Here is a 144,179-nt window from a genome sequence, read left to right as displayed (position 1 = left end):
CTGGATATAAGGAAGAATTTTTTTACTATGAGGGTGGAACAGATTGCCTAGAGAAGTTGTGGATGCCCCGTGTTTGGTCAGGTTGGATTGCGTTTTGAGCAACCTGATCTAGTGGAATATGTCCCTGCCCATGGCACGGGATGTTGGAACTACATGATCTTTAAAGGTCCCTTCCAACCCGAACCATTCTGTGATTCTATGATTCTATGATCTTTCAGTACTGGCAATGCAGTAAACCTCATGCTTAGAGACAATCTGGAAATTCATTGCCACAGCTGTGGCTTTTCTTTAACTTGTTCAGTACTGGCCAAAATTGCAATTGTTTTTAGCCACAGAAAGCAAAATAATCATGTTGCTATATAATGGAATATATCCAGAGGGATTTACCAAGGAGTTTCACAGAAATAATCTAGCCACAGTTGTGGCTCTCCTGGTGTTACAGAGAAAATCCTAAAGTGGTCCTTGAAATATAGCAGCCTATTATTGTTCTCAGTGTATTATTACATTTTCTGTATATCTTTTAATAAACCAATCTTTGGCCCATGACTTGCTGATGCTTTAAAAGAACTCAGTGAAGTTTGCAATGTTTCTGTGAATACTGGTAATTGTAGAAACGCTAATGGAGTATCTAGAAGGGCAACCAGGTGTTCTCTAGTTATTCCCTGGAAATGATTACAATTAAAGTGTTGTTCTGTACATTATGTTGGGCCTTAGGTAAACAAGAGTTTTTTATTAAGTTCAGAGACCAATGATACTGGATTTATATTCTTAAGGTCTAAGACTAGAAATGAGCAAAGGAGTCAAAGAAATTCCTATTTGATAGGTATGCAGGAGTAGTATCTCTTATTAGACAGGAAAAACAGAAGCTTTTATTTCATCCATCATGCATTTTCAACCTTGCCCAGTTTTTTAGCTATATCATATGGGGTAATAAAACATGTTCCTTTTTTTACAAGTCTTGTGCAATGCGTTGCAGAAGAAGTTACTCTAATGCAATTTGCCCTAAAGGCAACCATCAACCACCATGTTAGACCAGTAAGACTGCCATTGACTGCTGCTGAGGTTACACCTACTGACATCAGAGGGAACATCACAAGTGCAGCTACTGAATTTGTGTGTCTTCTAGGGTTTGTCCTCATTTCTTTTTACCAATTTGACATTGGTTAGAGGATCCCAATTCTTAACTGTCTTAAAGTGAATTAGGTCAATTATTATCTGAAACATTAAATGACCCTTTGAAGAAAAAGGCAGTAAATGCAGACAGTGATGTCATGACAGATTTTTTCTTCTCTTTACCAAGACAGGGATCCAAAACCAGTTTTTCAGCTCATTTACCTAGTGGCTAAGTATTTTTGTGATCTAGTGCATTTTTCCACAGCTCTGTTCTGCAGTTGCTTTGTCACAATACACATTTTTATCTTAACAGGCACTAGAGCCTCCTAGAAGGATGAAGTAGGGTTTAAATGCGAGAATATTTAGCTACATGAGGTTATCCCTTTCCATTTCCATATTTAATAATTATTAATTAAATATTAATTAAAATACACCATAAAAGATAATTCTGTTAAAAATGGTGGGTTTTGGCTAAATATATAAAAAACTAAACAGTTTAGGATCACAGATGTCATCATTTCTTTCTTGAGGGGGGAGGGGTAATGTTAAACATAATTTAATATATTAGAATCCGAGTTGTTATTCTATTAGTTCTCTCAGCATTAATATGTGGTCTGATGTGAAAAACTTACACAGCAGCAGCCAAAATACACACATTTCTCCCTCTGTTCCAGTTAAAATATTGCTAAATACATTTAGGTTTTGGTACCTACTGGAGACATCAGGACTGCACTGTATGGGGGATTACTCAAGCCATGCAGCAGAACTGGGATTCACTTTACTTCGTTTCCACTGTCTAAAAGATGGACAAGTGGTCTACCCTAGTTATCCAGACTCCCGCTGCAGTGAAGAGAGAGAGAAAAAGAAAAATCAAGTTCAATTAATTCCACCTGTCTCATACGTATGTTATGAAGGGGTCGAGTCACTACTTGAAAGTGTCTATTTATCTCTCTCAGCTATAGGGAAAGCCCGAACAACTATGTAAGTCTAATTTTATACTTAACTTTAGATATCTAAATTATCAAAGATAAATCACTTGCTAAATTACAATATTTATTCTATTTTTTTATTAAAACAAATAGATGGTAAAAATAGATGGTGAGAAAAGTGGCAACCAACAGGATCATCAGTAAAGCAAAGTATTTACAGGCCTGAAGCTAAAGCATAAAGTATATTACTAATACACAAGCAGTATTGTCTACTGAAGGCTTCTTTTTCATCATTAAAATGCGTGAATTGATTTCCTGCATGTGATGGAAAGTACCCAACTGCTTTGGGTAGTCAAATATTTATTTTAACTTGTCTAACTTTTTTTTTAAATTTGCTTTCCTTATAAATTCTTTCCTTCACACAGGAGTTCCTGGTATGTGTGGATGTCCTCTCCTCCCCTATTTAGATTATTGGTGAAACTTACTCAGACATTTGGAGAACAGGTTTGGTGGGGCCCCGAGTCCCCACATGCAAGAGCTGTCCACATGCTCCTGAGCTGCCGGAATAGTCAGAAGAGTCCTGCTGATCCTCCCATAGGCCCAGGTTGCTTCTCAGCAACCCCTAGCATTGAGGGCTTCCTTGGTCTTGAATAAAGTAAAATCAGTTCTATAGCTTCAGTGGAAAACTTGAAAAATTAAATTCATTTGTTTCTCACTCCAGACATCTCACGTGCACTGTCTTGTTAACAGAAGAACTCTGAAGAGCTTTAAAATTTGGGGGTTGACTCTTCTAGGGATCCCATTAAAGGGTCAAACCTCACACTTAATTTCCAATCCAGATCCATATGTAGAGGAAAAAAAAGAACCCCACCCCCCACCCCCCCAAAACCAAAATGTGACCCTACAACATTTTATTTATGAAAACAGAAAGGAAAGCAAATAAATGTAAAAGAAAACAAGGAAGTTCAATATGAAATGCTTTGCTGGTGTGAAGCGCTGGCTATGACTCTATTTGTCTTTAAAGCTGCCAAGAATTTTAGTTACAGTTAATTCAGCTCAAAGCACATGGTTTACATTTTTTTTCTCAGTAAGAACAACACAAGTTAAGGAGAAGAAACAAGTTCATCCTTGGAATAACCCTAGATCTCAAAGTTCTGGATTTGATCATATTTGATCATAAATAGGAAGTTTAATGGATAGATCCTATGTCTCCAGGTCCTTCTTCCATTTGGCATGAAGTCTGCATAGTGGACTCTTTTCTAATGCTATTCACATAGAAAGGCTATTCACTGGCTGCTGCTAAGCCTCAGTAGCAGGACAGATAGAGCAGCGAAGGTAACAGAAGAAGGAAAAAAAGATAGGAGAAACAAAGCAAATAAAACAATGACTGCCTAAACAGAGAATGAGCTGTAGAGCTGAGAGGGTAATCTTCAAGTCCTGTTTTTATATCTAGTCACATTTTCTGTATATGTCTTCAGACATCTAAGAAATTAATGTAATTGGAATATCCATCTGTCAAGCTATCAATATACAAGTGCACATGATGTAAGAGAAGAACAGTATTTTAGAAGAGTTTTTTTACTGAACTCTTTTGGTCCTTTTTCAGCAGAAACCAGTGGCCAAGATAAAGATACTGTCCCAAAAGGGCTGTTTCAAAATTGGTATTTATAACATTATTCAGTGGTTTTGTGGTGGGATTAAATGTCCACTGAGTACAAGGTCAAGTCTACAAAATTAATTGACTTGTGACCTACTTTGGATTTCAGATTGCTCCACCAAGGACAGACAAAAGGTTAGGTAGCTCATTGCGTGTTGCCTTTTAACTTCATAATCATACCTCTGTCTGAAGTTTCTGGACTTTCCGTACCAATAACACTCAAAATACATTAGAAAGGAGGAAGGCAAACTGTAGCAGTCTGTTCCTTTCTACATTTCACGGTATCCTCCTCTGACCAACTGGTTTCCAGTGCTGTGGTGCTAACAAAGGAATGAAGTCCTGAGAGTTTGCAGAGCCAAGCTGATTTCACACATTTTATTTTAAATATCTTCTCTTAAAATGATCAGTTGTCATGTTGCCTCAGTCCTTTAATATCTTGCTGTAGAACCTAAATAAAACAACTTATGTATACCGTCTGTCTTGATCATCGCTTGGGAGAAACTGGCAACAGATATAAGCAGGGCTTTTGCAGGAACATACTGAACCAGATCTCCCAGATATTGTGAAACTAATGAGAGGCTTAAGTTTCAAGCTTTTTAGATGACTGCCCCTTAGCCAGAAACAATGTTGTATTTAAACCTTTTCCTCTAGGCAGTCAGGGAATACAGGAATTGTCGTTATGCTGACAAATGGCATGCTCTGGGTGTATTACCACATGCAAAGATGGATAAAGTATGAGTTATCTGCTGCCAAAACCTTTGTGCCATTGGAGTATTGAGTATAATAGTAGAATATGTCACTGTTTGGTCTACATTTAGGATAACTGACTCAGATACCCAAATAAAATCTGTTCAGAACATAAATCTATTTGAAAGTTACATTGGTTAACTGTATTCTTTGTTTTCATGGTTATTCTTTTTGTGGTATTGCACATCTTCCATCTCTCCGTAGAGATATGTAGTGACAATATACATTTCAAAACTGTTGGAAGGCTTTCTGCTAACAATTATGTTTCATTTAAGACAATAACTGTGCAAAGCAATGTTGCCCTTCCCTAGGTTTAGCGATGCCTTTCAGCACATCTACATGAAAGTCCATTATCAGATACATCCATTGAAAAGGAGGAACAGTGCATGCTACTGGCACTGTTGTACAAGATGAAACAGTGGGTTTGAGTAGACAAAATTGTGTTCTCTGCTTTGCGTGGCTGTTGGTGGAACAGTTTGATAACACTGATCATGTTCATGTGCCTAGAAATATTTTTGCCTTTGTCACTTTCTGAGGATAATGCCTTCCTGAGCTACTGTTCAGATATTATGTTCTCATTCACATCTATGATATGGACACCAGAAGTTATTATTTAAACCTGAAAAATATCTTTTCAGTTAGATAATGTATGATAGATTGCTGTACAGCAAAATGCAGAAGGATACATCCCTTCTGCAGGAACCAACCCTTTTTCCATCCCCATACCACCCTCAATGTCCTAGGGAAAAACTGGCCTCAGACGTTCCTTACATATTGAAACAGTTTCTTTGATTTTTGCATTTCCTTTTAATACCAGTCAATCTATGCAGCTGCAGAAATGCACTGAATTAAATCTACCAGAGACAGGGGTCTATGGGCTGAACAACAGGAAAAGCTGGATATCATTGCACAGTAAATGACTACTGTTGATAAGAAGTATTCCATTTTTAGAAAAATATTTTAACATACCGGTTTACATCAAGGGAGATAATAGGGAGAAAACACTAGACAAGGAAGAAGTAGGTGAAAGAAGGTGAAGCAGGAACTACTGACTGTATGGTTGTTAAACTTAACAGTGGTGAATGCTTGAAGAGTTTTGTTGGGCTATATGTATAAAATCTGAAGAAGCAAATCTAGGCATTTTATAATGGTGTGAAAATACAGATTAGCTTCCCAATCCTGCCACATCCACCTGTAATTTTACTTTGTCTTTTAATGAACATGAATTACAGTCTTACCACAAAAGGATCATTCATGCCATCGTAACTGTTGTGTTGTCACTCAGTGCATCTAAGACACACAATTCCCATTTTTATGGGCTGCCTTGCTGTCTGCAATCAGGTGCCTCACTTCAGTTGAGATTTAAAGCCAAGACTTTTTCAAATACAGGCAACACAAAAGATTCTTAGAAGAAAACAGTCCTTCGTTTAACTGGTGACAGCGTTTGGTTACTTTTTCCTCTAGTGGGAAAGTCTGTCTCAGATTAAAACAGCACAGCTGGGAGAGCCAACTTCTTAGCCTTAAGCCCAGGCTGCCTGCACACGGACACTGTATTTGTCAGCTAATATAATACATGCTAAAGAAGCCAGAGATTTCATTACTTTCTGCTTGAAAGAGCCTGGGGCAGCTTCACTTGAGACTGCATAGCATGTGCAGAAGAGATCAGACAGTTCAGCTAAAGGCAAGCATTAGTATACTACTTGTACAAGTGCACAGTATAGGCTTAGCGGCTTTGTCCTAGCTCCTCAGAGCAACACCATTTTATATTGGTGAATATTAGCTATATTAGCCATATTAGTTCAAAGTTGCTACACTAGGGCACCAAACTAGAGTATTCCGCTCACTAGTAGTAGCACCTTGCATCCAAATTGCTCTCACAGACAGGCAACTGAACATAGTGTAAAAGAAAGGAAACTGAGAACACGTAGTATCAATGCAGACTATCTGGGACTAATCTAACACACAGAGTATAAGGCTTTCTGTGCTCACATTTAAGCCGTGAGCATCTGGTCTTGGCCATATTTGGTCTACTACCGATGAATGGAGAAATCTGTCATCTGTGGATACCTTAACAGAACTAATATCTTCCAAATAAATGTCTGAGCAAAATAAATGACTAAGGCAAAGCTCTGTTCATTGCGCTGCTCCAAAAATAGGTGTACATTAAAATAGAGTCAAGTGTTATACAAAGTGCCCTGGCAACAAGAACTAATATTGCAGTGAGTTGTAAGTCCCAGGAATGCAAAGGGAGTTGGGCAAACAAACTAAACTGCTAAGTTATAAACATAGGCTGCTGCTGCAGAGGAAGGCAACAACCATAATGAAAGATGTGAAGGAAACCTCGGCATACTGCAAATCTAATGTGCTACCTTCAGGCAAAATATCACAGAGGAAATAAAAGCTTTGAAACTTTTAGAAAAAAGAAGAGGGGGAACTTCAGCTGCACCAAAGAGGCACAGCAAACAGGGTGGGAACGGTTTCCAGAATGTGACAGCAGGTAAAGATTTTTTGGTGACAGGGAGAAGGAAGAAGCTGTCAGCATTTTAGTCTCTACTTTTATTCTTGTCAGATTCTCCCCAGTCAGTGCAGTATAAAATTTCACCTCTGGAGATGTACCATGGTGACACATATAACCCCATGCCCATTTGTGCATCTTTTCAGTACATGTTCCAGTCATAGCAATACTTAAAACACTGATCTGATGGAAATGTTTAGATGACTAATAATTCTGTCCAACAAATATTTTAGGCATTTTTTAAGAAGAGTATTATTATTACACGGAAAACAATTTCAAAGCGATTTAGCCACAGTGTGCTTTCTGTATGGATGCTGATACTGGATACAGCAAAGCTAGTTATAGATTTTGCTTTAGAGAGAAGCACAGCTACAGTAGTTTATTTCATGAGACCTAGTTTGTGGTGATGGCATGGCCTTCTTTCATGGCTTGGGTATACTGAGTCCAGGAACACCTATTTACACCAACACATTTTAAACCTGTGCAGAACTATCAGCTTTTTGTGGCTGCTAGTTCTGCATACCTGAACTTCTGGGAACCATGTAGTTATAGTTGTCCCTGATAAACTTGGGTTAATTGAGCTATTAGTTAGGAAAGGCCAAACTAAGACTCAGCTTTCAGATGTAACCATCCTTATTAAGATCCCTGTGAACTGTGTTGCCATTGACCTAGCTACAGGTTTAAATACAGATTTACCTTTACAAAAGTGTCAGTCTTTTCACTTCTCTGATTTTCTGCAGTTTGACTATTCACAGTTAGCGATAAAGAAAATAAATGGAAATTCAGCACCACAGGTGAAAGATAAAAGCAGTCAGTCAGTTTGTGTCTTGATTCAAAAAAATTAGTAAGAGACAATAACTGCCAAGGATAAGAATTTCCAGATAGCTACATAGCCTTCATTTTTGTAAAAATACACAGGTCAAATGGATTTTCATAAGTGAGAGAGGAATTTGGGAGGAGGTTACCTACTTTCCCACTAACTACATAAAATTCATTAGTGGAAGTATGCAGCAATCCAAATATTAGGTTACATACATATATTTGTGTTCCTATAAAGCACAAAAAAAATAGTTTAGTCAACCATCAAATTTAAATGATAGTTCCACTAGTTTCTGGAAATTACATACTTGCTCTGCATGAGAATTATGACTGTAAACAAGTAGTCTGGATACTACTGTGATTACACTAGGTAGAACTTTCCCTCAGAAATTATTTATCCCTTTCAGCTTCATTTCAATGGTTTTTTTCTCATTATAAATATCCAAGACCTACCCATCATTCTTTGGCATTTAAAGTGCATCAGATTTATTTTCAAGCAAAGTATAATCTTTTTCTTCTCAATTTTCAAATAAGCTTCTCTTCATAACATAACCAATATGAGTGCAAAAAATGAAGCTTATCTCAATTATCTCTATTACCTATTCATACAGAAGACCAGCTTACCTGCTTCTGAACAGAAATGTTTTGAGTTCCTTTGCAATAAAGCCATATAGTCATACTGTTGCCTCTACAAAGATAAATCCAGGAAACAGATAACAATTTACACTTTTATTGTGATACAGTGCTGAATACATTATCTCCATGCCTCAGAAGACCTTAATATTTACCACCTTTTTCTTACGTATAAAAACTGCAGGATTCCCAGGAATAGCAGGGTAGGATTTTTATCACTATTGCAAATAAAAGCTCGTTAGCTTTTAATAACACAAATGTTTCATTGTCTATTTTCGAACTTCTAATGATTTCTGCCTCGTATTAAAACTACTGCGTATTTCTCTGAAGAAATCTGAGTCTCCATTATTTTCAGTGCCCCTTACTTAGAAGAAGGCAGTTATCTATAAATATTGAACTAGTTGCAAGATCCTTGTGGTATTCAGTTTGTCTATATAGAACAGTATCAACTGATTTTATGAAGAATCTTGTTCGAAATTACATAGATTTCAAAGGTGAACTCTATAGAACTATTTATTGACTGTAAAACCAGAAAAAGGGCTTCATCATCTAACTTGCATGGCATGGCCATATGACATTTCAGAGTAGTTTAGTACTGAACTAGATCACATGAATTTAGAAAAAAAATCTAAAATTTTTTACATTAATTAAAAAATATTTAGTGATGAAGAAGCTGTATCACTTGAACGTTTCTTCAAATGACCACAGTGGTGGTGAAAGGTACATATGTTATTTCTAGAAACTCTCTGCCTAGTGTTAACCTATAGTCACTCTTGTAACTTCGCTTAATAAATTGAAAAGCCCTGCTACCGAATTCATGATCAAACCTTAACATTCTTTGTAATAAACCAACTAAATTGAGCTTGGATTTCCACATCTCATCCTTTGTTTGTTTTCTCATCCTTTCAATATTTTGTGTGGACCTTCTTGGAAACTTCTAATTTATTTACATCCTCTAGCATTGAAAGTGCAAGACCTGGTGCATTTTTCTATTCAAAGTCTCCCTAGAATGAAATGTCAGCATCAAATCCTTTGGCTCCTTTATTCTTTGGAACATCATTCAGGGACCCCTCTTATATATGTGTCTAAACTATATTTTGGATATGATAATATGTGCTTTCTCCTCAGAAATTTTGGAATATTTGCACTCATATATGCAAACTGAAAGCAATTCTAATTTCAGGGAAGTCCTTCCAATTTCTGTTGAGAAGTCATACAGCTGTTGCAGTGAAATTTTATACTTTTTATTTATCACTGTCTGAGTCAATGAAATAGTTAATATGGCTGTACAGCAGAAACTGCCACTTCTGAGTTTCTTCAGGTAACAAAGGAAAAAGGAGGCAATATATACTTTGGTCCTCTAATAGACGCTTCAGGACATTGAGAAGACCATGCTCAAAAGCTAACTACTAAAAAAAGAGAGAAAAAAGATATTTAAAACATTTAATGAATAAATAAACCAATAATTGTTCTGCAAAGTATTTCCAATAAGAAAAACAAATACAGAGATTTCTTTTATAATGCATTGTATATTTATAAGCATAGCCGGGGCAGCTACTTTTGTTTCCAGAAACCAATCCTAATAATACTACAAGAAAAGCAGCTCCTGTGAACTACATATTTCACTTAAAGGTGATGAAGACAAATCATACTTTTTCATGCATCCATTATTCTGATCAGATAGAGAAAGAATAATTTAAATGAGACGTACATACAAACAAGAATGGAAAGGTTGACTCTGGATATGAATGCATAAATTATTTGTAAGGCAAAATGGTTAAGACTTTTTTCCCATTCTGTCCTCCATTTCATTTTCTTAAAAGGGAAAAATAGAACTCTTCTTACTGAGATCATGGTGTCTAGGAGGATTAACAGAAATTTCCTAAGGTCATTTCTGTAACTCAAAAAAGTATTATTAACATTTAATTAATAATAATCTCAGTGAAAACAGATTAAGCCAACCACATCGAGTTCTAGCCATCGCTTCTTCCATTGCTTCTGGCTCCTTTGGGATGCTGTGTAATGTTATCACAGACACATTTAACAGAGGCAATTTAATATTTCCCATAGAGAACACAAATTCATTTGCATTATTATCACCAAATGAAATCTTATTTCAATAACATTTAACATAATTAAAATATATGAAAATAGAGTGCAGATTGTATTCTGAAAGTAGCAAAGGATTAAATATTAGAGTGGCATTTCTTCTGATTGAACATATAAATATTTCTTGCAAGTTGCTAAGTGACCCTATTCATAATTTGCGCTGGTTGAATATTTTTAATATACTGTTTGCATTGGGTGTAGATGTGAAGGTGTTGGCAGCAAGGAAGCTGCACCAGGTGGCCTCTGTGTGAAGAGCCAGGGGCTGCCCCATGCCAGACACAGCTGGGTCCAGCCAGGTCCAAAATGGACCCTCCACAGGACACAGCTGAGCCCATCATCCAAGCTGGTGACACCTCTGAGAAAACATACTTAAGAAAGAACAAAATAGCACATAGGCAGTGAGAATTGAGGAAAAAACGTGTGAGAAGCAATTCTGCAAACACCAAGGTCTGAGAAGAAGGAGGGGGAGGAGGTGCCCCAGGTGCTGGAGCAGGGATTTGCCTGCCACCCATGGAGAGGACCATGGCAGAGCAGGTATTTCTCTGCAGCCTGTGGAGGACCCCACATCAGAGCAGGTGAACATGCCCTGTGGCCTGTGGAGAGGAGCCCACGCTGGAGAAGGTTTATTCTGAAGGACTGCAGCCTGAGGAGGACCCATGCTGCAGCAGGGAAAAAGTCTGAGGAGGAAGGAGCTGCAGAGAGGAACTGTTATGGACTGACTGCAAGCCCCCATTCCCCACCCCTCTGCACTGCTCAGGGGAGTGGGCTGGGTAGGAGTCAAAAATGAAGCCAAAAAAAGGGGTGGGGGAAGGTGCTTTAGTTTTTGTCTTTGTTTCTCACCTTCCTACTCTATTTTTAGTTGGCAATAAATTAATTTTCCCCAAGTAGAGTCTGTTATACCCATGATAATAATTGGTAAGTGATCTCCCTGTCTTTATCTTCACACACAAGTTTTCCATCTTATTTTCTTCCCCTGTCCTGTTGAATATGGTGAGTGGCAGAGTGGCTGGGTGGGTGTCTGGCAGCCAGCCAAGGTGAACCCACCACACTGTTCTATGTCATTTTCCAGGTACAATGGTTTTGATTTTTAGGGCTCAAGCTACAGTGAAAACCCCATTGAAGTAAATACTCATGGCATGTGCTGAAATCAGAAAGCAGAAAGAAAGTGGGGAAGAAGGCACATTAATCCATTTTAGGGTCTGGGTTTCAGATGATGAAATGAAGAAGTTCTGTGTTTTTACTTTTTCCCATGTCTTTTGGAAGGTACTTAAGATTGCTTTTTCAGAACTTAACTAGTGAAACCAAAGTCTCACAGAAGCTCTCCATTTATTGCAATTGAATAGGTATAGTAGTAGTATGTACAAATAGGCAGTTTCTAGTCGTTACTACATATGCATTGCAGTAGTTCACATACATATCAATACAAAATTGAATTTAAAAATTCATGAAAATGCATGCCTATAAGAGGGTGCATGCTTACATTCCTATTTTGTATGCAAACGCATAGATGAGTAGCTTATTACTGCTTAATGAATTTTCAGAATTTATATGATGTAACAAAATTTCGGTGCATGCAACCATAGTACAAATTGACAGCTTGTAAAAGATCACAACTGGTAAGTTATAAACAATAGAGTGAGAATAATAATTTAGACAAATTAAGTTTGTTGAGTTAAAAATATATTACATAGTACCTTAACTAATTTGCTTATCTTTTCAGATGCTGTTTATAGTCATTTCAGCAACTGTAACAAATTACCTAAGTTGGAGGAAAAAAGTATGGTCTAACAAGAATATATATCAGAAGCATCCATGATGCTCTCCTAAAAAGAACAGCATCTTTTCAACACACTTTATTAAGCTGAATTACTGGTAAGGTTCTTAGTTTTGGTTATAACGGTCTGGAAGACTTGCAAGTGTTTTGATTACTATTGTTCAAGTGCATAGGAATTTAGAAACAAAATCATGAAAAGCTAATCTAAACAGACATCTAAAGGATGCTTCTGGGAAACTATGTTGTGAATTTGCTGAATGGGATTGCATAAATCAGAGGTCTCCTGAATTGTGAATATCTAAGAACTGAAAAATGGAGGGAGTGCTTTGATAACAGAATGCCAGTTCTTTTCTTCACGCAGATTTTTGGTAAAGAATAAGTAAAATCCTTGGCAAAAATCAATATGTCTGGTACATCCTCTGATACACTGAGTGCTGTTCTGATAAGAGCATTTATAAAGAAAATGTCTATTGTCAAGTGATATACAATGTAGGTTGCAGCTCACAGGATAATAATCTTTAACTGGACATGGGCACTTTCAGCCACGCAGCTTAGGTAAGTTATACTGGCTTAAAAGAAAAATCTTATATTTGATAGTAATTTTGTTTCAGAGCTTGTTGGGTAGGGAGGAAGTTATGCTATAAAAGTAAATATGCTATAAAAGTAAATATTTATAATCTCTGAGAAACTTTTATCTTCAAGAGGAATGTTTGTACAGCTAAAAGAGGACTATAGCTACAAAAGAGCCACTGACATTTTAGAAAGTAAACACTCATGGCCCAACTCCAATGTGCAAAGGATATGACACATAGAAGGAATAACTGGAGTGGGGTTAAACACAACATCTGCTTGAAGTGCATTGATTGGTTGGTGTTGAAATGCGGTAGTTTTAGACCCTTTCAAAATCATCATATGAAGATGCATAATCATCCATACATTTTAGACCAACACTGAATGTGTTTCAGGCAACGAGGTTAAGAATAGTTTTAAAAATACTCTTCTAGTAAAGCACGTCCCTGGGAATGGAAGACTTGCCTGTTCAGAAGTCCCAGAAAAGGGCAGGCAGTTTTTATTTATATACAGCAGGTGTACTTTGTAGACTGACCAGTCTGGGCGCTCAAGGAGCTCCACTGTCCTTTAGGCATTGCGAAGTAAAGTTAGTAATTTACCGCCAACGAGTCTGCTTCTAATTGTGCTTCAGTGGCTCATTCTTGCTAAGGCTTGCCTAGCCACAAGACTTGATCATACTGAGCTTCTTAACCAGTGTATGAGAGGTAGCAAGCATAACACTGGTATTGGTTATCAAACAGTAAAACATGGTGTCTGACTCATGCAGCAACTGGAGTACAAAGATTAAAACATCCTGCTTCCCCATACAAGTACTTTGTTATTCCCATTATACTGTGCCACACATTCTTCCGGTGGTTACTGCCTTCTTTCACATTTTTATCATGCCCTTCTTAACTGGCTATTATACTTATATTAAGCATACAGTCAAATGCCAGAAATTCTTATCATCATACATTCAGTTCATGTACTAACCACAAAGCAGCAAATAACAAATTATTAAATTTCCTTGTATACATATATCCATTGTGCAACATCCTTGTGAAGGGTGATATAAGTCAGGTCACAAATATTGCATGTCATTCCCTGAACTACCTGGACACTCACCTGGGAGCACTTAATCACATACACAAATCAAATAATTTTCCAGATAATACATATTTCACTAAACTGTCTTTCATTTAATGATACTATTCGTGTAATCCAAATCCTTATGCCCTTTATTGCTTTCTGCTTTTAACATACCAGTTCTCTTGATGTCCTGAATTTTATTTCACTTTCCTATAATCAAATTCTGTCATTCTTCAGATCATTGGCAATAGTTCAAAAGCATACATAATTCCTTAGCAGAAGCTTAATTTTTACAAAGTAGGGTAACACAGACACAAAGAGACTCTAGAAAAAAGCGAAATTGTTCGGGGCTATGAAGTACATTTGTTATCTGTTGCCTAGCATGCTTGATACATCATACTTAATGAAATACCAGTCTGCATTAGAAAAGATAAGCCCAACTCTGACCTGATTCAATAGGAAGCAAAAATGTTTGTAGCACAGCAAGGTATTATTTGGTTATAACCAAAGATTAATATTTCAGTCATCTTAAGCAAATTCGTATCAAACAAGCATATTCCTTACAGAAAAATCATTCAGTTTATTTTAAAGATTCCACATTGTAACAGGCATTTTAATCTATGGAGTGCACTGGTGACTGTACCTGGTCTTAAGCAGTGTTCCCTTTCACCTTTTTAACTTATTTAAGTTTTGCTGGAAAAAGTAACTAGTATAATTCTTCTTTACCACTGTGGAAAGTGTTTTCTGCTCTTTCACCCTTATCTCCTGTTAGTGTCTTTCATATGCTATTTTGCATCACCATTCACATATCTTTTTACATTCGCTTAAACTAAACACACAAAGGACTACTTTTATGCTCTTAGACTCACCATCTTACTTGAAGAGAAGCTTAACCTCATTCCAAAACAATGGGAGGCAGCAGCCACCTTTAAAGCAAATACGTTAAGGAACTTACTGTACAAAATATAATTAATTAGCCCTTGGTGAATAAGAAATTTCAGTTACAAAGAATAATTACAAGAAAGGGTGATGGAATCTTTCCAAATCAAACAAGACAGAAAACACAAACATCTTAATTTTAAAAAATTCTTATTTTATAGAACATTTCAAAATCTCTATTATTTGTTCTTCTAATCATTCACAGCAAAATTATGGTGCTTAACTTGTCCACAGACTATATTTTGTGTAATCAAATCAGTATGTGCCAAATCTAACCTCCAAAAAACCTCAGTCAGTTATTCATATATCAGCCTGCTTGATACAGCAAGTAGGTATCAGTAACAGAGAAGGCACACCCTGAGTTTAGTGATAGGCAATATAGGCACAGCATTCACAGCTTTGCTATTTGCTAAGTTTATTCTAGCACTTAGCAACCAATATCAAATCTTATGCTAGAAAGCTACTTTAATTGCCAATGGAACAGTAAAGAGAGCTCCTTCCACAAGCAACACTGATAGACATCTTCATCTTGATAAATTGACCATATGGAACTGTCACCTCGCATTACCATACTTAATTGATTTTAAGGCTATGAAAGACTCTTACGTTCATCTTTAACCTGTCCCACATGACAAGTTGTGAGACTTACCTGAGTCAGTTACTGCATCCAGTCCAAAAGCTATGGATGAGCCAGAGAATCTCTCTTTCAATCACATGCTACCTCAATTTGAAAGTTTCCAGTGAAGAAAAATTCCATTAAATATCTTTGTAAATTTCTCCATGCACAAATTACCTTCACTACTGACATTTGTCTATTATTTTTATTCCATTCTTGCTTTTAGATATTGTTTTGTCTGTTGGAATGAAGAGCATGAGCAGATTTATTATTTATCATGAAGATATTATCTTCAGGAAAGACTATACTATCACATCATCTTTCTGTCTTCTCTAATAGGAGATAAAACCCCTATTAGTTTAGACTTGTCATGGCTTTTTTCTCAATTGCTGAGTTTTCAACTTCCTTTTTGAACTATTAATCCCCTAACTGGCTGCAGTATTCCAGTAAAGCAATGCCAAAAGGAGTGATATAAAATGGTGTTGCTTCTCTTTCCAACATGTTCCACTATTTTTATATCCAGAGGCTGCCTGAGCTCTTTTTAGTACTCTGAGCATGTGCTTTCACTGTGACCCTGAGTCAGTTTAAGCATCTCTGCTCTGTATTGGGTGAATATACTATCATCTTGTACCTCTAGCACATGGTCTTTTTTATCCAGAAGTGCAACCTTACGCTTGGTTGTATTTCACACATATGTTTTGACAGCATCCAGCTTGTTAAGTGATCTAAACCTGTTATATATCATTGATTTGTCTTCCTAAGCATTTAACTATTGTCACAGTTGCAACTTTGTCAGTGGTTATTTCATACCATAATATTGATAAAATATGTTGAAAGTGTTGAACTAAAAATAAACTCATGTAAGACCTCATTACAAATGCCTGCAATTGCAGATCTGTAATTTGTAAGCTACTGAACTCTTGGTATTGCTCTAACGTTAATCCACCTAATGAAAATGTAGTGCAGTACCACAGCTCTTCATAAATCTCTACAAAAACATGCATCAACACATTTACAGCTCTCGTAAGGAAAAGATATCAAGGCAGATATATGTCTGTCAATCTTTATAAACCAATTCTGACTGGTATTAATTAGGTTACCCTCTTTCAATGTTTTATTAATAATGTCCAGTATTAGGCACTTTCTACATTGCCTTTAATCAAAGTTGGATGGCCAGGCCTGTAAATACCCAGAACATTTGGTTTAGCTATTCAACAGTTATTGAACAAACCAATCTCTTGCATGTTCTACTGACAATTTTTTCCAGTATCTATTTACTAAGAAAACAAATGATAACTTATTATGAATCCTTTCTTTCCTATTATGCATTAGAAACTTATTTTCCTTTATACTTTCTGCCATAACTTTCTCTTTGTAACTTTTATCTTTATCAGTTTCCCATACTTCCTAGTTTCTGGTTGGTGTTCAGTAGCATTAGCTTCTCCCATTTTCTACTTCTTATGAGTATTTTTGTTCATTTCTTCATTTCCTCTCTAAATGCTGAGAGCTTTTGTTTAGTTTCATTTCTTTGTTTGTTTTTGATAAGAATAGTCTTCTTAATGGTGTGACAGCAAGCTTGACAGCACCTAGTAAAATGCTTTTAAGTAGTACCCAAATGTCATTCATATATTGCTAAATTCTTCCTACTATCTGATTTAGCTATAAGTGGGTTTTGGCTTTATGATAGGATCTCTTTAAATCATTACATGTATATTTTACTTTTATGTATTCTATTCCATATGCACATTGTAAATATGATTCACTGGAACATAATGACAGATGAGGGTAGAGGCTGAGGGAAAAGTTTTCTTGGCATGAAGACAAGAAGGCTTTGTGGGGACTGAATAGCAGCTTTCCAACACCTAAGGGGAGGTTATCAACAAGATGAAGCCAGACTCTCTACTGAGGTGCGTGACAAGAGAACAAGGGAAAATGGGATGCCAACGTTACATAAGGAAAAAAAAAATCACTATGACACTCACCAAGGATTGGAACAGGGTGCCCAGAGAGGTTGGGTAATCTCCGTCCTTGAAGGTTTGTCTGGCTGGATGAAGACCTGAGCAGCCTGGTCTGATCACAGAGTTGATCCTGCTTTAAGCGGGAGGTTGGACTAAAGACCCCCTCAGGTCCCATCTGGACGGAATTATTCCAATTCTGTGATAAGATGACTCATAACTCTACCAGTATTTCTTTTTAATTTTGTTTGCAATTCCCTCTGTCTGTCAGAATGAGGCTTATGTTAGCATTCCACTGGGTTGGTTATGATCATGCTTTAGGTTTAGCTTTTTAGAAAACAAAGATATTTAGAAATTTTGAGGATGTTTTAGAATTAACCATGTGAGACCTCCAGTTCTTGTCATTATGAGTAGATTACCTACGATAACACAAGTTCATTAAACATGTGAACATCTTTTCCAGCCTTCCTCTTTGTTGTTTGTTTTGTATAGCAGGTAGGCTAGTCTCTGTATTATAAAATCACCACTGCATGTGCAGTAGGCCTTTGTCAAACAATCATTTAAAAACTTAAAAGCTGTGTAAATTGCCAATAGCAAGCTGTGGTAGAGTCACAAAGTAACATTTATCAGTTGTGATAATACCTTGTCAGAGGAGCTAGGGTAACATAGGATGAGGAATACTCTGTTGACACAAACTGCTTGGTTTCCCAGTCCTAGGACAGTTCTTTAATACTTTTGTCACTTGGCTGAAGTCTGCTTTCTGCATCCTGTAAGCCCCAGGCTGGCCGATACTGAGCATAGCACATACAATATTCTCTTGCACTGAATGTTACACATACGAATCTTTTCTGCTGACATGATGAGGGCCCAGATGGTTCAGATTCACTTCTCTGAGCTACTAAAGAATTTTGTTTTCAGGATTTAGAGAGTAAATAATTATTTAAAAAGACAAAGCAACTGCCTCTTCTCCAAACAGTCGCTTTTGCTTGGCTACAGGCTTTCTAATGAGTCTTTTTTTTATTGATCTGAAAGATGTCTGAGCATGCCCACACATCCAAAGCTAACACCTTAAAGATGATTATTCCCATAATACTGACCTTTTCAATGTGGTGTTAGTGTTGACATATTGAAGTCACTTTAAATATTCATGCCAATGAGGATTCCTTCGCTTTCATTCCTTGCAATAAAAACCTCCATAACATGCCTGTAGGTCTGTGACTCTTCCCATAAAACCAATCACACTAGCAATCTCATTTTGAAGTTGGTATTAAAAGTGGGATAGGCTAATGTTCCCCTATTACCATAATCCAGACAGAACTTTCGGCATGCAATTGAAACATAAAACTTTTCCTGTTATGTGGTCTGCCAGCTGAAGTGGAGACATTTGGCAGGACTTGGCCTGTGATTTTGCGGGATTTTGTCCACAATACATTACTATAGCAGTCATTAATTCCCCAGGCTTTGGCTTTGCTATTCAAAGTCTACACTCAGTATATATTTTCTGTATGTACTCTGGGAGTAAACTGAACGGGATGTTGGTGTAAAGTATAGCTGAAATCTTACGTTGTAATGTAAGAAAGACGCAAGAAACTATGTCTTTGCCACAGTATGCACAAAAGCACACCCTCAGCACTTTCTGAATGCACATGAATATAGTGGTTAATGTTATCTCCCTCTGTTTCATGACATGGATCTTCTTTTCAGCCACCCTTTTACATCTTTGCCTCTACTTCATGGAAAACCATATAAACCACTGCTCTCACTTGTGGGAAATAAGGAGTACATTGTCTTTAGTATAGAGTAGATACAGATCTACATATCTGCATTGTTCTCAAAGCATTTAAAACCAAGGTATTGGTTTCATCCTGAATCTCATCAAACAGTACTAAGTAACATGATTTGTTATGCAAAGCAAAGTAATTTTACACCATCAGAACCCTCTGATTCAGCTAAATGTAAATCCCTAACCTACTTACTGGTAGATGCCTTGGAAGGGGAGGAGGGGAGGGAGAGAAGGAGGAAGAATTTGCATCTAACTACTCCATATATAGTTTTTCTCTGAATATCTTCTGGACATTGTCAGAGGTAGAAAATTATGAAAGTCTTACATTCTTATGGTGTCTTGGGGACTTAATAAGGGAATAATATCTGTGTTTTAAAGACTGGAAAATCAATAAAGTCATTTGGGAAAATTACTTCATGTATCGAGTGCAACCTCAGCAACTTCACCGACAACACCAAGCTGTGTGGTGTGGTCAACACGCTGGAGGGAAGAGATGCCATCCAGAGGGATCTTGACAGGCTTGAGAGGTGGGCCTGTGTGAACCTCATGAAGTTCAACAAGACCAAGTGCAAGGTCCTGCATGTGGGTTGGGGCAATCCCAAGCACAAATACAGCCTGGACAGAGAATGGATTGAAGCAGCCCTGAGAAGGACTTGGGGGTGTTGGTTGAGCTTCTCGCTCAACATGAGCCGGCAGTGTGCGCTTCCAGCCCAGAAAGTCAACTGCATCAAAAGAAGTGTGACCAGCAGGTCGAGGGAGGTGATTCTGCCCCTCTATTCCACTCTTGTGAGACCACATCTGGAGTATTGTGTTCAGCTCTGGGGCCCCCAATGTAAGAAGGACATGGACCTGTTGGAGTGAGTCCAGAGGAGGGCCACGAAGATGATTAGAGGGCTGGAGCACCTCTCCTATGAGGACAGGCTGAGAGAGTTGGGGTTGTTCATCGTGGAGAAGAGAAAACTACGGGGAGACCTTATAGCAGCCCTGCAGTACCTGAAGGAGGCCTACAAGAAAGCTGGAGAGGGACTTTTTACAAGGGCATGTAGTGATAGGACAAGGGGTAATGGCTTTAAGCGGAAAGAGGGTAGATTCAAATTAGATATTAGGAAGAAATTCTTCACCATGAGGGTGGTGAGGCACTGGAACAGGTTGCCCCAAACGTGGAAGTGTTCAAGGCCAGGTTGGACAGGGCTTTGAGCAACCTGGTCTAGCAGAAGGTGTCCCTGCCCATGGTAGGGGGGTTGGCACTAGATGATCTTCAAGGTCCCTTCCAACCCAACCCATTCTATGATTCTATGATCAGATGAAATTTTATTACTTCTCCAATGAAGATATCATGCTAATACAGAAAAAGAAGGGTCTCTGTTAACCTGTGGCAGTGGCTAGCTGATCAGGTAATTGTTGTAGACAAGATGTACATTTTCCAAACACATTAAAACAATGCCAGTCTTACGTAACTTCAGCCACCTAAGAGCTAGGCATATAAAAAATTTGTCTTACACATAGTCCTTCTCTATAAACAATTGGGAGTGGTAAGGAGAAGTTGATCCATCTCACATCCGTGCTAGGTACCCACAGAGTGGATCTGAGTGCCATGAGGGTACATTTAGAGACAAACTAGAAATTAAAAGACATGTGGAACATGGTTTTTAGAGGATCAAATAAATTAAAGACAGAAAATAGACCTACTATTAGTTGAGGAATCAAAATTTCAGGCCCCAAAATTTTAGGCAAACAAATTATGGCTCCTAATATTCTTCTCTACTTAAATTCTATACTGAGGATTCTTGTCTAGCAGGCTTTTGTAGTGGTTAGCCATATGACGTTCTCTTCTGTATTTTTATTTGTGTTTTCAATTACAGTACACTACTTAGTAGACAGGCAACACCTTTTATACTAGAAAGCTTCTCAAAGTAGCAAGCCCACACTTAGAGATAAATTGTTAATTATTTTCATTTTTTCTGATGTGGAATAAATGTACATGCTATTTTCACCACATATTTTAATTAATCCAAATCAAATTTCATATATGAGCTGTCAGAGGAAATGCCCAACCCAGTTGTGAGAATATAGTTACCCAATGTAATGTGAAGAAGCCTCTACTTGCTATTATTTTGTTTACCCATCATAGGTGTTTAATTACATTCTTTTGATGTCAGTAAAATCATGCAACTTCCCCTGAAGACATTGAAAGGCATCTGCTATATTGAAAAAAGTATTTTCCCATGCCACAATTTGTTTTAAGCATAACTACTTACCCAACACATCATAGCTGTATCTTCTTTTAAAAGTTCAAAATAAGTCTTATGCTCAAATAAGAATTCAGCCATTACATTTTGCTTTTAAAGTATAGTCAGCAATACACATAAAAAAATGTATGTTTCCATAAAAAAGAACCCCATAACTGGAGAAATATTTGGAAGCTGTTCTAATGGTGCAAATTCAAATAATTTTATTTGTTTCTGTAAGAATTTTGTTATATAGCTGAACAGTAGAAACCAGAGCATAGCTGCATAATTTATAACCATATTTGAAATTTAGCAGCTGGAGCATCATATTTGGTGGTGTGTAAAACTAAGAATTTAGTCTGGGTCCATGATGTTTCTAATGTCCAATTTGGAATTAAATTCTTTCTATGCCATAATTTTTTAAACAAGTCTACAAAAGAGAATGTTAAGTAGTAGATTCAGGAGCAGAACACACTGTCCTGCAGTTAATTACCAGTAACCATTATTTAGACATTTCCTGTGCTCTGTCTACTAGCATTTCATATTTATATGTTTTGTATGATAGCAAAGCATGTTATAGAAAGGTGCATTACTAACTGAAGGTAAGTATTCCATTTCTTATGATTATTTTCTTCAGAACTCTGATATAATGTAAAATGGTTTTGGATCATTATACCATGTTTCCATCACTGTTACAACAGTATGTGCACACACCATCCTTTGGAGAGCAGCTGTCAGCTGTAAAAAATTAGTATAATATGATCCCTCCAATATTTTGCTACCTTTTTATCTATTCAAACTACATGAGACACAGAAAACAACACATGCTTATTGCTCACTATCATAATTATAACTTCAATCTTCTATTTTTAAAATAGCTAAGCCTTGGAAAGTTTAATAACTCCAATGCGTTTGCAATATTTTCTTATGATCACCCATCTGTAACTCCTAAGAAAATACTTGTGCCTTACCATTAAAATGCATTTTTTGTTACACCTGGGCTACAGCACTGAGATTGGTAATATTAAAGCATATCTAAATAAGAACTGGAAGAAAATAATTTCAACATACGAAAGGCAAACCATCATACCCAATGTTCCCTTGTGCTGTATCCAATTGCAGTTGAAACTGTTATGATATTCCTTTCCACTGTGATACTTCTTAAAAACATGTTACAGGCAAGTAGAAATTATAGACTTGTTCATTTTTGTAATCTTTCCTATAAATTATGTAAACAAAAATAGTATCTACCACTGGTCAATATTTGTCAAAAAAAGAAAAAAGCAAATAATAAATATGGGCTTTCAAATCCGGCTTTTAATCCTTACTCTTCAAATCACATTGGGAACACTACTGGAAATCTTATGAGGACATTGAAATAAACAAAATATAAAAGCAAGACCTCTCTGAAGGAATTAGTAGGTTTTTGAAGATTTTAATCCAATCCAAATGCAACTTAAGCCAAAATTATTTCCTCAGTTAGGTAGCTGTATAGTCATAAAACTGCTGCTGTGCTGCAACAGCAACATATATTAACACGTGTAAAGTTTTTTATACCCATAAATTTCAATACATAAATATGAATTCATTCCACTTAATTTCAGGTATTAAAAGATGTCTCAAGTGAGTGTGCTGAAATTCCTCATCCATTTCCATTAACTTTAGAGGAAGACTAGACGTCTTACTTAGAGTAGGTAACTAATTTTTAAGTGCTAATATTAGGCGAGATGTATTCTACTGTAAAAATTGCCATCTCTATTCTACAAAAACCTTGACATAGGAAATAAGTTAACCTGTAAGAAGCAGCATTAACTTTTTGTATTTGTAATTTCCATAGCTCATTTAATGTAATATTGTTATAAAATATAAAATGATAATATATACCAGCAAACAAGAGTAAAGGAGTGTTAACTTGTGGAAGGAAGGAGAACAAAAATTCTGTCTAGTGCCATGGTCCTCCTCTTATGTTGCAATTATCATAATAGCTTTCTGTTTTTTAAAGATAATGTATTCTACTATTGTATATTTCCATGGTCTGTAAAAATATTTTCTATTAAAGAAAAACAGTGAATGATTCTCACTGCATATGCCATTTGTTTCATACGCAATGATATCCACGTAGTTCTTGTGCCTAATAAATTTAGGTAGGGAAATTCAAATACAAAATACTCTGTACTTTTTTCCCAGAAGTTGTACATGACTGGCAATTATAATTTAGTACAAGCTATGAAACTTACATTTAACATTATTTATTCTTCAACTATTAGAATTCATTCCACTGGGTCTAAAGCTCAAGGTAAATACTTAAGGATGAATGGCATTACTCATTGCCATTATAACTCGAATTTAAGATATGTTTAATTAATATAAATAATAATATGCACTTATCCAAAGCTCTAAGTAGCCTAACTATTAATAACACAATGCATAAAAGAACATCAATATTAACTTAATTGTAAAGTCAGCAAACAGGAAATATACAGACACTCCTTTCCAATGCCTCATCTTTGTGGGATGTAAAGTTTCCAACACCTTTTTTCTGCCCTCTCACAATGATGTCTTTTGCAACCTGAAATGAAGATTATTGTACTCAGGCAGTTTCATACTCAGGTGGTGCTAGAGGTAATGTTTACAATCCTAGAGCATTTACAGAGGACACATCAAATTGCATGTATGTGTACAGGAAGAAGGGAGAACAGAAGGAGAAAGGGAGGGGAGAGTGCAAAGAAATAAGTATTGAGTTCTCTGCTAGCAGCAGCTGTGGTAGTATGACATTGGATAATAGAATATTTTGTAGGCTTACATGATTTATAACATCCTAAACAGCTTCTGGAAGCAATTAAGCAACCAGTGCAGACCTTAGAAGATGGGATGCTGCCTGCTTCCCACAGTTTGATAGCTCACTAAATTGACTGCTGCATTTATTATCAGTTGCAGTCCCTGACTGCCTGTATCAGCCTGGTGCAACAGTCTAATTTCAAAGTAGCAAAAGAATAGAAAACAGTAGTGAAAAGAGCTGCTTTCAAAAGATGGCAGCTTGCTAACCAAACACAGATCATAATAAGCTTACTGGCTAACTCATGTAATAAGATCACCAAACAGAAGTTAGGAAGCCTAAAATTGTCTTAAATTCCCATTTTTCATGAATTTTAGCAAGCAATGGCAGACTTCTATTGTCAGTCACCTTCTGTTTCCTTTTTCTGCATCTGTTTCCATAACTCATTATCACAGTCTCCGTCTTGGTCTAAGTTTCAGACAAGTCACTCCTTTACATGCCTCTAGCTCACATAGATAATGACTGCAGTCCTTTGTTGCAATGTCCAAGCCCCAGGCACAGGACTACATACAGGCACCTTACTGGTAATACAATTTCCTCTGCCTCCTAACAACTCCCCTAACTGAAGAGGAAAACTGGAATCTATGCTTGAGACCTCTCTTGGGGTTAACTGAGATTTCATCAGAGGACAAGAATGAAGAATTATTCTGTTTGCTTTTTTCAAGGTCTTCAGGTGCATCATAAAGTTCATGAACAGATCAGCAGATTTCATAAAACATCAGTGTGGACAGCTGATCGTTATCTGTTTCCCAGAGGAAAACCTCCATTGTCCTTATATGTCTACCTGACATAAATGTTTTATATGGAAACCAATTTTATAATTTCTGACCGAGCAAAAAACTCTTCTAAATACAAACCAAACCATAGGTGTGTCTGGCTGATGTTGAGTCAATGCTAGCTCGAGACTACACTGAGCATCCACAGTTTCTGCTTACAACTGGCAAGCTAATAATGGGGGCTAACACAGTCTTAATAAAGATCAAGGCTCTTCTTAAAATAATTTGTTATTTATAATAATAAATTGTAAAATAATAAATTGTTCATGAGTGAAGCTCTGAAGAATGATTGCTCAGCAGTCTGGCTGGATAATAACATGGATTTTTTATGGAGTATGATTATCTGAATAAAAGGTAAAGTGCCAACACATTCAATTTCTAAAGTATCACGAAATAAATGTAAGACTATTAATACAACACGGCATCACTGGAGTGGTTACTATTCTTGCCATACTCCTTGAGGACATGTAATAATTGCCTTTAGAGTTTTAATATTCATTTGCTCATTCATTTTCACAAGTGTATAACTGTGCTTTTCTTGCCGGGTGCTGATGGTGGTAACAAAGGCTGGGTTTAAATATCTAGGGTTGGACTAAAATTAACAGAACCAGTGGCTAAAGCCCTAGCCAGAAATCTAGGAAAAGGCACACCTCTTTTTTGAACCACTAAGAAAGCCATGAATCCTCTCTTAAGAGCATTGCATCTGGGGATAAATAAAACCAGCTTTAGTGAAAAGGAGAATACAAGAGTATTAATGTTGGAAGACACAAGAACAGATCCACTATGTGTCTACCTTACAAGCAAAATAATTACTCTGGTGATGTCTTAGGCTAAAATCCACTGTATCTGGTATCCTACCTTCCAGACTGCATGTCCAGTAGAGAGTTGTTTCCTTGAACATTCCTCATTTTTCTAATGTATCACATTCAGACCATATTAATCGTGCTTATTAATGTCCCAGAGATGCAGTGTGTGACTGGCTGTGTTCATTCCCTTGGGAAAATGCTGACTACCAGACACACCATCCTAGCAGCATTGCCTCACGCACCTGCTGCATTTAGTCATGATGACAACTCTGTTCAATGACACCAGCACCAGAGTTTTGCACTAAATTGTTGTCTCCGTCTGAGCAACCCAGAGGTATCCCACACAACTGAACCATTGGTGTTGTGAAAAACAGCCTGGTTCAGAAGCCATTCTGATTTAACATCATGCGATGCAGCCTCACTTTCTTTTAAATAAAATACGAGGTTCAGGATTTTAACCGTACTGCCATATTCTGGGCAGGGCTTATACCCACATAAGGTTCATATGCTTGCACAGAATGCATACTAGCAGGGACTTCACTCCCTCATACAAGATAAAAGTCATGTAGTATTAACCTCCACTGCTCTAGATTGTATATCTGAGTTTAAGGTTACAATGAGATCAGTTCTGTTGCTCACTAATTGCACAAAGTTTTCTTACTCCTATTTCCAAAGTATTAATGAATTAAACTACCCAAAAATAACCAAAATATTTGAACTAGCATAGCAAGTATCACTCATGCAGATTAGGTTTTTTTCACTGTGTAATTCATTAAAAAGTAGATTAATAGGCAGGAGAAGCTCCATTAAATGTAATCTTGATATCATAATGATATGTTAACCTATTCTGAAATATGCTAGATTTGCTGAACTAAAATTAATAACAATGATTTTCTTGGAACATATGGCTCATCGAAGTCAAAATGAGACACCTATTAACACTAAGATTCATCTCTGATTCATTTTCTGAACTCATTCTACTAGACTAATGCTTAGTATCTAAAAAATACTAAGAGCCTATAAAAAATATTAAGATATGAAATACTAAAGTGAATGGATTGAAATTAACTAATTTCAAACAAATTAACATGGTTACTTACTTAGGTTACCTTCTTTTTTTCACTAAGGAGTTTTCATATCCTTTTCTATTTACTTCCTCATTTACACTTAGAATATCACATTTAAAATTACACCATTAAATCATATATTGCATGATAGGGAATCACCTTTTGGGGACTCAGTAATGGGAGTATCCACTGTCTTGACAGCCTTCTCCCATAGCTTGCCAGTCACTACTGTTGAAGTTTGATGCCTTTCAGCACTTTGTCCTCAGTTTCTTACATGTGTTGGCAGGGATTTGCCTAGTTTATGTACCACCAAGTTACTTTTTTCAGGCAGGTCAAACAATCTACTTTCCTAAATTTGAGATGGGAAAATCCAGTTTTCCCAATTCTGTTCTTAACAAAACCACTGTGAGTCAATGAATATTAAAGATAGTTGAACTCCGTTGCGCTTCTCCACTAATAGCTATACCCACTAATGGAAAAACGGCGTGGTTTTGGGAGGAACAAGCATGGGAGAAGAAAGGGATAAAGTGGTAATTGGGCTGGTAGAGCATACATGGTGGGTGGTCAGCGGGCTTGCCTGGCCATACTCTGCACAAAGGTTTCATGTGCCTGGGTGACAGCATCTGGGGAGACCTGAGTGAAAGCAAGCACCAGACTCTGGAGTGGGACCAGGGGTCAGAGGCCCATGTGCCTGTGGTACAGCACCTGGAGTAAGTGTGGGTGTGCAAGTGGGTGTGTGGGCACTAGCAGAATCCAGCTGGACTTGTCAGCAAGTAGGTGAAGTGGCCTGGGAGCGAGGTGGGTGTGTGTGCTGCCAAGGGTGAGACCACAGGAGGACCTGGCTACAGAAGAGGCCAGAAGAGTGCCTGCTGTCAGAGGGACCATAGGGTCTGGGGGGCTCTGAGGCCAAGATCAGCTGGAGGGTGTGTGTGCTCTGTGTGTGTATCTGTAGCAGCGACCGGAGTGGGGCTGCAGACTTGGGGGTTCCTATGTCCAGGTGCCAGCAGCCGGAGGGATTGGGACTCAGCGGCCACTACTGGGCCAATTGAATGTCTGAATCCAGCTGCTAGGTGGATCCACCTTGTACATGTGTTCCCACTAGCAGACCCCCATCCTGCTCAGCCAGAGAGGGGAGCTGGACGAGGGAGACCATTGGTCCCATTTGTGTGAGTGCTCAGTGTGTCTGTCTCTGTGACGTGTGTGGCTGGCTCTGTGTACCTGTGTGTTTGTGGTGTTGTACATGTGTGTTTATGTGTGTGCCTACTGGGAATACATGCTCAGCCTTGCTAACGGGTGGGATCTGGGGGCATGGAGCTGTGGCAGCCTTACCTCTGTTGGGCTACTGGGTTTGGCACCTCCCTAGCAGAAACTACAAATTTTGCAGTAACACCTGCTTAGTAATATTGCATCATAAGCCAAATTTATGGATTAATTTAAGTTATATGTGTAACACTCCCCAAATAATTACAATGGCTATTACGTAATAAATAAACAACAACACCAGGTACAAGCTTTAAACTGACGTTTTGCTAAGTATTTAATTATTTCGGTTTTTTCAACATTTCTGCCTTTCTAGCAATAAAAAAAGGATAATTTCAGCTTCTAAAAAGTCTTACTGTTACTTAGCCAACACCAGAAGGACTCTGCCCACACTGCCTTGGTGAGGTGTGCCATCAGTTAAATGAAACTGAGCTGTACTAAAGTGAATTTTATTTTTTTTATTTCTCAAAATGGACCAGGGAGCCAGTGGAGGCTGGTGAAATGTAGATATTGTCTAAGCTCTTAGTTGTCAGTGGTGATGGAAACAGAATAGCTAACTAGCTAATATAAGCGCATCAGTATTGTCCAAACCTGTGTTCAGAATCGACATGCAACAGATAAAGAACAAACTATAAACAGTAGAAAAATCTATTAGAATTATCTCTTTGACAGTTTTATAAAAACATAAAACCCCTAAAAATATCACAATAGCAGTGCTGACACTGTCATTTACCCTTCATTAAGAAAGTGGTGATAGGAATCCTGTAATTGTAAAAGCTTTCTAGATCAAACAAAAATCATTAACATACTCTCATTATTTATTTTCTTCTCCCACAGTCTCAGTGCCAGCTTATTGTGGTTTAATACGGATCACAGAAAGTGTTGTATGAACGTGATACAAATAGAAGTGTGATAAATTTCTTCTTTTTGATTTAAAAAAAAAAAAAAATTTATCTCCATGTTGCCTTTTCACAAGAAAAATGATGGTACTATGGATTCGGGAACATTCAGAAGATGAGCAAAAGGCTATGTTTAAAAAATTAAAACATCTTCTCACTGAAATTTGGTTAGCAAAAAGCAGAAGAGATTTTTATTCAGTTCAGTGAAATGGTTTGATTCAGAAAATCACCTACACCAAGTTTGCCCTCACTTTAGCTAAGAAAATACAGAGAAAGGTTTGTTATCAAGACACATTGCCGTTCCACTGAATCACTGCTTCCCAAAGGTACAACAGGTCAGTGCCTACAGTAAAGCAGCCTAGGAATTACATTTAATTGCATTGACTAATTCCATCCGCATTGCTTTGACTATTGCAGACAGCCAATGTAGCCAAAGTTTCAAGAATTTAATGTTAGTTCTTACACTGATCTTCACAAATGGAAGTGGTTTCTTCATCTTCTGGCATGACTCTCATCAAACTAAAATCATCCTTTCAGGCATTTTTCTATCTGTTCCGTGAAGCTTCAGATGTTCAAAGCAAAAAGAGATGAGTCTATAAACCCAAGCCTTTCATTTTTGTTTTGCTTACAGCCTATTTAGACAAAAGTCTCAGAAACAAAGGGATCTATGTGAAAGTTTTCTGTGCTTTTGCTTCTTTAGCTAATGCTTGTAAAACCCCCAGTTACCTCCTGTGAGACTGACAAATATATAATAGAAAACAGGGGATTTGACTTGAAAATAGATCGACGTAGACAAAGAAAAAGAAGGACATTGTTCAAACAGACTCTTTCAGACCTGTTATATGACTAAACATAAAAATAATGTTAAAAATAACAACACACATTAATTAAAACATAATAAAGACCACAACAATATTATTCATCAAATTACTAATCATTTACATAACATATTGACTCTGAAGTTGGCTCATTATTTCACTTCTTAAATACCCCTTTTTTCAAAAATCATGGGGTTTTTCCTGCTGTTTTGAAATCTGGAACCACGTCACACTAACAATATCATATATGTACCTACCTGTGAAATTTACAGTAAGAATAGGACGAGCTCCTGAGAGGCCAAAGCCTATTTTCTGTCACCTCTATCTGATCTTTGTCTAACCTCTCCTTACATAGTTGTGAGAATGCAGATTTTATACTCCTCCAACATTTCATTCTCCTTAGTGATAAAAATTTTTCCCTAAACTCAAACCAAACCTTTCTTGCTGCTTACGCCCATCATTTCTTCTTCCATCCACTGTGGATACAGAGAATGGATTGTGCTCTTTTTCTGCAGACACTTTGTATTTAAGTGATAATCTGCAACTTGTGAAAGCCCTGCTCTTGGCAAAACTGTACATTGCATGTAAGTCACCACACATTTTCTTGAGCACAAAGGTTCAAGTTACTATTGCTATACTACTACCATAATATGGTAACTTCTAGGACCTATGGTGATGTAGGAATACATTTCAGTTCACCTAGGGGCTTCACAAAAGTACAGTGGTCACTGTCTCAAGGGAGTTTGTGATATAAATGTAAGATACAACAAACGGATACAAGTGTAGCAGTATAAGGTCATACAATATAGTACAACAAAGGTCATACAATAGTAAGTATAACAATGTCTCCACTGCTGCCAAGTTTTGAAGCCATCATGGCAAATGAGAGTTTGAAGGAAAAACATTACAGAGAACAATTAGATGATTTGGGGGATTTTTTTGAGAACTACACATGGGAGAAACCACAAGCATTCCTGTTTAAAACCTAGTAAAAAAGCCATGCTCTTTAATGTTTTTATGAATTATCTGGATGCAGGATTTGAACGTACATTAAGTAAGTTTGCCAATGATGATAAACTAGGAGGAGCTGTGGACTCCCTCAAGGGCAGAGAGGCCTTACAGAGAAATCTGGATAGACTTGAGAGCTGGGCAATCACCAACCGTATGAAATGTAACAAGAGCGAGTGCTGGATTCTGCACCTAGGACAGGGTAATCCTGGTTATACGTACAAATTAGGGGATAAGAGGCTGAAGAGCAGCCCCGCAGAAAGAGATCTGTGGGTTTGGGTTGATGGCAACTTGAATATGAGTCAAGAGTGTGTCCTGGCAGCAAAAAGGGCCAACCATGTCCTAGGGTGCATCAAGCACAGCATTAGTTAGCCGGTCAAGGGAGGTGATTGTCCCACCCTACACTGCACTGGTGTGGCCCCATCTCGAGCACTGTGTGCAGTTTTGGGCTCCTCAATATAAGAAGGACACCAAGCTATTAGAGTGTGTCCAGAGGAGGGCAACCAAGATGGTGAAAGGCCTCGAGGGCAAGATTTATGAGGAGTGGCTGTGGTCACTTGGTTTGTTCAGCTTGGAGAAGAGAAGGCTGAGGGGTGATCTCATGCAGTCTACAGCTTCCTCAAGCAGGGCAGCAGAGGGGGAAGTGCTGATCTCCTCTCTCTGGCGACCAGCACAGGACACGAGGAAATGGAATGAAGCTGCATCAGGGGAAGTTCAAATTAGACATTAGGAAAAGTTTCTTCATTGAGAGGGTGCTCGGTCACTGGAACAGGGTCCCCAGGGAAGTGGTCATGGCACCAAGCCTGTCAGAGTTCAAGGAGCATCTGGATGACAGTCTTAGTCAAATGATTTAATTTTAGGTAGACCTGCGAGGAGCAGGGAGTTGGAATCTATCCTTATGGGTTCCTCCAAACTTGAGATATTCTATGATTCTGTGATTAGAAATGGGAGAAAAAGCTTCAGTATTGGCTGACTGGAAGTGGCAAAAGATGTTTTCTATTAATGAAAGCTGAAGCATGGGATAAAATCAAAGGCAGTTTTGAAAGTAAAACCAAATATCTTGTTTTGGTGAAGGAGGGTACAGTGGATTTCAGACTACAAAGCAATGCATGACATGGGCAGGGGCGTAATCTTTACAGCAGCACCCAATAGATGCAAGCAATATTTATACACACACACAGATTCATATTAGTCAATGTCAGAAAAAAAGATGTAATAAGACTGATATGAAATTATACAGTTTTTGACTGTATGGTTAGGTAGGAAAGGTCTTATAGGAAAAACTTCAACCATATGATAGTATCGGAAAATGAAATGTTCCTTTGTTCATTTGAAGACTTATCAACAAAAAATAAAAACAACCTGAGAGTAATATAGGACTCATCCTTCAGCCTCTCATAATGACTAGCAGCAAGATACTGACCACATTTTTTTGATTTGGCAGAGTAACTCAATGTCATTCAAATCACCAGCAAACGTACGTAACAAAAGCAATTTTTTTTCCTTTTTTTCTTCCTATGCTACAGCATCCAGCACCAGAAAATTTTTGTGACAAATATGTGAAAAACGAAGATGAAGAGTTAAAAGGTCATTCTGCCTCGTCCATTTATTCTCCATTTAGTTGTGACTCACGCGTGAGTAATAGCTTTTGCTAAACAGAAGAATGAGTGGTAATATTTTCCCATGTAGCAGTTCCCTGAGCATTAGCAGAATCCCTTCTTAACCCCAGCAGATGCATATCTTCCAAACTGGAAGGATATACTTGTCCGTCTCTTTGATTCAAAGTAATTAGCACCAGACTTCCTGAATGAGAACATGTCCTGTGGAAACAGAGGGTGGGTCCCACAACATCACTTAAGATGTTCGACCTTTTTGCATTCTGAAAGTTCATCTTGCAGAAACTTTCTGAGAGGATTTCTATGCTTTTTCTTCTAAAATTCTTTAAAAGACACCTTTAGAGTGCCTCCTGAAATAACAATCCCATGTTCTCCAGCAAAAGCTGAGCATAGCAAGTTCCAGTAAAACAACAGCATCTTACTCTCCATATTTTCCCTCAATCAATAAAAAGATTTTTTTTCTCTAGATACCATTTTAGAATTTGGATTTCATAATGCATCTGATCAGTGTTTTTCACAAACACAATATGAAGGCATGATAGACTAAAATATTTGCATTAATTAAATGTGCAAAACATGTTAGACCTATTTTCATTGAAAATTGCGGGTTTCTTCTGCTGGGTCATGAATTATTATTGTATTTCTTTTACAGTACATGGATCCATCTCAGAAAGTTACTGCATAGAAATATCAGAAAAATATGTATGCATTAAGAAATCGCTGGACAGACCAAACAACATAGTTTATTTGTGTATTGTTAGAAGGGAGTTTTAGAAGGATACATGTTTCTCTGCAGATTTCTCCTTACTGTGTGTGATGCTTTACTTGCAGCTTCTGTGGTGCAAGTCAATTTGTGTTTAGTATTCCCAAACAATGCACAGGGAAAATTAGGTGTTCTAGACTGGTGTCTATAAAAACAGTACACTCAGCAAGGAGAAGCCTTCAGAAAACCTGAAGCTAAAGAGTGTACTCCAAACCTTTCCCCTTCACCAGAATTAGTACTAATAGAAGACAAAGGATCATAGGATAATTCATGATGGAAGGGATCACATCTGCCTCTCCAATCAGGAGGGAGAAAAAGAGTTACATTTTCACGTCAGAAGGAACTGAGCACTTGGACACCAAACCAGGCTAATGCGAATTGCCAGAGCCCCACAGTAGAGTCAGCTCTCAAAGTTTATACTTGCACAATATAGTGCTGGCATTCAAAAGCTATCTTGTTACTCAGCAAATGCAAACACAATGTGAACTGCCTTGAGCTATCCAAGAGCCATGTGACCTTGTGAAAAAGGCAGAGGGCTTGGGTAACAAACTCCACCTTGCAGCAGGGCTGACTGGGTTTGGTGGTACAGTTAGTTACACAGTCTCCTGGCTTTGCTTCCTTTGGAACAGGAGCAGGGTGAGCTTGTGTCTCTTGAAGTGGCTGTAGTAAATAAGCCCTACAGAATAAAAGGAAAAGATTAGTTACTTCAGGAGCCCTGAAAACCACCATGCTCTGTAGAGAGTTCCCTGAGGTAGGTTTTTGGTGCTCCAGGAGTTTTTTAGCACCTGAGGGAGATTTCTAGGATGTCAGGCTTAGGCACGTTCATAAATCAAGTTTTAGAACCTTGAGGTTTTTTCTAGAAGTGAGCCTAGAAGTAGTCCCGTTTACTGTAATGAAGTATATATCGAATAAAATACTGGGTGGCCACTTTTAGAGACATCAGCCATCCTACACACTGAAGGAAGATGGAAAATATGGAAAAAAGCTATTTAAACAGCTAATTAAAGACTATATCATCTAATATATATTCATAGAGGAGGAAGGGAGGATAAACTAAATTTGGACTAGCTATCTTGATCTGATGTTTCCTGATTTCCCAGTATAATAAAGAACAACTGGGATTTTAGAAGACATTGTAGAAATAGGAGAACTTGCAGCTGAGAAGCTGCACTGTGCAAGGGAAGACACTTGAATAAAATACAAGAAAAGTACAACACAGAAGGAATAAGCAACAGACAAGTTTAAAGCAGAAAATATTAAAAGAGAGGAAAGTGCCCACAGTTGATTAAAGAAAGGTATATATTCTTACTGCTCTCCATTTCACTTGATAGCTAATTAAAGAAACCACATGTTACATATGTAAACTTAAACTATATTTTGGACTTACATGTTTTATTATTTCAATAGGTATCTGAAGAAAATAATAATGGTGACAGCACTCTACAAAAAATCTTTTCATAGCAAGAGAATCATTACGATATCAAAGGGTAAGTCTATAGTTTTAAACACATGTATATAATACAAACCTAACATTGTCATTTGAAAATAATAATAAAAATTAACATTAAAAAGATTTGTAATGATCAACTCTACATGTAATTTCTCAGCAATTTTTTTCTGACTCAGATTTAGATGTCCAAGCAATTATGCAGGTTGCCTCTACTAACACATGACGCACTTCTACAGACATCAATCTGAAAACTCAGTAATTAGCAGTGTTCCTCAGTATATTTCATGCTATCTATAAAAGTAAGAGTTACAGATTAGCACACTAATGATCTCTGTTTTGTAAAACATTAATGGCATCTCATTCTGAACAGCCACCCATTCACACATAACAAAGATTTTGCAAGAACAGTCTGTCAAATCAGACAAAGGATTTGATCATTAAAGAGTTGATTTGTACTGCTTACTCTTTTTGTAGAATGGTGTAAAGGTATTTGAGGAAGACCCAAATCTGCAGGGTGCTTCTGCACTAATACATTCTCCTGAATAAGGAGTGGTAATCATGGATAAACTTTTGGGTAACTTAGACAATCAATAATTCAGATATCGTCCTGTTCAACAACCATTTGCCTTTCCTGAAATAAATCAAGACTGTCAAATTCATGTATAAGTACATCCAGTAATACTTCAAATATGAGAATGATATACTTGTAGAGAACTTTTTACAGAATGCCATGAGAGATCTGAATCTATTGCTAGAAGATAAATATCTTAACAGAATTAAACTATGGAAACCTCTGATCTTCTTTATTTCACTCTGTTCTTAGTCCAGAAGCTTGCTATAAATGTGTGAAGCAGTTAATTTCTCCTGGAATATTTTTCAAACATCATGCCATCGTCTATTCAATATAATTTTGAAAATTGATTTACTCAAAGCACTTAATACATTTAATGATGATAATTTAATATTTGATAATCATAACAAACTCTTTCATATACACTTCCAGAGGTTTTTGCATTCTTTCAGATATGTAGCTGTAATTTTTGGATACCGGATATATTTCTGGCTGTAGTTAAAGAACTGTTTTGGAAACAGTTCCAGTAGTGGGGTTTTTTTAGTGTTGATATAATAAACTCCAATATTAAGGATATACATTTATGTTGGTTTGGAATTCCTAATAAACATCCTTGCTCCACACAGTTGCAGTGTAACATGGGATATATAAAAAGAGAAAGAAGTAGTAACAGAAAGGAGTTACAATTCCTATTATAAATTTTCATATTATTACAAGCTCATAAATGAAACAAAAATGAAGAGAAAACTTTTATAAAAATGTGCAAGTTTATCTGCATCGTGACAAACTTAGCAGTTAACAAAATATTTTCAAAGCATAATGATGTGGCCTTCTTAAATATTTGCAGATTTTCCAACCTATTCTAGGACCTTGCTGAAAGAGTTCCCTTTTTAAGTGCAACGGTGTTACGTCACACCAAAATGAAATGCTGCAGTGTTAGTGGTTGCATATAAAATAATAAACTGTGACATGCAAGTTCTTTAATGTAATTGGACTGATATAAGTGGATTATTAGATGTATGATTTTTTCCTATTCAAATAAATACTTCTCAATGAAATAATTTACAAAAGGCTATCTGAATTACCAGTAGACAGAATACAGCATAATGCTGTTGGTTTTAGATAGTTTTTTCAAAGCAGAAATGTCTTGTCAATTAGATCAATAGTGAAGAACATTAATCTTTTTCCCAGAAAGTCATGCTGCTATTTCAGTGAAAAAAGGGCCTTTTATTTTTTCCTAGTTACATGTTCCAAAATTTACAAAATATTTGTGAAACATTTTTTTAAGATGGTCCTGCTAGCTGACATGTACTGTAAAGCACAGAGATTATATACATATCCCTCTGCAGTTTCAGGATAGTTCGCAAACACACATTATCTGTAATATCTTGTAATATTCCAGTAATATAGGACTTGATATCTGGAAACATACATAGAAATAGGACTTAACAGCAAGTCAGTTTTACAGCCTGGGTAGAACTCAGGAGATTGTAGCTGCTGGATAGGGGCTCAAATAAAGTATAACCTCTCTCTAAATCACAGAGAGATTGCTATCAAGCAAAAGGTGATTCCACAGGTTAAAACAGATTTAGGGAATTTCATCCTTCTGTCACCTGTTCTGACAAGTTTCTTACTCTTTCATATCTATGAGCTGCTAAAATAAGTGTTGAAATTCCTGGGGGCTAGTAAATCTCTCCTGCAAATGGAAAGAATGTTTACAAACTATATCTGATGATTATTTTATTTTAAATATGAGTTTTCAAATATAAGATGGAGGACATGCTGAATGAACAATCTCATTCAATTCTATTTGAAAAGAGGAAATTAAAGCATTGCATCCTCCCTGGAGATTTCCGGGATATTGCTTCAGTAATGTGTCAGAGAAATTAAAGCTGTCCAGCTAAATGTCCAGGTTTAGTGTTTTGGGATTTTTTCTTTTTCCTCCCCTGAAAAAGTACAGCAATAACACTCAGGGTAGCAGCCACCTAGATTGCAACATGTGTGTAAAGTACTACCACAAACATACAGAGACAAATGAGCTTTGATGCTGCTTTCTCAAAAGGATATTCATCAGACAGCTCTGTTTAGGTCCTGCCACACTGAAGTTTAAAGTCCTTTCCACAGTGCTAGATCTGATGACTCTTGTTTCCATCCACCACCATGGGATATTGTGAAACACAGTCTTCATCGTTACTCTTCACAGAGCAAAGACCACACAATCTCACAGCACTGCAATCGTTAGACTACGACTGACTACCCATCGAAAAAAAGAAGAAGAAAGAAAAGAAAACCCAAGAGGGATAGTTCACTTCTTCAGGGCAAATGATAGCTACAGCAAACAGCCTTACAGGCTCTATAAGGATACCAAATCTCTACACCTTCTACATTAGGGTAAGTATACAAATCTAGATAAAACACCTACATGCTTTCCCTTGTCTCAGTTTCCTCAGCAGTTTGAAATACTTCTTTGATCTCAGATTAGAGTCCCCTAGGGTGTTTTTGATCTCTGCTCCCGTAGCTCATGATTCCTGATCTGATCCCGTCTCACTTGTGTATCCAGTTTTCTGCTTTTGGTTCTTTCCCCTTCTTTCTTTTAAGCATACCTTGGTCAGTGAAAGACTGCTTCACACTCTCTTAATCAAATTCCAAAACTGATATAGCTGTTTCTTAGTTTTCTTCCTCTGTAGCTTGATCTTAAAAACTGGCAACCATCTCCAAAGTCAAGAGTATTATGCAAGCAGGGGCCACCTTCTGAAGACAGTGGCCCACTGTCCAACAGTGAAGAGGAAAAGACAAATAGACCCCAGACAAAACAACTTCGTTTTGTGTCCAACTTGGGAACCTTCTGTATCTTATTCAACATACAGAGTGATTACTTAGAAAATCATGGGCAGATGTTCGAATTCTGAAATACTCAAATTTGTGTGATTTGGAAGAGTTCAGTTTCTCAATGAAAAGCTGCAAATTTCTAGGAAAAGCAAAATACGTTTTATGGTGGTTTTTTTAGAAAAAAGTAGATTTCTACCAAAACCTGCTTTCAATAAAATGCCCTAATAATGGAAGGATTAGTTACATACATTTTGTTTGACAGAGTTGTAAACATATTTTTAAGATATAGACAAGCATATAATATTAAGGAACTGGATAATCTTTGGTGTGAAGCAAGGCAACATAACTTTTTGAGAAAGCTTGTGGAGTAATTATAAGGAAACTGGGGAAAACTAAGTAACAAAGAGTCAAAGTAATACAACTTGCAGAGTAATGGGGCTAGGAAACCTGATAAGATGTAAGGTTTATTATTTAATAACTAGGATCAAAATTTTGAAGAGCATTCACGGTGAGAATGGTAAGCATTTTCCTGATGCTGTAAAATATGGTGAGTTGATAATGCCACTCATGGAAGAAATTAAAAGTTGAAAACAGTAAGTTTTGAAAATAACATTAATAGTATTTTGAACAGATTTATATAAGGCCAAAAGGCAACTGCAGTGATAGTTCAAAAGGATCACAATAAGAGTCAGGCAGTTAGACAGGTAAGTTTAGATACTGAAAATAAATTATTGAAAAAGTCTCTAAGCTTTCTATAAAGTTTGTATACCTACTTCTATAGTAAAGAAAAAATACCTTAACTAAAGATATGTGTGAATCCAAGAATGGTAGTATGGCCAACAACTACAGAGAAAAATAGGTGGAAAAGGGCTTAGAAAGGAAGAAAAACATCTAGCTTTGGCTATATTGCTTTAAAATTGAGCGTGCAGACATTAAACAAGAGAAGAAATCAGCTTTATCACTGATAGAACAGAGATCAGAGAACAATAAAGTGGAATTCAAGGGTGTGTTCATATTGAACTAGGAAGGAAAAATGAGGAGAGGAAATCTGGCAAATTAAAAATACTGAAAAGTTTCATTTCTGGTTGATCTGGGGTTTTTTTAATCCAAGATAAACTGCTTTGTTTTTAAACTCCCCCAATCCTTAAAACACTTTAGTGATGCTTTTAGTGATTCTTCCTTAGATGAGGTCAGTTTTGAAATGAACAACACTATTTAGAACAGATATATAAGATTTCCTATCACATTTCTGTTTTCTCTTGTTATGCATTAGACTTAGGTGCCACCCAATTTTCCTTATCAGGTCAAAATGGGTACAATACACCCTTTCTTTTTAGTTAACATGTAAACTGGTATAATTGCCACAATAATGAAGAAAATGTTTGATGAAGTTCTTGATACTAAAGTAGAAAGTATTTCCTTCCAAGTTACCTTTGGCATTATACTTATAAAAGTCTTTTTTTTAAAGTTATGCAAGAATTTTATCTTTTCTATTTGTCTACATAAATACATTTCAAAAAGCCAATTAAAGATATTGCCTAGATAGGTGCAACACCTTCTTTATTAAATTTTCAAAAGGTATTCACTACCTCTTAAGGTTTTTGTTTGTATTCACTTAACAGATGTGTAAACTCACTTTTGTACCAGGTGATGGCTGCAGTTGTTAGCAGCAGGCACTCCCATTCTATGGCTGAGGATGGGATACCTATTGGAGTAGATGGGATAAGAATTATTACTGGCACAGCAGAAAATAATTTAAAGGCAGAAGTTTGAAAAATGCTTTCCAAAGCATTGAAAAGCATGAAAAACACATTGGCAGACATGGATCTAATGGTATCTAAGGTAAAAAAGAACACAGAAGAGGCATTGCTGGATGGGAATTTAATGATGGTGCTTCTAGTACGCGTGGGAATGCAGACAGAGGACTATTGGCTAAGAGAAATATTTTAATGTCCTTTGATCAAAATGAAAAACAGTTAAATAACCTTTGAATTTAAAATACTAATAAAGCTAAAGTATAATGAAGATGTGGGGTGAGAATTCCCTGTGCTACAAAATGGATTACCTTGTTATCCATAATCATAGGCAACTGTTCATTACTTTGGCAGTCTGCACTCTTAATTGGGATGAAACATTCTCAGATTTTGCATTTACATCCTAGAGAGCTAGTTTTCTCTCCAGGATGCCCCAAAAGTTTTAGCAATTGCTAGTGCTTTTCCTGCTCCTCCTTGAGATAAATGAGTTGATGAGGACTGAGAAGAGGAACTATTTGCTCTTCTCTTGAAGACTGACTGGGCTGAAAGCTAGTTGTTTTCCTGAATGGTACTGGGACACGAATCATCCTATGGTATCAGTGCCTTTCCCACAGTTATCTCATTAGACTGCAGCAGTTCAATCTTTTTGGAAAAGCTTTCAACTCCCTTTCTGACTTCACATCCAGGCCAGAACTAGGACGCTTCCTTTAAAGTGACAAAATGTCCCCAAATGCAACAGTCATTTCTCTTCAAGTCTTTCCTCAAGTCTCTCCAATCCAGTCATTTCTTCTCTACTGTCAAGAAAACAAAATTGTATGGAAGTTGCTTTAGTGACTCATCTTAATCATGGGAGACAGATTTGGCAGTTGAGATTCACAAGTGGGGCTCTTAAACAGGAAACCTTATCTGTTCAGCCATTATAATGCTTCGTACAGTTATCTAAAGGTCAGTTGATTTCCCATTGCTATATTAGAAAAAATACTGCTTACACAGCAGTGTAAGTATTAAACTATTTGCATATGAACCACTTGAAAACTGACATCATAAAAGAAGCTTATATCCTTTTAGACATTTAAACAATTAACACTAAAAGGCTCACATTTGAAAACAGAATTGTTAACTAAATGCAAAAAAGTAAAATAAAAGTAAAGAAAAAATAGACAATATGCATTTTGGCAAGTGAAGTTTTAGACTACATTACTAGAAATAGTTTTTCAACAATAGTACTTCTAAAATAGTCCATAAGAGATTAACAAAGACTATTTTTCTTCTCAATGAGAGAAGCTAGGTTTGGATGGCCTTGACTAACTGGGTGTTCCCTTTCAGAACACAGAAAAATATTCTCAGTGGCTTTTAACAAGCCCTACTGCTGATTTAAAACAATTGCTAAATCACAATTTACTTTCATTCCTCACCTATAAATAGCAATTCAAAAGCCAACAAAACACTTTATCAAACACCAAATTGTCGAAAAGGTAACAATTAGATAGATTATTTCTCACACCATATACAGTTACACAGATTATTAAAGCAAAACATCATTATAAAATGCATTTCCAAATCTGTTCAGTGGACAAAACCTGTGGCCCATGAGAGATATTCCATATATTACTGCCTCCTTCGAACCATCAAACTAGCAAAATTTTTCCCCTACCTCTTTACAAACTCGGTCCATTAAACCAAAGAAACTCATGAACTCTCAACTCTTGCAACATTTGTAGAATTTTCCCAGGAACTTTTTTACATTTGAAAGACCATTATTACACCAAAAAATAATCTGAAGCAAGGTCACAGAAATATGCTCTTCCAGCTTAGACCTTTGCTGTACTCCTTCTTAACACTATTGATGTTTCATTGGTATTAGGATAACAACAGTATTATTGTATTATGCTGAAAACTGTGCTATCAGTGTGGTGTTTTAAAATCAGTTTTAGAAAATAATGTTTTCTAAATTATGTTATCTAATTAAATGCCTAAAAACCCTAAGCTATAAGTCTTCTGTGCAAGTGAATCTACATTAGAGGTCATAATTTTAGAGATAAAAATTCTACAGCAGACAAGACTGGAAAAAATATCTCCTGGACACCAATTAATGAAAATATTGAAATGAATGATATAATCAACTCTAGTGGAGATCTTAATGCTACCTAAAAGCACAATCATGAGCAAATGCCAACCACCCTTTTAAAATAAAGATTCACTTAACATCCTGAATCTGTAGTACCTAAGTCTGTTAAAAGGGAAAAAAGCCTGAAGGAAATTGCTTAGCAATAACAGAAGGATGTAAGATACTCTAGCTCAAAAAATCACAAATCAAAAGGAGTTAATTAGGCAGACAGATGAAGTATGAATTGAGTACTCCAGGTGTCCAAACAGGACATATTTTTCAAAAACAAAAAAATCAAGGAAATTTACACAACTCCGATTTCAAGGTGAATAGCTGATTATTAGTTCCAGCACAATGAAACCCTGCAACATAGCAGCACAAATTTTAAATTCATAAATGGAAATTAAGATCCTTCTGTTTACCAGAAGCACCATAGGAGCAACAGGAGGTTGAAGAGCAAATCTTGCTCTCACTCCTAGTTTTGCATTGATTTTATGAGGTTTACAAGGGAATAAGTAGAAAGTTTCTTTCTTTTTCTTTTCTATTTTACCAAAAAGTTGAGGTCTTAAGTTAGGTTAGTTGATACGAACTCATGAAAACATACTAATTGTTCTCTTGTTTCATCAAAAATATTTTTCTTACTATATATCCTCTTCCAATTCAAGTAAGTGTAGTAGCCATCATATTGCTTGTGAACAAATGCGTTTGAAAACATTCCTGAAATTAGAAAATTAAAGACATGAGCAGACAAACAAGTTATTCCAAGGTACAACAATGTTTGAATCTTTGCCACATCAGTTTCTCTTCACAAACTACCCATATGCAATGTTCTTACCCTAAGGCACATGCTGGTAAATGCTAGGGAGGTTATTCCTCTCTCTCCGAAGGATATGCTCTCTCATGTTTCCACAGAGTGAGAATATGCAGACTGTTTCTGTGGAAAGGCCCTGTTGTAAATTAGTACATAGCTTCACTTGGGGAAAAAAAAAAGCCCACCCATATTCTTAGAATTGAAGTATCAAATACACTTTTCACAGCAGAGAAGAAAGCTAATGTAGAAAAACACAATTGCAGATGAATTAATGTCTGTCTTCTGAAAGAATGATACCTTGACCATTGTGTCATTCGGAAATGATTGTGACACAAAAAAACCTGCAGTGATCAGCAATAAATACTTGAGATCATTATACATTTCCTACAGAAATGTACTTTAGTTACAAAAATTAACTAAATGATACAATCTTATTAGATCAATGACTCCTACAGATTGCAGAACTAGTCACTCTATTACAGGTATCATAACTGGCATTTATGCAGAGTATAATTGATAAAGGCATTCAGTTTTGGAAATAAAAACTCTAAGAGCTGAAAGGATTTTAAGTAGTTCATTACACTATCTTTTAAAAACATGAGCCTTATTCTTAGAAAATATATCACTTCAAGTTTCAGTCATAGGCATAGCATGAACCAGTCTCTTCCACGTGAGAGAAGTCTTGTCAAGTCATTGCTTGATCTCATTTTTAATAATGTGAACAGACTGAGCTTCTCAGTATAAGGTGGGTTAATGATATTAGAATATTTTTTGTGTTTTGTTTCTATACGTTTCTCTAATTTTTACAGTATTCTCAAATGGTTTGTTAAAATGTATAACAAGACCAAATATGGTACTCCATTATGGGGCACATCTATGCTGTAAATGTAATTTCTTCTTCAACTCATTACTGCTTTAGTTATATAGTTTCTATGTGTAGATACAGATTTTTTTCCCCTAATATTCATGCTGGCAACTCATTCCAGAGTGTCTGTCTAGCTTTTTTTGCATACAGCAAAAGAGAATTTGGAGGAGAATTGAGAACAGGGAGGATTAGTTGGATATTCAGAAATTTTGGAGAAGCAATCCATGTGTGTGACTGGCTAAGAAAAATGAAAATACTTCTTAAAAAATTGAGCAACTGTGCAATGGAGGCTGGCAGCATAAACTGATCGGAGTGAAGAACTAGCTTTTCAGGACTAAATGAGACATGACTGATAAAGTGAAGGTAACCCATGCAGAGCTTTGGCTAGCATTTGGGCCTTCTACATCATATTGATAACCATCTATCAATATGATCTAGGAGAAGAAAGCTATAAAATGTACAGAGAGGATATATAAATATGATCAAAGTGGCTAGGAAAATATTCTTTACATATGTTTAGAGCAAAAAAAGTGTTCCACAAAGACTAAGCTGGGAGAAGATGGGAGGATAGAAAGATACTTGGGGGGGGGAATACACAAGTAGCATCAATGGGTTGTACGAAAGTGAGTTGTTGGCCTTTGTCCAGTTTCCCATTCCACAGCTGAAAAATGTTGGAACCTCAACCTTCTTTAAGCAACACTTTCATGGTTTCACAGGAAAAGGTCAGCTGGGTAGATGTGGAGCAGACACTATGACTCTTTGATAAGGATGAAGGATTAAACAAAGTTGTGGAACATTAATAACAAGTTCAAGCTACTTGTATCATCATACATGCTATCTTCTCTCCAAAGTTACTAAGCCTTTAATCTACAAGGTTATTAAGCTTTCCAACACACTTAATATCCAGTCAAAGGTGAAAAAGAAGTTTTATACTGAATAATAAAAATAAAACTAAACACCCTTCAAAGTAATTAATAGCTTCCCCTTTGGCGTCCCATCTTACAGAGAGCATGTTATTGCCCAGAAGTTGGATTTGTGTGTTTAACTTATTATTTTTACGAGGAAGACTGATGGCAGACACTTTATTGCTTAGACTGTTATGTACTCAAAGACTTACACTTTTGATTAAGTTAAAATAGGTAAGACAGCTATGCAAATTATACTCTTCAAATACCAAAGATATTTTCACTTTATTTTTCTGTAAAAATACTTTTGATCTGCGGCATTAAAATCACAGTAAGCACAGCAAGTTGAGACATAATGTAGACTTTACGTAGTTAAATCTACAGTGAAGTCTCTAGGTTTAATTTAACATATTTCCACCATAGTAGAATTTTGAGTATTATACTTACTTGCTATAAAACAAATTAATTACTTTTTTATAATGCGTTAGTTATTAGCATAGGTAAACTTTTTTAAAACATCACATTGACAATTTTCTAAAAGTCATTGCTTAACACTGTTCTACATTTACTTGTGTAGTGATTTCTGTAACTGTCGTGGTTTAAGGCCAGCTGGCAACTAAGCACCACACAGCCGCTCGCTCACTCCCCCCTGCCCCAGTGGGATGGGGGAGAGAATCGTAAAAGTAAAAGTGAGAAAGCTTGTGGGTTGAGATAAGAACAGTTTAATAGGTGAAAGGAAATAAAATAAAATAATAATAATAATGAAAATTGTAATGAAAAGGAAAATAACAACAACAACAAACAAGAAAGCCAAGTGATGCAAATGAAAACAATTGCTCACCACCCTCCAACCGATGCCCAGCCCAAGCAGCGGTCCCCCGGCCAGCTTTCCCCCTAGTTTATATACTGAGCATGACATCATATGGTCTGGAATATCCCTTTGGTCAGATGGGGTCAGCTGTCCTGACTGTGTCCCCTCCCAACTTCTTGTGCACCCCCAGCCTACTCGCTGGTGGGGCGGTGTGAGAAGCAGAAAAGGCCTTGACTCTGTGTAAGCACTGCTCAGCAGTAACTAAAACATCCCTGTGTATCAACACTGTTTCCAGCACAAATCCAAAACAGCCCCATACTAGCTGCTATGAAGAAAATTAACTCTATCCCAGCCAAAAACAGCACAGTAACCTATTTACTTTTAAAGCCTACATTTACTTATGCTCCCTTCATGAATTCAGGCCAGTCTAGAGCCTCTGTAGGTATGAGATGATCTCAGATATAAACTCGACAATGTACTTAGATGTCCATTATAACTATATAGAAATATCATTTTCTACAGGGATGAGAGTCTGGCAGTCACTAGTGTATTGACTAGGTAATTTGTTCTCTCCATCTAAAAGCACTGGAATACAGGGCTAAGCATTTAGTGAGAGGAAACCATTAAAATGAATAGGAAATCTTATTTTACAAAAACAATAAGGAGATGCTTTCCAGATTCCTACTGCAATTCCTTTCATTAATTCTAAGAAAAAACCTTTAATAAATTATTTAACTTTTAATCTTAGCATTTTCTTTTCTGGGCTTTTTTTTTTTTAGGTCTTTAAATACATGCATGCAACTGTCCTAGTATAAAAGGAGAGACAAAAAAAAAATCAATGAAAACAGGCATCAGATATTTTTCAATTTTTTTCGGGGGGGGGGGAAGAGTTCTAATCTGTGGCATTTAAATAAAAAGATGGGGAGGGGGGCCTGAACCAGTGTTTTTCATTTGAACAATAGAATAGATTTCCTGTTTCCTTTTTAAAAATCAAATTATCAATAGACAGAAAATGTAATTCACTGAACATCTGCTGTTCTTCTCTTAGATCAAATTGTTTAAACAGACAAAATGATTCTGTATGAGGCAAAGCAGGGGGAGCTGGTGCTGAACAGCAGGACTGGCTTTTCAAGAAAAATATATTTCAAGATGGGTAACACTTCTTGCCTCATTCTCCTCTGTTTGTCACCTTCGATAGGAGACCAGATTATTTGCTGGATTCAACCTTGTACCAAATTTGGGTTGGATTTAGCTTTAAAGCATAGGCCAGGACTTTGCACTTCAGAAATTCCTTGCTTAAGGTCAATGCCGGTGCTCTGTACTCAGCAGTTATTGTAACTAGAAACTCATTCAACACATTTTAAACCAAATATATGGGAATTATACTTTATGTATACTCATTCACAAGTATGAAAAAACCTAACATTATAGGCCTGATTGTGCTTTCTTTTTACAGCATCTTATAATGGAGATATTTACACTGTTGACCTTTAAACACCTAACCCTGATACCTAATTTCAGAGGCTAATTTCCCTGGGCTATCTGTCCAGCAAACCAAAAGAATTTCTGTGGAAGCCTTAGCTTAAAGATCCCTAACTTAATCCAGTCGCAAAAGGGTCAGGTATTGCAGTCCCCACTTTGGGGAGATTACTGTAGTCCAGGCATACTGTGGAAGATTAAGAGAATGGCACCCCAGGCCAACATCATTGCCCAGTGTGACATGAGAAATTATTGGAGTTTCAAGGTCATTCCGCCTCCATGTCTCTCTTAGTGTTCATATTTGGAGTGTTCTGATTTAGTCTGTTCCTAGCAGAAGGAGAACCATCTACTTTCCATCATGGTAATATTCCTTGGCAGAGTAGTAAACAACACATTAGTTTAGTGCATTAATATTTATATTTGAGGGTCTTATTTAAATTAGATCATTGTGAACGCTGTTCAGACTTGCATCCAGAAAATACTTTTAATTTAAATCCAGTTCTTTCTTAGAATATAAACACTTCTCTTTCTACAACGTTCATAAGCTACATAAATACAAGACATTTTTCACCTCTGACATTTCTTGTTTTAATACATTTCTCATTGTTATGAAGAAAATTAAATATGGCTTACCATATGCTAGCTGCTAGGTATAGACTGAGAAATGCCCTCATGTCCCACACAGACATATTTTTAAAAAACGGTGTAAGGGAGAACCTTGCAGGCTGTAGACCTGAGGCTCACAGTGTTCATGACAACTTTCCAGCTGAAAGCTAGCTCTGTCTTTACTCAATACCGCTAACGAGGCCCTGATCTTGCTTTACATCATCTTTGTCCAATTTGCAAAACTATATTCCTGATTTTAATGATGGGTTTTTTCTCCTCAAATAAGCAAGAATTAATTAAAAATAAGAGTAGGGTTGCTGCAGGTCAGGATAGAGACTGTGTTGTGTTAAACAAGGGAGATGAAGCTTTAGCTGTGCCTATTCATGTCATACTTCCATGAAATTTATGTTACAAGTCTTCTACTTCTTCAGTTATTAAAGCCAAAGAAGTTGAAAAAATGTTTTTTCAAATAAAAACTACTTTTTGTTTATTTGGTCCTTACTCCAGATACTACATACAGAGGCTAATAAATGCTGTTGTATTTTAATATTTTCTTCCTGTGTGTTAGATATATGATAACAGTAATAGTCTAGCATCAAAAGTATATGCTAAATAAACATGGAGTTAATTTTCAAACACATAAAAATATTTGCAATGTTTTGTCCCTCATTAGTTATTTCATCTTCTTCAGTTTAGCTAGCTGTAGATGTCCAGAGGCTTATACAGGCTCATTGACTTCTTTATCAAAGGTTCTGCAAGAACTTGTTTAAAAAGGGTGTTGGTATTATATACCTTAAAGCTTTTTCTCATTTAATAAACCTGCACATGACAGCCAGCTTTGATTATGCAAACAAAACTCAGAGCTTTGTTTCATAATATTTTCCTCTGGTTATTGTTGATAGCAAATAGTAATTGCATCTCAAATAATTTTTCTACCCTTTATTTTGCTATGTGTTTTGATACTAAATGATTCTATTACCTTTTGCCTCTTTTCATGTGGCTGCCACACAAGGACTTGGTCTTTCTGGAAGGAACCAGTGCTCTTAGCTGCTCCCTGCTAGTACTTTCTGGTGCTGTGTAAATAAAATAATGCTAAAATAAACACCAAAACTGTGTGGTTTTTTGCATATATTGTATTTAGACTAGGACAACAGATATCAAAGAAACAAGAGAAAGGAACCCTGAAGTATCATCTCATTCAGTCCACTGTCCCAAGGCTGAACCAACCATCCTTAAAAACGTTCTTGCTGTATATTCTTCTAACCTGTTTTGGGGAATTGTCAATGACGTAAATTTTACCTTTACTAGTAAACAGTCCTATTCCTCAGGTACTTCTAACAATTAGCAAATCTTCCTGCTTCCTGACTTTCTGCTCTTTAACTCTTGTGCACTATCAGCTGGTCTCTGGCATCAAGTAAGGACTGTGATCTCTTTGTAGTGGAAGTGCAGATTAAGTAGGGAACATCACTGCTCTTTTAGAAAACCAAAGACATAAACCCCAAACAGCTGCATGTGCAACACCACTTGCACTGGGGCAGCCCACAACAACACACCTGCCGCTTTTACTGGCAACTTTCTAAAAACCTGATTTGTCCTCTCCCCATCCACTCCACACTAAGACCAGTGGACGTGACATGAGAAAGGACTGAGGACACCAGGGATGGGCCTTCCTCACCACCTGCAGGATGCGATGACTGGAGGCCCAGATGGGGCCCTTCCCTTACTCCGTTCTCTTCAAGAATGGGTTCAAGTTAAGTAGAACAGTGCAATTACATGGGACTCTTGCAAAATGAGTTGTGGTGAGTGCACTGCAGTAAATACTCCTGTAGTGGGGCAAAAAGATATTAGAAGCTGAAAAAGTTGTTGGCATCTAAGCTTTGCTTCAGGGATACCCACTAAGTCATTGAACAGGTCTGGCAGCCAGGATGAGAAGCAGGAACATCCTAGCAGAGGGAGAAAGCTTCAAGTACACCTCACTCCCTCCTGCCTCTTCCCGCCACTCCCTTCTCGCCGCCAGCTCAAAATGGGAAATCCAGGCCAGGCCTGGTGCACAGGGACTGCCTGGCTCTTCCTCCTGGTAACTAAACATGCCACATCCCCAGCCACTGCTGGTCAATCGCAGGCCACACCATCCACACACACGAGGGATGCCGTCAAAGTGTGCTGGGGCAGCTATCGACGATTCGTCCTGACAATGGCCACCCACATCCAGTGGCAGTTTCCGATGGCACTGGATGTAACTACACTGTGTGTTCTCCAAAACAGCAGTCTTGACAGAATTGCTATTTAGTATGATGATGCTACAACCCGGTGATTGTAACCCCAGTCCTTCCCCAGCATGGTCTTCATGCGTGTCTGTCTCTCCCTCTTCTCAAAAGCAAGTGGCTGACTGAAGCATGCGACCTCCTCCTTTACCTCCCTTCCCTCCCCTCCTCTTCATGGCATGACCTCTGTCTCTGTTCCATTTCTTAGAATTTCACTCTTGATTGTGTAAATCAAAACCTTTCCCAGTACAATAATCTAAGAAGTCATACATTCATGTGCTAGGTTGTGCTTGTCTGCTCCTGGGCCTTTTTCATCTGTCACCAGGGGCAGCAACTAGAAAATGGTGACTAGTAGCCAGTCCCTCCCTGTCAATAAGCTGGTTCACCTTCTGAGGTTGTGCAGCAATGGTCCTTCTAGCCATTTATCCTTGTTACTGCTTTGCCATCATTTACACTTTGTTGGTTATGTCACATACTCTTGAATGCTTTCCAATCTAACTTATGCTATTGGTATTTTTACCCCGGCTTCCTGAGAGATTTGAGTAGGAGGCATGCTAGACAGTTTTCTATCCCCAGCTTTCATTGATAGAAACCTTTGGTTGTAGTGTCCAAAAGAAGACAGAAGACCAGGACTGGGAATGGGTGGGGAGAAAGGGGGAGGAAGCCCTCAGGATCTTTGTGTGGATGCAGTATTCGTGCTAAGAAAATCTTTGTCATCATTGGCTGTGATGCTAAACATGTGGTTTGGCTTTTTTTCACCTCTGCAGACTTTTGTTTACACTCTTCCCCAAAGCTTCCTTGTTGCTCATAGTTCATCTCCCACTATCCACTAACCTGTTAATTTTAAGCTCTTTTTTGCTTACATCAAGCCCAGTCCTTTTGTTAGGTATCAGCTGTAACTAAAACCAGTGATGACAGGACAGCCAGTTTACACCTTTTTGTTCTGTCTCCCTGTGACACCCACTCAAACAGCAGGCCTGACACTGGCAATCACCCACACTCTTCATATCTTTTTGTCCTCAACTACTTTTACAGCACAAATTACAATTTCTTACACTATTCCAGGAAATTTTAGGAATGCTAATACTACTTTAGTTTTTCATTCCCTCAGTAAAGGATTGTTTTCTGCCTCACCAACATTCCAGAAATCCTTACCTCTAGCCGACAAGCAGCAGATGAAAAAAAAGGCATGCTGTTCTACAAATGAATATTATGTCACAATGTGCAGTCATAAGGGGAGAGAAGGGTGAATTAAATTTCACAGGAACACTTGCATCTATAATTTCATAACTTTTGAGCACTGACTTTGTCTTCTTAAAACAAAATTTTTGGCAAAATTTATTAGTCCAACTGAAGCCACTGCTCTCTATTAAAAAAATCTTGTTCTTTTACTTCACAGTGGCTTCAATTACCTTAGAGAAGACAGTTTTTATTTCTTCTTGAACGCACAGATTTGTTCAAATCTTCGTCTCTGAACTTGTTTACTCAAGCAAGCATCCTTTCCTTTTGAATTTTCCGACACCTACCTTGCTCAGTCTACTCTAAACACAGGCACATTTTTTCCTATCATTCTGACCTTGCTATGCCTACTCTGAATTCTCCATTAAATAAAATTCAAGCTGCTGCTTCTCAGCTTCAAATGTTTTACTCTTCTCTACTAATCTAGCATCCTGAAATTTACTCAGCCATACCTTAAGATACCTCCTGCTCTTCCAGAAATGCAACATTTGATTATAGATGTCTTTCTGTTTTCTACAGTTCCACTTAAAAAATTGAATTATTTTAAATTCATTTAACTCATTACAACACCCAAATATTCTTTAAAGAATCCATCAACGATTTCCTTAAGAAAGTAGATAACTCAGAAGTGGTTAAAGGGCAGTCATATCATTATTTTGTCATGTACATTTAAAGACAACATATAAAAATACATAATCATACATCTATTAATTTATCTGTATTCTCTAGCTTTTGTGTATTACATCCTTCTCAGTCTTTTGAGCTCTATGCAAACACCATTTACTGGAATAGCAACAATATATAAAAGCTAAAATGCAAAAGTCACAGGTTATACTCACTTCGGAATTCCAACACATTTGAAAATAATAGATTATTATAAAGACCTGAGTAAGGATAGAAACATGGATAGAGTATATCAAGAAACAGACTGTTAGACTTGCTGACATTGAATATCATCTTATATTACTATCAAACTTGCTGAAATAAAATGCCAATTGTTCCAGCTTTATTAGAACTATCAGAATCTGATCCAAATGCAAATAACTACAATAAATTTTGGAGAATACTTTGTCGAGATGTGCTGTATGTCTCAAAGACCATGTTCAGCAAATTAAATGTGAGACATTTGGCAGCAAAAACACTAGCGCAATTTAGGTTTCACACAGAGAAGAATCAAGTCACACTACAGGGAAGTGAAAGTTACTTTATCCATTACTGTGGTGACACTACATGTGGAATAAAATGTATGTCAGAAAAATAAAAACACGGACAAACTGGAAAGCATTCAGAGAACCACAAATTTTTAAAGTACTTCAAGGAGGAAGACTTACAAGAAGAAATTAATGGAGCTTTTTTTTTCTTTATTAAGATATGGTTAGAGAAAAAGACTATTATTCACAGTTGTTATTTATGTCCAAATGCTTGGAAACAAAACCTCAGCTAGTATAAATCTGTGCAGTTTATTTGAGAACAGAGTAGCTATGCTGATTTATATTAGTGAAGGATAAGACACTAAGAACAGAAGCAAAATTTAAGTTGATATGAGGATGTAGTAAGAGAATTTTAGTAGAGTATAATGAAAAAAACCTGTAAAGAACCATTACATTTTAGAGCAGACTCCCAACAGAACTGGAATAATGGAGACAACCATGACTAAGAAAGTGAAAAGTGTTATAAATTGTAATTCTTAATGGCATAGATGAAGACCATCATCAATGTGATTGCGGCTTTTTCTTTTCTTATTTCAAACTTGTGAAATCAAATGAAAAGAGTGAATTGGAAGATTTTAAGGCTGTGATGTGTTCTTACTTCTATACACATTTTTAGATGGCAATAAACACCACGGATTTGTGGTCTCTGGAATTATTATTCTGACATTTATACAAACAAAAGTAGATGATCATGCTTTAGAAAACCACAATGAAATATTTTAAAACCTCACTAGACAGCATTGTCTGATACCTGTAAGAAGTGCTCTGCAGCAGCACTGTCATTTGGAACAATCTGTATTCTGACATGTACTAAAAGGAGGGCACTCTCCCCTCATGACAGTCATGTCATTTAGTCACTTATATTGTGCGCATATGTGTTATGTTCTTTTACATATGCTGCTATTCCAGCTGGCAGACTCACAAGTTTGGAAGACATTCTCTCTTTCACTCACTCACTTTCTTCCCTCTCTGCCCTTGTAAAATATAAGTGTTCCCTATAAAATGGAACAGACGCAACAGGAGAGACCGAGAGTTGCCGTGTTAGCACAGACTTCCAGCTCACATTTGAGTTCAAATTCTCCCATCGTGCACACTGTTTATGCATTGAATTAAACCGTGGGCTCAAGCCTAGCGTTAGCCAACTGGCTCAGCAGTAAGGAGAGCCTTACTCCAAAGTGCTCGACAGAGACTGGGCCATAGGAAGAGACAGGAATCGAATCTGGGTGTCCCACATCCTGGAAGAGAATTTGGAGTACTCTGCCCTTGAGCAAGAAGATGGGGGAGGTGCCATTGCTTGCAGGGCTAAATTCAAGAGGTGCAGTCTGGAAACTACAATGAGCTGGACTCTGCACAGGGAAGAAGTGCACAGGGACACTCTGACAGATGATCGCAGGTGAGCACAGAAACCAGCTACTCAGTCCTGTCAAGACTGGCAGTTCTAAAGGACTGGTACCCAGGAACCTCATTCAGGAGACAAGGGGAAATGTAAGCACACACTGTTTATAAATATTCACATTTTTAACCAGCAGGTGATGCTGGTTATGTGCCTACTGGGAGAGTACTTGGGCAAGTAATCACATTTTTGTGAACCTCTAGGTGAGTAAAAAAGGGAAAACTGGAAGCAGGACTTACGGACTGTTGGAAGTCTGGTGCTGGGACAGGTTGAGATATACAGCTGCAACTGGGGGAGTGTGGCACAGAGAGATGGGAAGGTTTGAGAGCCTGGAAATAAGAGAGAGACAACCCTCTCAAAGCAGTGGGGACAAGGCAAGATGTGGTACTGACTAGGAAGGTCATCTGAGGAGTTGAAGAAAGGTTGATGAGGAGGAATGTGAAGTCCAAAGAGAAAGACTGTAAGTGGAAGACAATTGTAAGGAAGAGATATGTAGATGAGAAGAAAGCCAGAAAGAAGGAAATAGAGTTGTTTGTGCCAGAAAATGGGACTGGGAAGAGAAATCAAAGGTGGGCAAAAGATAGGAATGGTTCTGGCTTCAAGTTAGAGAACATACAAAAAAAAAAGAGACCATGCTTTGAACAAATGGGCAGAAACATATGTATTCACAAGAGACATTTTCTCTGAAAGCCTGCAGTGGAGATGGCACGGCCTGAGTCTCACTCAACTTAATCCTGGTAATGTTTAGAATTAGAATGTTTAGGTTTTATCTTGCAAGTTTCCCATAATCAGAATTTCTAAAAGTCACTAACAAAACATGTATAAATTCTCTGTTTGTTATTAATAAATGACTGTATTGTGAAGTTCTTATTAAAAGTCTATTTAGTAAGTTTATGCAGAAACCATAAAAACAGAATGTTGCACAATCTGCTTTGCTATACTCTTGGCCAGAGTTAAATAAAATCCCATAATAAGTGGTGCAGTTCTAGCAACACAGCTCTGATGGCTATACAATAAATGCTAGTATGCATCTTAAAGGTTTCCTTTAGTTTTGCTACAAAATGCATGGCTCTCTGTGAGCAGCATGGTAACAAAGGTAGAACTAAACATTGTTTTAATCTCTCCAATGGCCAAAGGAGAGATCCACTGAGTCGTAAGTACTTTTACAGTTTTCTGTCCCTGAAGTCATTTCCAGGGAGGAAAAGCCAAGAATGATTATATTATTCTTCACACTACTAATAGGTGTAACTTCCTCCTCCTCTGTTATCTGGAAGTTATATATAATGTTTTTGTCATTCCTGTCTTAGGAGGAAGGAAATGAAGTAATTCCCTACACTGACAACATCAGGAATCTTAGTCTACCTTCCCCAAAACAAAGTTAAGGACAAAAGCTGTTAAAATTCACCTCAGACATCTGCACATATCTGAAAGGAAAGACCTACTTTATTCCTATCTAAGTCTATTTATAACAGTGGATCTTTGGTCTTAAAAGCATGGTTCTGTTCTTAAAAAATAAATTGTGGAACTGGCATTATGCTTCTAATTTTTTGTGTTGTATTTGTTCAGTTTACAAATAATAAATGTTCTTGTAATGGTGCCAGCCTTGCATACGCATTCTGAAATGTCACACTGTGGGCTTTCTCATGGGTATGTCAAAGAACTGGCACAAGCACAATTTGAAGTTAGTAGAAATATATCCACTGAAATATATTCAACAGGCTTAAGCATAGTCCTAGAGAGTCCAATGACAAAATTTACATCTAAATCCCAGTATTTTCAGTTGAGTATATAGGTTTAAATAATTCCAGAATGCCACGGTGGAGCATGAATTAATTTTTTTTGTCTTGATGCACGAGGTAAATATTAAATATGTATTTGTGTGTGTATCCCCTTAGGACCCAATTAGATCTCAATGAGCTGTCCAAGCGTCCAGAATAAACACAGAAAAATAGCCTGACATACAACACAGATGGCAGTGTATTGATGTGCTACATGAGCTAGCTGTAATCAGAACATACCTAGCCACAGTCACAAGGTCCAGCGCAAACCACTGTACTTTGTGCGTCAGAAATTTAACCACCCTGAGTGCTGTGCCAGATTGCTGCCGGTATTCTTTAGAGCTGTCTTGGTTGTCCTCACACAGCACTGCAGCCTGGGGTGCAATCCAATCCATAGTCCCCGTGTAGAAGGGCTTACAATCATAGGAAAACAACATGTGAAGGGCAGAGGAAATGACAAAATGTTAATATATCATATGATTTTATCTTCAAATTTCCATCACTGAATTTACAAACCAGACATGTAATTTGCACAGCAACAGTTATAAAAACATGTAAAAAATTGGCTTTGACATTAAAATAAACATTAGGTCCTAATATGCAGAGGTGAGATTGCATAAAGTGTGCTGTTTATACAGCCTAATTTTAATTACAAATCTCCCCAACACCAGTCTCCAGGTGTATCTCTCTGTATTTCTGTGAGTTAACAAAATAATAAAATATGTGATTACAAATATCTTAAACATGATTATGTAAAACAACATAACTAATATCAGTGTAATTCTACAGTAACGTTAGGAAATCTAGAACTGAAATCTAAGAACAAGCTTTTAAGCTTAATCAGCTTGTAATGCCACATCTCACAAGTTATGTTCACAGCACCATTCATTGTTAATTAAATTTTCAGTGCTATCTATCCCTCTCTGTCTGTGATGATAGACCTCACAGACCGAGATGGATCTCTAGCTAAGACATCATCAAACTAAAATCCAAGCCTAGCTCACTAACAAGATTGGTCATACAATTAGCTGGCTGTAAAAATGCTTCTCACAAGAACCAAGCTCTCCTCTTTCACCCCTTTTTCACTCCCCACAATGTCAGGAGTCACACTTCTAACCTACCAGGCTCCTACCTCTCAGGTCTGCCCTGAGCTCTATGCATTAGCACTGCAGCCCCCTTCCTCTCAAGCTATTTCCTCAAAATCACCATGCCACTTCCCAAATTCCTCCTGCCTGCCACATAAATCCCAATCACCATGCCCTTGCCTGGGAAGCTCTCCACTCGTCCACCCCTCCAGCAGAGATCTGTCCAATGAAACCTCTGAAACCAAGCGTGCAGCTCCCAGCGGCAGAAGATAAGGGCTTCTTAGGAGACCACTGAGGACAACAGCCACCTCCACCACCTGCTGACAGGTGGGGTTGCTGTGGGACATCCTGCTCCCTCCTGCAGGGTGCTTGGCCAGGCCAGGGAATTGCAGGATGCCAAAACAATTCTTTCTTCTCAGAGGAATTAGACAAAGAAATTCCTTGTGAGGTTACCAGCATTAACGCAACAAAATGAGAGAAATGTGATCACTATCTAGTACCTCATCTAAAAAAAAAAAAATTAAAAAAAATTACTCCTTTTTTTAACTGATTGAAATTTAAGAAAACAATGTTTGTTAGAATTTAGAATTCCTTTGTGTCTTTTGTAAAATATTGTTCCTCTGTCAGCTTTGCCCCGCTTCCAAAATGAAACTAAATCTAACCAAGTTAAGAGATTTGAAGCTTTTTAATGCATCTCCCCATTAAGTTCCTTCATTTAACACCTGCAGAAGTACCAGGAAGGTAGCTTAGCTGAAAACTAAAAAGCTTTCATTTCTGGCACCCCACCACAAACTGAAGTTGTAGAACATTACAATATATTTGGGGTAAGCGATCATGCTAATCACACTAAAATGTTTCATATGTTTCTCATAGACCTTTTGACAGCAAACTGGTCTCTTACGTGAATTTCAAATCCTAAAAACAAGAGGCTAAAGCAAGCTGGTTTATTATATAGAAAAAGAGAAGGAAGGAAGATACCAGTGGAGCCAAAGATCTATCTCACCACACACGTTTTCACTGTACACGAGGATCCAATCCAAAACCTTCGGGAGTGGGAGCAGCCAAAATCAAAGAGCAGTCATGCAGATACACACGCTACAAACCAGCAGTTAATGAGCTTGTACATAGGCTAATTATTTAATGGCTCCATACTTCAATCAAGGACACTGTACAGCAACAGTGCTTTGAATGCAACCAGCTTATGTCCTTTTCTTCAGTCACTAGAGGGTTCTTCAGCTGAAGCCCCATTCATCAAGAAAGACAAAGGAATCATCCACTAAGAGCAAGGGCAACATGCACTATTACTCCTTAAGTGTTGACTCTCGTGAGGGAATAGTGGGAAGAAGGAAGTTTTGGTAAACTCTTCTCTCACACACTGCTCTGTTGTTGGTAAGTAGCTGCAGCTGCAGTAGGCTCTGATCCAACATGGTCCAGCTACTGAAACTGGGAACATAAAAAATTTAACCATTTTTTTTTTTTTTCTAAAAAGAGAAGGGACAGATTCAATAGGCAATAAGTTGAAGTAAAACTCAGAGAATTGTCATACGCAATTATGAAGATGACAGGAAATAAGAGAGACTTGATATTTACTTGCTGAGGTTCTCATCTTAGTTAACAGCATTTGTAGACCATACAATCCTGCTTTGGCTCCATTTTCTGAAGTAAGTTGTGGGATAGTCTCTGCGGTAAATGGGGACTCAGCCTACTGTGACACAAAAAGACATGAGTTCCAGACTTGGCAGCTAGATCCATCACATCCTGGGCAAAAATGTGAAGATTTCATAATCATCTGAATTGCACAACTTCTGGTGGTTTTCTCATAGCTTGCCTTTTCATTGAAAGAAAATGGTTTTATTTTTTCTTTCCGAAAAATATAATATGCAGTGTAAACCACTGTAGTGGTTCACCCAGATTTATTTACAAATGTCTTCTGCCAACTGCAGATACAGGGAAAATAACTGTGTTGTCTCAGAATATATCAGTTCTAGCAAGGTTGTGAGAGAATGTGAAGATTGCGGAAAATTCCAGTTTTATTAAGCAGGTAGGAAAAACCATAACTGAAGGCAAGGTACTTTTGAAAACTCTTCCTTACTCCTCTCCTCTTGCAAAAAAAGGTCTTTCTCCACCCTTCAAAATAAAATCTTCTACCGCAGTCATTACAGCAAATATTTTTCCTGTTCATCCCAACTATTTTTTGTTGTTTCAAGTTCTCTTCCTTTGAGGCGACTGCCATTAAGGATGGATAGATGGTGCCTTGGAAGATGGCAGTAAGCCATCTCAAAGGTTTTACTAATGCCCATTGTCACAAAGATCTAGCTAACAGTAAAGTCAAAGTCTACATAGGTAGGATATAGCTTCAGAAACTTCTGCTTTTGCTGTTTCCTCCTCCACCCTTACCACTAGTTCCCATTCTTTTCTAACTCCATGGTGAGCTGAGAGCCAGCCCAGCAGAAAATTAACTCCTTTTTCAAAAAAAATAAAAAAAATTGAAATGTTCTTTTGTCAATGTAACTTTTTTGAACTGACTCTTTTTTTTGCAGAGTCAGATGACTGCAAGTGCTGACATGAGGGGTGTGGAGTATGGAGCTGGAGAGGACGAATAGTAGGATCCTGGCAATGCCAGTATAGATTAGCTTAAAAGTTATGTTGCAGCCTTATGCTCCTGCTTGAAGTCCTCTCAATGAAATGTCTAAAACAATTTAACTTAGACTAAACACTCTATATTTTGTCCCTTTCTGGGGCTATACACTGTTATCTAAGCAAGGGCTCCAGCTGGGCTGAAGAAGACTTGTTAAAAATGCACAGTCATATCTTGATTAGCTGAAGAAGAAATTTTTTAGAGCAATAGGACTAGGAGAGTATTAACATATTTACGTGGATTTATTTTACTGTGTTATGCACTTGGAACATATTTGGGAAAAAGATGAAGCTGTGCAGTTTACCTTTTAAAGAAAAATAGCAGAGGTTATTAATTCTGTAAGAAACATCAAGCAAAACAAACTGATGTACTCTGTACCATATGTTCAGTCACCAGTGAATCACATCCCATATTCATAAAAATAGTCAGAGGTGGCCAGCACTACTAACACCAACTGTTCTCTGGTTCATTAGAGACAACGGTGAAAATTGGTGTTTTGGTGGATATCACAGTGCTTCCTAGAGTAAATTCAGCAGGTTATTTCAGCAAGTCAGTTATGGGAGATTAGAGAAGATTTATAAAGAGAGGGTAAAGGTAGATATAATCAATCCATTTGAAAAACGTACACTCTATTTTATGTATTTTGTACGTATGTTACAAATTATACTAAAAGAAAATTAGTCAGATTGAATGCAGTGAGACAAAAGAAGATTCTCATGAAGATTCCTCCAGGTTAGGTGAATCCCTAAGGTCCAAGCAGCCCATTTTATTCTGCTCTTCTGACATTTATTAGCATATGACTGTGCCAAGACATAGGCAGGATGCTTCTGCAACAGTGTCTAACCGGATATACTAAAGCATTTTTAAAATAATTGCCTGTATGTTTCACTCACAGATAGATACTGATGCAGTAGATTGCACCACGCAGAATCATTTATCCTGTCTCCAGCCTGGAGCTTAGAGGGAAGCTCAATTCCAAAAAAAGAATTCTAGGAAAGCTTTTAGAGGAAATAATGGTACTTAAGAAACTGGACAAAAATTTTGTTTTTACTCTGTGGAGATATGTTCTATTTCAATTCAACTCAGCTGTCTTCATCATGATTTACTGACAAAGAACAACTCTGTGAAAGTGACCACAATATGCTTTAAAACATTTGCAGCAGAACAAAAAAAAAAAAAAAAAAAAAAAAGTTATTATGATTGTGGTCAACTCTGAAAAGAAGAATTACCTAAGAATAATGAAGCCTGTTAAAAATATGCTAAAAAGTGTAGCTGAAAGATGATAAAAAGCTGACTAAAAGAGTTAAGTCTCGGCCAGCAGCATGAGCACATTTTAGAGACTACACTGAAGTTAAAAAGGATATGCATACTTCCTGTCATGAAAGATTTGAGAAAAGCAAAAGGAAGCCAGCGTGGCTAAACAACAGTGCAAGAAAGATTAGTAAATGCAAGAAGGCAAGTTTGAAAACGTTGAAGTGGTGTCCAAATATGGAAACTAGAGAGGATGAAACTTTGGCAGGTTAAATATAAAAACACAGTAAGGCAAACCAGAAGACCACTTGAAGAAGGTTTGCAAAAAACAATAAATATTTTTTCAAAGATATCAGGCACAGGAAGTCTGTCAGGGAGTCCAAAGAGCCAGCAGATATTCAGAGGATAAAAAGAGCACTCAGGGAAGACAGGGCCATAAAAAAGAAACAAAATTAATCCTCTATTTTTGTGTTCACTGTGGATGCACATGAAAAGGCTCTCAGGCCAGAAACCTTCTTTACCAGGAACTCATTACAGGAGCTGACTCAAATGTAAGTATCGGTAGAAAAGGTTATAGAAGAAATAGGTAAAATTAATGATAACAAACAGGACCAGATGTCATTCACCAAGAAACTCAAGGATAAAATAGCTCAGCTAGTAAGTGTGATGTGCAACCTTTGAATTAGAAGTGCCTGAGTGCCTGTGGACTGGAATGGGGCAGATGGGATGCCAGTTTTTAAAACGGGTTCCAGGACGGACCCAATGAGCTGGGGACTAGTAAGCTTATCATCTGCACTGGACAAATTGGTGGTAATTACAGCAAGAACAGAATCAGCAGACACACAGACAAATACAATATACTGCAGAAGAGCTCAAGGCATTATTGGGAAGGAAGGCTTTACCTTACAAGCCTCCTGGAATTCTTTGAAGGATGCAAAAAGCTTGTTCATAGGGCACATAGAGCTTGTGCTGGTTTTGGCTGGGGTAGAGTTAATCTTCTTCATAGTAGCTAGTATGGGGCTATGTTTTGGATTTGTGCTGGAAACAGTGTTGATAATACAGGGATGTTTTAGTTATTGCCGAGCAGTGCTCATGCAGCATCAAGGTCTTTTCTGTTCCTCACACCACCCCACCAGCGAGTATGCTGGGGGTGCCCAAGAAGCTGGGAGGAGACACAACCGGGACAGCTGACCCCAACTGACCAAAGGGATATTCCATACCATAAGACGTCATGCTCAGCAATAAAACTAGAGAGGCCACTGCTCGGGGACAGGCTGGGCATCTGTTGGTGGTGAGCAATTGTTTTCATTTGCATCACTTGTCTTCCTTGGGTTTTATTTCTCTCTCTTTGTTATTTTCCTTTTCATTACATCATCATCATCATCATCATCATCATTATTGTTTTATTTCAATTATTAAACTGTTCTTATCTCAACCCACGAGTTTTCTCACTTTTACCCTTCCAATTCTCTTCTCCACCATCCTGCTGGGGGAGGGGGTGAGCAAGTGGCTGTGTAGTGCTTAGTTGCCAGCTGGGGTTAAACCACAACACAGCTGCTGCAGTCTACCTGAATTTCCAAAAAGCATCCACCGAGGTGCTTCATCAAAAGCTCTTATGGGGACTTAGAATAAGAGAGAACATCTACTCATGAATTAAAGACCGGATAAAGATAGGAAGCAGCAGGCAGGACTAATCTGATCCATGGAAGAAGGTCTACATGTATGCATGTTGGGACTGCGCTGCTCAAAATTTTAGAAAACAGCAAGCTGACAGTGTTTCCTGCGACTATTACATTTTTCAAGGATAGTAAAGATAAGTATCAGCTATGAAGTTTAGAAAGAAAGCATGAGACATAGTGACTGGATGTTAAAATGGTAGGTAAGATTCAGTGAAGATAAATGTAAACTGTTGCACAAGAGAAAACAAAAATGCTAGTGGACCACTATCCCACAGGAATGAGTTCAAGGATTATAGTAGATGTTTCTATGCTCAGTATTCAGTAACTATCAGAGAAACAATGTTTAAAAGTATTAAGAAAAAAACAGAGAGCATCATTATGCCATAGACTGTACCCTCTTTCTTCCAATAGAAGAAGTAGGAGTCATCAAATAAAACTAATGATTGGCTGGCTCAAAACAAACAAGGTAATGTAGCTGAGCTATGAAGCTTTTTGCCACAAAATTTTCAAAGAGTTAATGAAAGACAAAATGATCAAGGGCTATTAAAAATATTATCATCCCTGACACAGAGATTTAGGCACTGAGCCACGAATTCTTGGAAGTCAGGAGAGTATTCTGGGGAAGTAATACTGTAGGCTCTCCGTACATCTGTATTTGTTGTCCTGGAGAAGAGAAGGCTTAGGATGGATCTAACAGCAGTCTTCCAATACCTACGAAGAGGCTACAGAGAAAATGCTAGAGATCTTCTGATGTCCCCTCCAGTCTGAAAGATTTTGTAATTCTATGATTCATTAAGTTTCAGCACTGCTGAAGACAGGCTACTAGGCTAGCTGGGCTTTGGTCCAATCCAGCGTATCAATTCTCGAGGAAGCGGTCGAGAATATGAAAATGGACAATCATTTGTATGCAATGGATCAGAAAATACTGCAGTACCACTCTAAGAAGTGCAAGGAAGGGAAGGAGTGAAAGCAACAAAATAATGACAATAAAACTGATGTTATAAAACCTAAGTCAGGAATGTGTGGTTTTGATCTCCTGGGAAGGTACAGGAAGGTGAAAGTAAAGTAGGAAAGCAAGTACTTACTGAAAGAAACCTTATCAGACACACAATTAGTCTGAGACACAAAGAAAAGAGGAGAAATGGCTTTTGCTTCATTAGGCGCAACTGAAGCAGAAACGAATCATGACAAAAGGCATATCAGAAAGAATAGGTAGAGAGAACAGCAGAAGTGCATGGGGTAAATCAAGTGCTATTGTTAAGACATTGAGAAGTAGCAGGTGAAGAGAGCTGGATGAAAGGAGTCAGCAGGAGTGCTAAAAGACAAAGCAGTGTGGTGCTAAAGGAAGGCCAACAGAGGACTGCCCAAGTTTGAATCCCATAACTCCCAATCCGACAGAAAATTGGCTGTGCAGAGTAAGAGTTGGGATGGGCAAATGCTCAGGAGCTGTGTAGAAACTGCAGGCCAGGGCCATATTAAGGATATGCCATTTTTCTGCCATTTCAGAATTTCTGCCATTTTGTGCAGAAAGAGAATCCAGTCAGACTTGATGCCTGTAAGGCACAGTAAATTAAATAATCTGGCTCGGATTCTCTTGAATAGTTAGCTGCTCAAAGTAGTCTTGGCTGGTGAGTGCCTAGAAGGATATGTTTGTCACAGAAATTATTGTACTGACTAATGAGCCTTTTGGGCCTTTCCTGGCTGAAGGCTGGAGCCCCCAGGAATGACAACAGCATAGCTTTGGTACTCTGTGGTAGGGGCAATGATGTGATTTGCACTCACATCTTGAAGAGCATAGGTACTGTCACATCACAGCAGAAAGCAGACATTTCTGTACACATATATGGCTTCTAGGGGAAGGCCACACAACAGAGTTATGCAGCAGTACTGCATCCAGAGTTATTCCAGTCCAATACAGGAATGACTGAATCAAAATCCAACGGTCTTTATTTTGTTTGTATCTGCAGTACTATTAATTATGGGACTTTTTTTGCAGACTGATAGTCATATCCATCAATATGATTCAGTGATATGTGGCTTTCTTCATGGGCACATGCAAGTCTTTTGTTCACATTTCTTTTACGGAAGTCGAGTATTTTCTGAAATCTTGAATACCTCCTTGATAGGCATGAAACTAGCTATTAAAATGTTTCAAAGTGCAAAATCTTAACATATTCTGTAAAGTCATTACTCTGCCTTACAGGTGTCACTTAAATATAAAATATGCAGTACTGTAAAGAGCAGTACTGTATACACTTGTTTAGGAAAAGAAAGGCTTCTGGTCTTGTCAGCATCAGGCAAACACAGCACTCTTACTCCTTGCCATTTCTAAGATCTTTAATGACATTTAAAAATGCAGGAATCAGTGCCTTGTCAAAAACTTAGGTCAACATTTATGTCCCACATTTGTAGCTATTTCTCCTTTTTCTCTATGCTAAATATGAGTAATTATCCTGCTTAAATGCTTTTTTAAAAACACGAAGCCTTTACAAAATCTATCAAATCTGAGTTCATGTAAAAAACAATTCTATATAAAAGAACGTTAAAGTATTAAGCTGTTCTACTTAGAATTTAGAAGTAAAGCTATATAGTTCTTTTTCTATAATGTAATTTCTCTGTAGTTTTACTATCAGCCTAGTGATAATTTAAAAATGTAAAGAGTTGTCTTAGTTCTCAGCTAGAACTCTATTGAGAATGAAAATGTGCAACAAGTAGGACTCCAGCAGTTTCACTCGCCTTCTTAACGTGGCACTCATGACTGCACATCTAGTTCTGGGAGATACTGGTTCCACTCTTAATAATGTATGCATGTCACCAACATCAAACAGTGATTCCCTTCAAAAGGAAGGGAAAGTATTCATCATGACTGAAAAACGAAGCCTTATCCATAAGGAGTTTATATTGACGTTCACATTTGCACTGAGTGGTCAAGTAATGGAGAATGTTACCAGTAAATTCATCAGCTTCTTCATAAACTCAAAGATTACATTACTTTGGAGGAATCTGCACAGTTAAGGTTCAAATAGAGAAAGCAATAATGCATTGGAATACATCTTCCAGTGAGTTAGGTGTTCATAGATAGCATTCATGTTCTCTTGTTCATTTTACAAAAAATGCAGGATGCTAAGTCAAATACTATGAAGAACATGCAAGAGTAATATCTCTTTTCGCGAAATGATTGACTGTTCTAGGGACACTGTGTGATTTTTCCATTGAAATAGATTACAAAAGGCTTGTGATTCTCTGATTTTCAAATCACTATGAAGTTGTTATCAAAAAGATTCATTTAGAGGAAACACAATTTTCTGGGCTATAGTCATGTCACCAGTTGAAATTTTATGCCATATGTGATACATGACATTACAGTATGTGACTGTCTTCTCATCTGTATGTAGACTGTAATGATGAAAATGATATAAAATGTTATATAGATGAAACACATATAAAATGTATAATGTATAATGTATAAGATCTACAACCTATATATGTGTGTATAGACCACATAATATGTAATATTTAATATGTATTATGATATGTATTTATATAATCATATGAGTTATATAAAACAGACTGAAAAGGAGAAAAACACTCAAACACAGCAAAAATTGCCTAATTAAATACATAGCATAGTACGAGAAATAAGTGGGAAAATTGTCCAAACATCTGGAATTCATTCACTGGATACAACAGAAAATCAAAGCAAACAAGAAAAAAAAAAGTTAAAAAGTTAAGAGTAAGTTTATTCTTTCCCCATCTGGGTTTATTTTTTCTTTTTTTTTTCTTTTTTTTTTTATCTTATATGGGATATGCAATCAGAATTTTATAAAGTAATTACATTGTAACAAATAATGTAAGCAAAAAATTCTATTTGCTTGTTCTGCATATGTTTAATACATTTATATAACATTAAATATAATTACTTTTTAGATAAGGATAGAAAAATAGCATTATTCATATAACTATTCAGGAGGGAAGCACCAGAGCTATTCAGGAACTGAGCAGCAGAGCTTAATTATCCAGTCAATAAAAATATTGTCTTAGAACTTATTGTCTTTTATATTCTGTGACATGGATTTCTTCACTTTTATCAGTTTGAGTTCAACCAATAAACAAGATTCAAAAGGTACATAAAGTCTATGCCTCTGAGCTTTTTATGCCCACTGGCAAGTTCAAGAACTGATAAAAGTTAGAGCTCCAATTGTGCAATGAAGGAAGAGTGTCTAAAAATGCATCTGTTTTGTGGAGTGCTTTTTGCTTCCCAGGAAATGATGGCATGAAGCATGCATTCCCACCAAAAAACTCTGTAAAATATAAGCCTCTAGGTGTTCCCATAGACATCATCTACCACAGACTATTTAGCCTTTCCTCCTTCTAGCTCTGGACTAGTTCCATGGAAAGTCTTAAGAGCCCATAAATCTCTCTTCTGGCAGCTAAGGCTGTATTTACATTAACATGTAATTCAGCAAACAAAAGCAGATTGGCAGACTGAAGCTGCTGATACCTCTACACCTACATTATGTATGTTTCAGGGCTTGTCCTTCAGACTAGATCTGGTCTGATGCCTTGAACTGAACATCTCCATCATGCATGTAATTCATAGCTGCTCCAAGGACTGGTCGGTGATTTAGACCCCCACTAGGGGTTAGACGACATCTGTAAGTTCCTGGAGAAAAGCTTCTGGTTTAATTTCACACAGATGGAAACTAGTGCACATGCACAAATGCTGCTGTAGAAACCAAGTCAAGTGGGGATGACTGAGAGTTTCAAACTACACTACTGCACTGAATCAACACATTCAGGCACAGGAAGCCTACATCTGATACTGGAGCGTCAATGGTCTTTTCATCTGGCTGTAAATACAGTAAAATTTCTGTTGGTAAAAAAATGAGCTCAAAACTTTAGCTGCGCAAGTGAAACCAAATTCTACCTTCATCTTCAGAGCAGCAAAATTTACCTTCGTATGAGAAATGGACATAGTCTATTGACACCGCCCTTCTGGAGGGTGGAGGCAAAACCCTGCTGAAAGGGCTGGTGTGGCTGCAAAGCAGTCATTTGCAGGGACGAGAAGGGGACAGGGCTTATGGCCAGGAATCACTTGGCCTTCCACGCCTCATGTTCCTCCTCCCACTGCTGGAGCTCCCCACTATTTGCATGGCCTCCCCTACAGCACAGATGGGACAGGGTAGAAGTGAGTGATCAGACAAGTCCAGGATCATCCCTGCAAGCAGCAGGGCTATGGCTGCCTGCTACTGGAACAAGAAAAGTCACTTGGTCCTGTCTAAGGAGGACAATGTCTGGAGAATCACTCCACTGTAGCAAGCCATGATACTTTTGCTCCTGTTAGCTCCAGGCACCTAGCCCTAAAACAACTGGAAGGGTGTTGCCTGTTCTCCTTAACTTACTGTGTGATACAATTTTGTGCTTCTTGGACTGCAAAAGTCACCCTGCAGAGAGCTGCCTGTGCTGTGGAAACAAGGCACAGGCAGAATTAATCTGGTGTACAACTGATCCTGGCCAGGCAGGGTTGACTTGGAAACTAGGAGGTCATTTTAAATGCTGTACAAGGTAATGAAGTGAAAGCCCCAAATCTCCACGTCAGGCAACTCAATTTGTGTTAATGGGCAATAAAATTGTCGGACCCGTATCACTGCCACTGTCAGTGATGACAGGCAGGTGCGAAAGGCCAGCTGTGGGATAAAGTGATTGTAACGGGAAGACTTGATGGAATGAGAGCTAGGGGAGGGAAAGACAGCATGGTTGTAGAGCAGTTTTGTTTCTCAGGTTGAGTACAATGATTAGATAAACTTATAATTTATCTGTGAATCTTTTTCCAGCTCAACTGCCCTAATGCTTTTTTCACTCACAGCCTTATTTAGACAGTAATAAGACAAACACCAAAATGTCTTTCTCAGTATATGACTTCCTCTATTCCCCAGTGCAACGTTAGCTTATCACTTACAAGTCTAACCTTGGCTAAAATGAAATTGGAGAAGGTCTCAGAAAAAAAGAAAAAAAGTGAGAATGTTGTTAGTCCCATCAAAGTGCTTAACATCGGCCTAAACTATTTTTAAAGCACTTGTTTAAATTTTAAAGCAGTAAGGGATTAAGAACAAACACAGGCATTTCTCGTCTCCCTTCTGTATAAGTAATTTTAAAGGTCGAGCACACTTTTGTTGGTCCCTGAAAAAGCTCTCTGCATTTCTGAAAGTTAAAAAAACATAGTCCAGATAATCAGCAAATGTAAATTAGCAGAGCTCTATCATAGTCAATACAGGAGGCCAGTTTACACTGGCTGAGGTTCTGGCTGCTGTTTTGTAAAATTCCAGGAGAAAAAGATTACAGTGTTTTTAAAGAAATATATCCTGAAAGAGGAGATGCAGATTTCCCTGTCTGAGTCTCTGCCAGAGGGAATGAACTCATAAGTACCATAAATCAAGACAATGAAAACAGACAGTTAAAGTCCAGTCCTTGTGACAACAGGTATAGAAAGCCAGGCTGTGCATGCAGGAGCTCTCTACTGAGGCACAAAGAACACCATAGCTTGAGGATGCCATTCCATTAATTCCAGTAAGTGCCCTAACTTAGCAGTCATTAGAAGAGAATCACACATGCCTCTGACACAATAGTTCTCTCAAAAGATTTTAGAAGCCCTGTTGGTGTCCCTTGGACACAAGTCAGCAGCACGGAGTTCCCAAGAACTAAATCAGGAGTTTCCTAAAGCTGACTTTAGAATATGACACTAATTCATCATAACATGTACAAAGTGTTTCTTCTGCAATATCAGAGTGGAGGTTTGTCAGTTTTTTAAAAAGTTATAATTTACCTCTGAAGTGTCTTTTTGCTGATTCTTGCCATGATGATGAAAAAACAGCAGAGCGGTATTAAGCAGTGCTTAAGGCCTGATCCAAAGGCCAATCAAATCAATGATATACCTGATCACTAGAGCAACCAAAACCAATATTGTCAACCTAATCCTACTTCCATGGAAGTCAAGGAAGTAAACTTTCAATGAGAGCAGCATCAAATAATTAGGCTTCTTTTTAGTCCTTAACTGAGTATCTTTTTAAGTAATTTCAGTAGGTACTTTTTAATTTAAAATTCCTCATAAATAAAACATCTTGAAAGACAGTATGAACAAAATGAGTAGCTCCTTATTATAAAACTTTACTATTAAAATCAGGCCTTTAATAATTTTCCCAGTGCTTCAGAAGAAGACATTTGCAGATCCAGGAGAAGGATTTCTGAATCTGCCTTTTCGTCTCCATTCCCGTTCCGTAATCACTGCAGAGTTTAAAGAGCATATTCATGTGAGAACACTTTATTTTCTAAATTCGGACAACTGGTATGTTCAGATGATTATTTTTCTGAGTGAATTTCTGAAAAGACATGATCCTTCTGAGAAGATCTGCTATTATATAGGCTGAAGTCAAAAGAAACATGTCTTCTTTCACCTTTTCTTTCCCATTTCAGTGCATGTAAAAAATAGCTAGGCTGTAGTAAGTTGCTGGCTTAGTTCTATACCAGACCTGACTTGTAATCACAATGCAAGGATCTAACACAATAAACACTTATGTGATTACTCTTAACAGAAGCTGAATAGTAAAGAATAGTTACATAAGGATTGTTCCCAATGAATAAAAGTTGAAAAGTATATGGACAAATACCCATACTCCACTCCTGGCTATCTGAGATGTTTCTCATTCCAAATTTAACAGCAAACAGGGCCAAAAATTAAGCTGATCTATACCCCACATATTACGAGTCTTTCCTAGTAGATAAGCACTCTGAGATAAGCATGAGGCTGGGTACTGGAATTTAGGCCACCTGAATATAAGCCCTCCATAGAATTCTTTAAAATGGTAGGTTTTATTATTTTGCATTTTAAAAATTCAAATAATTTCTACACCAGGATCAAAGTATAGGATTCAAAAACAAAGATACAAATATCAACACACAAGCAAGACTTAAAATGTGTCAGTTTAACAATCTTTAGCAAAAGAGCACTCTTTCCATTCTCAGGAGGCATTTCAAACTGCATTTGACACACAAGGCAATTAATTCCTTTTGGTGCGTTTATAGCATGATATTCTGCTCTTTAGCACCCAATGTGGTAAAAATGCTGCTTGTTTCAACATTTGTAAAATGATGGGGTTTAGCTTTGCTTCCTGGGGATTCCTATTCTAAGATGGCTATTTTCCTCTTCTCCTCTGTTTTTACTCTGTTCAAAAACACTAATAAATCTGCGTGATAATTAACATACTTTAACTTTTTTGTTTGTAGTGAGTGATACATACTTAGAGACTGGATTAAATATTATAAATACACACACAGGGTGGGAAACTATGTTCTGGGCGAAGCATCTTTATTATCTCTGCTCCCTCAAGAAACACTGGTATAAAGTGTCACTATATAAGGAAGCTCTAGAATTATAAAGCTTGAGCTATCTTTTTAAACCATATGCAGAGATTACAGCTGTTCTGGCATGTACTTTCCAGCCTATGAAATACTAAAACCAATGCTATCCTGCTTTTATTAAAATGTTTTTAGGATGCAAAAGCAAGGACTAAGAATCCGAGGAAACGCCAAATTAATGTTTAGTTGTGCGTTGGTTAGTCAGGACATTTTATCTCTTTATGCATCTGTCCCACACATTAAATGAAAGGAGAAACAGTAGGTGGACATATAATTAAATATTCAGTACAATTAATCATCAGCATAAGTGTGGTTTCAACAAATACAGCATATGTACCATTTATTAAATTCTGGAACATTCATACAATGTAGTCTAATGGTCACACTTTCTGTAGAGAATTTCCTACCTTTTTTTAAAAAGGGGGAGGGGGTGGCAATTTTCCAATTTGTAAATTAAGTTACATGTCCAGGGAAAACCCCTAGACTCAATTCTTCAGCATACAAGCAGACCTGAGCTTGAGCTGCCAGTCTCACTTGAACAGCTAGTGACTATAGCCAGCTCCTATTCCACAGCAGAAAATGACCCGCCACTGCCACCACCATTCCAGAACGCCAAGTCCATCCCATTTCCTTTTCTTTGCCATCATTAGAAGCTTGTGCTTTGCTGAGTCTGGAAAACAGAGACAACATACCCATCCTTCTCCTTCACCTTCCACTTCCACTATCATGGCTCCGAAAGCTTTAGGGCATTTGCAGTTCTGCATGTACCTCTACAGAGCAGAACAGATTCACTCTCAGGTTGTTCATGTTCAGCTAGCATTTTAGCAGATTGCTAACATTTTCCTGGGGAATAGAAGTCCCAGAAAAGGAACTGCATTTTCTGCAGTTTCTAATTTAGACAAACTCAAAGAGAGTTTCATGAGACAAAGGAAAACACATTCTTCAAGGCTAAACTGTTGATTCGTAGCAGCCTTAGAGGAGGTATTAGAACATTTAAAACAGATACAAGAAAAATGTAAAATGAAAATGGAACATATTAGGCAACCAAGCTGCTTCCAGCTCCCTGTATAATTATTATAAACGTGTTTCCATTCATCCTGTAGATGTTCTGTATGTCTGGAGACAGAGCGGAGCCTCCTTCCAGTACGCAAGTTCCCCTTGTATATAATTCCTTTTCTGCCAAGTTAAGAAACCTAAAGACCTAAAGTGGTTACTGAACACTTTTGTGGGCCCAGAATTCCAGAAGAGAATACTGCCATTTGTCTCTTCCTAATTACCATTAATTATTCCTTTGTGCATTCAATGGAGATTGGATTAACGCAGCTATTCTGTTTAAAAATCAAACCTCAGCATCGTCACTTGCAGTGCTCTAGTAGCTAAGTTTATAGTATCTCATCTTGCTGAGGAATCTTTGCTGTGTTCCAGGACCATTTGTTAATGTCAGCGCAGCCATTGAAATGGCACAAGTTCATTATATTGTTATTGTACATACAGCATGACAAAAAACTAAACAGAAGGTCAAATTCTGATCATGTGACTATGTATATAAATCAAGCATATTTCCACTGAGTAAAATGAAATCATTGGAATAGCTGGCCAAAGACCTAATTTGTTATTGTGGCACCCACAGAAATAGCAATCAGAAATAAATACACAGACACATATGCAGTGAATAGAATGTATAATATTATAACTCTGTACATTTAGATTTCTCTTAAAAAGCAAATGGGAAAAGATCAAGAATACGAAGGGATTTTCCATTAGTTTACCACATAAGAAAATCCAATATGGAGCCTAAACTTGAAATAAGAACTTCAGTTGGCTAAAGGACTTTTTTGATAGGATAAATATATTTTGCTTTAACTTGTTTAGTTTTGCAGCTTTTTTTCATTACTTCATTTACCCCAGGAAAACTGGCAATTGTGAAAACAGATTTCTTAAAACTGAGTGCAGTCTTTTTTAATCCCACGCTTTGGCCAACAGTTAGTGCAGGTTTTGCAAAATGCACAGAGATGAGACCCATTACTAAATCTGTTCCATAACATTTCCCCCCTGGGTCAGAGATAGGATCGGTTTCCAAGACCATTCATTCTTAGTTCTTCTGTTTCTAGTATCCTTCCACCCTTTCAGGGCATTGAAATAGGCAGACCTGCTTGAGGATGTCTGAACATGTCTGAAACATCCAAAGCCTCACACATGTCATATCTCCCCTAGACAAAAGGAGAGTACAGAGAGAATGGTTTTAGACTGCTGAGGATCTGGCTCATGTCACAGCATCAGCAAAAGATCAGCGTCTCTTATTATAAAAGTATGGACACATTCATACACGTTTTGAAAGATCACTTCTTGTTGGCATTATTGTCTTGTAAAAAGACAAGTTTAAGATATTCCCAACTCCTTCCAACGTAATATATTCCATTCATAGCTTACCTTTACTATGTAATGAGGTCTTTTTCCTGATTCACAGCACGCTAATGTATGACTTATGAAGAACTTACAACACCTACTGATCGTTGCAGTAATGAAGAGATGTGCCACTACCTTGTGCAGGCTAGGGAAAACTCTTCGTCCTTATCTCCTTTGTATCACCCACTATATCCCACATAAAAATCTCATCAGGTGGTTCTATTGCTGAAAGAACAAACAGGACATTATAAAGGACATCGGTAACAATACTTGAGAGGGAAATGTTTCACATTGTTGTAGAGAGGCATCACATACCTGTCTATAGGGGCATACTTGGATATTCATTTGTTGGGAAAACCAAAGATTAAAGAATTTCTTACACTAAGATTCACTAGACAGTTAGGATTACTATCCCCCTTCTGACAGGACAGCAAGAGACAGCCTTGGTCTCCAGCTCTTGTCACCTATTATTCTCTCCTACAAGCACAATACATCATCCTCTTCATACACTGACTAAACGTCATGTAGGTGTGATTCTTCCCCCTGCTTCTTTCGAAAGGCCGATCCAGAATATCAGTCCTGTGTGGTTTGCTTTTTCCCAGGTTAAGCTGGCTATTGGCCAGTTTATATCTACACATCCTTGTGTGAACATTACTACTTTATTGCTCCTGCTTTACCTCATTATTTCTTTGACCTCCACAGAAAAGTATGTCTTAGCCTTTGGCTTACCCGACCAAGCAAACCAAGATCTTTTTATCCTTTTCCACAAAACAGACTCTCCATTCTCCAAAATAAGCTTTCTTTACTGGTGTTCAAAATGAATAACCTTTTCTTAAGCCAGGGTTGACAGAACTCTTCGTCCATTATTAAAGGTGAGAACTTAGGAGGGCCTCATGCCTCGACACCTCTCTATTGCTGTAGGGTGTATGGGGGACCAACTACCAACTACCTTTTCCACAGATACAAGTGACCCTGAAATATTAAAAAGTACAGCTGATCTAGCTTTATTTCATTTACAAAGCTTTTCACTGAAAAAGTGTTATTTCAAACACTAAAAAAACCACTGTTTTCCACATTTGTGATTTCTGGATTTCTGGAGAACTGCATTTAATATTTCATTTTACAAAGAAAATGAATGGTTGAGAAAGTAAATGTGTTAGAGAAGATGAAGCAGGCAGCTCGAAGCTGTCTATTTGTCACTAGCTGCAGCATACAGCTGTAGAGCTCAAGGATCACGCGCTGCCAAGGGAACAGCAACCAATTTCAGGGCCAAGGCCAGGAGGCAAGAAGTCGGCAAGGATACACTCCTGCTTCTCCTATACAGACAAACAGACGTACAGGGAAGTGGGGACAGCTAGGGCTCCATCTAAGAGAGGAGGAGGAAGGGCCATTCGAGCACCGAAAGCCAAAGCTCCTGGGGAAAAGTTGCCATTAGGGGCAGCAGAATTCGTTGATGGCAATTTTTAGCAGCTGGCTCCTGTCAGATTTAACCACATCATTTCCAGTACTGGCCTGAAGTGTGCTGTCGCCATCACTACATAAGCTTAGCTCCTGCCCATCAGAACAAACACGCCTTCTTTCAGTCTCTTTTTAACAGGGTAAGCTATGATAAAAGATAGAGAATGGGATTTATCTAAGTCATGGTAAGATTTTCCTATAAAGAGGCACTGAAAAGGTTCAATTATTAGTCTAGAGAAAAGATAAGCAGATATGTGTTAGATATGTAACAAATAATGAAGCACTAAAAATACACTCTTTTGTAAATTCTACAATAATTAAAGAAAACAAGGTAACTAAATGATATTGAAAGGCTGTTTGTTTAAAATAGAAAAGTACTTATATTTTACAAGATGCATAGTTAGCTTGTGAAATTGATAGCAACACAATGATTGAGGAATAACTTCAGAAAATTTAAATAAGGCTAAAATTAAATGGATAACAAAAATATCTGCATTACATTTTCTCTCTCTTTCTCTCTCTCACTTGCTTTTCTAATGCTTTCTGAAATAACCATTCACTAAATCTAGGACTATGGGAGAAAATACCGCAAATCATCCTTCTGAAACAGCTGAGAATGATGACTGTTAGTATTGCATGATGCAGAGAAAAAGAAAATGAAAGTCATTAAGCACAGTCCTCCAGAGCTGGAAACTGTGGGGAAAGGGTTGTCACATGAATCTGTCCTTCTAAAAACAATATGTTGAATACATATTACTTCATAAATGAAAGCAGACTGAACTACATTTCCTTTGTATAACTACTCTTTAAAATTAGTGAATGACTTGATAGATTGAATATATTACATGAAAATTGCCACTGCTAACAAAATCCTAAGAAAAAAGAACAGGAAAATACATCATCCTTTCACCATACAGGTGGCACTTTTTTCACATCCAGTAGAAGAGCAATGTAGTGGTTAACCCCACATGAAACCGGCCTGAGGAATGACTCAGGCTTATGTCTGTGTCACATCTCTCCATTTTGGATTATTTCCAGAACTGGGAGGCAGGGGAAAATCTCATCTTCACATTCCTTGATTATCTATCCTGTCAGAGGTCAGGGCTTGTGCATGGATTAGTACTGCCATCTTAATGAAACTGAAAATCGAAGCAAAATAGTTTAAATCTGTATTTTCTTACACAAGTAAACACATAAGTAAACTGAACAGTCAGTTTGGGGGATTTAAACTATCACACAAAACCAATTTCAAATATTTCTCAGCATTCTAACTGGGATTCCAGTTCTGAACAGGGCCTCTCTCTACAACTGCACCAAAAACACCCTAGTCACATTGAGTCCTTTTAAATGGGGAAAAATCTTCAACTTTCTACTTTTCCTCTCTCTTTATCTTTAAAGGGATATCTAAAGCACATCCATGGTCTCTTGGAAAAGGTCTGGACTCACTGCCTGGTCTCCCCATCCCCCCTTCTTCAGCAGTTTAAAAGCTTTAGCTGAGTGTTTCCCTGCGGTAATACATAGGGATAACAGAAGCAGACAGTTTCTCAGTGCACCATAACCTCTTGTTGGCACCATGAGATCTCACTCCCTTGGTGAGCTCCAACAGCAGAGGACCTTCTAGTCAAGGAGAGAATACTTTAGCATGAGGTCATTTCTGCATTCGCACTTTTTTTTCATGTGAATAGAATGCTTTGATTGCATTTCCAAACCTCAAAAGGGAGGAAATTCCAGAATTAAGGTTGACTTTTACTGCACAGGTGCTGCGGTTGGGCATTTCCTGAACACCTGTTTTGCCAAACTTCTTTTTTTCCCCCAATGTAATTTGCAAATACTATTTTTAGTGCATGCATTAAAAGAGGCAATCCAAACCATGGCTTAGGCCTGGACCCATTCTCTGCCCCCAGGGTAAGTGGCAGAGGATGGTTTGCATCCACACAGCAAAACTCTCTTCCTTCCCCAGAACAGGGTGGGGGGCACTGCCTGCTGGAAACGCGTCCTGGCTTGTACGCTTCCTCTGGCTGAGCTCAGAGCTGGAGAACACCAGTTGGCTGGACCACAACCATGCCAAACCAAATGCTAAAAATTAAACTCCAGAGACCATTGCATGCCAGTACTTGAGCCCATGCTTCACTTCTGTTTTGTTTATTACTGTACATATTGCCAGTAGGCTGGGCAGGAGGATCAAAAAGCTTCAAATTAGAAGAAGGTTTCCAACCGTGAGGTGAGTCAAATTCTAAACCAACATTCCCATAGAAGAGCAGGGGCAAAAAACTTAATTTATTTTATGCTGAAAATGGATAAACTTTCAAAAGAACTGAATGATACAGTTTCTCTTGATGGCAGGGGGCTCAGCCTAGGAAGCCCTTTTATTCCTACCTACGTTTTAGTCCTTTGTCACTCCTAACGCAACCAGACTTCATCAAATAAAGAGACAAGTGATGACATAATATGGCTCTGAAGTCACTGTACCTGATACTGTACCTCTCCCTTTCTTCAGACTAAACACACTGTACAAAAAAAGAAAATCACAATTTTTCATTGAACATGAATAGTCTCAGTTTTCCCTGTAAACACTGAATATTTACATCCAATCCCACTTACACAATATTTTGTTTTCAAATGAACCCATTTTGTCATGAAACTTCCTCGGGTTGTAATTACTGTGAATAGGATGACATAACTAATGCAAATGGAGAGATGTAGGCAACAAATCTGGGAACAGAGATATTTACTTTTCATACGCTTATCACTTCTAAATTACTGGAATCAAAATATGAATATAACAAGGTGCTACTTATGTATGGTAAAAATTATAAACTATGTTATTTTCTTTGGAAATAGAATTGTACAAACAAAATAACATGGGTTTTTTTGAGCTTGTATAACTATAATCAATGCATTAGGCTACACCAGCTAATCTCATGACAGGCAAACAACTGAATTTTAGACATAATAAGCAGTTGTCTTGTCCTGTAATAAACATCTAATTGCACTGTAGATGTCCAAGATGATGTATCAGCTTGAGTCTGCCTACCTCCAACACTGCCTGGCTTGGTGACTGTAGTGTATAACTGTCTTCTTTTTCTCCCAAAGTGGAAAACAGGGCAAAATGTGAGGAAAGTTTAAAATCATATGAATGTTGGGGAAATAATGGTTATTTAATACAGTAACTATAATTCCTTGTAATGCTGTAGGCAGTGTGCTTTACACTGCCTGTGAATATGGTCCTTGGAAGCATGAGCTCCAGTACTTTAAGCAGTCATGCCAATGCCTCCTGTTTAAGAATTAATGACAAATCTCCCTGTTCCTTTGTGACTGGAAGCCTGTGGATACTGAAACATCCTCTAGTATACATGTGGGGATAGAATTTCATCCCTAGAAGTCAAATCAACTACAGCATCTTGAAGAAATCGGTGTCTGTAGGATAAATGACTGCTCTTTTTTCATCCAACATGTCAGGGGGCACTCCACAGTAGCTGGCTGGTGGACTTCAGGAAAAGAGTACTTTTCAGAGTTAGGACTACCAACTGCATCTGCTGAACAGAGAGTTGAACACTGCTCTCCAATCCTCCAACCGAACCCAGCACAGAAACCTCTTCAAATAAAGGTAAATCATCCTCATGGGCTGGGTATTATCATTTCAGAAACAGGGCAAAGGTGTTGTCTGGACTCTGGTAAATTGAGCCATGCTGAACACTGTTGAACTTAACCACTAGCAACCTCTGCAGCATGGTGTACTATGGTTACATGCAAACTTGAGGCTTGGAAAACAGATGATTTGTCCATCCAAATATATACTCTGGTCTCTTTTTGGCCAAATGGCAAGACCAGAGTTGGATGGGCACTATTCATCCCTGCAACCTCCCTCACTATAGAGGGAAACACAGGCATGCCATCAGAGTAATCACTGTGCACTCCAGCAGGTCTCCCTGATCTGGACAACTGAATAACTTTAAAGATCACACATGTAAGTAATTCCTCCAAAGCAGACGTAGCGGTTTTGACTGCAATTCCAGATGAATCAGACCCCTCTTAGAACACATGTGAAAAAAAATCATGAGTTAAGACCAAAAAAAGTCTTTGAATTGCTGCTGTCCTCTGATCTTCTTGGAACCTTAATGGCTACAAAACTTTACAAGAGTTTCAAGGAGCCTCACATTTCTAGTAACATCTATTAACATCCAGAGGGTCATCAGAAGCCAAAGGGGGATTGCCAAGGACCACAGAACTCCAGCAGCATTAGTTTTTCCCAAGTCATGTTCTCCACGTACCATTTTTTTCTAGCTGAGAATTCCCTCATGCCAGTGAGATCTTCAGATGCTCATTTTAGACCGCTTTAAAACTGTAGTACATTGAAAGAATAGTAGAAAGAAGTTTTCATGTAAGTCAAGAAATGGACATTTACTTTCTAGCAGCTACAACTATATTTTTAAAGGCTCTGATCGAGTTTTAACAGCATCAATGCAACTTCCTATTTTGGGCTTGTCTTCCTTGCCAAAAATTTTTCTTAGTAAAACAGAGTATCTTTTGCATGCTAATTATCCTGCTGTAAAATCCTAATGGAAATAAAAGTGTCATTTTACTGCAAAGTAAACCAGCAAAGACACTAATAGACAGAAGCAGTTTTAGGCTTTCAGTAAAAATCTGTCATTCCTTTTCTCCACCACTATTTCAGACCAAGATGGTAGTCAGATGAACAAAGCCCACTTTCCTTCCAGTGAAAACAAAGACTACACTCTAGCTTTGTCTACCTGCTTGTCTCCATAGCTCCTTCTGGGCAAATGAATCTCACACACAACCATATAACTCTAGCCTCCTTCACTGGCACATCTTGAACAGTTTTCCAATAGTCTGAAGCCACCTGGCTCCACTCCTATTCTGCACTGCTTGCTGCTTCTTTTTCCTGTATCTAGATGACTTTCGGCATGCACAGGTTTTTTAAAGATGCATCATAATGAGGTACTGAGCTACTCATGCTGTCATTTCAATAAATAATGGAATTTCAATTCAATATTTTTTTTTTTAATTTGGAGATACCTCTATTCATCCAGAATATTGCAAAAATGAACTGGCCAGTTAGTACAATAACATCATTATCCCTAAACCCCAGTCTGTACTAATATATTATGGAGAATCAAACAGTTACACGGAAACTGCTTTTCGCAAATTTATCTTTAGAGCCAGATAATGTAAATGAAAAAAATGCAGCTGAATCCTGTGCTCTCATGGCACTCAATGAACTAAAAGCAGGTCCATAGTGCTGTAGGTGTCCCTGTGGATCTAAGTCTTGATTGAGTCATTCACTTACTTGCTGATTTGTAATATTGAATAACCACAAAAGTTCTGTCATTTGTATAAAGCACAAAGGATGTATGGTACTTAAAAAAAAACAACAGTCACTTTGGTAACTGTTAAGCATAAGAAAGCTCAATAAGAAATTCAAAATATGTACTTTGATCCAATATTAAAGTATTAATACTCAGTTGTGGGTGTGCTCTGAGATTAGAATATATGAGTTCTCAATCACAGAATAACACCTAGTACATTTTGTGGTATCGAAGATAGGGAAGGTCTCTTAAAGGAGATAGTTATCTCGATGTACTTCCTCAGTATCAAAGTAATTAATATAATTTTCTCTAGATCTTGCAAGTTTGCAAGGTTTTTATTTTCTGTAGAGAAGTGATTCCTCTACGATCAAGTACTTCTGTAAACAAGACCTAAAGAAGCTTGAGGGCACCTTTTGAGTTTCTTGGCTCTATATACCTCAATTTTAACTCTTATTTTTTATTTCTATGTGTCTGAAGTAGGTTAAGAAAGCTTGTACCTGTTACTGTATGTCCTTAAATAAGACCAGAGGGAGAGGAGTTAACTGAGCTAATGCTAGACTTGGCCTTTGGGCCAGCAAAGGCCTCCACATGCTCAGAGTCTGTAACAGATTAGCTGGGATTAGTGTGTTATCTTTCTAATATGTATACACTCGTGTTTGCCTTCACAATTTAGATGGTTTCATAGGAGAAATTTTTCAATTTTCCAAGCTGGTGCAGAGCACTTTTTAACCTGGCAGCCTCAGTGGCTGAGGCTGGATCTGATTCTGAATATTCCCGAATTCTGGCTGTTCCAGCCAGCAGCCAAGCTATCAACACGCTGAGTGGGGTCATTCTTCTCACAGCTGGAGCTATAGAAAGCACAGCAGATATTCTGTAAAATTCCAGAATAAACAGCACTTAACAGCCATTTCTTACCTGCAGAAGATAGTGAGACTCTTCCATTCACACTAGACTGGAACGGTGTCATTTATGCTGCAATCTTTGCTATTTCCATGTACACAAAACAGTACTCCTGGTGAAGGACAATCCTGCTGAGTGGGTGGAACCAAATCCTGTGAAGAGCTGGGATGACCAACACTATTTTCCATAGCTTCCCTGCTATGAAAGAGGTTTCACAGGACTATGATAGGAGCTTGTGTTCACCCTCAAGCATTTAGAAACGCAAATGAGGTAGGCCATAAAAGACTGAATGCGGTTTGCAGTTGTGCTTTGGAAACCTGCCAATGTGCTAATGGCCCATGGCTAACCAGTTCTCAACTGGTAAATCGAAAGTTGGTACTATGTTGGAAATGGGCAAGACTAATAAAAACATACTTTCTTATGGGTTATGGACATGAGTTATTAATGAGTTTAAACTATTAAACTCTGAATTTCATAGAAAAGACTTCCCAAAGCCTACTAAGGTCATTGTCAGCAGCAATACACTTGCATATTGCCAGTGTAAAGGAAGAGATGCAAAAGGCATTATTCCACTATAGCTGGGCTTGGTTAAACACAAGGGCAGGTTCAAGAACTCAGATCAGGGATGGAGAGAAAAGGTGCGTGATGCCAGGGTGGTAAAGAAACTTAATTTGGCCCAAGAGTCTTACCCTCTCTGCATGACTATCAGTAAGGTAACTGAATACAGGGCATCCACTAAAGCTTTCCTGTCATGACTAACGGTGGATTGTGATGGAGCTCAAGGCAGAGAAAGACCAGAAGTGTTTTCCATAAGGTAGGTAACTGCTATGACAGACTGCTCTTTCACACTTTCCAGGGCTTCTCCCCAGGAGACTAAACCTGTCATCTGTTCTAAGAAGGAAATATGCCATAACATTTTAATTTCCTGGCCCTACTTGCTAAATGCATAGGCTATAGAAGCAGTATTGGTTGATCACCACTAGGTGACATACAAAATAGCCTTTCAGTGAGTGTGGTCCTTGATTTTTTTGTTGTTACAAGCTTCCTCCCTTTCACTGCTTGTCTATTGCTTGAATCATAAACTTTTAGAGGAAGAGACTATTACAATATGCATATAAAACAGTCTGACAAAGCTCCGAGAGTAACACAAGAACTCCAAGGTAATTCAGCATGGTAATAATCAAGAAATGCAAAAAACTGTAATGAATTCATCAGCAGTGTCATGCTGTAAAAGAAAATTAACAGCCCATTTTTCTGGATTGGATCCAGAGGCACAAAGAGATCAGATGTTTATCTGCCCTATACTGAAACCCAGATTTATAGTGGAGTTGGGCATAGGTTCAAAATCTTTCTGTACCTGAACAGCTCATCTTCACTTTGGGAGAAACCTAGTCTTTTGAAAACTTACCACTAATTCTAGGTTAAAACTAGACAAACTTTTCTAATGAAATACCTTCGTGTACTCTGAGCATATCTAATCTCCCTTAGGAAATGACCATTGACTTGGGCAATTCTTTCTTCATTCCGTGTTAACATGCTTTTTAATCATCACCAAAGATTGCTGTCTCAGGAAATGCTAGTCCTATAAACCGCTCTTCTTTGCATTTAATGCACGCTCAGGATTTAGACTGTGTTAACCTGACAGCTGTCTTCTCTGAAAAGGACTCAAATTCTGTCGCTACTGCTGGGACAGATTTGCCAGCAGGACTTCATGCAGTAAAAATCAGGCGTCAGTTTCCCACACCCCACACTAACACATTATTTACACGGTATGCAAATTGTAAAAGCGCGTTAAAAGACCTGCAGGATCACCGTCACACAAGCATTAGGAGGCACTGCTCAACAACTTTTCTGTTGGTAAAAGGAGTTTTCAAGCTCTAGTTGAAATGCTTATTCCAGTTCCTAAGTTGTATTCGCCGGTTATGCAAAGGCAGCACCGGAATGGAAACGGCAAATCCGGAGCTGCCGCAGCTAGGTGCTGCTCTGAAAACACCGGGCGCTGCTGGGAGCTCCGCCAGCCCTCCGAGCCCGCTGCCTTCCCCGCCGCGGGCCGAGGAGGCGCCCCGGCGGCGGGCCCGGGCGGGAGGGACCCCGCTTCTCGCCGGCGTGGGTGGGGGGACCCAACCCAGGGGCTTGGCTCGCCGCCAGCAGCCCAACTGACCTCGGGTGCGGCGGCGGCAGGAGCCTTCCCTGCACGTTGCCAGAGCCCACCGCGGAGGCTGCCGGAGACCCCGCCCCGCCCCGGCACGGGAGGCTGGGGTCGCCTCTCTCGGTGGCCGCCAAGCCCCCGGGCACCGGGCGGGAGAAGCCCTCAGCCACCCTCCCAACCCCGGGGGCCGCTACCGAGCGCCCCCGCCCCGCATTCCCTCCTGCCGCTCTCCCGCGGCGGCCAGCCCTCGGCCCCGCCAACCCCGCGGCGGGCGCGGTTCCCTCCTGCGCTGGGAAGGGGCAGGATCGGCTTGTTCTGCCTCCAACTTCCCCTAAGTTTACTCGGGCTTCCCCCTCCTCGCGCTGTCTGCCTGGGCTGCCGGTCCTGCAGGAGGGAGGGAGGGAGGGAGAGAGGGCGGGACGGCGGCGAAAGGCGTGTCTTGCCTGGGCTGCCGCTGCCGCCGTCGCTGCTGCTGGAGGCAGATCGGAGATATAAAAGAGCTGGCCGGGCGCCGGCTGTGGCTCCAGTCAGCGTGGGCGCTCTCGCCGTGGGGAGGCGGGCGCAGCGGGGCGCGCAGGGCGGCGGCAGGCAGCGGCAGCGCGGGGCTCGCCGTGGGCAACCCCAATGCGTGGACTATCCGCTGCTGCATTATGCTGGAGCTACAGTTCCGCTAAAGGGAGTTTGCACACGACGGGCTGGGCTGGACTGCAGTGCTGCCGTTCCTTATGAAGAAGGCACAAGTGAGTGAGACGGGGCGGCCGGGAGCTGCCGGACCTACCTGCCGGGCAGGGCTGGACCGCGGCTCCCCGGCGGAGAAGGTCCGCTGCGGAGCGGGGGGCTGCTGGAGCGGAGGGAGGTGCGCGGGTGGGGGCAGCCGCCGGGCGGGGAGTGCGCACCCGCGTCCGTGGGGGTGTCCGCGGGGGGCGGCGGCTCCCAGGCGACCCGAGAGGTGAGGGGCGCTGGGGGTGGGAGCTGCTGCCGCTGATGAGCGATCTGGGGAGCGGGGTGGGGGGAGAAAAAAATTACCGCCCCGTCTTGTCCTCGGCGCCCGCAGCCCGTGGAGAAGTTGCAGCAGGCGGCCGGATCGGCGGCTGAGCCGTGGGAGATCTCGGAAGGCACTTGCAAAAATTGCCTTAATAAATCAGTTGCCTGTGTTACACTGACGGGCTGAGTGCGAAAACATGAAATAATCGGAGGCAGCAGTGCCGGGGCTGCTGTGCTCAGCGGCTCCGTTCAAGCCGCTCCAGCGTGCGGCGCCGGGTCGGTGTTGCGGGTAGCCCCCGGCATTCCGCCCCTCGCCCCGCCGTGAAGAGCCGCTCTGTGCCGCGGTGGGGGTCCCTGCCTTTATTTCTCCAAGAGATCGCAATCGCTGTGCTGTGCATTTTTAAAAAGGAAGGATGGGAACAGACACGAGTGGAAAAATCGTCTCGTAACAAGAAGCAGCTCAGGGAAACTCTAAAGCGAAGAAGTTTAAGGCTTGACTTCGCAAGGTGCCGGCACCCTCCATCCTGGCTGACCTGAGCGAGAGCCGGGGCTGCTCAGTGCCGAGACTGAGCTCCGAGAGAGAACAGTGCATAGACGCACATACTGCTGGTCCTGCGCTGGAGGCTTTTGCCTTCCCCTCCACTTCTTGGTTAGAAGCAAGATACTTTTTGCCTTCCCCTACTTCCTGGCGATTGCTGGGTCGCCCACATATCAGGAGCCTGTAGACACTTCAGCATACAGTCATTGGAAAAGACATAAAATAGATTTTAAAAAAAAAGGGAAGGACCTTACTGAAGCCTTTTGGGCAGTTAAGTAGTTTTTCAAGAGATGACAGGAATTAGAAATACTCTCTTTCTAAAATATTTAAATCTCAGCTGGCCAAAGCACTGGAGAGTGTACCCATGCTTAAGGAGACTTAATTTTTCTGATGCTGAAGTACAGTGAGGTATTATCTTAAATGATCAGTTTTGAATTCTAACAGCATATATCCATTCCTGTTATTCCCTTTAAATGACTAACGATGCCTTGCACTTCAGAGCTGTTGTTTCAGACCTTATATACAAACTTGGCCAAATATGCTGAATAGATTATTAGTTGGGAAGGGTCTCTTAAAATGTTAGAGACATATTTATGTGTGCTTAGTTATATGCATTCATTTAATATTGGAGCGGATAGCAATAAAGTCACAAGATGTCATCCTAGCCCATGGAGGCATACATGTAGGAATATTTCTTCGGAGAAGAAAAAACTGTTCAGCAAACAAACGAGGATTTATGATTGCAAGCGGTCAAGCATTTTATGTCACACGAACTGTAAACTTCTAAAACCAACAAAGTACTTTTTGCAAATTCAGAGCAAAGCAGGAATAATCCCTCTCTCCCAATAAACTGGGAAAGACAGGCAGTCTTGGCATTCAGGACCATATGGTTTGACTCGGGGGCTCACGAGCTGTAGCCTGTGGAACAGCTTCTTGTTGTGGTGATGAAGCATCTGTCAGCCTTCAAGCAGTTATGCTTCCTGCTTTTTGGAGACAGTGACAGACTCCTAGCTCCCCAAAGGATTGTTTCCTTCATTTTAAGGATTAGCAAACAAATGTGATACCAAGCCATTAATCATTCCAAGGGGATCAGAGCAGGAGATACCTCAAGAAAGACTTTCCACTACAACCCTTGTGCAAAGAGAGAGCAAGTGAAGTGGATACAAGAAGGACTTAAGCACATTGGGGCACTCGGCACATTAATTTTAATCTTAATGCTCTCCTGTGGCTACTTTTGCCGTTGTGTAGTCTGGCATAGTGAAGAGAACAGGATTGGGAAGCCAGGAAAGAAGTTAACATTTCTTGTAATAAAATATTCTGCAATAGACATAGTACAGAAAGTGAGAACCACTACATCACTGAGCCTTGAAAACACTTAGTAATACCTGGGTAGTGCTTAAAATAAGTCAGGGATTTTGATGTTTGAGGTAATGTTACACAGGGATAATATATAACTAGCGCAGCTGAAGGAGTAGCTGAGTCATACGTCAGTGCAACGAAAGTGCTGAAAGAGAAGAGTTGTGCTGAACGCTAGACTAGAAGTGAGCAGGTTGGTCAGTTTGTTTAAATCAGTCTTAACCTGAGAAGCCACAGGAACTGCAGAATCATGTTCCCCAACAGTGTCAGTCCTAGAAGGATTGTTTCTGAAACTATACAGTTTGATATACGTATAATCCACTGTTTTAAATGTACCAATACCTCCTGGATATTTTAAAGTAATAATGCCTTTAAAAATGTGATTGAACATTCAGGGTCCAGTCACACAAATCCTTTTTCAATGGGACTATTTCGATGAATTAATCTTATTGAAGGATTACTTGTATGAGAGGATTTGCAGGCTTATATACTTAGTAATTAAAACTATTATCAGAAGTGAGTTTATGTCATTTTGCATGCTAATATTACAACAAATAAAATATCACTGATGTCTGGACAGCCTTTTACATTTTGAATAAAACAGGATGAGTGGTGCTAGTGTGATACGATCTTGCAAAAACATGTAGCAGATTTCTGATTTGCTTGTTCTTTGTTTGATTTGAAGACAGTCTAAATAGGATTAAGTTACTAAGAAATATGCTGCAAGGAGGGGTCACCCATGGGGCTAGCTCAGAAAGCTGCTGATGTTAAGGTACCACAGATACTTGGTTCAGGCACTTGATCTTCAGCAGTGGGTTATATGCGCATCCTCTTAGAAACCTCAGTATTAGGAGGGTCTTAGGTCTGAGCTCGGCTTTTTATCTCTGAATGTGTACATTATTGCTGGTAGTTAAATGACCTTCTTAGGTTGTCCTATCTGTAGTACGTTTTTGTCCTGAAGTGGGAGCCTCTGTAGAAATTGTTATGGAACGGTACCTGGAAAAAGAATTAGTACACAAATTGCCTGCTCTGGTGTCATATTGGCAGGCTAAATCAGAAATGCAGAGCAGGTATCTGATACCTTGGTGCGAGATTGCAGAGTCATTATTTTAGGGGAAATCGCGAGCTCTGATCTCCAGTCTTTCTTGCTCATTCTGCAAAAAAATGAACACTGGAAGCACTGGGAGACATTTGGCGCTCACAGTAGGTATAGATCTGCTGCTCATCAGATAGAAAAAGAGAACTTGCTGAAGCCAGAAAGATGTTGTGCTATTCACAGTGAGTAATGGACTAAGGTCTTTTTCCCTTTTCCCCTGGTTTTGACTCTGCTTAGGGGAGGCCAGTTTGCGAGTACTGCAGCTGGAAAGAACATCCTGGAATAAAGTGTCACATGGAGAATAAACAGCAGATGACCTGGAAGACTCTAGGGTGGGGGAGCATTTTGTAAGGCATGTTTAGTGATCTTTTCATTATTTTTTTTTTTTCCTTTGCCTGCTTGTATCATACGCCTGTAAGTTTTTTATCTCCGTGAACTATGCGGCACTTGGCTTCATAGTCTAAACTGAGGCTGCTAACCCGGTCTGCTTCTGACCCAGTTCTGCCGTCACACTGAAATCCAGTTTCTCCTTTTGTGCACTGCGTGTCAGTCGTTCAGGTACAGTTCTGCAAGCTGACAGTGCCATTCTCCAAGTTTTGTTATGTGACTTAATGGTATGCTGGCTCATGTAATCACCATATTGTACGAAAGTTAAGAGTTGGCAAGATGCAGCCCTTGGCTTCGGGTGGGCAATGCTCAGTATGCAGTATGTAAACACAACACCCATTTATTTGAAGCAAGGCAGGAAAAATCTCCCTACGCAATTCCATTTGAGTGGTGTGGGAGCTGACAGATGAAAACGAAAGCGTTTGTTCTCGCCCTGGTCTTTGGTATGCCAAACCTGAGGTTAGTCAGCCTTTTAAACACACTGCGAATCTGCTTGTTTTTTGGGTTTTTTTTCCCGTGCACTCGTGGAAAAAGGAGATGGACCAATGTAAGGTGAGTGGAGAGGGGTAGTGCTCCTCTTTATTTTTGTTGATTGCCCGTGTTTGCATTGTGTCCTGAGTCATATGTAAACCTGCAAAACCAACATCCGTAAAAATTACCGATGCTGAAATAACTGACTGCAGGGAGCATGTAAAATATAGATTTGTTTGCTGGATGGTTTTAGTTATTGACAAATGTAAATAATATCAGACATTTATTAGTATGAGAATGAAAATTGGAAATATGTTACAGTTACAAACAGATAAAACAAAAAATGGTGTTAAGTATTTTATTTGATTAAAGCTGGTAGCATGTATAATATCTGAGGTCAAAGAAAGTAGATACACTAATGAAGGTATTATTTCTACTGTATGTCTAAATAAAAACCAGTTTAGGAGTTCAGATTAATGAATACTTTGGATCACAATAACATAGGGAATAAATTATCCTCTAATTTCCTATTATTATCTAATAACCACTGGGTGAATGATTGGTTGTTGTTTCTGTTTAAGCAGTTTAAATTATACAAGGTAGATGGATGCGATAACCATTTTAAATCTGATCAGGAAGTTTCTGCTTTATGCATATTTTTGTGTTGTCGTTGCTGTATGGAGCAGACAAGTTTAGGTGCAAGGTGAAAATAGCATCAGGTCTAAGATGTCACTGCAAGGTATCGCCTGAAGGAGGCCCTTGTGGTACTCACTGCTTTGGAGCCATGCTTTGGAGCACACAGTTTTGCAAAGCAAGTCCTGAGCCTCCAGCTGTTCCATCAGCGCTTGAACCAATGCTAGAAGTGATACCAGGTGGTGCAGACTGGGTGGGCTGAGTGCAGGCTCCCCCCTGCAGTGCCAGCAGTGCTCGTTGGCAGTGGTCAGGGCTCCTGGAAGGCGCTCTCAAGCAGGTCTGCTGTAGACCCACCTTTCAGATACTTGATAGCCCCAAACCTTCACTGCTGTTAAAGAGCACTTGTAAGCATGCAGGGACTGCAGCATTTGGTTATTTTTCTTCTTCCTTCATTTCTGCTGCAAAACCTGCTGGATGGAGAAGATCAGGTTCAGAAATGATGCTCAAGGACATGTTTAGCCCAGGCCTCAAGAGCTACCTCTTCTCCCATCTGTGGTTTGGCACCTGTTTATAACAGCCGTTCACATGGTATTTCTTAATGTTCCGGTGAAGAGTTTCTAGGAGGCAGGCTGGGTATCTTGGTACTCCTCCACCTTCACTGGCTTCTCACGGATTTTGGGCAGCAGAGCTGGGAAGTCAGAGCGGGGTGTGTGCTGGCAGCCTTGGGGCTGGGGCAGAGGTGGGTTGCACACTTCAGTTCAGACTGATGTTCTGCAAAGCCTGCAGATTTAGGCTGGCCTGTCACAAGAGGATCGGTGTATGGTCTCCAGAGATTACCTCTGGGTTTGTGAACAACCTTGATTCGATCCAGACAGAAAAAGGCTAATCTAAACAAATTTACCTGAGCATACTCACTGGAGTGAGAGAGACACAGGTTCACATCTTTCCTTGGGTGGGAATTTAGGTCTCCAGGAAGGGTCTAACCATCCAGTCTGTCTTGTTGAAGCTGTTCTTCTTTGTTTAAGTAATTATGCATTGTGCCAGAGGGAAGAAAAGAAAAAAAAAAATCAAGTCCAGATTCTGAATCGGAAGTGTAACTTCAGTGTTGCTCCAAATCTGAACTGGGTCTACACAGATTAAGATTTTAACGCCCCTGAGTTAAGTCATGCTTTAAGACCAAAATAACTGAACTGCTAGGTTTATTTGTTCAATCTTGATGGTGGCTGACACATGAACTAGGAATGTTGAGGGACTGTATTTCAGGCCGTAAGTCCAAATTTAAAGATTGCAAATCATGCCAACCTCTGAACTTCCATTCAGAAAGATTTAGGCATCTGCAAATCAGAGTCTGAAAACATCGGTCTGCCAGGCCTATCTGTTCAGGTAGCTTGGTTTGTCCAAGCATGGCCATCCTACGTGGCTGAACCTGGCTTCAATGCAATCACATTAACTGTCGCAGTGACAATAAACCCTCATCCAGTGTTTTATTCAGCTGGTCTTCTGCCTTTTGTTTGTTCTGCTGCCATCAGCTCCAGGGACATCAGTTCACTGACAGTTAAGGCCAAGGGTAAGTGTAATCCAGTTTGCTCTACCATCTCTTCTTTAGAAGTACCTTAAGAAGTTTTTAGAAGCACCCTAAATATAGCTTTAGGAATACATTATGTATATGCGGTCTGTGTGGTATGATAGCACCTACAATTTGCATTTGCTTTGGCTGGAATCTCTCCACTTGATGTAGGCAGGATCACTTGTACCGATAGCCTTCCAGTGTCTTTCCTCCTAAGTGAACGACACTTTTTTTTTCCCCTTGCAAGTAATGAAAGTTGGGAAGAAATCCAAATATCTCACCCCATTGAACCAGTGTCCACATACATACAGAGGAACACACATCATGCAAAACCAGCTGTTCATAGCCAGTATTCTTTATTTGGATGCCAACCTCTGTCTGTACAGAAACTTGCGTGCAATGAACATCATAAGCGTGGTGTGCAAGCCTTCTGCCCAAGAGATTTGAAAATCTGTATGTAATGTGGGCACAGCTGAGCCCTGGAAATGTCTAGCTTCAGCCTAGAATAACACATGTGCAGACGTACCTGCCAACAATTTCCTTTACAGTAGAGACATAATCTGTGTATGAATTCACACCATGGTTTGTCATGAAAGAAATAAGGCAGAGGATAGTACAACAGAACCTCCACAGAATAAAGGTTTATCTGAGTCCTGTACAGGATAATCTTAAACCCTTCTTGTCAACTTTTTCTTTGTTAATATTTGTTCTTTATTGTGAAACTCAGAATTCAGTGACAGGTAAAGTTAATTCCTCATTTTTTGAGGAAGAACTTAATAATGCTCAATTATTTTTTTTAAAGGCTTTTTATGATGATATGTGATAGGTCTATACATTTTATTTTAATTTGAAAGTATAAGGAAAAAATAAAATTTTCCTTGCTACCTTGTGCTTGCTTGGTAGCAGCAGACCAATGTATGTCTTCCATTTATGTTTGCAGTATGATACATCCTTGCTGGATGGATTCTTCAGTCTGTTTAGTAACACATGACCTCTAATTACTTTTGGAAAAAAGTTATTCTGGCAATATAAGTCAGACTGTAAAACTAAGTTATGCATGTCCTGACAATCTATTTCCATTTAGAACAGAAAATGAGCTCTGCAAATCATACAGCAACTCTTTTTGTAAGAGCCGCTCCTGGAAAAAAGAATGAACTTAACGATATCTACAACACATTCTGAAAACTCTGAGTAATACACTGATGTACAAGATTCATTATTTTAAAGTATGATTTTGGACAGTTCCTGTAAATGTGGAGGTTTTAAAGTGTATAGGGAAGTTTGTTCCTCCATTTCATGTTGATCCAAGAAATTCCTCTCTGTTTATGGAGATGTCATAATTGTATAAAATGGGAGTAGGATATCAAGGTGCTGACTTTTGTGGTCTAACTGAAGTAATGGACTGAAGTAAGGCAGTAAGGAGTCAGGCATGATACATTTAAATTAATAATATGCTGCATGTATGCAAAATAATTCACTAAATGAAAAGAAGTGCTTAAATTTAGGGAAATTTAAACATGGTAATGGTTTATTGTAAGAAGTCCTAAGTTCCAGCCCTCTAAGTTCCAGCCTCCATTTGCTCATTATTAAGTGACCTCAACAAAACTTGTCTTTTGTATTAAATGGCAAGCAGACAATATTATGCATTATGTCTTTAAACTGATACAGATCTGAATGTCAGTTCTTCTTGAGATTTGTTTTTCTTTTACTGCTTTGAAGCATGCACGAATAGGAACATTAGTCAGCCAAATGAATTTAGGAAGCTTGTATAACACTGCTTGGCACCCTCTTTCGTTTGGATTAAAAAATATGTTCCTGAATAAACAGAGCTTTTTGGTGGTTATTTTAAAAAGGAGGAAAATAAATATATCTCCAATATTCGTATGCTGTCTTCTTCAAATTACTGTGGTTCTGCAATGTGTGGATTGCATTTCTATTCTAATAGCAAAAACTATCAGTGCTGTATTTGACACCAGTTTAAATGGTTCTAATGGGTATTACGTTCTTTATTTTCAAGGAAATATGAACCTTATTTATAAACTGTAAGTTTAAATACTGTCACTGAAGCTGCTTTGATCTTCTGTATTATAATCCATGCAAAGAATGTGCCCTAGATTTGCCATGCATTCTCTAAATCCATGTCCTCTAAAAATTCTGGCCATAATCATAGTCTGTTCTAAACTGTTTTGATAAATTTCTTCAGTATTTGTTCCTTTAATAGTGTAAAGCTGGGCAGTGAAAGCCCTTGTTTCAGGCTACTAAATCCAGTGAAAATCTTGCTATTTTTTAAAATTAGACTCCATTCCCAAGCAGGGTCGTGTTCATAATCCCACATCAATTTTCTTCTGCCTCAGATACGGGAAAATTTTGTTCCCCCCATGTCTGTGACCAAAATTTCTGGATTTTTTTTTTCTATCATCACATCTCAAGCCCACATCTAAAATGATTGTTCATCCTTCAAGTTTCTCTCTCCTCTCCCTATTCAGACAAAAAACTAACAGTGCTACCCTCATTTTTTTGTGCACCTTTCCCAGCCTCTGCTGTGTTTAAGTCAGCATCCTCACCTCTGACAATAAAACTTCAGCACTTCTGGCATCCAAAATACTGACGATGTCTCTGTCACCATCCTGTTTTGTTCCACGTAATCTAAGCTTCATCTCTGTTGAATGTTTTCTACAATTTTTGTAGTAGTCTGTCCAGTGTCCATTTTTATTTCCCACAATCTTTTTGAGGCCCACTTCAAATAGTAATCCTCTGAATAACCTATTTTTACTGTATTTCATCTTGTCTGTAAAAAGTAAATATCTCAGGATCAGAATGAATCCACTGTTCTGTGGAATATGTTGTTTATTTATATGATGACACTTGTAAGCTATTAATACAGTTATACAGAAGAGCCCTCTGAAATATTGGTCTGCCATTTCTAGAAGTGACATTACCTTTTCCTCCGTAACTTCAGTAATTTTCTTAATATATTAAGAAAATCCTCGGGTTTTTTTGTTTTCTTTTTGAAGTCTGATACTTACTGAGACCAAAGGAAATCCTTTTGACAGTAATTGTTATTGCTTTCTCCTGTATCTCTCAGCTTTGTTACCTAACCATGTTAGAAATATCTAATTTGGTGGTTTCATTTGGCCTTTAAAAAATTCTGGCCTAAAACATTCTTTAAATCAAATGGAGTGAATTTCCTGTCTTTCTTCTTTCTCCTCAGCACATTTTAAAAAATCTCTTCTCACACACAGGTTTTAGGGATCAACTAGACATTTGCCAGTAATAGTCAGATTGTCTACAGTACTTTTGGTCATTTCCAGCTGTAATAGAATGTTGTTGAGATTTACAGATGGTCTGAGACATATGTGAAGTTAATCTGATTTTAGTCTACTGGTTTATTTCTATTGAAACAAGTCCCTCTTGCTTTGTGTCCAAGAACATTATTTCAGTTACTGTTGAATTTGTACCTGTTTAAAGTGCTAATTGTCAAACTATGATGTGCTTTTTGGCTTTATTCACTCTAATAGATTTGCCTTCTTAACATGCACACTCCATTACTTATTTCAGAGCAAATGGCGCAATTCCAACGAAACTGAGAATAATTTTTTTCCTGTACAAGTTGACAAATATGACTTAAGTAAACTTGCTAAGAAACTACATCACTTATGAAAATACCTAACTCCTTACTGGAATTTTACACTGTAGACATTGAAAAATATATACTCTGGGGAGATTTGCACTAATCTTCTCAATGATGGGATATATTTTCTGTGAGATTAGTTACGGAAGCCAAAGAAATTTCATGATAGGCCGGGCAACTTTATGTGTCTTCTTTAAGAAGAGCAATCCTAGGAAACGTGTGAGAACTAGGTGTATAAATTATCTAAGAAATCATATTATATTGTGTCAATATTTGCATGAGTTTCTCTATCAACACATCTGTAACAGGATGCTGTTGAACATGTATCAGAAGAATAGTTTCACTGCTGACAACTGTGGTTCTTTCTAATTCACATGAATACTTTTGACCAAATGTTAAGCTCTGTAGGAAGTAAACACGCTGCACACAATTTACAACTGCATTTTTTATAAGTAAACCCCTGTAAAAATCATCAGTAAAATTAAGGTTAAATAGCTGTTTTTCAAAGGGTTGCATTCTGTTGCATCGTTGCAAATGTTGTGAGGATACCTAACATTTCTTATCAGTTTTTTATTGAATTCAAAGTACTGTATTACTGGTGTCTTTAGAATTATATTTTATAAGCATCTATATTTAATAGGCATTTATATTTCTCCAAAATTGTACAGACTTAGGGAGTTTTTTTTCCTCAGATTATCTTTCTTCCAGTTGTATCTGCATATCCATAGTCATACCGAGCCGCAAACAGACTGACTCAACTTCTTTCACTATGTTTACCCCACAATTTCTGAAATTTTTAAGGAAAGCCACAAGTGGAGCTTCAGGTTTAAGTTTAGATATTTACAGTTCTCTCTAGTTAGCATAACTCAAGCAAAAACATTGTGGCAGCATTTGAATGACATTCATATTAATTCTGTGGTCACAATTCTGTGACAATGAAGTTAGCTGGAATATATCCTGTGTCTCTTTGCTCTAAGCTGAAAAAAACTAAGTAGCCCCATATTGTATCTCCCTTATCATAACAGTTTGAGGAAAAAATTATTTAGGGACAGAAAGCAAAGTGTAGGAGTAAGTCATTAATTTGTAACACGGCAAAAACCTAAGAGGTAATGTTCTCTAATTGTCTGCAACCTCATATGGTTTGCTCTGGTAAGAGGGTTCACAGATTGATGACAACATGTGCAAGCTACATAAATTACTCAGGTTAATTGAAATTAAAAGAGATTCTGAGGAACTTTGCAAAGGTTTAGAGAAGATGGGAGAACAGATGGCATGATGGCAAGTGGAGTTCGTGGTGTTGAAGAGCAAGGGGAATGTATTTTGGAAGGAATGTTTTGAACTAATTGTAACTACATTAATAACAGCAGTTTTCATTAGTTATAAAAACTACTTACAAGCTCTTTTTTAATGTTCTTGTAGCAATACTTGGTCAGGAAAAATGGATTGAAAATCCCTGTGTGGTACCTGTGGTAGAACAAATCAACCAACGTATTGGGATGCAGTAGGAGCAGAAAGAGAAATGTAAAAACTGAAATGCTTTTATGATGGTGATAGTCAGCCATCTTGAAAAAAGTCCTGGTTGCCCCATCAGAAAAAAGAATATAACAGAAATAGCAGTCCTAAAATAGGCAGGAGCATTGTGTGGAAACAATGTGCATATGAAGGGGGACTGAAAGCTGAGGGCAAGAAACTACATAGTAATATGCAAGAAGTAGTAGAGAGAATGATTACTGGACATGACTGATCTTTTCTTGGTACAAGAACAAAGAAATATTTAACACAATTGGAAGTCAGAAGATGCTAAACCAGGCAATGCTATCTTCACACACAATTACCAGTCTGGAAAGCTTTTTGACATTAGATATAATACGGCTTGAAATACAGCTTGATAAATGTCAGCGTGAGCCCAAGAGGTCACTTCCACCAAAAGGGGTAGTCCTAGTCTTCTCATCTTTGCACATCTCTTCTCCTCCTCCACTCATTCCTCAGGGATTAGTTTTCTGTCGCTGAGCTGAATTGGCTAGTCTCTGCCTGAATTTACTGACTTGTGGAGGGGTCAGGTGAATGTCAGAGGGAGGGAAGCCGCGGAGAAGGAGATGCTGAGAGCCCTCTCTGAGCAGCAGGGAGCTGTTAGATTGCTTCAGACCGTCTCATTAACCTCGATTGAAGAAAAAAGGATTATACACTGAAGTAGGTAAAAAGCCACAGTTACTTTAATTTACACTCTGAGCATGAAAGGTTGCTTATCTTCTAATTCATGCAATTAAGAAGAAATTTTCAAACAGGCAATGTAGTCTGTAAGTCTGAATGATCAGGTTTCTTCAGTTTTCTGTGGCTACCAGACTGATCATCTACTGATCTGACACTTCTTATTTTCCAAATCTTCATTGCCTTAATTGCATAAGTCAGATTTGGCCTAATTATAAACTCAGTTTCATATACAACCATCTGCCAAAATTACCATCTGTAACAATTCAGCCTTTAGTTTTGAGAAAAGGAAAACCTTTTGAAATATATTGTAGCTGAACTGCAATTACATGTGAAAGTAATGACAGTGGAGACATTTATACTGAAAGATCTTTTAGCACGTTAGTATGAATGGTTAGAACACATAAAATTTTATGCAATGCTGACATGTTGCATAGCTCTAGCCATTGAAAGACAGTGGAGTTTCCGTGGATCATCCCTGAAAGATACTCTTGTCCACTACTTCAATATCAACAGGAAAAGGCGCTTAAAAGCATGTCTTCCCCTTTTAGGAGTGCGTAGAAATTACAAATATACTCGAGTTTCTGATGCAGTAATGCAGTCACTGGCTTTTTATGTTATAGGAAGCATTTCCATCAGTCCCATCCCATCCCATTTTTGCCATCTTCAAGTTACATTGTCCTGGAACAACCTTATACATTGCTTCAAATTCCTGAAATGGCCATTCTGGCAATTTGCTTTCTATTAAAAAAAAAAAAAAAAAAGCAAACTTCTCTTGAAAATAATTTCAGAAAGAACTTCTAAAATTAACAATGACACGATGCATTTTAGTAAATCATGAAAAAGAAATTTATGTCCATTTTCTGTGGTAAAAAGATGTGCAATCAGAATAATAACCACTTAGGTATTTTTGACATATGGAAATGTTTTCAATTTAGATCAAAAACTAAAAAAAAATATAGTTGTTTTGTTCTTACTAATATACCAACTTAATTGCTTTAAGACAAGGCATGATGTATTTGTCATTGCAGTTTGCTGAGCTAAACAGCTTATTGCCTGCCCAGTGCTTACATTGTCTTGCAAGCATACTTAAATGTTTTGAAGACTAATTTCTAATTTGATGTGTCAGTTACCTGATTAGTCTGCAGTCCCACAAGCTGTAACTTCAAGGCATTTGAGAGAAATCTCATCCATCAGTCTATCACTTCGGATAAATACTCTTTTCACAAAAAAAATATAGATTCGTTCTTAATGTCCTTATATTCTAATAACCGTGTAAATGTAAGATTGTGTTATTCTTTCACAGATCATTACCTTAAAGCTAAATTGTTCACTTGGGTTTTGAGTATGTATAGGAAAGCATCCGATTCAAATTATATAGGAAATAAAATGCTGTCTAAGAGCTTAGAGCATTTTTTGGAAGTAAAATTATTTATTGGGTAGCTTTCATAAATCAATATGAGAGAACGGAGTTGAAATCAGGAGCTGGAAAAAGTTGGCGGTTTTTTCCAGTAAGAAAACTATTTAAATCTGGTTTTGTTTTACTGTGTGTTATTTGGAAACACCTGAGATAAACTTGCATGATTCTGACAAACATTTCTTGGTGCCCTACTACTACGTACAGCTCAACTTGTCAGGTACAGTGATAAGAAGTAGTACAAAATCAAGATCTGCTGAAATCTTGAAAATGAGTAGTTTTAAATAGGTCTAGGAAGAACGTAAGACTAGCAATGTTGCTTCCGAGTGGCTCGTTGAAATTTCATTTGATCATTGACAAATGTGCAGTCATATGCTCCAAGTTTTTGAATGGTAAGGTTTAAATTTACACATTTCCCAGGGTAATATCACGACAGACCTTCTGGTTAGCTAACTACTGTATCAAGAAACACTACGTAAATGAACAAAGAACAATAGGATTTTTATTGTGACAAATAAGTTCAACATGCTCAAAGTCCTCAGGGTTTTTCCCGCATCTCCTGATACAGGAAAATGAAAACTTAGTTATGTATGTGTTTTAAAACTCAAACTGTTTCTAACAAACTAGGCACTATTATGTTAAATTTTCCTCTGAATTTTCATTTATGGCACATACTAGGTCTTCTGTTGACTTAGCATGGGATTTTGTATGCAAGATGCTTGTAAAACACTGCGTTAATTCTGAAAAGTCACATTTCTAAATCATAGACGGTACACAGGCACATCATAAATAGACATTATGTCTAATATAGTAAATTTCTTGATGAAATGAAAAATAGTGAGAAGGAGCAGAAACTCAGACTTCACTATGGAAGACCATGACCTGGCCCCGTTTCTGCAGCTGAGTTGTGTAATGGCACTCTTTCATCCTACAGTAGAGCAGTGTGTAAAGAATAGTTTTTACCCCTGTTATGTGCTCCAAGGTAATCATGTAGGTTTAGAATAGTGCTTATAAACATATCTTTTGAATTCCAAAAGAATGAGTAACAGCTTTTATTACTTGTTTTCAAAAATTTAGATGTCACTGCTGATGGTGGAAGGAAGCCTAAAATGTCCCTTAAGTATTTCCCAAAAGATCCAAGATTTAAAGCAGCTGAAAAGCAGAATGACCTTCTTCCATCAGCGTTGTAGTTGGTGTTGAAAACTTTGACCACAGGCTTGGCTAAATGTCTGGTGGTTTGGGTTTTTTTTAATCTCTTCAAAATACAAAATCATTCTCTCACCAATATTTTACAAGAGAAAAACATGTTACATCATAATTAGAAAAGTTATCAACTAAGGTTTTGGGGGATCAAAGTGAAACCTTCTCAGTTCTGGTGCACTGAGATTTCCTCTTCCAGGCCTTTTTAAGTTGATGCAGGTGCTGCTGTCTGGAATATATCCAGAGAAGCCAGCTTTTGTGTGCGTAAATTGGGAAGACCTTTTATGTCATCTGTTATTTATCAACGGGAGAAGATGCTCTGACTAATGACGAGCTATCCCTTTTAGAAGTTGCATGACTTAAAGTATTGATTTTAAGTTGCTTACTCCTCTTCACTTCAGAAGCAACCATCTGGCTGGATACTGCATCCATTGTAATGGCCACAACAATGCTCAGTAAGAGGTAGGGTAATCCTCTATTTACACTGGCTGGAGAGGAGAGCCTGGGAAACTAAGGTACTATAGAGAGTAATAAATACAACTTGTAATCTGAGAGGAGGTAAGAGCAAGGGAATGCTTGGTTTATTTTCCATGAGTTTTGGGGTTTTTTGTGTTGCTTCTGTGTCATGGAGCACTGGAAGTCAGATGGGGTTTTTAATTAGGCATAACGAAGACTCAAATAGTAGGATTGACCTCCATAAATGCTTCAAGAGAACAAACGGGAAAGATATAACTACATAAGCAAAGGAGCAGTGTTGCCATGAGAACACATTGATATAAACTGCTATCAGTACACTTAAACTGGACAGTACAAGAAGGCTTTTAACCATTGAAACAGTGAAGATCTGGAACAATTTCCAAAGATTCACTGTGAATACTGTGTTCAGTTCACTACAAGAAAGACACTGAGGTGCTGGAGCATCTCCAAAGAAGAGCAACGAAGCTGGTGAAGGATCTAGAGAACAAGGCCTGTGAGGAGCGGCTGAGGGAACTGGGGTTGTTTAGTCTAGAGAAAAGGAGGCTGAGGGAAGAGCTTATTGCTCCCTACAACTACCTGAAAGGGGGTTGTAGCCAGGTGGGTGTTGGTCTCTTCTCCCAAGTAGCAAGTGATAGGACAAGAGGAAATGGCCTCGAGTAGCACCAGGGGAGGTTTAGATTGGATATTAGGAAAAATTTCTTTCACTGAAAGGGTTGTCAGGCATTGGAACAGGCTGCCCAGGGAAGTGGTGGAGTCAACATCCCTGGAGGTATTTAAGAAACGTGTAGACGTGGCGCTTAGGGTCATGGTCTAGTGGTGGACTTGGCAGTGTTAGGTTTACGGTTGGACTCGATGATCTTAAAGGTCTTTTCCAACCTAAATGATTCTATGTTTCTGTGATTATTCCCTCCGCTCCCACTTTACTCCTCCGCTCTTTCTATTTGGTTTTATCCAGTGCTTTTACAAATGTAAGCAGTCTGTGGCATCAAAGGAGTGGGATATAACAGAGCTGTTATCTGGAGCCTACCTATCCCAGGAGTTACCTGAAGCCCACAGTGACTTTGAAAAAATGATACCTGCTGTTGAATGGGGCAAATAAATTCAGTTAAGAGATTTATGTTCCAGGATTACCATTTTTTTGATTGCCTGTTGAGCAGGACTGCCTAGACCTATCCCTGTATGTTGGAATTCAGGTTACTGATATCATTTACCTTAGTAGCAGATGATGCCAGAGCTTTTCTGGATGGACTGCAGAGTACTACATCTGCCTGATGTTGGTCATGAGATCTTCACAATGGCAGAGGGACTGAGGGAAGCTGCTGGAGCTCAATCCCATGATCTTTATCATGATGCAAACCATATCATTTATGCAACCTCTGTTTCTCACCTTATCCTGAGTGCCCTTGTAGACCACCAATGTAGACAGCAGCTGTAAAAAGTCAGGAAATGAATAGTCTCACAATGTATAGTACAATACTGTTGTGAAAAAATACCATCCTTCAGTGCTGTTAAAGTTTATACTGGTGTTGGCATATCCAAGAGATCCAAACAGTGTTCTTTAATCACATCTAAGCTCGTAATTATAAGGATGTAATACAGTTAAGGTAGGTGGATGAAACACAGTTAATCTTGACTGTACTGGCATCTAGTTTTAGTCTGTGTTCAGCAATTACCATTTTGTAATGAGGTCTCTCATATCAAGCAGGTCAGAGAAATTAGTTCTGAATTTATATCCCTATAAAGATACAGGACCTATCAGGGATGTTATCAAAGAAATTCAGAGTTCAGAAGCAGAACCCTGTCATTCTGAGGGCATGTATTTGGTTTAAGACCAAGTTGGCCAGTCTGTGATTTATATTTCAAAAATCATCCACTGCTTATACAAGAACGTGCAAAAGGATTGAAAAGAAAAAAAGAAAAATAAAAAATTGCCTAAAAAACTCTTAATTTCATTTAAGAATATTTTTGTCCTGATGTTCTCTTTCCACAAGCTCAAGCATGAACTGAAAACTCTTCAGATTTATAATACAGTTTACTTTCTAGCAAAGTTTATGTGCACGAAAGAGTAAGAATACACTTAACCTGTTTTACTTCATACTACAAATGAAATACTAGGGAGGACAGAGGACATTTTCATCATGTATATGAGTTTCATTGTATGCCAGGTATCAAAATAGCTGATGTTCTCACTAATTTTTTTTTTTTAAATTTTGTCAGTGTAATAGTTTTCCCAACCCAAATTCCATGTACTTTGTGTCAGATAGTAAGAATTAAAGATCCAGTACAGAATTTCTGTAACAACTCTTATTCTGTTTCCTTTACTGGTACTTGAAGGTCTAAGATTAAAAAGGGTGGCTCTGTATACACTTTCATTATAATTCAAAAGAATATTCAAAATAGTGGATTTTTTTGCACAAACTTGGCAAACAAGCAAGACATCTGAAATAGATCTTTAAAAACAATCTTTAATTAAGTATTTTACTTAAGAGAATGTCTTTTCATTCCCTGAGGGAGTCAGATCATCCACCTCCATACACTGTGAGAATCTTGTCCTCCCTGCCAAGATAATCTTGTATCTACTTTGCCTTTCCCTTTCAATTACTTAAAAATGCCTTTGGTTTTATGCTAGAAAACTCTTTTGTAAGTTCCCAGGAGGGGGGGAAAAAAAAGACAACTTCCTCTTTGGAGTTTGTGGGAGGTTTTGTTGAGTCAACTGAAGTCTGGTCTTCTGCTTATTTCTGTTTTGATTATGTAGGTATTTTGGATCTCAGTGTCTCCATTAAGAGAACAAGAAAATATTAGTCTTTATCACTCCAAAGTGGGATAGAGAAATGTAAAATTTCAGTACCAGTCCTGGATTATTGTAATTGAACATCACAAGGAGGGGGAAAAAGAATATCTCTTGGCAGTAGATATGTCCTAAAAAGACTGTACTAAGTGCAGGACCCCTGAAGGTACTCGTAATCTCTGATTATGATTTAACAGGAAGATTTCTTTCAAAATATAGTTGGGGTTTTTTTAACCTTTCTTCCAATTGAAACATTTTGTCCATAAACCTTCTGGTTCTTTGCAGAACTAGAATGATGGATGATTATCAGCAAATATTTATTTGGATGCCATTAACACAAGCTTCAGAGGCAACATCCATATATAATTACCTATCTCTTGGTAACTTCACTTCCCAGTGTTTGGGAACTAAACAAACTGGCTATCATCCAGGACAGATTTAGGATGCATGGAAACTGCCTGAATCACTGATTGTCAAGTGAGATTAAAGAGTGGACTAAATTTATTATGGAACAGATAACATTTTTAAAGAGCCGAAGCCAACATTTTTAGCACAGCCCAATATTTTACATAGGTATCCTTACAGGGATGGAAAATAAATACATTAATTTACTCACTGAAAACACTGTTTTGTAGTTGTAATTACAAAATACCTGGATTACACTGATTTGCAAGGCAAACTCTATATCAATTTACACTTTCTCTTGCTGATCATGTTCATCTTGGTTCCACCTGAAACGCAGAAACCAAGCATAACAGGAGTTCGGTTCTACGTTACTAAAAGTGCAACAGTAGCACATTGGCTGGAGCAGCTTCTGCATCTGTCAAGGAGAGCTGGAAGGGGTGGAGGATGATAGCAACTGGCCTGAGGATGCATGAAATGAAGTTGGCATATAAGCAGCTTCCTAGTTTTCCCAAGATCTGGATGGTGGGAAAGAATAGTGTGATTCATAATTTTCGCAGCACAGTAAGACCATGTAACTTAAATTTGTCTGTCTCAGGAAAAAGATGTGCATAACTTGGCAGAACTAAAGAACGGTTTCTCCTTCCAGCTGAAGAAAAAGTAGTGAAGAAAAAGTAGTTCTGCATTAGCATTTAACGGGTTTGGAACTATTTTTATCCATTGACCTGAATAGAGTTATTTTTGATTCATTAACAGTGTACTTAGAAGGGAACAAGGTCTGTAAGCATCTGGATACATCAGTTGGCTTTTCCTTTGCACATGTGGCTGGTGGAGTCCAGCAAGTGCCACTTTTCAGCTAAATGTCTGAAAAATCTGAAAAATCCTGCCCTTGTCAGTTGTCATTAGGCATTCCAGAAGTCTCTCACAGGAAAGCAAGTGAGTGTGCAAAGGTTAGGGGGAAGAGGTTTTGTGGTTGGAAACATCATGGAAAGGCAAATACAGAATGTCAAAAAAAGATTAAACAGCTGTGAAAGCAGGTTGCCCATTGAACCCATTTGAATGTAGGGGGCAATGGCACCTTTCCCTGCTTATGTTTGTAACAATAACTCATTAATTTCCTTCCCCTTTACCCCATGAAGTACCCTTGTATTATGTATTTTAGATATTATATGCAGAACTGGGTAGAAGAGTATTCTGCATTTTGTAAATAACTGGAGATGTGTTCAAGTATTTCATGTCTAAAGCACTCCAAAACTTACTCTGAAAAAGAGTCACCAGCATTTCTGTAGTCTGTGTTTAAATCAGAATGCAAATAAATCACTCTGATACTCCCTGATGAATTTTGTTTACTTTTATCATCATTCTCCCTTCTACACATCATTGTTAAAAAAAATGAAGAATAGTATCAGTCACTAGAAAAGTATGCATCTGCTTTTTGTAATCATAACAAAGCATGTAGGGTGTGATCCAGAGATTTTTAGGTGTCTCATCCTGGCAGGGTGACTCACTGAGCTGGAGTTGGCCTCTGTTTTGTTCAATGGACTGCCAAAAGGTTGTTCAAGAAAACTCGCATGTTGACTGGGGAGCTTCCCAGAAGTTAGGGTGCCCAGATGGAGGAGCATGTGCAAGACGAGGATACACATAAACGTTCTGATGTCTGTGCAGCGAACATGTCTTTTTTTTCCTACATAATGGCCTGCCAGTGTAAAATGCATAAATGTTCTGAAAAGTAAGGGTCAGGAATACCAGTGTACGCCCATTTTGCCCCTTCTGGCTAGGAAGCCATCATAGGTGGGAAGGTGCCTCCGGTGGTAATTACGAGGTAGATACCAGAGGAATATAGATAGCTGTGAGTTGGAATTACCTTGGTTAGAGGTAATTTAACCCAGGTCTGTCACTCGTTAGTGAGCACCCTAGCTGATAGGCTATTATATTCGGTTAGACTAGTGCCAGTCTTTTGAAGGACAATGATGGGTGTACACTGGACTTAATGCTTCAACTATGTGTTATTCAGGGATCATGCAGTGTTTCCTCCAGCTACTACTCCAGAGTACCTGAGAGCATGTAGGGACCTTTCCAGTTCCAAACGTGCTTGCCAAAATACTTCACTGCTTCCAGAACTAGGTGGTCATGGGTGGGTGACTTTTTTTTCCACACCTAACTCACTCTTTTGGGGCTTAAGCAATATTTAGCATTTAAGCAGGATCTAGGCCCAGCCATTTAGAGTACTAAAGTTAGCGCTGTCGTTTGCACAGGTGAAGGTGTCGCTGAATACCATGAAGATGGCTTAGATTCTGTATAAATGCTCTTCTTTCACTTTTTTTCCACGCTGACAGTAAATTTATTAATTGGTTAAAGACAATTCGTCCATGACTTTAATTATCTCTATCACAGCTAAATAACTAAATAGATTAGTAGACATATGAAGTAATTATTGTGCTTTTATGCTTCTGGAGGCTTTGTGGTTAAAAAAAAATAAAGGCACGAAAGATCTTTTCTTGCTATTTTCATTTTCTCTAAATCTTCTTACAAAAGGCTTTTTAAGGCATAAGTATGAACATTAAGTTAGCTATCTGTGACTGACCGACCAATGTTGTCTATGGCAGAAGTTCACAAGCTGTGCCTCTGCAAAGCAGCATGTAAACACTGCCTGAGGAGCCAATATTGAGAGATGTTCCTATCCCAGCATTAGCAGAAGTGAAAAATAAATTTGGGAAGCCTGGCCCAGAGTGAATATTGTTCCACGTTGTCAGCTAACCCTACTGCAACCGTGGCTTGGTTGTGGTTAATTGGATGATTTGCTCAAGAAACTGGGCTGAAAAATTCCTTGGCTAACATGATTTGAATGCAAGAAATTTTATAATGAAGAACCTATTTATCTCTCTAGTTACTACCTCTCCCTGTGCTTAATGTTTTTTTGCTTTTTATTATTTGCCTTTTTTTTTTGGATGATTTCTCCCTACTTATGATTAGAATTGTTATCAGTACAAATTAGATATTTGGAAATGTCCAGACTTTCCAATGTTTGGCTTATTTAGCAATGTGGTATTCCCCTTGCCACTTTCCACTTAAGGAATTAGCTGAACATTAACCAGTGTGATTGAGTATCTTTGATAGCATAGTGTGAAAAAGATGCTAAAGCACTCATTCAGCAGCCTTTGTCAACACTCCAGATCATAAATGAAGAACATAAATGAAAAAGTTGTTGATTTACAACTGAAAGGATGGCCTTCAACACATTGGATCGCTAGCTAAGCCTCTAAAATGCTGTTAACTGAAATTATAGATTGTGGCTTATAAGCAATAATAAAAATCAATTGCAGAATGATCAGAAGAGTCTCCTTGAAATCTTTAATTTGAATTATCCTTTCCAGTCTAATCATTATTTTCTCCCTTTCACAAAAGCAACTTAAATATTCAGTATTTAAGGGATTTCAGATTATTAAAATAATTTAATAATTTTTGAGCCAAAAATAGGAAGAGACCTTTTGGTATATGGGTGTGCCTCCTTTCTGACATATATCTTCAATTTAATGCTGATAGATGATGTGTGATTAAATCCCATGGCCAGCTTTGAAAATCCCATTTTAGCTTAAAAGTAATTACATATGGAAATCTGTTATGAGTACTGTGTGGGTAACTTTCATTTATGCTTAGTAAAGTGTAAAACTGGAATCTCTATTTATAAAGCTGGTGTTTAAGCTTCCCTTTTGTTCTGTCCTTGATTTAATTCAGTCTGTTCAAGTTTTGCTCAAACAGAAGGTTTGGTCATTAGTAAACAACACAAAAATAGCTTAGCTCTTTGATCTATACAGTCCTTACATACAATGTGCCTGTAGGCGCGTGTAATGTAAATATTTTGTAAATGCAAATAATTAAAAGACTTTGGATAATAGGCATGTTGAAACTAGCAGTATTTTGCAGATTTTCAGTTCCAGTTGTATGACACAGGGAACAAATAAGCAAGAAAAACCTCAAATCATCTCAAAATTTACAAAGCATTTGTTTTTAATAGCAGTTATAAAAATTACTATGCTTTTAAATCCCATTATTTACATAGAAAAAAAGTGTATTCTTATTGATTTGCATAATTATAAAATGTGTAGTGATTTTAAGGTTCATGTATGGGTTGTCTTTAGATCCAGAAGTATGACAATTGACAAGATGCATCAGAGTTCTGGATTTATTTGGAGTGTGCTGCTGCTTTTATTAATATTACTCAGTTGATCTGGCAAAAAAGTATTTCCAGTTAAAGAGTTTTGTTACTTTTTTGATTATTAGACTGTTAGGTTAAACATCGTCCTATGACAGTAACACAAGTCGGTGAACAAATCCCATTTCCTTTACATACTACTCAGTATCAAGGAACCCAATAAAGAAGTCGATGATTTCTAGTGTGGACTCCATCTCCAAAGAGCACATCAGGGAAACATCCCTGAAACCCTGCGAGTTTAACTGCTAGTGTACTGTTTAACTCTGAAGGTAGAACTACTGTTTTTTTTAATTCTTGAAAGCAGTATAGTTAGTCCATTTTGGAGCTGGTTGTCATTAATTTCTTGCCTTTTTTATAACAATTTTGTTCCAGAAATCATAGTGGGGAAGTAGTCTGTTAACTTGAGGTCCCCTTTGGTTTCCTCTGTGATTCTGGAGCTTATGTGAGGAGAGGGAGATGTTTCTCTGACCACTTAAAGCTAGCTCTTAAACAACTTTGAGCTGTTATACACCGCAAGGAGCTCTCAAAGGTCCGTTCAGAAACTAGCAGCATCGCTGTCACTGCTATATGCAAAAGAGAGAAGCAGAGGTACAAACAGAACGAGGTTGGCCAAATTACTCAAGAGGAGGAATTGTCAGCAGAACCAGCTTCCCACATTTCAGGTCTCACTACCCTTTCATTGGAAAGCAGGGAACAGACACAGGGGTGTTGTCTCTTGTGTCTCGAGCGTGGCTCTGAGCCCGACAGCTTCATTGCATGTCCCGAGAGCATGGCTTGTTCATATATGTATAACTGGAAAGCTTTGTATAGCATCAGATACAGAGGTTTTGTAAGACTGTTAAGTACCTAACTTGAAGTTATTCTCAATTCTTCGTATAGGTAATTATTCTCAATAATTATTTGTACAAATATTAAACAAAGTATTTCTAAATGCTAGTTGTGTTGAAGCAAAAAGCATTCTCCAAAGGCATGCTGCATCCTGAATGTGTGCTTTGCTTAGAGTATTTTAGATTTCTTTGTGTGTAAGTCTACCCATTGTCATGATCCTGTGGTGTCTAAAGGTACAGTTTAGGGAAAGCCAAGTGCAGGCTCCACTGAAATGGGCAGTCCTGGCTTGTCCCACCTGTAACAGAGCATTTCTGCTGTCTCAGTTAAATAGCACAGGAAAACAAAAATGGAAATTGTCTGCCTGGTACAGCTGGCTAAACCATCTCATCGGTACCAGTGCAAGAGGCATGGGGAGGAGGCTAGATTGTCTTTTCCAGCAGCAGCCCACACTGGTTCTGCCTAAATGAGTCATATTCTAAGACAGCAAATGATCAGTTTTACTTGAGATGTAAGATACATATAAGATTTAAGGTATATAAGAGACAAGAGAGAGATTTGCTTGCCATTTAACATCTCAAGGGAAAGTGCCTGGCACTGTTCCATTATGTTTATGTAGTTCCCAAGCAATCTTTATCATCACGCTTTTTTAGGCCCTCTAGGTTACTACTTACTCTTTTAAATCTGTGATTTTCTCTCTCTGCTTTCCTAGGGAGCTTCGTCTATGTTGTTTGATTTGCTTTGGTCTTAAATTGAAAGTTTGGATAGTATTTGAAGGCAAGGCTGGAGACGGGAGCTCTCTACCTGTCACAGGGAATAGATGGGCCTGAAATGCATCTTAGTTTGTGCAAAAGCAAATTCTGGTCTCAGTCCTGCTCTCGTGGAGGCTCGGGAGCCTGCACAGGCAAATTCCATACTTGCAGTAAATGTACACCATCATCGGCTCTTGCTGACAGCTTCAGTCAGCTGGCACAAGAAGCTTCACAACCCGAGGCAACTTTCGATTATCCATAACTTAAATGCTTTAACATTCTGGAAATAAAGATTTGCAGCTTAAACTTGGCACGGGGCTCTGTGGGAAACCAGCGAAGCACAAGGAACAACAGAAGGCGAGGAAGTTCAGGCAGTGTAGCCAAGGAGACACCCAGGTGCATCGCAGCTAGTTGTCTGGTACTTTTCTGGCTGAGTCTCACAAGCCCGTGTGAGTACTGTACATTGCTGTTCCTAATAGGATTTAGGAGGGGAATGTAGTGCCAAAGCCAAGCTGCCGCTCCTGAGAGGCCAGGGCATGTCACTTAGAGAAAATGTATTATATTGCTGCTTGAGATCTCAGTATTTGGGCAGAGTCCAGTTGTGGTTTTGCTTGCAGTTTAAGTACCCAAATGTAGTGGCTGTTCTCCTTTTATCTTGCTGTGGTCTGGTATCGTTTTGTTCCTTATCAACCATTATCACATTAGAGGCACAGGTTTATCGAATACCTTATCAGGTGAGTGACGAGTATTTAGTTAGCTTTGGGTTGATGATGAAGAATGTTGCAAAGTTTGCCTCTTTCTCTTCTTTGGTATGTGTAAACTTTGCAGAAACTCGCCTAAGCAGGATCCTGCACAAGTAATCTGGTGGCTCAATACCAGGTTTACCATTATGACTCTAAAGGTACTTGCTTCCAGAAAAGATCAATTAAGTGCATTTCTGTGGATCCCTGTCATGAAGATTATACTACAGCGGTACGAGTATGTCCTCATAAAGGTTGAAGCGTATTGTTGCATCTAGACTTTGTATATGAAAACCATTACTACAGAGATTGCTTACTTGGGGTTTCTTGTGTCTTTTTTTTTTTTTTTTACTAAATAGACTTGGATTATCACTTGCTTTTGTCTTCAACTACTCCTACTTAATCCTCTTGTCAAAGCCCAGAGTTCCTGCGGGAATCCAGTAACAGATGATGTGAATGACATTGCAAAATTGGTAAGTAGCTTTTATTTTAAATTACTTTTTATGTTAAACAATAACCAGTGGCTAATGGCACTTACATTTTTAAGCAAAGTTAGAAAATCTATATTAGAACCAGGGGAGTATTAAAAAAAAAATAGTCCATCAACGTCTGTCACTTGATCAAAACCAAAATATTTATTGCAGAGACTGGAGAATAGTTTCAGAGAATAGTTCATTGAAGAGGTGACCTTCTTGACCAAGCTGCAGTGTGTGTACATATGTGTTTTCCTCTCTCCAAACTTCCATAAAAATTGTCAAAAGTCTTGATTTCCTCAAACATTGTCCGGGATCAGATTGCTTCCCATGCAGATGAAAGATTCTTGTCTTTTTGTTATTGATTTGCATGGAGCAGACTGGTGGCAAACACAACTGAAATGAACCAGAAGTCTTTACCTTACTTCTGTATATGGGAAATTTGTGTCATCTATAAAAATAGTATGATATTAGACGTCGTTGTAGCAATCAAGGCAATAACAACTGAACAGCTCTTACAGTCTTTAGGTGTGAGTGGGCTACATTCATTATGTGTTTCTCTACTTGCTGTACCTAGAAGTTTAAGTCTGAAGGACTCACGGCTTTGTATGAGAACTGAATTAATTTAAGGACATTTTAACTGTTACTTAATTGAACGCTGCATTAACCTGAAAAACTGCCTCTCCTTGTGTGAAGTCAGTTCGTATTTAATTCCACTGAAGTAAGTGATTATGCTAACTTGCAGTAGTGCAGGATCTAGCACCAAAGGTTTTAAGAAATAATATATACTGAACACTTAACAAGCATGCCTTCATCTACATGTTGACTTCAGTTGAAAATTATGGCTTCATTACAAAAAAACAGTTGCAATACCAGCATTAATATTATCAAACACTTAATTTGGAGTCCCTTGCATTTGGTGCCAGTGCAGTGTTCTTAACTTGTTTTCTTTGGGCATTGTTATATACATTGGCACGTAGTGTAAGTCTCTGGGGTGCTCTGTAGTCCTACTCAGATGCTGAGTGCTTCACATTAGTCCCTTTAGGCAGAATTCTGAAGTATTGGCATGTTTATTCAAGATAATATTTCATCTCTTGTAAGAGTATTAAGCTTTGATTTAAACCTGTTGAAAGCATGACAGAACAACAGAACTCCTGTGAGGGCTGGTGAAATTGTCTAGTACAGGGTTAGCAATAACTTTTTGTCAGTTATGTATCCTGAGAACAAACGTTTTAACTTTCCCTTTAGTACAATTTAAACTTCAAGAATGTATAAATACAGGTTACAAAAATGTGCAGCAGCTTGAGCAATCACACTTTGCTTTTGAGATAAATTATGAAAGAAATTTAATATCATAAAAATTAAGTTAGTCTTTATTTTGACTGTGACTTTCTGTATCATGTTCCTCCATCCTCCTCCAGACCAGTCCAACAACTGCAGTTCTTGCACATATCCCTGCAGCACTATGTTTCCATACCCCCACCCTCCTCTACATCCCCTCTTAGTTCTCCACATGCAGCATGGTTGCTAGTTCCCTCCCATGACCCCTGGGCATGATGCCTACCTGGGCAACGTTTTGAGCGCTTGCTGGATTTATACCCCCTATTGCTTGGGCTGATGGCTGGGCACGCTGGACTTCCTGTGGTGACTGTTCTGGTGTACGTGCTGCTTGTCCTGGAAGAAAACCTCTGCCAACTCTCCAGGTTGCACTGCGCTTCTGCTGCTGCCAAGCCTGAGCAGAGTAGGGTAGAGCTGAGCTCCTCCAGCTACTCCTCAGTGAGGATGCTGCACGGTCCTTCTCCTGACTTACACCCATACCTTTCAGATCTCTCTACCAAATGCAAAATTTGTGTGAAGTTAACATAGATTTTTCATGTGGAAATAATTTCTATAAAGCCACTTGAGAATTGAAAGGATAATATGGAAATAAGTTTAGTATCTATCTTGAATTTAGTATAAGAACTCTTGGTTTCAATTAAACTGACTATATTGCAAGTTGGTCATTCTCTTTTGAATTGCTACACCATGACAACTTAACATTGAGAACAAAATGAAAAAAAATATAATAAGGTTTAAAGTATTTAAAAAAAAATCACTAGCTGACAGTGTGAATACGAGAAGGAAGAAATTCACAGAGAATACTGACGGATCACATTACTTTGCTAAAAAGTACAATTTTTTTATGCTATATGGGGTATATCCTTGGTGCATATAATATGGACTCCAACATGATATTGCTTAAAAATATAATTCAGGAGACTCTACAACTCTTGTAAATTACTATAAATGTTTTTGTACCACTTCTGCTTTTTGAAACAAAATATACTCATTGAATTAAGGAATAATATTCTGATGACTTACATCTTCAAAATTAGACATAGCACCGATAGGTGGTTGGGTACTTTATTGATCCTATTGGCCTTTAAAAGTCTTATTCCTCTGCTGATCCAAAGAGTTTGTGCCAGTAGGACATAGTGTCTTCAGTAAATGTCCTCTCCTTTCACAATGAGAACCAATTGTAGCACCGAGGATTTCAACGAAGCTAATGTTATGTGTACAGTTATTGCCCATGGTTATTGTGATGTTATCCACAAGCTCTGTCACGCTTGCTGAGAGTGCTATGACAGTTGTTTCTACAGGCTTTCTCCTCGGCTACACTGTCATGTTCTTTAAACCCTTTTGTCCACAGTCATGAGTATAGTCCTGTATCTGTGTGCAACAAACTAGCCGTTCAGCAGTAGTACACAAGTCCCATCATTTAGCTTAGGATATTGGCCTCTCTTCCTCCTGTCTCATCACAAATACTCAAGACATCAGCTTAGATTCAGTATGGCCTGAATCCTCCACTGAGGTGGATTATGAGCTCTTCGTCTCCCCAAAATATTAGTCTTCCCTGGGCCTTTTCTCCTCACTGTAAAGGTGTATCACCATCTCTCCCCAGCCATTCAGGTCTAGAACAAAGGTGTCCATTTTGGCTCTTGCCACTTCACAGACCTTTGTAAGTTCACTTCTAAAACCGCCATTGTTTCTTGTGTCATAACAGGAAAAAATGTTTTTGTAGCTCTCTGTCGATACAAATTCAATTTTCTTCCAAATTCTTGGTGGATAAAAATCCAGTCTACTGAAAAGTCTTTTTCTGGCTTTGACTTCTATAATTTTGCCCTTCTGTCTATTAATTTGCTGCTCTGATCCTGTATCTTCTAATATTTCCATCAAGCTGTTGCTCCTGGTTTTTCATTATCAACAGCAAGCTTCTTGGTTTTGTCTTCAAAGGCACTAATTATTAACACTGCCTGTGATGTCTTAACACATGCTGAGTTTGCCTTCTTGTCCTAGCTTCTCCTCATTATTTCTATGGTATCTGTTATGCTGTTCGTGGCTGCAGGAAGGATGCTCCTTGATGAACTCCAGGCAGATTCTCATCCTCTTCCTATCTCATGCTAAAATTCTTTGCAGCATGAATCCATGTCCCTCTTCTTTCTTTTTCCTACTCTGTTCTTCCCTACCTCTACCGCAGTTCACCTACAGCTTGCAAAACTGTGCCACAATTCCCTACCAAACTCTTTTGCCTGTAGCTTGATACAACCTAGTCTTCATTTATTCGGCTCTGGGCTTCTTGTTCCAAGTACTGTAAACCACCCATATCACTGGTAGAAAACCCCTGAGCATGGCTGTGGCTGTGTTCTGCTTGACTGTATTGTATTCTAGGACTATGAGAAGAACATGCCCCAGTCAATACTTTATGTGAATATAGACCAGGGATGTCTACTAAGCCTAATCCATTGGAGGATAAATAAGGCACACTGCGCAGTGCCTGAAAATGTGGGTCATTTGCCTAATCAACTTTGTGTTGAGTAATAAATTGAGGACAGATGTATGGTGTAGCTAGTTTTCAGTGGTGTTAATCTGGATTTTCACTAGCATCATACCAGACTCATACCAGAAGCTAGAATTGGAAAGAAAGAGGTTCAATAACAATAAAGTTTCTGAGCATTAATCAACCTAAGACCAAACCAGACTGGTATCTGTTCATACAAAAATGACTTGTATTTTCTGTAAGATTAGATTTATACAAATCTTTATAGTATAATTTTGTCATATGAAGAATATATCCTAAGTAAAATTATTTTAAGAAGCAAAGAACAATTGAACAATCATTTTTTGTTTGTTTTTTAATAGTGAGAACTTTAAAAGAGCATAATTTCATACCTATAGAGAACGAAAGTATTTAGAGAGTATTAATTTTGCATTACTAGTCACTTCAACTCCTGCTTCTTTTTTAACGAAGATATCTGGAGGGAAACTCATTACTTGATGAACAAATGTTCCATATTATGAAACTGTAATTGGAGCACCTGTCAATAAAACCTGTCCCCATTGTTCTTTTCAGCACAGTAAGTCAGCGGAAAGCTGCATTGCTGTGATTGTGACTCTGATTTTGCCTAAGAATTAGGAATTTGTTGTATATATGTTTGTTAAATATGAACATCAAACCTACATATAATAGAATTTTCACTGAGCTGTGCAGCATATATAAAATGTACCTACATAATTTGGTTTCCTCCATTAACAAAATCTAAGATACCTCTTCTTCCACAATCTACTTCTATAAGGCATTTTTTTTCTTTTGAATGTTGAAAGCCCAAACAATAGTCAGCATTTACTGACCAGGTTGCTTGTATGAGACATGCTGTTTCAAACACTCTGCCTTCACATCGCATCTTTGCTGTAAATGTGTACTTTACACTCTCTGCAACATTTGATAGTTATTTTTAAATGGATCTAACTCTCCTGAGTGAAGGGGTTATAAAAAAATGATCCAGTGTTGTTATCCTGCAAATAATCTGCCACTATGGCTGTAAGAAGTGTGAACGGAAATTGTTAGCATGTTGTCTTAAGCCAAATGATGAGGATTTTATTAACTGCTTCATTAGCAGATGAGATAGAGTAGATTGCAGAGATGATGGACAGAAAGTGGAAGCTCCTGCAGGAAAAGAAAAGCCAGGAATGTAAAGAAGGGAGATGCAGAGGTGTTAAAGAGTAGGAAAAGGGGAATGACAAAGAGAGAAATGGGAGGTAGAAATGGTAGCCAAAAGGAAAGCATGGTTTTCCCATCATAAGCCTCAGAGTAAAAAACAAATCACTGACAATGGCAAATGGTAATTCTTACTTTATTAACTTACTTTATCTTTGATCTGTGTAAAAAAAAAATACATATATGCTTGTCTCCTTAAAATTTTCGGAACAGTCACAATAAAGACAATTTCCAAGAGCAGTACCCCTCATTTCAAAGCACTTGACTGCAGAGATAGGTCATCTCTCTTATGTTCTGCTGTTGCGATGAAAGAGTAGTTTATGGAACCCAAATGGCTTTTACAACATCCCTTTTTCATCTCCCTCTATCTGACCATGAGCATATTTTAAAAGTGTATTTGGGTTATGCAGTGTTAACAGTGCTGTATTAAATATTCAGACCTTTGTATGTCAAAAGGAATCTTACATTCCCCAGTTTGAGATTTTGTTACAATTGGGAATATAGCACTTAATGTTGGGTTTATATGGATTTAAAGACATAAGTCTGGATTCCCTGTTCCTCACCTCTTCTCAGAGCCTGATAGGATTTCTACAACCACACCCACCCACTAAATCAGATAAACTTTTTGTGACATTTTAATCGCAATGCAAGGTTCTTCTAGTTCTATACATTACTTTCCAAGATTATCAGTTGATGTTCTCTATAATCATCCAAACTGTTACTTTTGCTTAAACCAAGGTAAGTCATGCAGGCAGGTGTTTTGTTGCCCCCAAATTTGTCACTGTAGTTAAGGAGTTGAGTACAGGAACCCAAAAGCTCTTCCAGGACTCAGGGAGTTTCAAGGGACAGTCCCTTTCCATTCCCCTTTGCTTAGGCAGCTCAGAGCCCCCTTGTCCTCTGCCTCTTGTTGGGAGCCACAGCAGTCAGGCACCCCTCACAGAGAGGGTAGGCAGAGTCTTTTCGTTCCTTTAAGGATCATTTCAGAAGTTGAAAATCAAGTGGTTGGTTTTGGATCATAGTCTTGGTGGTTAGTCTTCAGCGAAATTTCAAGATTCATTTCAGACAAGCAAGAAAGTACAAAATGCACAGATTTTGTACAAACATATCCTTCACTCTTACATCAGGGGCTCTACCCTATTTTCTGTGTGTGACTTGGGAAGTCCAACTGGGACACAAATATAATTCCCTCGCTTTGACTGAGCTCCATCATTTGCCATCAGCAGAGCATCTGGCATGTGGAGTTTAATCAATAAAACTTTAACAAGTTGTTTCATCTTGAGGCAGGGCATGCATTTTGTGTTTGACACCTTCCCCCCAGTCATCTTCATTTTTAGTAGTAAATTCGAAAATATCTTTTCTGATTCACAGTCTGTCAAGGAGAAAAATATCTGAGGCTTTGTTTGAGAAGCTGTAAGAGATATTGGGCAGCTACATTTTTTTAACTGTGCATGAAAAGTGCTTGACAGGCTCTGATGCCAGTAAAGTAGATTGTATACATAATGCATATCAATTCTTGTAGTGTTCATTGATTTGGAACAAATTTAATCTTCCAGTGACCTTTCTTAAAGAACGGTGCTTTTGCTGACATTGCTAAGTATTGAATCCCTCTAGAGTGAGTATGGGAAACTCTGCACATACAGTAGCATCTTCACTATCTTTGCTGCTTGAAGTGCTGCTAATCCTACCTCTCTAGGCATGCAAAGGAAACTGGAAAAGAAACTGGATTACCTATTAAGGTGTCATGATGTCAGGATGTTTTTAGAGGAAGCAAAAATATACAAAAAATGTGGATGAGTATTTAGAATAAATCAGATGCTCTAAAGAAAGAACAAATGTATTGTGATATTTTTCAGTATTTATAGCATCTTGAATCAACTCCCCAAAATGCCAGGTAAATAGAAATTGATATAGAGAATTTTAGTGGCACTTCTGCAACTGCTGCATTGGGAATATGTAGGTATAAAAATAAAAAAGAAAAAACAAAATTGATCTATGGAAAGGAATTTAGCAAGTTTATTTGTATAAAACTTGTTTTTTAAAGCTGTAGGTTGATCATTGTAGATGTCATTGAACTGAAAGATTGTGGCTCAGGCCATGTTGTAAATAAAAAAATGTTTGGAATTCACTGGTGACTGACTGCATAAGTATTGTCCTTGGTCATTTCTAGAATCATATAATTTTGAAATTGCTGTTTTAATTTTTAATTGAAACTAATTTTTAATTAACAAATAAAACATTCTGTTGTGTCAAACAAAATACTACCTAAAAACTGGACAGGAAAAAAATAATCCCTGTGCTGGTTGCTATAGCAGCAGAATCAGAAGCAGCCATAACAGAATAATCTTTAACACAAAGAAGTAGAAATGCTTTGCTGAGTATAAGTATAAATTCTGGTTCACCAAAGGAATTATATGTGTGCTTATTGTCTTTTGACTAAATGGATTTCAAACCAGGATGGGAAATACCAATTGAATCTTTCATTGATAGAAAAGAAAATAGATTTGCTGTATCACTAAGCATCATAGTATTGGTAAACCTTTTGAAAAAAGTACTGAAGAAGACATTGTGGATCATGGGAGCATCTCCCTCTTCATCTCCCCATTCAGCACATTCCCCAGATGATCAACCACGTCTCATTGTAGTTTTGGATCCCATCTGTGGCAGATTGCATTGTGTAATTCAATGAGGACCCTTCTTCCACTCCTTGTCCTTGCTTCAGATACCTTGTACTCACCCACATCTGCAAAGCCATGCTCAGCTTACACGTGTGGAATCTCTCCTTTGCCCCAGGACATTGCTATGATATAATTATATTGCTCATCATTAGTAAGACGCACAGCTTCAAAGTTAAAAGTTGTGCTCAAGTGTTTTTCTGACCTGGTACATAACTAAGCACAAGGCAGGCAAGTATTTTTTTAGGTTCAGATGCTTGCTGAAGTTGGATATTATTTGAAGGAGAAAGGTTTAGAGACTACTAGGTCCTCTGCTCTTTGGAGTGGTTGGGTTTATATAGAAATTCTCACATAAACACTTCAAGACGTGCCATTAAAAGAGGAAAATGCAATGGAGTTTCTGCAGTAATGAATAACCTCAGATCACTTCTCCTCACCACATTACTGACTTTAATTCTGCTGGGAAGTGGTAGCATTGAACATGATTATGTCCGATCTGGGAATGTTACAGAGGTGTGGAAAGATGCTTCACTTGTGAGCAAATAAGAGTCAGTAGCAGTTCCACAGGAAACTGAGTATGTAAACTTTTGTACCTGGTAGGTTACTGAAAATTTGCGTTGAATATTTGATAGATTTTGTTGAATATAGTGATGGAAATTAAGTCTTACTTTGTGTAGTCAGTAATAACATTTTTATTATCTGTTTATTGTAGGTTGGAAATCTCCCAAATGATTATATGATAACCCTTAAATATGTCCCGAAGATGGATAGTCTGGTATGTACAACCACTTCAAGTTAATCCCAATAAAATAGCCCACTGGAATCAGTGATGGCCGTAACGTTTTGTACCTAGTCCTATGGTTTAGTAAGTTACAGTTAAATAATGGTTATTTCACTTTTCATACGCTTCGCAAGTATTCATTTAAAAGAAATGTAGAGAGATTCCTACAGTCACTTAAAACCTTTTTAATTACAAGAATCTTGGAAAAATGTTTCTTCATATTAAAATTTTTAACATTTTCTCCAGAAAAAGTCAAACTATGGTATTATTTCATCATGTCAATTGAAAATTGTTGCTTTCTTAAAGAAGTAGTTTCTTTCTAATTGTACTTTGGAATATACTGTAGAATGTCCTTCTTTTTTCAGCCAGTGGAAATGCCATTAAAGCACAACAAATACTGAGTAGCCATTAAAGAGAACGCTAAGTTCAGCAAATGGTAGTGTCACTAACTAAACAAACCGGTAGAAAGTGAGGACATTATTTCATTCAAACATGCTTTGTATTATTCTCTCTATATAATCCCATAGTTAATATAATACATAGTGATACATAATACATAATTAACATAATACATAGTGATACTTTCAAATAAGCATCATCTACCTTCTTTAAAATTTTATAACATTTTGTATTAAAAACTTTTTCATATTATCTTATTGTTTATTCTACTAAATATTTTTGATGGTTTTCCTTAATTTAAAAAAAAAAATTTTTAGAATGATGCATTGAAAATGCTCTCTTGGTTGTTGCATACACTGCAAGAAAAAGGAGAGAAGGAAACAAAGTGGAAGTAGAAATTATGCTGAACGCTATACTGTACTATATTGTTTTAAGGAAAGAAAAAAGTAAGAAAAGGACTAGTTTGTCAGTTAAACTGAACAATATTGTGCCTGTCTTAAGAATGAATCATTGTACACATACATCAGTAGATGGAAATCATCTGGTAGATGTAAGAAGCTGTTCTTGTGTCTGCACAAAGTTTTCATTATGAAAATCCAATTTGTGTGCGATACACATATAAAAATGCATCCTGTCCTATAAAAATGAAGCCAATCTAGCAGTATTCCCTATTGATTTTGGAGAACAATGCCAGAAGCAACATTTTTTCAGTCCTGAATAACAAGAAGATAGCTGGAGGAAAAGGAGGCTATGGGATAGTGAAGGGCCCTGAGCTGTGAGGTTATGAGGTATTATGGCAGATCTGGTAGTGTTCTTATGAGTTTTGTTGGAAGCTCGAGGCTTTTAGTAAAACTTCAAGTATTTTAGAAAACCCAGTGTAAATTTGATTTCTAGACAGAAAAACTCTGCAGAAAAAAGGCTATGGAAGTCAGGTACTAGATGCTATCTAATATAATTAAAACTAAAGGAAAAATTCCCATTTCTGAAAATAGCCAATATCCAGAGAAAAAGTAAGACTGGCTGCCACCATTCACCGGCTGCAGTGCTTTTTGAAATTCAATGATTTTGGTGCCTGATGTGATGAGATTCATGTCCGTGGAGGACAGCCATAGGTAGCCCAAGCCCTCCTTCCCAGCCCCTGGGATGAATGCAGCAGCTGACAGGCAAGAGCCAGGCTGGATCGGGGCTGTTCCCTCTGCTGCGCTCCTGGGGAGGTTTGCACTGCAGATGAAGAAGGCTAGGGAGCCTGCTTGAGCTATGAGTCCTGGGCGTTCTCACTGCTTAACTCTTACCTCAGTTTGTGGTTCTGTTTTGGCTGCCAGTATGCAGTTTCTTTTCTATAGTTTAAATGCCATGTCATCTTGCTGCATCGTATCCAGAAACTTAGATCCAGTGTACGTTTACGACGAGTGGCCAAGAAATAAATAGCAATAAGAGAGGTTCAGAGCTGGGATTTCCCTATTCCCTTTACTCATACGCCACTTCAGTCGTGGTGGTGGAAGGTGCAGCTCTTGGCCACGTGCCTTCTCAGGAGGAAGTATTCAGCGGTATGCACATCCCACTTTGCCAAATTCCTCTCTGGGGATTTCAGGTTGTGTTACGCATACCACAGCAAAGGCTGGCTGAATAAGTAGGTTTTTCTCTGGGTTCTGCAAGGTCCCTGCAAGCTGGGAAACCCACAGATTTGCATAAGGCAAATGCCCTTTGTTCAGCTGTGAAAGGATTGAAACAATGCCCTGCAATTTTTTTCAATAGATTTCAATCTTCAGTGCGTGCATGAAGTGGGAAATGTACCCAAGGTAGCAAGTCTCAAATGTAGATGACTAAAGGTAGGAAGGCAGGGTGAATGCAAAGCAGATGGGAAGCCAGTGTAGTGCATGTAACAGGAACAGACTGACCCAATCCATTAAACAGAAGGGTTCTTGCATTATGCACTAGCTCAAGGCATCTGAGTGGCTTTAAAAGTAGTCTCGCACGAAGTGAACTGTGTAGTCTGACCTGAAGGTTAAAAGGCAAAAATGACAGCATCAGGGGCTGAACTCAGAAGAGGAGATAAACTTCAAACTTTTAGATATATGTAGAAAGAAAAAGCTAAATGAGGACTACCTGGAAGTACAAGGGAAGTCAGGTTTGCAGTTGCCCTAAAATGTAAATCTTGGTCAAAGTTTACACAAAAAAAGCAGAGTTAAACTTCCTTTTCTCCTTGCAAACAAGTCACATTTCTCAATCTCAGCAGTTTGATCCCTGTGTTTGGTAGGTATTGAGATAGCAAGTGATTGCACAGCTTGATATTACTGAAAAGAAAATTTAAAGCTTTCATGAAATACAGCGTTGTAGGTCAGAACGGTTCAGTCAGAGGAGACTCCCCCGCACATGCTAAATCGTGGGAGCAACAAAATAGATTCCCTGCTGGAATCACCAAATGCTTACTAGGAGAAGCTGCCAGAGGAGATTGCACACCCACAAAACCTCAGAGGAAAAGGGTTTCCAGGTTTGCAGTTCGGGGAAGCACAGAAGTTCTGTGTCCGTGTTCCTACACCAAAGCAGAGGAAAACGCATTGTCTGTCTCGTGAGGGCAATGGGACACGGCACAACACATGCTGCTTGAACGGAGTACATTTCAACAAGCTGTCTCTGATTTATTTGCTTCTGCCCCTCTTCTCCCATTGTGCTTGAAGGAAAAAAGGGAAGCAGAATCAAGCCAAACGCCATCCATTTCACATTTTGATTCATTCTTTTTTAAGTCATTGTTGAGACAATTACAGAAGGTGATAATACTGACTTGACACTTGTTACCAGTGTGTGAGAGAGTTGTACACAAAAGTGAAAAGTCAGGTGGAGCTGAACAATGCGTTTGCATCTGGTTCTTTAAGCCTGGACGCGTAATAGTCTGGTTAGTCTTTGAAAGCATGAAGTGTGTTTTTCCTCATCAAAAACATCTACACATCAAGGCAGAACAACACCTGTTGTCACCAAGAAAGTAATTTGTCGCCAAGTGATTATATTGATAGCAGTGGATAATTTTTTTTTTTTAAATAAAGAATCTGTATGCAGTTTTATTGCCGAAATTGAGTAAAATGAGATTAAGTCTAGAAGCGGATAAATTGCCAAACATTTGCTGTGCGTTGCAGAAGGTGGAGTGGATGGATTCGGTGGATGCTGCTCATCCACTGGGCAGCAATTAGAAACTGGTTTAGTGATACTGAGAGTACTTAGGGGTTACTGGGCCAAGACCTTCATATCTGGCAGGCTTTAATGATCCTGAGACATTTTCAACCATTGAAAAAATAGCTTCACATATGGAACAAATTCCCATAACAATTACCATTAAACATTCAGCATTTATGGGGAAGAGATTTCCAGGTACATGTTGCAGTGTGACTAACGCATTACCTGTATTTTTGCTGACCATATTGAGTTAGGGTTTTTCCTGGGCTGGGTAGCTTTTTATTTACTTGACTACTGTTATGGAAATCTACGTAAAAGAAGTTAATGACTTCCTCTAAGGCAGCAAGATGAATGACCAGGTTTCAATCACATAAACAGCTGTACAAACTTTATCTGCAAACTAATTGCATACGTGTCAGTGAAACAATTTGAGCTCTATTCCAGTGGGACAGAGGTAGCAGATACCGCAACAGGCTGTGCAGAACCCTTTTGTCAGTGAAAACTCAGGAGAAGAAAGACTTTTAGGTCTAGAAACTGTTCTCAGGAATGGCATTTAGTGAAAGAGGGAGTTAACTAAGCTAACTTGTTTAAAGGTGGATAAAAGCACACATGGAATTCATACAAAATGTTTACAGAAACCTTCCTCAGAAGAGATTTAAATCAAGGATCTTTGGGCTTAACTGAGTCATGAAAACTGAAATTGGTTTAAAGAAAGTCTGGTGAAAATTGTCAAAGCAGTAGTTATTTAAAAAAAATAAATAGGTTAATGAAAGCGTGAAAGAAGGTTCATAGTAGTATGTCCCAAGACTCAAACTGTCAACAGTGTGATGCTTAGCACTCATTAAGAATTTGATGAAGGGATGGCATTTAACAGACAACCATAAATATGTCAGTATCAGTGACAATAGAAATTTTACCAAAAGCACTGAAGAGAAAGTTGGCCACACTAAAGAATATGAATTTTAATTTAGACTTTTAAGATAATTTAAATTGGAAAGAACAGTCTAATCTACTTTTGTACATTGAGCTGCTTAACCAGTTCTTGCAGAAGTCTGATATTTAGCCTACCTATCTGTTCCTCTTTTTATTCCCTGACAGCCTGATCACTGTTGGTTGCATTTGATGGTGCCTGAATTTTCAAGGAGTCTACATAATCTTCTCCAGAAATTTTCAGATATTTCAGATATGTCTGATGTTTTAAGCAACTATTCAATCATCAATAATCTCACAAGGATAATTAATGATCTTATGGCATGCCTAGCTTTTGATAAAAATAAGGTAATCTTATACAGAGTTTCTACTTTTATGCTGGATATTTTTATTTGAACTTTCTGCTGCACAGTACTCAGCAATAGTTTAAAAATGTTCAAAGCTTCATTAGATTTGTTCTCATTTCTATTCCTGTACATCTGAAATCCTACTTTGTTTAGAAATGCACTAAGTACACTGTGCTAATGTTGGCTAGTTGTTATCTCCTGTTTCAAAGGAAAATGGCTTACAAGGAATTAGAGTATATACAATGACCTGTATATGGTTATTTAAGTAGTCAAAAATGTAACCGTCATCTTTAAGATAATTAATTCATTCTGGTCTGTTTGAAACTGGAAGAAATCTTCTTTGTGCATTCAGCTTAAATTACTCATTTTGCTAGCAATCCTGATGTAAATTTAAAGATGATGTGGCTGAAGCTATTAATATACTTTTAGAATGTATCATAGCGTGTGAAGCTCTGAAAGCTTCACCATGGTTTAATGAATTTTTATATGAAGACACAGCAAGGACTAGAGGATATCGGCCCATTTCCATGTGTTTCTGGATTCCAACAGAAGCTGGAAGGTTTCCAGGAGTCTCACTCAAGTGACGTCTGATTGTCTTGTGTGAAAATGATGGGGGGAAAAAGATTAACTTTCTAATCCCTTACCCACCTCTAACCAGTCTATCAGTAATTAAAAATAAGTTCTGTAGTTGAAGGTTTTGTTCCACTGAACAAAATGGGCAAAATCCATCATGTTCTTTAGGGCAAGGATTTAATCTTCCATATACGTTTATTTTTGTCAAGTAAGTCCTTAGCTGTTGTAATTGCACCTTTTTAACATCCAGAATGAATCAAACGGACTGAAACACTCAATCTCATTTAGAGTGGTATAACCTTGTAACCTTGACATATATTAGCATTACATTGCTGAGACTATTTAGACATTCCCTGCCTTTCCATTTCAAACTGAATTTTGTTCAATCTTCAATGTATCTCTTTTTTTTTTTTTGGTGTTCTTGTCCTGATGATTCAAAGCACTCAGCTGGGATGTGGTTGGGGAAGAGGAATTTTGTTTTGTAGAATGTAGAAATAAATATCATGTAATTCAGAGAAAAAACTCGCTATTGATTTCCTCAGAGAAGAATGATCTTAGGTCCAGTACTTTCAGCATTAAATATAAAATAATTTTGGAGTCAAAACTAGGAAGTTTTCCTTAGTACATATTTAACTCACGTTCTTACCACTGTCCTCCTTCTTGGGAGTACAGAGTAACCCCAGGCCAAATTTGACCTGCTGACATAAGAAACAGTTGTTATGAAAGCCAGAGTCAGGTAAAAAGAAAAAAAAAAAGATAACCATCAATGATCTTAACATGGACCTCAATCTTGTTGTTTAGTCTGGCATAACACACTTGCCTGTTAGACCTCAGAGTGATTGGGCTTCCTTGTTTATAGTCCTGCTCTTATTTTTAGGTACATTATCAGGGATCTCAGCCTGCTTCTGTGCAGTAGTGTAGCCCAGCTATTGTATTCTGTTCCCTGTAGTCTTATGATAATAGCTATGATTGTGTTGTGTTCCTGTGTTCAGATTAAAAAGATCATGTGCAACATTGCAAAGTAATGTGAAATCAAGGTAATTTTTTTAATGAGGGAAATTAAAAAAAAGTCTCTTAATTTTCAGCATAGGATGGGAGACTGCTTTTCATTCCTTGGCAATTTTACAACACTGGATTAATAATTTATTTCTATTTGCAAAGCTAATTTGAAATCCTCAGATCAGAGGGCTTGTATGTTTATTGAAGATTGTATACAGCAAATTTGGTCTTCTGCAGGTTAAAAATTTAAACTACTTTGCATCATCTTTGGATATTTTTATCATCTGTTGAGGTGCTGAAGTGAGGATCTCTCTTGACCTTCTTTCAAGCTGAATTCTATATTTTACCCTAGGATTTTGTAAAAGAAAATGGTCACCTTTATAAAGAAAGTCGCTTCATTCCTGAGGATTTTTTTAGGCACTTTAATAGTACCATTGAGGTCTACAAGGAGTTTGCAGACATGTTGGATAAGAATGACTGCATTCTGCCTTCAACAGTAGGAACACCAGAGAATGGTAAGATGGCTCACATTTTGGGGAACAGAGTCTAAGTAGATATAAATGGGTGATTTTTCTTTGATTTCAGAGATGGTAAGGATCTGACGCTGTATCTCCATGTCTCCTTTTTACTGCCAGTTAAAATTACTACCAGCACTGAAGCTTGTATTTCTGTTCTAAGTTGAGTTCTATCTGGCAGTAAAACGAGTGCCATCGTTCCTAGTGACATCATTCCTTAATGTAATCCAAATAACCTCACAACTGCTCTGTTTCTTTTCATCCCAAATATATCCTGGATCATCTTTTTATATTGTTCTTCTTATTATTTTCTATTAATGCGCTATTTAATTTTTACAAGGCCGTAAACGAGCTTAAGGTGGCACTACTGAAAGGATAGGAAGCTAGGACAAGTTGTAAATTGCAGCAGCCTCAAGTCGCCTCCATGTTCATCCTGAAAAGGGCCATGTTTACTTCATTTAAAAAAATTAACAAGCTCAAGTCAGGCCTCTGCAGTTCATTTTCATCCTTCCAATAAATGGAGGCTTTGTATTGTCTTCTCTTTTAATCTCTCTAATGACAGCTATTAACTTTTTTATTAGGGCAATCCAGTTGCACAGTTACACCAGTAGTATCTAGAAGCAGATCAGTGCCATAACCTAAGAACTTGTTTAAAGCAATTGCTTTTCCAGAATAGCTATTCTGCAGCAGCTCAGTGTGTAGACACATCTGCCTCTTAATAAGACTGCCTTTTTATCCACTTTATAAACAGTCCTGTAGCCAGATTTTTAAAACAGCCCTATAGCTACATCAGAGTAACCCTATAGACCATCATCTTCTATAGAGAGAACTGTATTTTAAGTTACATAATGCTGACACACTCATTTTCTATTTAGATTCCAGAGTCGCTGTCACAAAAACATTTTTGTTTCCTCCTGTTGCTGCCAGCTCCCTTAGGAATGACAGCATTGGCAGTAACACTAGCAGTAACAGTAAGTACAAGTGATTGAATTAATATATGTGTCTCCATTTTGATAATTAATGGGAAGTTGCTTGTGCCTGATGGTGTACCATGTGTTTCTCAGCTGTCATACCGAAATGCAATGAACTTATCTAATCAAAATTTAGAGATGCTATCAAGTTACAATGATGTGACAGCTTTCTACAACTTGGAGAGGGCAGGTGTCTTCGTTTTGGCTGTCATGAGGTCTCACTAGTCATATGGCCTCAGCAAACTTGGCCGTCCCAGACAGCTCATTTTAACTCTCAGAAAAGGAAGTTGCTCCAAACGATCAGAATAGCTGTCCAAAATGGGGCCTAGGGTACTCACGTGGATAAAGAGGTTGCCTGTACATGGCATTTTGAGAGTACTGTCAATCCCAAGCTTGACACCAAACCTGAAGACAGTCCCCATGTTTGCTTGCTGTAGTCGCAGTAGGGCCAGCTCCACAGTCAGCGTGGTTTTGGTTGAGGTCAAGGACAAAGTCACTACACTTTTGGCAGGCTGTAATCTCCTCTCTGGCATGGTCATCTCTGTGTTTCTCATCTGTCTTGGTCAGTGTATTACATGACTGGTCACTGACAGATAAGAGAGCCCGGAAATGTTGCTGTAAGAGCCTCAACATTATTACCCTTCACGAGGTCAGAAGGGGTATAGGAATCTGAGGTGAAAAGAAACAGCGAAGTTTCAGGGGCTTTTAGTGACATCATGCACAACAAGGTGAATACTCTCTGGAGCTTTCCATGTGAACAAAAGAAGGGGATTTTCCTTAGAGGTTCCTGAAATGGTGATTTAAACTTAACCATGTTGTTGTTTCCCTTGTTCCTGTTTCCCGGATGCATCAGGATGGCAATGTATCTCCTTTACAGTTTTCCTCTTTCACTTCACAAGCATCCATGTTATCTAAATGTGTGATGATGAAGTGTGTGGCTGGTACTCCTTGCGCTTAAGAAAACATGGGCAAGGAGGCAGCCTGATGTAGCCTGGTGGGCACGACAGTAGCTCCTGGTGGTGGGACAGATACTACTAAGACTGAGTTTCTTCTCATGCTCCTGCTCTTGGGAATGTGTAATCTAGTTATTCTCTGGGGTTTTATCACCATGCATGCTACCTCTTAGCTGGCTCACAGCTGCTGTCAGATTTGAAGCCCTTCCTGATTGCTTTCTAATTAAGAGAAGGTCTTAAGTCATCATTCCCCGGAACCCTTTGAGTAGAAGGCTGGAACAACAACTACCTTCAACTCCTGGCTGCCAGCCTGCCTCTCTGGAAAAGAGAAGTCTCACCGCCATAAATTCCTCACCAAGAGGTCACAGAGCTGGCTGCAAATAATCTGATGAGCCCAGGGCCAATTTTGAGGCACCAGGAAGGGGCTAAAGAGCACATACCTGTCTCTCTCAGGTCTGAACATGTGATAATTTTTGCTGTCGCTGCTAGAGGAAGAATATTCAGCTGCAGCCTGAAGCAATGGGAATGGATCGAGGAGCCAAAAGAAAGGCAGATAGGTTACAGGAGCAGTTCAGATGAAAGGATTTTGATCCAGTAGGGATGCCGGGTAGCGTAGCGGAGTGTGGCACCTGTGTCTGTGCTGTGGAGGGTAGTACAGAAGCAGGTTTATTAATCTTGTTTTATAACTGCAACTGATAATGAAGTAGGAAAAAAGCCTAATTAAAATAATGCAGTAAGTCAAAGAAATTGCTTGGCTGGCCATATGCTGTACAGGTGTGTTTTAACTGATTATCATTCTCTTAAGAAATTTATTGGAAAATTGGATATCAGTTAACAGCCTTATGTAGAAACGACATGAGGACTGCATGTCTGTGGCTGGGGACAATTTGAACTCATAATCAGATTAAATTACATTAATTTGGACATTGGATGCTGACTGGTTACACTTTAGTTATTTGTTCGGAGTTTTTTGCAGGGAGGGACCTGTGGCATCTTTATTGGCATCTCTGTCTTACTGCCTGAAAATGGTCTTCAGTACTGATTTTAGTTTTGTCTTGGCTTTTAGTGCTGAGTAGCTTTTCTTTTTTACTTAATCCCTACCTTCTTGGAAGGAACAACAATGAATAAACCTTATTACGACCCATGTGAAGACTCCCCAGAATAGGGGACCCTGTCTGCTGGCTTCAGTACTGTTCACAGAACAGCACCACTAGATTCAAATTTTAAAAAGGAAAGTATTTGGAGAAGAGGGGTAACCTGAAAAAAGCATCTCCAGACACAAACTACTGCAATATTTTTTTTTAAATGACCCTCTTTAATTTTAAACGGTTTTAAATTGAGCTATGTAAAATTAATGGTTTCTAGACCATTTAGAAGCATTCACTGTTTGCAAAAGAACCCCTCCAGATTAATATTAAATTTTAACTCTATTAATAAAGTCTGTGTAGTTAGATAACTTAAAATGCTCTTAATTCTAAATTCAACTTAGGCAATCCTGAAGTGCAGCATCTAATAAAATAATTTGTAAAATAATTATCATGGAAATTGTATAAATTAGCTAAATTACATTTTTTTCATGTTGTAGCTACATTTGTTGAAAGAGTCGTATTTCATGACTTCATTGTTATTACACAACAATAAAATTAACCTACTATAATAGAGTAGAATCTTGACCAAATCTACACCAAAAGTCTTACCCCAACTAAGTGTAAAATGGAACAATTATCCCATTCTAATCTTTTTTGAATGGCAATAGTGCTGTTTTCATCCATGTAGTATCGAATGTAGGTCTGTGGCATGTTCCCACTCCATCTTTTCCCCCATAAAATTCTCAAAACACCACCACCATCACCCCCAATTTATTTAGGCTGGTTTGTTTTCTTCTCGTTGTGTTAATTGGCTGTAGTCCAACTCCAATTAACTGTTTAAATACCAGTCTCATTGATATTTCTCTGGATCATTATACTATGCATAGTCTAGAGAATTCAGATGAGATGGTTCCTATGTAATGAACAAGTATCAGGATAAGAAGTCTTGAGTCCTGATCTCTTCTTTCAGTGGTTGAACCAAACAATAAATAGTAGTCATTTTTTTCCCATCAGATCAATTTCATATTGCTCTGATTAAAGCCTGAACTTACTAGCTGTTACTAACACTTCTCACTCAATTTAGTGCCATAGTATTATTTATATTTTCATGGTAAGTTCACTGTTGCTTTCTTCCATTTTTGCCTATAATTTCCTCAAATTAATTTAGCCTTATTATTCAGTACTGAGCAGCTCAAAGAACATGTCAACACAGAGATCTCTATAACTGCTTTTAGGAAGAAGGTCTACTTTTACAATTAAGCAAAGAATACCATAGTTTAATTCAGTAATTGCACAACAACTTGAAAATGTTCACCCATGGCTTAATGCAATTGGTGTTGCCTTCTGTGCCTTTGTTCCAACTTTATAGTTAATGGAAAACCCTAATGAACAGGTGAGAGCTCCTCTGCATTTTTGTAGATAAGATCTTGTGGTAATTGTGTTGGAGCTGAGCAGAGGTAAACTGAAATTTCCTTTCAGACATATACGGCAAAAAAATCGGGCCAGTACCTTGAATCGTAATTGGTTGCTAAACCTACACACATGGTTCAAGGTGGAGAGCAGCTCAATAACTTCATTGTGTAGCTGAGTGGCTTTTAATGTAAATGTATTTTGTTCACAGCTTAATATCCCAATGTCCATGAAGACTATACATAAATCTGCATCAGATGAGCTCACTTCCTAATGGTTTCCTCCCTAAGGTGCAGAGTGAGAGCTCTGAGAGGTGCTGGCCTGCTTCCACTCCTCTTTTGCACCTTGCTGGATAGAATCTATTTTAAGTGAATAATATGCTAACTGCAAAGCCAGAAGTTCCTCTGGCATTGCCCAAGGAGTTTACAAAGTTACTGATACACCTGGTTCCTCCTGTTCCTTCTCCTGCTCTGACTTTACAACTGTGGGAGTGGGAATCTTTCTGTGTAGAGTTCTAAAGTTTCTAACAGAGGAAAAGGTCCCTATGGAAAGAATAAAAACCTATTGGCATCTTTCAAGACACTCTTCTGGACTTGAAAGCAAAATTAAATAATCTGTTGTTGTTTGCTTTTTAAGGTAGTTATAGGTTACTTAACTTTCAAATTAATTCTTACACTATCAAGTTATGAAAAAAAAATCTGTTGTCATTTTTAAAAGGTAGGCTAGGGAGGGTGTTGCAAATTGACTGTATTTAGGCTCTGTCCCTGGCTTGTAGGTCCCCACATGGAAAGCTAATTATGAATTCCTTTCAGTTTTCCATAGATGCTGAAGAAAGCATCTGCATTGAAGATACCTTCTCAGAAATCAGTTTTTTCCACATTTAGATACCTCATTGTAAAAGGAGCTCTGCTGTTGTCTAAGACTCTGTAAAGTTTGTCAAAAATAACAGTAAAAATGAGGGTGCTAGACTATCACTAATCACCCTGCATACAGAACATTTCTCTAGAAGTTCATGAAAAAATCAGCATGCTTGCCGTGACATGCTGCCCAGCATTGCAGAGTAGGCAGAGAATTTTTGAGGTTATACACTCTACCATAACATGTTATCAAATAAGTTATGCTCTATATGACCTGAAGAGTTTTTCCTTGGATTTTTATTTAACTTTTCCATTTTTCTCTGAAGTTTGCAGGGCAGAATCCAGAAAACATGACCATCCCCATAGGATTTGTATAATTCAGTTGTATAACTCAGCGGTCTCTCACTGGGAAGAATGGCTAATGGCATTAGGCAAATCAGTGTTGCATTTTTCTTGACTAGAGCACACGAGCAATATAGGAATTTTTTTTCTGAGAATATGCTGAGAATACAATTCAGATAAAGCAATGACAGGAATTTTTTTTTTTTTTTTGAGATGTTCAGGCTGGCTCTACCCTACTTGAGTTTGTCCAAATTTCTTGAAGGTCAATTCTGCAAGCAAACCTGTCCGAGCAGACAGAGGCAGACTAATTGATAGCCTCTCCTTCTCAGCTGATGTTCACCTCTGTAGAACTTTGTCTGCTATCATTCCCTTCTCCTCTGTAGACAGATTTCTTTCACGGTAAGCTAGCATCGGTTCTGCTTGACCGATGTTTCCTTTTAGTGTGCCGAGTCTACAATACGTAAGTAAAATTCAAGCCCCTATAGTCAGAACCTAGAGTTTGTAAAGACTGTATGAGATAGACATATATGTAGTATATGTCTTTTTGTTTTCTTACTTTTAAGTTCTGTCTACCGTGACTCTAGAAGACACAGCTGAATTTCAGAGATAAAAAGAACATTTCTGTAAAAACTTGCAACATGTGAATCAGAAAATCTCAGAGAGTTGAAAATTAGTTGCTAGTTAATTATGAGAATGCTCCTTGCTAAACTAAAGTGATTTCTTAGAGGCTGTTTAATAATGTACTAAATGCACATTGCTTGACCCAGTATATCATACCACATGTGCTTAGACATTTGCTGTTTGCATGAGTCACACAAATTTCTAGTGCTATCAGTCCATTTTCATTTCTGTATCTAATCACCTACACTTTCCAAGTGCTTACAGTTTGGTTCTTTTCCTGTAATCTGACAATACACCCACCATTCGAGCTGCAGACACCAAATCTTGAAACGAACCAAAACTGGGTCTCCTAACAGTCTCCTGTGGCTCACTTTGCATTTCAGAAGGTGGATCCCAGGGTGACTCTCTAGGACTTTTCACATCCTGCTCTTGATTAAATAACTGGAGGGCCACATTTCAGTCTCAGCATGCATACAGCTCCCTGTGAGGGGAATGGAATTGCTTGGGTACATAAAAGACTAGGGTCAGGGCTCTTCCATATAAAATGTAAAAAGCTATCAAGAAATGGTAGCAACAAAATAACACACAGCTAGACTTCAAGGTACAAGGGTTTGATCTTACTGAAGTCAGCAGGACCTTTCCAGACAGACATTAGAAGTGGAGTCAGGCTTATTTTGTTAAATTACCCTCCCTCGAGAGGCCTCACGTTGGTCGTTCATTAGTGGCAAGGCAAAGTGTCTATCTGCAGTCAGTGGGATGTGTCTTATGGAACTTAAGGAAATGCATGAAGTGACAGATATATTCTCTTTCAAAGAATTACTTTGTGTTACAAAATAAGTCCTTTAAAAATTGATAAACCCAAAACTTTGAAGTGCGGGAAAGAGAAAATTCTCTACAAATGACAAAAAGAGCATTAGTGTTGGAACTATTCAACACAGCTGTTGCAGAAATGGGAGGAGCATCCTCGTGGTCAAAAATTTCCTGTGAGATCTTGTATGAAGTGCACCTCATGTACACAGCACTTCGAAGTATCTGTTTTGCCGTTTAAGATGCTGTTATGTAGGTGGTGCATAAGAGTGCTCCTGCTAATAGTGTTGCCCTGAAGATAGTTTTCTGTTATACATCTGTCTTCACTAACAAGAATATCTGTAATTACAGAAGAGACACTTGGCTTCGTTAGCAGCTCCAGCCTGCAAGGGATCAGCATAGCACTGACATCATTGTTGTCTCTTCTTATTGGCTTTATTTTGGGAGCCATGTACTGGAAGGTAAGAAATATTACATTTAATTTTTTACATAGTGATACTACATTTCTTAGCTATGGAGAGGGAGGGAGAACAGAACCATTCTGCATCTGAAAGCAAGAGACATCTCTTTTGATCTTCACTGAACTGTGTGACTTGCAAATGTAAATCTATGTTGTCAAATTCTTGAATTCCACCACCAAAGTGCAAATCCTGTCTTATCAGCATGATAGCTGTCTAATTGGAAATTAAAAACATGGGATTCTTCCAATTTCCCAGTTCTTCTATTATATCTTGAGAAAAGGATTCTTTTGCTTTTGCCCCTTGTGCCCCTGCCTACAAGACAAAGTCTTTGATAGTAAAATTATAGCAGTAGCAGATGTATGTTAGGGAGTTGTTAAAGAAAGCTTTAGAATATTTATATTTAATGCATTTTCTTCCCAGAAAACACATCCTAAATCCAGACCAGAAAGTGATGAAACTGCACAGTGTCATGACTGTCAAGAGGAAAATGAGATAAGGTATATTGTTCTACTTTATATACATATATACATCTGTAAGTTTATCTTTGAGAGCTAATTCCTGAAGGTTTCTCTCTAGCTCTAAGACAAACACAAAAAAACCCAAACACAGGGTCTTGCTGTAGAGGCAAAATGTGTGCTTAGGGTGTGTCCTTTAAAGGAACTCCTAGTTTAAATATAAAAATGGATACAGAGGAGATTTCTGTATACAAAATTTTATTAACAGGACCTTTACTTTATCTGTGAGAAAGGATTGCTGAGACCTATAGGGGAAGCAACAAATTCTGTCATTTGCTGTGTGGTGTAAAGCTAGGTTGATATTATGTAGATAAATAGAAAACAGTGTCTTCCTGGCTGTGCTTCTAAATCCTTTTAAATATTTTTTACATTAACATTTTTTGTGTTCTTTCACTTTTTTACATTCCCCAGGGTATGTGTATATAAGCATCTATGTTTTCCGGGTTTTTTTCAATGTTCATAGAAAGCTAATGAGAACTCATTCAAGTAATGATAACTTCATAATGTCATCCTGTGTAACTCAGTCAATCAAATATACCTTAGAAATAACAGTTGAAGACATTCAAAGTTGCTTGAACATGACTTGGGCAAAGGAATTTGTGAAATTCAGAAAAGCACTTAGGGATATTTTAAGTTAGAATAGTTCATGCTAAAGCATTTTGAGAGCATTATTTAACCTCATATTTCAGGGTGTTTGGTTAAAATTTAACTATGGGGGATTAAGGGAAAGATCTGATGCAGATGGCAAAAGGACACGTCTTACCCCGTAGGCTTCTCACACTGTGTGAAATGCCTGGTGCTGCCTTCTGTTGAAGGCAGGAATAGGCAAGGTTCTGATCTAGCAGTTTTGGTCGCAGGAGCTGAAATTTTCAGTGTCTAAACTTTCTAGAATAATTCATTCTTATAACAAATTTTCTTCATGTACAGTAGCTAGAATGGAAGACTGTGTATTCACCAAGTATATTAGCTGCTACAAATAACTCGCCCTGCATCTCATCCTCACAGGTATTAAAACTTGTGAAATGAATTGTGCATCTTCCTTTTAACTTCACAGGAAATATAAACCATCATTGCTTTATAGGAGGAAAAGAGGAAAGAGGAAACAGAACAATCAGTGAAATGCAAGAGATGGCCTTAACAGGAAATTTGAACAGGTTACATTCTCCATCAGGCACCTTCTTAAATATGTGGCATATGGTTTTATCTCCCTCTTCCCTGAGAAATTTGCAGGATTCCTCTATAAGTAGGAAGACCTATTATCAAACATAAATTCTAATACTTTGGATTCCGTTTTATTACATGTAAACGTTTTTATTGTAACTAACAAAATGTTTTTATTTTAACTAATAGAACCTTCCATTCTATTTCCTTGAAACACTAGCACTGTAGTAACAAAGCACCTTTTTTTTTTTTCAGTATGTTGCAGCAAAAAGAGAAAGAACATCTACAAGCGTAGCTGTTGCTTTTTCTCCCTCAACACTGTTACTGTTTCATGTACTGGTAAGTTGTTATGGTTGACAGTCTTACCACAGGCTTAATAACTTTTGGCTGCTGAAATACAAGGTGATTCAGAGTCCATTGGGGAAAAAAATAAAATAAAACTTGTTATCAGTAGGCTTCGTTTGCACCTAAGATCTTTAGCTGCTAATGTAATTAATCCTGTATCATTAATTTAGGCATTTGACTTTTAACCTGAATATTGCAAAATGAATATGCCGGAATTCCAAAATGAAGGACAGCTACTGCTTCTCCTTTTTGGCGTGAGAGCCGATATGGAGAAGTCTTCAGCTGTTTTCCTACAGCTGTTTCAAAGCAGCGTGACCTAAAAAACACATTCCTTAAACTAGCAGGTGAGTGTAGGAGAACAGGCCAAGTAGACCTGAGCTTCTATTAATTGTTGTTTACTCAGCACAGTCTGCAGTCTCTGTAGCCTTATCAGATACACCATTCTTGCTTTAGTATGTAAGAGTGAGCAGCAAAGGCGAGTGAGCTTTCTCAGTCCCAGCTGTCCTCCGCAGAACAGTGCATGTCGCTGGCAAGGGCTTCTAACCACAGGAGTTGTGCTGTGCTTAACCCACGGCATCTCTGGCAAGGGTCTGGAAGATACAGGCAGTGCTAGATGCTTCTTTTTATCTCGTGGGTGGAAAGAGCCGCATAAGACTGTAACAGGCAATCCAGGTTTTACAGTTTATCCTGTAGCAGTCACTCTCAGGTTTATTCCAGAGTTTTCGTTGTGATCTAGTTAGCTACAACTTGAGAGATTTCCAGTCTCCTTAACTGCTTTGTTCTAACATCTGCTCACTGAGAAGGGAAATCATCACTGCGTTGGACAAGTCATTTGATTTTTCAAAAGATGTAAACTCAGTTTGATATTGGCTTGTCCAGATGACTTCAAAGGGAAGTTTGCTGCCAGAGATTACCAGATACCAAAATGCACAAATAAAACAGATCTGTAAAACCATGAGAGTTGTTTCATCACCGTAGATGACATCGATGAGCTTTTGCAGGCAAGTGTGTTCTTGGACCAGGAAAGTACATCTTATAACAGTAATTTTTGTTTCAGAATAAAGGAATGTCTATGCAAGTGTCGTTGAATTACGTATTTCCAAAATTATAAGGAAAAATGTCTATGTTATATGTCTGTGAAAAGCTCTACTGTTAAGTAATACAGAGAGGAAAACTAAGCAGCAAAATTATAATTTCTGGTTTTCTCTTCAGGCAGGTAACAGTTCCATGTTCGCTTCATAAATGAAGCAGCTTTAAGCACATTCGTATTCCTTCTGGAGTGACAGACTGAGTCTGCATCTGTTGTTGCTGCCCATGACTCCGTAGACATGATATAGAAATGAGGACAATTTGTGTTTGTTACTGTGAAACCAACACTGAATTGAACAACGACAAGAAGAGTGTGCACTTCGCAGGACTGTATCTCATGTGAATATCTACCTTGTGTGGCATTTGGGGATTTTTAATTGCATTAATACTTGCAGCTGACTCTGGCAAACAAAGTACATGTCCTGAACTAAAAGCATCTTTCAAATGCCTCCAACTATGTGTAATCATTGAAAGTCATAAATACCTTTGCATCCTTAAATTAAGTTCTGTGTCCTCTACCTTACCTTGGTGTCTTCAGATGGAGTTCTCTGAACTGACAGAAAACACAGAAATGGATACAGATAACAGACTCTTCAATATTGTATATAAAACTTGAAAGCAAAGTCATGCTATGGACCCGTGTTCTAGCCTTTTACTTTTAAGGAGCTGCGTTTATGCCTGGCAAAGGTCGTGTGTACAGCAACATGTGGTTTCTTGTCGGGTGCCAGGTGGCTGGTTGCCCACCCCAGAAAGCCACAAGAATTCATCAGCATTGGTGGTCTCTGTTCAGGAGAAGCAAATACTGGATGAAGACAAAGTAAACAGGAGGTGAATGTACCTCATGGAGCTTCGAAGCATTAAGAGTAACTGCTGGGTATGTGAACACTGGAAAAATTTCCAGCCATGCCAAGGGAAGGGAAAGTAAAGAGTCTGAATTGCGTTCAAACATCAGAATAAAGACAAACGCGTGAAATGCATTTTAAATGCTGAAGATGCATGCCATTGATACCTTGTCTTTAAATGTATAGCATAGAAAATCTGAAAGATCCTGAGAGTGTATTTAGCTTTTCTTACATCAGCTGTAATTAATGTATGCATTGTGTTTTAAATGATTAGTAAGCTTTACTATCCTGGCATTCTCCACTCTTAAAGTTAATTCTCTTGAAACAAAAGAGAAAGGCTTTATTTCCCACTTGTCTTCTGCATCTATTGCTGTACAGCGTCCGTGGAATCTGTACAGGACTGATGTACAGATATGCATTTTCAAGTAAACCCTAAAAATACCATGGTAAAAGTTACAAGTGTAGTCATGCATCTTTTCATCCTGGCTCTTTCCAGATAATGGGTATGAATTATTTATCTGTATTAGGGGTTTGTACTTCAGAAGGTAAAAGTGGCTCACTTCAGATGACAAACTGTCGTCTGTCATCAAACTGACCAGGTCAGCAAGAGTTTTAGTTTAAGTAACTTGAAAACTTAAAAAAAAACCCCACCACCTTTTTAATGTTTTGTGTAAAGTTGGAGTTCTTTTTAAAGTATATCATTACTTAATTTTTTAAGAATTCTTGTGGAAATTTTAATCATCTGATGAATTTTCTGAGAACCATGCATAAAAAGAATATGGCATACATATAATATATACGTGTGTGTGTATTATTGGTAAAACGGATTCATCTTTCATGCTTACTAAAAAAAAAAAAACCTCAAAACAGCTTATGTGTGCATGTAGCCACTCTGCATGGACTTTTGACCCTACTGAGATCAATGTCAAAACTTCTCATGAATTCACTGATACAAGGATTTGGTCATGGGGAACTAGGTTTTATATATACACTGAGGCATTTTTGCACTTCCTGGGTGTCAGAAAAGGGTCCTCAAGTCCTTCTCAGCTAGTACAATTTAGCATAGTTCCATTAATGCTAGAAGAGCTTTGGGGTTTGCATCATCTGAGAAACTTCTCTTAGACTTCTTCTTAGATCAAAAGAAGCTTAATGTGAGAATTAGGCTTTCATTTTTATTCAGAAGATGCTGGAGCACTCACCACTTAATAAGAAATAAGGTTGCTCATCATTTCTAAAAAGCAAGTGCATTGCAAATTTTAGCTCTGGAAAAATCAAACAACACAATTCCCCTCTGCAGCTCATCTCATTTGACATGGTGTATTTCTTTACTCACAAGGCCCTCAGACTTTGTGTTTCAAACTTACTTAAGAGTTAGCCTGAAAGAAGTGTCAGCATGACCTAACTGATGGGAAATTTGCACCTTATAGGTAATGCGGAGAATAACCGCATATTGATTTTGACAGAGCGAAAAAGTATCCACAGTAAATGGAAGCAATTATCCTTATGCATTTTACAAAAACCTTAAATACTTCATGTTGCTATACAATACGTTCTCAAAGCAAGCTTATGTATTTGAAGTTTTACAGTCTTAGATTCAGTTAAACAAAAATCTTGTATTTATTAATGTTCTTTGTTCATAAGAATGCTAGTTTTCCTAAATGCGTTTTTGCCAGAAAATCAAATACACAATAATGTTGCACATTGGTGTGCCCCAAATTATACTTTGATATTCAAAATGCATGATGGTTCAGGCTCCTTAGTCTACTGTTCAATACTAAAGAACATCTCAGCTGTAAATTGAAACTTATATTAAACCCAGATAGACTGCTGCAAAATGTTCACCTTCCAAGAGTAACAGCTCAACATAGTAGCTAAGTCACTTTAAATAGCGTCAGATACTTCAATGTCTTCCATGGAGCAAGGCCGATTTAAGGCTACATGAGAACAGAAAGAAAATTCATGTGTAAAGCTTCCAACTTCACATCACAAACATTGTTCTTTGAATATGCAGCAAAGTAGTATGACACATGGAGTAGCAGAACTGTTAGAGCTCATGGTTTTCCTGTTCTTCCCACCCCCTTTTGAGAGATCTGAAGAAAACACTGGGTGTTCTCAATCATTTTGCAAAGCAGAAGGACACTTGAGACATTCGTGGATGCAGTGGATGGCATGGCATTTGGAAATGTGATCATGAAATTATCTGAAAATTTCTGTGCCCAGTTTGTCTACCCATTAAGGAGGCCCTTACTTCAGATGTAGTGAAATTTTGAAAGACTACTGATTTGTGAGACATCTTTGAAATCAATGGAGATAGAATAAGTTACTGTTCAGTGGGAGTAGTGATGGCAGAAATAGTCCTTTAATTGCTTCTTTATCCAGTTGTAAGCCATTTAACTTCTGAAGAGTGATCAGTTTTCCAATCTTCTTTTTTGGGTAGACACAGCCCATGCATTAACACAGTTAGAAAATGAATGCCCTTTGTTGTAAAATGAAATTGGGGGAAAGTAGGTGTTGTATGTTTTATACAAAAGTCAACCAAATTTGTTTTTCAGGTATCTGTGGTTTTGTGAGAAACTAACATTTTTAGGTTTCCTTTGGAGTAGTTGAACTTTGCATGCAATTAATGGTGGCCTTGTGAGAATAAAAAGCAGATAGTGATATACTGAGTAACTCAATGTGTTACTTTAGATGTGTGTTTACTTGAATAAATTAATGGTACTTATTTCATCACAAGGTCATTTTATAAGTAAGCTTATAAAATGTGCTATACTATGGAATATGTGTACAACCTGCACATTTTTTGGATTCTGATCTTCACCAGCTGTTTTCTCTGTTGCTCTCTCTTTGTAATATGCTGAAACTGTTCAGTACACACAATACAACGATTAAATTGAAAAACTAACTGTATGTATAAAACACAGATATTTTGAGTTAGATTTACATTTAAGAATTATCCAACATCCTTCAATTCAGGAATCTGATTCAACTGTCTATTAAATGCAGATCTACAGTAATGGTGGCATGTTGCTATTATGTTATCAGATTGATGGAACGCGGAAACTTCAGACTCTTTAATGATAGAGACACAGACATTTGCTGGTTGTGTCATGGGCAAATTCATTTATTTCAATGTAAATGTCAGCACAGTCTTGCATAGTTACATTCTGACTGAAGGTAATCAACAAAGTTTATAAAATGTGATGAGTATGTATATATGTGTCCTCTTAAAGATAGATGTTTTCCCTGATCCTTTTTTATACCAGTTCAAATTTGGAATTTACATTATATACATATACTTTATTGTTCTAAATAAAGATATTATGCACTGCCAAATAATTAGTATATTGCTTTGTGTCAGTCCTGTTTAAGACCTTTTTTTAAGTCCTGTCATCTCCTGGAAGAATTTTCTGCCAGAATGTATGCTACTAGATGGAGACTTCTTCATAATACATGTCATTTCTTAATCATGCATTTTGATACGTCCTCATTATCAGTCTTTGGTGCTGATCCATAGCGTATCAGTGATTATGAAAATTATTCCAACTTCAGAATTAAAAGTTCCTTGTAGCTCCTTAATGAGCTTAAATTTTTATGTGCCCTGCTTTCGGCAGTTTTTCACTGCCGAAGGGGATGATGTTGGGAAGAAAAACCGAGCTGCTCAGGGAGTTCTGGGACTGCTCCCTTCCTGAGAGCCACTGAAAGGACTCCAGCCTAAGAAGAAGAGATAAACCTGCTAAGGCTTTCAACCCACCTTGGAGAGAGGTAAGGAGCCTTGGAAGAAAGGGAGGTGAAGCTGCAGTAGGCAGATATAGGGGGTTTACAAATAGGAGTGAGGTACAGACAGGACTGATGAGAAGGAGCAGAAAGCAGGATCAGGACTGGGAGACAGGGGAACAGGATTTGGGAATGGCAGAATTCAGGGCACAGACAAGAATGAGAGTTGTGTCTGTTGGTCTGGATACAGCAAGAAGTGCAGAGCTGATGGGCTTGAAGAAGGCCATGGAGCAGAGGGGCTCTGCACTGATGGGGTAGCAGAAGTCATGGCATGAGGAGCAGCACTGGTGGCTCAGGTGGGTCCGAGGTACAATGGGCACTAGGTCCTGCTAGGGCTAGGTGAGCACCACATAGCTGCAGAGGCTGGAGATGAGCATACTTCACTTGGAAAGCAACATTAATGTAACAAAAGGGAGGCAGACTTGACCTGGAAATTCAGGAAGGCAGAATTAACAGCAGGGTACCTGGGAATGAGATGTGAGCTCTCAGCTAACAGAACAGCTTTTGCTGAAGTGAGGAGCTGCTAATTGTAACATACATAGATGGGGTAAAGGGTAAGAGTGAAAGTCTGGGAAAACTGATGTAACTCTTCAGCCAAAGAGACACCAACATAATGTTTTTGGTAGTCTGACTTAGAATTTTTGGTGCCTTACGCAGTGCTGACTAACTACTCACCACTACCACCACTTAATCTGAACCCTGGAGACTTAAATGTGCTAAAGGACTGAGAGGAATATTTACCTTCAGTTTTCCAACTTCAGTGTCTCCAAAACAATGAATATAAATAGCAGTGTGCCCAGGTGGCCAAGAAGGCCAACAGCATCCTGGCCTGTATCAGAAACAGTGTGGCCAGCAGGAGCAGGGAGGTGATCGTGCCCCTGTACTCGGTGCTGGTGAGGCCGCACCTCGAACACTGTGTTCAGTTTTGGGCCCCTCACTACAAGAAGGACATTGAGGTGCTGGAGCGTGTCCAGGGAAGGGCAACGAAGCTGGTGAGGGGTCTGGAGCACAAGTCTTATGAGGAGCAGCTGAGGGAACTGGGGTTGTTTAGCCTGGAGAAGAGGAGGCTGAGGGGAGATCTTATCACTCTCTACAACTACCTGAAAGGGGGTTGCAGAGAGGTGGGTGTTGGTCTCTTCTCCCAAGTGATGAGTGACAGGACGAGAGGAAATGGCCTCAAGTTGCGCCAGGGGAGGTTCAGGCCAGATATTAGGAAAAAGTTCTTTACTGAGAGAGTAGTGAAACATTGGAATAGGCTGCCCAGGGAGGTGGTGGAGTCACCATCACTGGAGGTGTTCAAGGAGCGTGTGGATGTGGCATTGTGGGATGTGGCTTGATGGGCATGGTGCTGTGTGGTGTTGGGTGGGTTGTTTTTGGTGTGGGTTCTGGTGTGTTTTGTGGTTTGTGGGTGGTTTTGGGTTTTTTTTTGTTTTTTTTTGGGGTGGGTTTTTTTTTTTGTTTGGTGGTTTTTTTTTTTTAAATGGTTGGACTTGATGATCTTACAGGTCTTTTCCAACCTTAGTGATTCTGTGATTCTGTAAATATCTTGTTCAGTGGACAAAAACAAAGGCAGTCTTTGTCCAAGGCATGGAGAGCATTAGTAACGGCATTTTCCTACCTCTATGCAGCAGAAAAACAATGCTTATTATAATAACTTACTGTTTCTTTATATCAATACATTTGAATAGCCTAACACTTCCGTGAAATGACTGTTTTAGATCAGCTGGATATGTGCCCACTCCACATACACACCATGTTACACTTCAGTGTAATTTTATTCCATGTTAACAAATGTGCGTTACTACACATATTTTTGCCCAAAGTTTCTGAATGGTAATACGTAAGATTTTTTTGGTTTTAATGAGATGGGTTGTTTCACAATTTCACACTACATTAACAACTTACAGAACCACTCCCTTACTACTCTTCATGTAGCCATTGATGATAAATTTTCTTCCAAAGTTCTAACTTTTCCAAAAGGAATTACGTTTCCCAATAACTACACTGAAGCATATGCTAACACAATCAAATTTCATGTTGTTATATGCTTAAAGGGAATTATTACGTGCTGGTGCATAGTAGAAAACAAGGCTAAATTAAAGCAGACTGCCAAAATTGTGAAAAGTGAGAAAATGGAAGTTTAACTCTCTTTTATCCCCACCATATCCTGAGGAAAGTTATTTCAACATGTAACAGGAAAAATCCCAAAGGCGATCACAGTTCCCCTGACTTGTGGCCCTTTCTGCAAAATCCCACGATAAGCAAGCAGGAACTAAAAATACAGATTAGACTTTTTCCCGACGTGAGTCTTGGGCTTCTGGCCAGTCACAAAATACAGGGACAATTTTCATTCTTTTTTGGCGAAGAAGAAATTTTCTTGAGCTCATGGAAAAATATTCTACTGAGATCACAAAAGCTTCTTTGTTTGTCACCAGTTCTGCTGTGCAGGATAATAGCATGATAGTAAAATTGGCCCAATTAGAGTAAAGAAGCTGCAGAGCAGAATGTATAGCTTTTGTCAGTTTAAGTGACTACCCCAAGTGACAAAATGCCATCTTACAAATTTCACCTTGTCATCTCCTACATTGTGACTGATGATTATTAGGACCCCACAGGTTATTTAATCTGTCATGTTCTTAAAGTTAAATATTTTAGACCTTCCTTTTTCTCAGCAATGCTGTCATCATTAACAAAACACAGAACAGCCTTCACCTTTAGAAATGACAAAATGGGGATGTGTCTGAAAACCAATTAATAGCATCACTGAAGGCAGAAACATAGCATCTAAATCTTTTGAATCACATCCCCAAGAATAATGCAATGAGTTCTTCAGGACAATTACTCCTTTGCCAGAAGTTGAGAAGAAAGTATCCCATTGACATGGTGGTACTACTTGGCAGTTTGTTGTTAAGACTTGTTTCATACTGTTCCAGAGGAATCCAATTGCCTCTGTTAGGAAGCACTGTGTTTTCTTGATTTTGTTTTAAATGCTTTAACCTTTAGATCAAACAAAGAGTTGGGCAAATGAGCAATGCTGTTACGTGCTATAGTTGGGTGCTCACTACATTTCAAACAGAATCACTGATACACAGCAAAGTTTTAAGCAGACATACTAATGTACCTGTAATGTAGTGTGTGCACGTGTGTGGGATGGAGGGTGCTGGAGGGGGGGATGGAGGAGGAGGCAGGGTTTGGATTTAGCAAATTTTACAGGTGAACTTCAATCACAGACCCTGAAGGAACAGTTGCATGTTACAGAATCTCTTCACAAATCTAACCCTTGGCAAGCCTGAGCCTCAGGATTGCCAAGTCCCATGCACTGAGCAAATGGCTCACTGGGCGTCCCACCTTGCACTACACTTCCCAGCCATCAGCAGCCCAGCACTGTCACCCTTCCTGCATCATGGCTGCACGTGCCAGAACCATACGCACCTACTGCATCCCTGGGGGCACCTGTAATGAATCCATATATATTTCCATACAGGCCACCAAGGTTATTTCACTGAGAGTCAAAATCTGGCTCTGGGCTGCATGACTCAAACAGGTCTGCATTTCAACCTGGACCATAACTGGAAACTCCCCAAAACCCCATGTTTCCTCTCTTGCATGCATAAATCTTTGTGTCCTGTAGCTATCCAGTCCCTCCTTCAGCCCCCACCCTGACTCCCCCTGCTCTCCTGTTGAGTCACATTCTGCAATTAAAGCCTCAGGTATCCCAGTTGTGCTTAGCAGCCCTACCGTTAGCAGGTTTTGTGTAGGCAGTAAACATTTGAGTTAGTATTTAGGAAGAAAATGCTTCAAATTGTTCAGCAAAAGATTGGACTTCTGAAATTGTCCTAGATGGCTTAATCTCAAAAGTTGCTGTATTTGTAACACAGGTGAAGGGTGAGGTCACCGTCACCACCAGATGTGGACATGGTACAGCTAGTCTGACCACAAAGTGTACTGCACAGCTGTAAGTACTGCACGCATGCAGGCTGCAAGCACTGAAACTCCTCGTGAGAGTTTCCTCAGAGGAAAAAAAAAAAGGTTATGCTGCATAGATATGTTAACCCTGCTTTCCCCTAAAAATATCTGCCCATCAGATTTAAGATAGCAACAGCTGGTCAAGTTAATCAGCTGCTTGTTTGTGCGATAGGTTCTTGTAGGGTTCCTGTTGATAAAACTGCCTGAACAAACTGACTGAAGTCTAACCTCTCCTTCTGGTGAACCTCTTGTCGGTCTTGATTATAGCCTGAGCTCATTTTCTGGGTTTCTTATTGCTGCATCCCCACCACATCCTGTGACCCTTGCCTCTCCAACCATGAGTCAACTCAACCCCTGTGCTCTTCGCATCCCTTACTCCATGTCCGTTACCAAACCTTGCTGTGTTGACCAAGGCTGAGGAGCAGCGTGTCTTTCCTGACCCAAGACACACAGCACAACCAGTGCAGTATCGCCTGCACCTTCTCATGGCCATACAGTAGCCAAGCTTGCATGCTCTGACCAGTCAGACACCAAGAGGGAAGCATACAGCCTCAGAGGGCAAACGGCATCCACTGTCTCTTCACCCTGCACCAGCAGCGCTGCTCCACAGGCTGTGGGAAGCCATGCCGTGCCTGTCTTTAGCTTCCCTCTGCCCTGGTCTCAGAAGGCTTGCGCTATAGTTTGCACAGCAACCCTGATTCAAAGGGGGAGAGGAGCA

The 144,179-nt window shown here is 38.4% G+C and overlaps 1 protein-coding gene across 5 annotated transcripts; it reads left to right on the top strand.

The window, feature by feature from the left end:
* Positions 1 to 83,270: 83,270 nt before the first annotated feature.
* KITLG (KIT ligand) lies at positions 83,271 to 139,045 on the top strand. Of its 5 annotated transcripts, none has more exons than XM_059816150.1 (10): positions 83,271 to 83,422; positions 108,727 to 108,840; positions 117,260 to 117,322; positions 121,994 to 122,173; positions 124,097 to 124,259; positions 125,135 to 125,230; positions 131,660 to 131,769; positions 132,190 to 132,266; positions 133,701 to 133,784; positions 135,003 to 139,045. In XM_059816150.1, exons 1-9 carry the CDS (start codon positions 83,408 to 83,410, stop codon positions 133,738 to 133,740), a joined length of 858 nt encoding a protein of 285 aa, XP_059672133.1. In that variant the 5' UTR covers positions 83,271 to 83,407; the 3' UTR covers positions 133,741 to 133,784; positions 135,003 to 139,045. The 5 variants fall into 5 exon arrangements, with proteins under 5 accessions (XP_059672133.1, XP_059672134.1, XP_059672136.1 ...); XM_059816151.1 differs by lacking the exon at positions 135,003 to 139,045 and adding an exon at positions 134,670 to 134,900; XM_059816153.1 differs by lacking the exon at positions 125,135 to 125,230.
* The last annotated feature ends 5,134 nt before the right edge of the window (positions 139,046 to 144,179 follow it).

Source organism: Gavia stellata, chromosome 4 (genome assembly GCF_030936135.1).
Source record: "Gavia stellata isolate bGavSte3 chromosome 4, bGavSte3.hap2, whole genome shotgun sequence".
NCBI lineage: Eukaryota > Metazoa > Chordata > Aves > Gaviiformes > Gaviidae > Gavia > Gavia stellata.
Note: the sequence above shows the minus strand (reverse complement) of the source record. Positions and strands in the feature narration are given on the sequence as shown.

Excerpts from the sequence above, each read along its gene's own strand:
- KITLG (XM_059816149.1), top strand. Across the intron at positions 117,323-121,993 it reads TCCCGAAGATGGATAGTCTG|CCTGATCACTGTTGGTTGCA; the intron begins GTATGTACAACC and ends ATTCCCTGACAG. Across the intron at positions 125,231-131,659 it reads CAGTAACACTAGCAGTAACA|AAGAGACACTTGGCTTCGTT; the intron begins GTAAGTACAAGT and ends CTGTAATTACAG.